General features: G+C 41.3%; 7 protein-coding genes across 10 annotated transcripts; 2 read left to right on the forward strand and 5 right to left on the reverse strand.

The window, feature by feature from the left end:
• Positions 1-6,704: 6,704 nt before the first annotated feature.
• On the reverse strand, positions 6,705-34,784 carry trip10a (thyroid hormone receptor interactor 10a). 3 transcript variants are annotated; one of them, XM_044050731.1, is made up of 15 exons: positions 34,419-34,784; positions 25,118-25,233; positions 24,543-24,599; positions 23,173-23,320; positions 21,376-21,438; positions 20,918-21,022; positions 19,868-19,996; positions 19,183-19,329; positions 18,881-19,069; positions 12,673-12,696; positions 11,059-11,168; positions 10,716-10,848; positions 9,771-9,859; positions 8,948-9,081; positions 6,705-8,542 (listed from the first exon to the last, which is right to left on the reverse strand). In XM_044050731.1, the coding sequence occupies exons 1-15, from the start codon at positions 34,440-34,442 to the stop codon at positions 8,391-8,393; spliced, it is 1,620 nt and encodes a 539-aa protein (XP_043906666.1). In that variant the 5' UTR covers positions 34,443-34,784; the 3' UTR covers positions 6,705-8,390. The 3 variants fall into 3 exon arrangements, with proteins under 3 accessions (XP_043906666.1, XP_043906668.1, XP_043906667.1); XM_044050733.1 differs by lacking the exon at positions 12,673-12,696 and adding an exon at positions 12,922-13,086; XM_044050732.1 differs by lacking the exon at positions 12,673-12,696.
• Positions 34,785-36,186: 1,402 nt separating this feature from the next.
• On the reverse strand, positions 36,187-46,317 carry LOC122784742 (hemicentin-2-like). Its single transcript, XM_044050068.1, has 9 exons — positions 46,101-46,317; positions 44,172-44,453; positions 42,922-43,248; positions 41,968-42,267; positions 41,645-41,890; positions 39,622-39,939; positions 38,790-39,017; positions 37,798-38,061; positions 36,187-37,686 (listed from the first exon to the last, which is right to left on the reverse strand). The coding sequence occupies exons 1-9, from the start codon at positions 46,135-46,137 to the stop codon at positions 37,508-37,510; spliced, it is 2,181 nt and encodes a 726-aa protein (XP_043906003.1). The 5' UTR covers positions 46,138-46,317; the 3' UTR covers positions 36,187-37,507.
• A 128-nt stretch (positions 46,318-46,445) lies between these two features.
• On the reverse strand, positions 46,446-52,891 carry angptl6 (angiopoietin-like 6). Its single transcript, XM_044051352.1, has 7 exons — positions 52,639-52,891; positions 50,915-51,412; positions 50,404-50,544; positions 50,090-50,297; positions 48,203-48,396; positions 47,646-47,916; positions 46,446-46,875 (listed from the first exon to the last, which is right to left on the reverse strand). Exons 2-7 carry the CDS (start codon positions 51,392-51,394, stop codon positions 46,691-46,693), a joined length of 1,479 nt encoding a protein of 492 aa, XP_043907287.1. The 5' UTR covers positions 51,395-51,412; positions 52,639-52,891; the 3' UTR covers positions 46,446-46,690.
• A 3,378-nt stretch (positions 52,892-56,269) lies between these two features.
• LOC122785252 (suppressor of SWI4 1 homolog) lies at positions 56,270-64,274 on the forward strand. Its single transcript, XM_044050978.1, has 14 exons — positions 56,270-56,488; positions 56,612-56,782; positions 57,006-57,107; positions 57,412-57,462; positions 57,653-57,823; positions 58,046-58,122; positions 58,629-58,736; positions 58,844-58,967; positions 59,052-59,130; positions 59,329-59,458; positions 60,087-60,241; positions 60,331-60,714; positions 62,131-62,212; positions 63,194-64,274. Exons 1-14 carry the CDS (start codon positions 56,474-56,476, stop codon positions 64,173-64,175), a joined length of 2,631 nt encoding a protein of 876 aa, XP_043906913.1. The 5' UTR covers positions 56,270-56,473; the 3' UTR covers positions 64,176-64,274.
• A 583-nt stretch (positions 64,275-64,857) lies between these two features.
• eif3g (eukaryotic translation initiation factor 3, subunit G) lies at positions 64,858-68,412 on the forward strand. 2 transcript variants are annotated; one of them, XM_044049984.1, is made up of 10 exons: positions 64,858-64,941; positions 65,035-65,081; positions 65,491-65,582; positions 66,155-66,214; positions 66,303-66,407; positions 66,510-66,705; positions 67,000-67,113; positions 67,853-67,989; positions 68,103-68,209; positions 68,294-68,412. In XM_044049984.1, exons 1-10 carry the CDS (start codon positions 64,919-64,921, stop codon positions 68,307-68,309), a joined length of 897 nt encoding a protein of 298 aa, XP_043905919.1. In that variant the 5' UTR covers positions 64,858-64,918; the 3' UTR covers positions 68,310-68,412. The 2 variants fall into 2 exon arrangements, with proteins under 2 accessions (XP_043905919.1, XP_043905920.1); XM_044049985.1 differs by having other exon boundaries at positions 67,000-67,107.
• Positions 68,413-69,845: 1,433 nt separating this feature from the next.
• Positions 69,846-82,749, reverse strand: dnmt1 (DNA (cytosine-5-)-methyltransferase 1). The gene is made up of 34 exons (XM_044050972.1): positions 82,503-82,749; positions 82,056-82,092; positions 81,003-81,110; positions 80,670-80,907; positions 80,493-80,565; positions 79,960-80,065; positions 79,835-79,875; positions 79,687-79,741; positions 79,519-79,602; positions 79,312-79,421; positions 79,107-79,225; positions 78,929-79,021; positions 78,696-78,847; positions 78,108-78,295; positions 76,468-76,648; positions 76,278-76,375; positions 75,576-75,723; positions 75,378-75,493; positions 75,081-75,282; positions 74,822-74,955; positions 74,221-74,400; positions 73,912-74,136; positions 73,635-73,827; positions 73,435-73,525; positions 72,923-73,063; positions 72,542-72,824; positions 72,303-72,444; positions 71,945-72,111; positions 71,675-71,852; positions 71,349-71,544; positions 71,072-71,235; positions 70,850-70,966; positions 70,245-70,335; positions 69,846-70,151 (listed from the first exon to the last, which is right to left on the reverse strand). Exons 1-34 carry the CDS (start codon positions 82,547-82,549, stop codon positions 70,114-70,116), a joined length of 4,536 nt encoding a protein of 1,511 aa, XP_043906907.1. The 5' UTR covers positions 82,550-82,749; the 3' UTR covers positions 69,846-70,113.
• A 4,679-nt stretch (positions 82,750-87,428) lies between these two features.
• Positions 87,429-115,239, reverse strand: s1pr2 (sphingosine-1-phosphate receptor 2). Its single transcript, XM_044051024.1, has 2 exons — positions 114,781-115,239; positions 87,429-91,888 (listed from the first exon to the last, which is right to left on the reverse strand). Exon 2 carries the CDS (start codon positions 91,771-91,773, stop codon positions 90,658-90,660), a length of 1,116 nt encoding a protein of 371 aa, XP_043906959.1. The 5' UTR covers positions 91,774-91,888; positions 114,781-115,239; the 3' UTR covers positions 87,429-90,657.
• Between the last annotated feature and the right edge of the window lie 14,554 nt (positions 115,240-129,793).

A 129,793-nucleotide genomic window follows, 5' to 3' on the forward strand; every position in this document is an offset into this window, starting at 1 on the left:
CATTAGCCTTCAGATTGAGATTTTTTCCTGTATGAATAACCTCGCATTTGTTTGAATGTGAATATTTTATCTTAGGGCTTGTTGTTGAAACACTGTGCTGTGGAAAAAGAAGAAAAGTTGGAGCTGGTTCAACGTGATGCCAGTGGGTAAAGTGCGGTGTTCACTGGTCATGATGAGAGAAAAAAAGTCAACTTTGGTGCGTGTTTATGTTCCTGCCGTTAAGCTAGAATATGTGGAAACACTGGAGAACCACATCGTCGGAGCTTTTCAAAGTTGTACTACCTCAGTACCAAACAGACACCGTTGAGAAACGACTCGGTATTTTATCAGCTTTAAAGTTAAAATTGTGTTTTGATACGTTAAGATCTATCAGTCACAATAAAAAAAAAATATTTATGAGGGACAATAATCTATATTTATCAAAAACAAACACAGGTGGCCTAAAAAAAAAGGGGATTTTAAGAAATGAATGAATGAATGAATAAATAAATAAATAAAGAAACAAATTCCTTTCTTTATTCCTTAATAAAGAAATAAATGAAGGAACACAAGAAAGATGAAAAAAGTAATTAAACAGTTATTTGATTAATCGATTATGAATGAATTACAAAATTAATCGTCATCGATTTTGAGTGTTTTTTCAATGATTAAAACCAGCTTCAGCTTCTTAAATGTGAATATGTTCCAATTTCTTTGCTCAATTCGACAAACGAATCATTAAAACTGAATCATTTTGAGACATTCAAGAAACATCTTCCTTTCCAACATTTTCTGGACCAAACGATTACTCGATTCACAACAAAATAGTCATTAGTTGCCGCCCTAAAAGTAAATAAAGGGAGAAGAGGAAGAAAGTTCTTTACTAGTTCTTCTTCCAGAAATGTACAGTAGCAACATATAATGCCTGTGAGTGGGTGGAGCTAATTACAGTCCCCTTTGAATCCAGAACGCCACCAACGTGGGACTGCGAGAGCGAGCTTCAGCAGAGCGGCTGCGAGGACACAGAAGTCGTAAAAACAGAGAGAGAACACTGGCCTGAAGCTCTGCCGCAGGGAAGAACAAGAGGCAGTGATTAATGCCAGCAACTTTTATTTATAAATCTACAGTGCAGTTACCATTCAAGTCTGTGCAAAGCAGCTGCAGTGGTTTGTTGTTTATTCATGAACGTCATTATGCATGCATTTTACAAAAAGCCCTACACCCTCTGAACTATTAATCATGCCTTTATTGATTTGCTAATCTTGTAAGCTGTCTGTCCGAGTAGTTGAACACCGTGCAGTCGGACACCGTTCGAGCCACGCGTATCTGCTGGAAATCGTAAAGGTTTCCCTCCATCTCTGTCTGATTTCCTGCAGCAACAGCTGGAAGACGGAGCTCTTACATCTTTAATCACCTGCAGTGCAGCAGGCACAGGAATAATTACTTATTTTGTAACAGCAGCACCTGCGATAGATAATAAAAGGCATATGATGCATCACTCACACACTTATGGGGGCTGACACAAAACACAGATGCTGAATATTCCACCAGAAGACGGTTTGTTTTTACAGTGCGGCTCATTATATTCGACCTAAAAAAACATATTCCTCTGACAAGCAAGTTGTTGCCTCCAGCAAAGAGACTGTACTGCGTTGACAATTTCAGGAGTCTGGAGATTAGACCACAGAGATGATAGTTTTTATGACCCTAAATCCAAAAGGAATCTATAATCTCATACATCATAGAAAAAATGTCTCAACATTTGTGTGAGATTAAGACAAGAAACCCCCCAAAAATAAAATGCTGAAACATTACATAATATTCACTTTCACTTCAAACCCGCTCAGAGTGAGACATCTTACCAAAACAGAACGCCATAGACGATCTTTGATGGCTTTTCCCCTTCAGTTCGCGTTTTTAAAAACAGTAAAATCATCTCACATTTTGTCTCATAGCAGATCTCTGCTCTGCTCTCTGTGACAGTTATTGGTTTGTTTGTTTTTCCCCCATGCGAGTAACCATCTTATCAAACAAATACGATCTGTGATGGGACGGACTCACCTGTTAGCTGTTAGCTGTCAGGAAGAAAAGAGGTTAAAAGTTTAAAAAGGACTCACCTGTTGTGTTCGGCTGCAGTCTCGTGGACGGGTGAGTTGGTGAACGACTGAAGGTGAGGAGATGACGATGATGACGTGAATGTTTGAAGACTTGCGGTCTCGCGAAGCTCCCTGCTGACGTTGACAACGGTTTAAACGTTTTTTTTTTTTTTTTAAAGGATTCTAGGATCCCATTAGCTGAAGGTGCATGTGACAGGGGGGCGGGTCTCGACGCCGGAAGTGAAGTTAACGCGGTTCCCACGGGTCCTTTAAATCCTTGAATTGGGGGGGTGGAATTCAAGGCCATTTGAATGTTTTTGAAAATCTGCATGGGTCATTGAAAGTGCTTGAATTTGTACCAGAAAGAAGTTAAGTTGATATTTTAGGTAAATATCTCCCTTGTTTGTTACAACACCACCCCAGCTAACAATTTTTGGTTCCCAGAATGTCCTGGGAATGTTATCTTTTAGTTGCAGGAACGCTCCCTGAAGGTTCCCCACCTAGGTTCTCCTGTGGGGGACACATAAAGTTTTCCTAACGTTAGTTTTTGAAACAGGAGAATGTTTCCGTTTTTGGTTCCCTCTGGGTTAGGTAGGAACCTAAACGTTGAGGGAACCAAAAACTGAAACCTACTGTTTCATGCCCTGCATTGCTTAATGTATGTAGACTAGGCCTATGCAGGACAAACGTGGAGTCATAATTACTAGCAGTGTTGTGGACACTGTCCACTGTCTCTCTCCATCGTTGATGTGAGACTCCACCAATGAGCGAGCTGTTCCATTCTTTAGCACCTTTCCATTGGGGTACCAGAGTAAACTGGTACGCTCAGGGTGGAGCTAGGCCGACTCCACCCACGACATCAGCTGAACAAATCTTGATGTCTTGTTAAGACAAAGCGGGACACAAAGAGCTGCTAGATGTCTTCCCACCGGTCACATTATGTAGCCATCGAGCACAACCCACACTGACCCTGACCCAGGGCTTTAGCGTTCCAAACTGTACCAAACCGAACCGCTGTACCGCAGAAACTATGCTCTGTTCAAGCTTGTAAACACGTGGAGCCGGGTGCAGGTCATTCCAGAGACAGCTTGTGGCGTCCCCGTTCTAAAGAAATATGTTCAGTATTAGCCCTGACAAGATGTTCCACAGAATCTCCTCCACTCAGAGCACTTAGCTGACTTCGATAACTTCTTCAAAATTAACATCATCACCGACTCCAGAGACGTTTTCAAAACAGTGATAATAGGTGCAATTAGGTTGTCGTTGGAGTGGAAAGATTCGTTTTTTAATGAATGCAATCATTAATAAAACATCTACTCAAGCGAATAAATGGAGTACTCGGATGGGTGGATGGATGGATGGATAGACAGACGAAGAGAACTAGTGTCACTGGTCACATTAACATTGTTCCAGTAAGGCAGGACAGTGTGCCGGTGAACCAGCATGTCCTCTGAAACAGGGCCAAAAAGGGCTAAATGGAACTCAGCCATCATTAATTCATTAACTACACCTGTGCTTTTCCTACTGCGACCTGACAGAACGTCTGCCGGTGAAAAAAGGCCTGTACAGCGGTGCTTTGTGGTTCCCCTCACGAGCCCAGAGAGGAGTCGTTAAAAATCTTTTATAGCTGCGTTCGCCAGCAGAAGAAAGTACAATAAATGTTTTTACAGTGATTTTTTTGTTTTGTTCTGTTTTTGTTTTTAAATGGGCTTTTGTAAATGGATTAGTGAAGCCCAGATTAATACGGCAGACATATCTAACATCTTTATCCCGTTTCTAAGAGGTGGGTGAATTATGTGAGACACAGTGAGAGGAGAGATTATCTTGTAAATCTATGGTAAATACTCTGTATTTTCCCCTGCCGATCTTTCGGGGATAGACGTGCGTTTGTTCCAAACCAGTGGAGCAGCTTCAGTCTTATCCCTGTCACAGCGAGACGGATGGTAGGTGTAGTTAACAGTTAACAGTAAACAGTGACAGACCGAGTGAAATTACACCAACTCTTCTCCTCTGTTGTTTTTAAGAGGCTACAATCTTTAATGATGCACAAAGGACACAAAACTGTTGGAGCTACTGCTGTTCTTTTGTGTTTAGTTGCAGCTCTTTAGGGAGTGGTCAGGAGTGAAAGATGCCTTAAGTGTTTTTTGTTTTTCTTACCTTAAGTTTGTCCTACTCTGAGCAACTTCCTGTCTACAGTTTCTAACGGATCAATCTGATTTTTTTTTCCGTGATGGGTGGGCGATGACGCAAGTGTGTTCCCATGGTAAGAATCTACCATGTGATGAAATCACATTTTCAAGAAATCCCTGTCTCTTATAATGCACCAAACTCATTAGATTTTAACATGTTTCAATCCCATTGAACAGGTTCAGATGTGTATTGATTAAGTCATATACCAAAATCAATTGAAAAATGTTGCTTCTCGTGTCAAATATTGATATGCGATTAATTGAGATAAATTTATTACAAAGCCTCTAGAGCATCTTAATTTGTTAAGTTATTTGCCCTGGGGTATCGAATATTTTCACCCACCCCTAATATAATATATATTAGATTTAAAACTATTTTTGTTTTATGATTGTCGCTTTTATCATTCTGACATCACTTTTGACGAATAACTTGATGTCTGCCATTCTGTTCATTTCCTGTCTGCGACAACATCTGGATTCGGGAAGAGAAAGATCTGTTGTTTATTTATATATATATACTTCTTTTTTTTTTAATCTGTTCTTTAGGGAGTGGTCAGGAGTGAACGATGCCTAATGCAGGTCCTAAACAGGTGTTTTACTGTTTTATGTGCCGTTTTCCAGGTTGGACTGAAGTCCCAGGATGCATTGCTGCTCTGACCCCACAGCTGCAGACGTGTCCAGGATGTTGCCATATTGAGAAAATGACCTTTAACGCATCTTGACACCAAAGGCGTCGCATACAAACGACGAACCGAGCACTCGGCACTACCTCAGCGAATTCTCCGTCTGCTGGAAACTTCATTTAATATCCACACTCTTCTGAAGCTCATGTTCTCATGGTCTTTCTCTCCTCTCGTCAGGTGGAGGTGAGAGTGGGTCGCGTGCCAATTCGGGGTTTATTAATTAGACATTATAAACAGTATGGTTTTTAAAGCCAGGGCAATTTAATCAGGCATCCATGGCCTGTATTGAAAACATAATTATACTGAGGGGAACAGAGATGGCAGAGCTGTGAGTTCGGGGGCAAAGAAATGACGCAACAGTGCCACCTACTGTGCGTGAGCTGCACGTGCACTGGTCAGTTCATATTTGTGGAGCAGATGGACTGAAAGAATTGCACAAATTGAACGAACGAAAATAAAAGTTGAGTTAAGTGGGGCCATAGACATAAAGAGTTCAAATCTAAACATGAGGTAATAACAATTGATGCTTCAGGGATGATTGGATGTGCTTTTAAAAAGATTAAATGTAGTTTCCATGGTGTTTATAGCATCTAAAAATTAATCGGATAACGCTGAGGAAAAGCGCTGGAATCCATGTTAGTTGCGAGTGGATTCATTAATTAGTGGCTGTTAAAGTGTGCAAAAGTTAAAAACCATTACAAAGGTAGAAGAAAAGGTATGGTCATCTATTAAAAAGAAGCACATGGACGAGATTAAGAAAATACACATTTTGAATAAGTTTCATCTACAGAAAATATTATGTTTTACTGGCAAAACCTCAAAACTGCCAATAATTGTAGTCTCTTTTATGGTTATTTTAATATTGTGTGCAAGTTGGTTTCATAAAATGTCAAAACGATGTTCTCAGAACCAAGTTTTAATGAAAGAAACTGGAAAATATTCACAATTAAGAAGCTGAAAATCATCACAGCTTGTTTTAATTATTTGAAAAAAATAGATTATTAGATTAGTGATTATCAAAATAGTTGGCGATTGATGTAGAAATCAATGAATCAACTGCAGCCCTAGTTTTAGTTTAAAAAATAAACTTGACTTAACTGTCTCTATCAGGTCTAACATTCATAAAAGCATTTTAGTTTATGGCATTTCTTATTGCTTATATTCATCCCACAAAAAATGTATATGAACTTTTAAATGGATTTCAGAAGTGCATGTTTTTCATCTAGTATGAGATAATTGTACATTTCAGTCACACTTTGTTGTGAAAAGTTTGGTTCAATAACTAAATGTAATGCAATTAATAATTACTTTTTTAAATGGTGTTTTTTTAAAAAAAATGTTTTGTAGTGTGTTTATCACCTGTTTATATCAATATTATTAATATTGCGTCGACAGGAAATGCTTATACGGAAGTGCTTTTATTCTTTTACAGAGACCGGAAGTAGCGGATGTTAGCTTAATCTCGTAAAATCTCGAGGAAAACGTTGAATTTCCTCGAAAATTCCCGCTTCTAAGTGCAGTTTTTCTGCCAGTGAAGTATCTCAGACCCCTGTTGAAGTTTTTCTGCACGATAATCTTAATTTTGGCAGTTTGTTTGTTAAACTTTCGCATGTTTGTGAACCGTTGTGTCCTTCAGAATAGGCTTCGCAGGTTTTTCTCATTTCAACTCTTTGTGGAAACCACTCGATATACTATATTATAAATATTGTATAAACACAAGTTATTGTCACGAGTAGAATTATTATTTAAAATCCACAAAAGCGTCAAATATTTATTTTGTCCTAAGCCCAGAAATGAAATGAATTAACCATTTCTAACTTTGAAATGTGCTTTGCATTTATTTAGTCTTGGAAAAAAAACAAAAAAAGAAAGAATGAAATATGTTATATGCAAAAAGAAAATGAAGTATATACATTATGCTTTTAACCAGAAAGGCACCAAAGACACATGAGCAGTAACTGCTTCCTGTTGGCTCAATAACAACACATAAAATAAAATAAAATAAAATGGACGTTGATTGGCGTGAAAATTGTGAAGCAAAAACAAAAGGAAAGATTAAAAACAAAAACACTAGTAGCAACATGAGGGTCTTTTAGTTTGCTCTTACAATGTGACCGTCTTCATTTTGAATGGTTAAAAAAAGCTAAGTAAGACAATAGTGGTGTTGTGATAGCTAAAATATATATTATTTATTACATAAATACAATAGTCTTAATGCAGCACACTCGACATGTGCCTCATTTACTCCCTTTTGTGGCCACAAACTGTCCACTAAGTGTGCAAAGGGGGGGGAGAGATCATCCACGTGAGAACCTCCAATCCTCAAATACAAAAGTACGACTTCTGTCCAACGGGAAAATATTATTTTACACATTTGTAATAAATTATTTTAGTACATTTGTTTTGTCAGGCAAAAAAACAGCTACGGTTTACGGTGAAATGATGATGATTATTGGAGAGATTGTCTGCGATTAGACGCGTCTGTAACTAATCTGGACACAGAAAGACGCCTTTGGACGCTGCAGCCACCCAAAAAGTGACGCAAACGCCTGAACTAAAAGAAGAAAGTGACTAAAGATCTCCAGAATAACATATGTGCTGCAAGAAGTGGCCTCACTGGAGCCGCAGATTAGATTATTCTCCATCTGTGAGAGAAATTAGGTGAACAGGTGAGGTAACGTCCTACTTGTGCAGAAGAGGATTAGAGCCAAATGTTTACATAAAAAAAAAAAATCAGACAATTCTTACAGAAAAGTCAGAATTGTTATTTTAAAATCAAAAGTTTTGAATTATGTGATTTCTTTTTTCACTACTTTACAAATTTTTCCTCCTAGACTTCAGAGTCTTATCTCAGAAATCTGACTTTCTTTCTCAAAGAATTCTAAGAATATGTTTTGGACATCAGACTTTGGACTTTTTATTGTTTGAAATCTGACTTTTTCTCTGAACTCTGGCCTACTTCAATTTTGTTTACAAAATAAAGGTTCACATGTGGCCCTGATCCTCTTCCATATACTTGTGTATTACTGTTATTAACACTCAGTGTAAAGATGGCAGCAGCAGCACTCATCTTCATCTTCTTCCTCCTCCTCATGGAACGAGGAAAGCACTTGTACCGTCGATGGAACCTGAGCTCAATGAAACACTGGAAAAGAAATATATAAATATATATATATATATATATGTTGTGGCATGCAATGGAAATGAAAATAACCTTGTGGTTTTGGTGGCGAAAAAATGGGATTACGGTGAAATTAGGACCGTTAGCACCGCTCTGCTCACGTGGAGGAAACTTTCTCATGAAATGAAAATCCTTGCGTTCCTGTAACAGCAGCAGTTTCTCTCTCTGTCGCGCTCAGCGTTGCTTCACGGTAAGAACTGCATTCATCTGAATGAAATGTTCATCTCTTCCTCTGTCGTTCCTCGCGTTGTGTGTGCGTCTGTCATTTGTTTATGGCGATGGTGACGTAAGAGGTCGGTATGTAGCCTTCGTCGCCGTTGTTCCTGCGGACGCGCGTCCAGCCGTCCCCTTTGTCCTCCTCCACCACAGCCAGCACCTCCCCTTCCTGCATGGAGATGGTCCCTTCACTGGCACCTGGGGGGAAACACAGGAGAACTTTGAGATTTAAGTCTGAATTCTGACTCCAATCTAAAAAACAAGTCCAACTCAGACATCAGAGAGAAAAAATTTGTCTAATCTCAGAATTCAGACTTTCTTGGGCGAAATTCAGAATAGCAAAATATTCCTTTTTTTCTCAAAGAATTCAGGGAAAAAAAACTAAACATTCTGACTTTACTCTTGAATTATGTTTGTACCCCCTTATAATTCTGACTCTAATTCAAGAAATGTGACTTTTTCCCCCAAATAATTCTGAAAAGAAAACAGAAAGAGTAGTTTTTTCTATCGTTTTGAGCGGAAAATTGGACTATTTTCGCTTTAAGGATACAAGAATACACAGACTCTATTGAGTTCTGATGAGTTCCCGTGTAGTTGACATACCGGGGAAGTTGTACATGGCGGTGCAGTTCCCGATTGGAGCGGTCAGTTCGTCGTCTTCAAAGTCATCATCAAACTCGGCGTAGATGGCTTGAGACGGATCGGGAGTGCTTTCATCCGAGTGAGCTCCATCAGGACTGCAAGGACAAAAACACACACACACTTAGTGAGGACACCTCATAGACATAATGCATTCCTCAGCCCCTTACCCTAACTTTCAAACCCTAACCTTAAAACCAGGTCTTATCCCTGGAAAAAGCCCTTTAAAAGAGACAAAATGTCCCCGCAAAGATAGGTTTGTACACAAAGACACAAACACGTTTCCTGTACAGTGCAGCATCAAATTGTCTGTCAGAAGTATACTCAAAGTACACTTATATCTAACCTTAATTTAAGTGGGAATAAATCTTACTGAGATTAAAAGTCAGATTGATCCGACAGGAAGTGGCTAACAGAACATACAGATGAGCCCACGCTGATGAAAACATAACATTATATAAATGATGTGTTCCCAGCAGGGTTCCCACACATTGGTTGAAATCAAATTCAAGGAATTTCCAGGACCAATTCCCTTGAATTCAAGGATCAAATGTGCTGACTTGTAAGAGCTGCTTTGTTCATATTGGAGAGAGAGAGACAGTGGACAGTGTCCACAACCTCGCTACGCAACGCAGGGCATGAAACCGTAGGTGGCGTCGTAACAAAACAAGGGTCGACATTTACCCTCAATATCAACTTAACTTCTTTCGCGCACAAAATTCAAGCACTTCCAATGACCCCATGTCTATTTAAACACAAACTTTCAAGGATGTGTATACAGTGTTACCTTTGTACGTCATGAGCTCCGTTGTTGTTGAATGTGTGAGTTTTATAGCGCAGCGTTTCCCCTCGACCTCCTGCTTCAGACAGCCACGTCTGCACAGACCACAGAGAAACACAAGGAAGTGGCATCAGTGCAGAAAACCTCCTGTTGTCGTCATCATCATCATCATTTTCTAAATGTATTCCTCTAATTAGACTACAGTACGTCCATTTTGTTTCAAATCTAAAAAAAAAACTATAAATATTGAGTTGAAAACTGTCTATTATTGTCTATTATTGCAAAAAATTTGTAACATGCATTTTTATATCAGAAAAAGCACAATTAGAGCTGCAACTAACGTTTGTTTTTATGATCGACGAATCTGACGATTATTTTCACGATTAATCGAGTAATCGTTCGGTCCATACAATGTCAGAAAACGTCAAAAAATCTTAATCCGTGTTTGTCAAACCTGGAAATGACGATGTTCTCAAATGTCTTGTTTTAAACGACGTACGATGCTCATGTTACGATACTCTACAAAAGGTGCAAGTCACACTGATACCTACAAATATAAAAGTTGCAACGATTAATCCACTACAAACTCATTTTGACACTCGATTCGAGTCTGGTTAATTGGACACTTTAAATGGTGAATGGTTGTTTGTCTTTAGTGTGTTGGTCCTGCAGTGGACTGGTGATCTGTCCAGGGTGTCATCTCACCTTTGGCCAGCAGGGATCGTCTCCAGCGCCTCCCACAACTCTCTTGTGGAGGGTTAAGTGGCAGTGAATGAATGAATAATTCTCATCCCTCTCCTTTATAGTCTAGTTTTTCTTTCATTTTTCTATTTTTAGTCTTAGAGTAGCTGTAACCCGGGGGATTAATTAAGTGTCGCTGATTCTGATTCATTCATTCATTCATATAAAGGACAAACAAGAGCGTCACAATGACGACAGTGTCTCGATTACCTCGTACTTGTTGAGCTCTCCTCGCAGTCGCTCGATGTTCTGGGACGTCTGGCTGATTTGGGATGCCAGACTGGCTGGGTCTCCCATCTGAGGATTCTTCTCATAGACGTCTTTCATCTTCCCGAGGGCCTCGCTGAACAAAGCAGAGAGGGGGGAGGAAGAGGAGGAGGAGGAGGAGTGACTTTCAGAAAGAAATTAGGTTTCATGCAGAGCTGAAGGAGCGGCGTAAACACACACTGATGTGCACGGCATGAATATTAGACTCTCACCATCCGCCGGCGAGCATCTAACAAAGATGGTTATTAATACTCAGGGGGATAAGCACATTAACATACACACACACCTCTGATCCACTTCCTTTTGTAGTTCCTTGCATATTTCGTCCAGTTTCTGCTGTAGCCTCTTCCTGCGCTGCTCCGGAGGCAGATGTGCAAAGTCCTCCGTCACTGTGGTCTGAAAAAAAATAATAAATAAATCACAAGAAGTGTGGATTAACACCGCATTACTTTACATTTACAGTAAAATAACATTCATTATTATTATTCATTAAATAAATGGAGCTCATATTTTGGTAACACCATCTGATTTTTGAATGTGCTTTCCAGCTTGGTAACAGTGTTGTAATTTTTAAAGTAACATCCAGGGCTAAAATTTCACAATAAAACGTTTGGGAATCAGAATTCTTCTTCTCCTAATAACAACAATAGCGCCCAGCCAGCTGTGCACTGAGAGGTGTAATGCTGCCCTCTACAGGTCAAAATGTCTCTATCACTTTATATATATATATATTACATATAGACCTGTAGCATGAACAAGTGCTGAAACTGCCTTAATGACAACATGAAACCATGAAAGCCCAAGGTCATCCATCCATTTTCTACCACTTCATCCTCCACCTGAAACAAATCATTTAGTGTTGAAAATTAAATTAACCTAATCCCTAATTTGCATGTTTGACAGAGAGTGAACCGGAGAGAACCCTCACACATATGTGTCAAAACGGGATCTGAGACTGTGACCTTCTAGCTGTGAGGCAACAATGTCAGCCACTGTAACCCCCATGTGGCCAAGGCCCCAGGTCAGCCACTTCAATAAACTGGCTGACCTGCAATAAGCAACTTCTGGAGTGACCACATGAAAATAAAGCATGATTATTTGCCTCTGGACGTCCACACTGGATAATCCACAATGTCCTAATCTCAGTCTAGTTAGAACCAGCAACAACAAAAAAAAAAAAGAAATGAACCCAAAAAAATCCACCACCCTTACACCGTCACACACACCGAAAAAAATCATTTTTTGTTTTGTGCAATATGATAAATAAAGTCCTGATTGTGAACATGACACAGCATTAGGGCTGACCAAATCTGCAAATTACAAAACAAATAGCAGTTAAATGAGTAATTACTAACAACAATTTGTATATTTATTCCTCTAATTAGAGTACAGTACGTCCATTTTGTTTCAAATAAAAAAAAACCAAGAAATATTGAGCTGAAAACTTTAAAAAGTTCAGAAAAAATCCCAATTAGATCTGCAACTTAATTAATTAATCCATTATCAAAAATAGTTGACGATTCATTTAGTCATCGACTAATAATCGAGTAATTGTTTCAGCTCTAATCACAATTAGATCAAAAATCGTTCAGCCCTAATGAATAGTTTTTAAAACGACCATGTGCCCCTGCCTCGCTCCACCACCAGGGGGCCACCTCTCCAATACAGACACATTCTCTTGCTGCTGCTGCTGCTGAGTCATCTGAACACAGACACTCTGCTCGGGCAGGCAGCGCTTTGCTTTGTCAAGGGGAAAAAACTGTAACACTATTATAATAATACTAAAAGAAAAAAAAAGAGAGCCGCCGTAATGGAAAGGTGGCCCCACACACACACACACACACACACACACACACACACACACACACACACACAGACCAGAGTTGTTATAACATATTACCATGATCCTCTCTGGAGTAAACCTCTGAGGGGGGAAAAGGAAACAGTACATGTATAAAAATAAAAAGAAGAGAGATTCTTGTTTTCCTACCCTAACACACAGAGCTGAAGTGCACAGTGAGCGGCAACCATTTCAAAAATGTCAAATAAAATAGAATAAAAAATGTGATGATTCATGTGAAGAATTCAGTGACACATCTCGTCTCTCCTCCGCCCACGGCTGCCGCCGCCGCCGCCGCCGGTGACTCACCGATCTCCTGAGCGTCCGGAAGGAAGAGATTCTGGGTTTGACTGTCTTATTGATCTCCTTCAAACAGTACGACAGGGGGTCCCGGCCGAACTTGGGGGACGGGGGTCCGTTAGCAGGCGAGGGGGCGGGGGGGGTGGAGAAAGGTGGGAGCGTGGGACGAGAGAGCTGGGGAGGGAGGGATACGAGAGAGAGACAGAGAGAGAACCAGCACCCGAGCATGAGATGTGCAGGCATGAGGTTGGTGGCAAGGATGGAGGAGGAGGAGGAGGGAGGGAGGAGAGAGAGGGAGGGAGGGAGGACAAAAAACAAACAAACAAGGTGACAAAGGGACAGAAAAAGACACGGTCAACACCTGAAAGCACACCAACAAAAAAACAAGCCAGGAAGACAACACTGGAAGCAAAAAACCCAGCACATGAGCCCAGACAGCATGAAAGAGTTATTATTACTAACACATGAATTTCCTACAGATCTCATCAACACACACACACACACACTTGTTTTTATATCTTAGTGAGGACACGTCATTCATATGATGCATTATTGAGACCCATCATTTTGACCATCACAACTAATGCCGCTTTTCCACTACTTTTTGTTGTTGTTGTTTTTTTGCTTTTCCATTAGTGATAGTTTTTTATAGCGCCTGTTCTGGTTCAGGTTCCAAGCGAGTCGAGCCAATGCTGATGCCGCTTTCCCACTACATGGTCCCGGCACGTCTCGACTCGCCTCGCCTCGGCATGGCTCATCTCTACGCGGTTTTGGTTATTTTTCCATTACTATAGTTATCTCTTCGACGTGGGCGGGGTCATGAAAGTGTCGTTTTATACGCAACACAAACACACAAACTTGTTCACAGAATAATTCACAACTTTCAGCGGTGCTGTCGCTCAATGCTCCTCCTCCATTTTAGACATTGCTAAATGTTGTAAACATTAACGCATGTTTTCAGGGATTTTGAAGTGTTTTTCACTGATCTACAGTTCAGCATTGTTCGCTTCGATTCTTCAGTGGCGACACTCTCTGACCAATAGGTGCTATCACTGATGGAAAAGCAAAAAAAAACATGCCGAGGCGAGTCTAGTCGTGCCTGGACCATGTGGTGGAAAAGCGGCATAACAACCTATTTAACAGTTGTTTAAGGGTGTGACAAGAATGTGAGGAGCAGCTAAAAATGCCCTCACTTTCACAACTTTTTTTTTGGTCCTCATTAAGATGCGTATACAAGTACACAAACACACAGTTTAAAAAAAAAAACACACATCACATAAACCACAATAAAAGAAACCGACCACGACTTCCGACAAGTGACACATCAGCCCAACATCTGCACTCGCCGTTTGTATTTAATTAATTTATATTACATAACGTTATTGATTATTATGGTCTGTTGTGTTTGTGTTTAACTTTTATTGATTTCTTATGTGTTTAAATGTCACCGCAGGCTGAACAGAGTGACAGGAAGGGAGGATTTAACACCACGATCACTCTGAAGCAAGAAGAGTTAACACTTTATAACTTTTACTTTACAGTACAGTAACAACAGGCTTCTTGATGCAAAATATCTGGTATTTATTTATCTGTTTTTATCTGTAACATATCACGCCACTCTTTTTTGTTTTATTGTACTGTTTTTGTTTTTAATCCAAACCTATTTTTCTACTCAACATATTAATTTTGAATACATTTGCTTTTCTTTTTCCTTCTTTTTGACACTTTTTAATCTTAATTTAATTCACACTGACTCTTCTTTATGAATAATCTGTTATCGTTGATTTTTCCCACAGTTCCGTCTCCGTGTTGTTTTTTAAATTTGTTGTTTTGAATGTTTAATGCATAAAACTGTCTTTATACGACTTTTTTCAATAAATCTAGAACAATTACTTAATGTGGCCAAAATCTAAATCATTACTTCATCAGCCACACTAGTTTATTTATCACAACTGTTTAAGGGGAATAAAATTGTTTATTTTCCTATTCTAATCTTTTTTGTCTCTTCACCTCTGCTCTCCTTAAATCTCCTAAATTCCTTTTAAACTCTTTTTTGAACAAAGCGTATTGTATTTATTGATTTTGTATTGATTTCTTTCATCTTAATCACTGTTGCACTTTGAAACGTCATGTGTGAAAAACCAATAATCTCCAGGTAGAAGGATGGACTGAACCACAGGGTTATTCAACTAAATTAAAAGTTAATCATATTCGTTAGTGTCACACATTATATGATATTTTAGAGTTTTTAAACCAAGTGTCTGGGCATAATAATAAGAGTAAACATAAACATTAAATTATTAGTGTGTTTACATTTGTTTTGCATTAAAATCAATACATATTTCACTCTATATTACAGTGCACAGCCAACATGGTGTATGATGTTAATAAATATGTAACATTAACTTTATAATGCAGTAATTATCAGGGTTTTATTCACAACCATTTTAATGTGAAGTATAACAGTTATGTTAACTCCTAAACTGTAACCCGGATTATCCTGGTAAAATAACATGTTATTTTACCAGTATAATCTGGGTCCACTTATTTCATTTGTTTTCTTATGATATGATTGTTGGGTTATTGCTGTACTGTACTGTAAAGTGTTGCCTTGTCAGATCAGCTTCTTCAATGTAAATATTTCCTGGTTTCTTTGCTCCATTTAACAAAAAACGAATCCTTAAAACTGACACATTTTGGTTTATGGACACAAGACATAGGAGAACGTCATTTTATGACATTTTATGACATTAAAACCCTAGAATAAATCGACAGATGAATCGATGGTGAATATAATCTTGAGTCGGAGCCTCGGTGACCATCAGAGTGGTCGTTTTTAAACCGGCCCGTCTCATTTAACAGAGCGGAACACTGCGTATAGTTTCTTTTGGAGCTTAATTATGGCCCAGTGTGACCTTTTCGGGGAAAGAGGTTAAGTTGAGAACATGCTGGGAGTGAAGTAACGAGCCGTGTGTCAGAGTGAAAAGTCTATTAGTTAAATTACAGAGGAAGCCGATACCTCCACGTCTGCTCTCGTCCGCCAGTGAGTGTCTGAAACACGGCCCCCACTTGTGTAAATACAGCCAGTTGTAAATGGAGCACTATTATTATGTGAACATCTACCGAGGGTAGGTGCTAGTTTTCTGGAGAGTTACGAGGAGGCTAAATACAGGAATGCGGCCGAGAGTGGAAATGTTTAAGGGGCCGGACATAAACCCAAAAAAATAAAAAAGTCAGCAGCCTCCTATTCATACGACGACGACGACGACGACAGGCCTAATTGGGAGAGCATGACTGATGACACACACAGCAGTGTGTGTGTGTGTGTGTGTGTGTGTGTGTGTGTGAACCAGGAAAAGAGCGAAGCAGAGCAGCCACAACGACATGCAGAGACGAGGAGAAGGAGGAGAAGGAGGAGGAGGAGGGGGAACCATGAGCTGGTTAGTGGTCAGACTCTCGTGTAACCAGTGGTCATCTCTCCTGACAAGGGCTGGGTATTGTATTGATTCAAAGTGCTTTCCAGAATGATTCTTTCGATTAGGATTCTTGGAAATCAGAGCAGCCAATTTCAATTTGATGAAATCTAACTTAAATGATACTATAAAATACATTAACTTACAGTATCCAGTTACTGAAGAAAGAGTTTCTTCTGTCTCTCCAATCTACATTTTATATCTGCACTGCAGTGCATTTACAGTATATACAGTATTTTCATTCACTCATTCATTCATCCATTCCTCTGCTACCACTTGAGGGTCATGAGGGAGGGGGGGCGAAAGGCAGAGTCAAACCCTGGACAGGACAAACAACCGTCCACAGTATTTTCAATATAAAAATTATATATAAACTAAATATTGAAAACATGAAACAACAAGAAACAAAGTGTTAAAGGTGTTAAAGGTGATATATGTAAGACACGTACTTTACATTAAAGACATAAAATGACCATGTTGTCAGAGATTAAAGAAAAGATGTTAAATTTAAATAGTAATCTTTTCATCACTGTAAATGCATTTTCATTTGCGGGGCACAAATTGTGTTTTATGTTTTGGTTTGACGATGTTTTTGCTCCTCCCACCACCACCACACACACCCAGTAACCAGGCACTTAAAGTAGCACTTTAAAGCCGGAAATACTTGACTACACTGAATCTAAAAAAAAAAAAGACTTGGTACCCCTCTCAAAAATGTCTCGAGCAGAGGACAGGAAACACGGGGGGAAGTGAACGAAGGGAAGGGTGCCAAAAATGGAATGGTTAGGGCTGGTACTACAAGCATATACGTATACACCGTACTGTACCGAACCATTCCACTCCACACACGTGGTCATGATCGACTCTTTAGGTCTGGAATTTGTACGACAAATGACAACAGTCACAAAAGTATTTAAGTTCAATACCCAGCCCTACTCTTAACTCAGGATCAGCGTGAATGTGTGTGTGTGTGTGTGACCCAGTTTTTCTGACCTGGTCACCACTGTGTCATCACCCCCACGTGTGTGTGTGGTACAGACATTTTATTGTGATGATGCTCGGTATAATGGAAGCCGTGTGTTTGTGATTTTCAGCGTTGTTTGGGCGCATGTGCTGATGGAAGCACAAGCGCAGCAGAACGCTGACTGCCAGTTTGGAAACCACTTTGCACAGAGAGGGAGAGAGAGGGGGGACATGAGGGGAGGTGGGCGGGCAGTTGGGTTTATTCACTCACAGCCAGGAACAGAATCTCATGCAAAAGACCTTCTCTAGAAGTGTCCGTGCTCTCGTGTGAACCCGCGTGTAACACAACGACATGCGTTATTATACCGAGTTTTTGAGGTGAGAGGAGTGTGTGTGTGTGTGTGTCTGTGTGTGTGTAGTGTGTGTAGCCAGAACCACAGGTCCATCATGAGTTCTCTGTGTGAAGGGGGGTTTTCCTGACTCCGTGGCACAAACAGCAACGCAGCCATGAACTCACTAATCTGACTCGTCGCCCTGCGTACTTTGATCATCGATCACCAAAGGCCTGTTCAGACCTGATATTAAAGGTCAGATACAGCCTGTGGATACTAAACCTATAACAGGGGTTCCCAAACACTGGGTCGGGACCCACAGATGGGTCATGGGGCATTTTTTGGGAGTCCCCAAACAAAGTTTCCTGACCATTTTCGTTTAGAGTTCTGTGTTTTTCTGGATTTGTAGTTCAGGATTCAACGCTGCAGCGTGTCAGCGGAGGAGAGTCTTTAATGCGGATGTCAGGCTACGTTCACATTACCAGGCTCGTAAGAGACTCGGGACTCGGGTCTGTGTCGACGCAGAAATCTGACTCTCAATCGCGAGTTTCAAGTCAGCTTTGCGTCACATCAGTAATTGGTCCGAGATCATGTGTATATGTGAAGGCGGCCACATTCATGACACTTTTTTGTAGTTTTCGAGTGTTGTTGTTTGCTGTCACAGCTTCCATTTCAGGATTTCAAACATATGGGCTAAACAAAAGTATATCTTATTGTTTCCATCTCCCATTTCAGTGCCGAGTGTTCTTACAAATATGATTTTTTTTTTTAATTGGCTGATTTGAATTGGTTGAAACTGCTGTATAAATAAACTTTACTTACACATTTGAGAGGGTGGTCGCATTTAAAAGTTGGTTTCATGGCCCCTTTCCCCCTCTCCCTCAAAATGCCCTGCGTTTTGCCAGGTTGCATTAAATAAGAATGCGTTCTTAATCTGTCCTGCCCGGTTAAATAAAGGGGAAAAAGACTTTTGTCGTTATGAACGTGAAACATCAACTCTGATCTGTAATTATTCAAATTTGACTCTTTGGTAATCTGAATGTAACCTAAAAGAGAGACCACCTCTGATTGTGATTTTGGGTGATTCACAACTGAACTCCATCCTCGGATGTTAATATCAGGTCTGAACGGCGTCTGAGGCAAACTCACACACGTCACACATGCGTCTCTCTCCCGTGTCGTCAGGATAAACTGTCCTACCTTACTCTTTTTGCTGAAAAGCCAAAAGTTCTTGCTCCTGTTCTTCCCCAGAAGGTCCATGGGACCTTTAGGTGTCCCCAGGCTACTGTCCGACGACGCGCGGTTGATGCCCTGACTGAAGTCCTCAAACTCCACGTCTCCCGGACGCTCAAAGCCCGACTTGTTCTGCTCTATTACGACCATGGAGTCCTGAATAAAGACACAATTATGGAGGGAAAAAAAGGGGTTATTTTCAAACACATAAAACCAAACGGGACGCGTGAAATTAAACGCTCCACATTCGTTTTGAGAAACCAACTCACATTCTTCTCATTAACGTTAGTGCCGGCTTTAGTCATGCCTTCCAGGCACTTGCCAATGATGGGCATCACATGCTTCTCGATGTCGGAGAACAAGATGTAGCCTTGGGCCAACTTTCGTACTCGCCGCTCGTCCAGATCCTGCAGTTTCTGACGGAGACGCAGTGACAACAGATGCTCAGACATGTCGACTAACACGCGGCACAAAGCACACTGTATTCTTCAACATGAAGCTCATGATGTGATAGAGGTACAAGAACCCCTTTGAGGCAGAATACAACATACAGTACACTAAACATGTACCAATGATTATATCTTACTGTATATTCTAGTTTTAAGTGTTTTGTCTTAAATTTTAATATTTTTTGGTTTAGTTGGTACTTTGACCTGCCGTCTTTGGCTTGTGGACATTTAAGTACGTCATCATTTTGGGAAAAAAACAACTACTTTTCACCATTTTCTGAGATTCCATGTACGGAGCAACTGATCAATGAATCGAGAAACCGATTAAAATGTCAATATGGGACACAAAATGAACTGAGGAGTTTATCTTTGGCTTAATGGCCGCTGCTTTTATTACTGGTACAAAAGGGCCACAAAATATCTAAATATGAACATAAATTAAGAAAAGAGGGAACTATGATGCTAAAATGATATAATGATCATTTTAATATTCACTTTTACTTACATTGAAAATAATTGGCATGTCGTTAAAATAGAACTGGCTCTGCTCCTTGTTGAACTTCTGCAGCTGAGAGGCGTAGTCGTTCTTACACTCCTCGGCGACGTGGGCTCTCATGTGGGCCTGTTGTTTGGCCTGGAACCACACAAACAGCACACACACACACACACACACACACACACACACGTTAAATAAGCAGCCTCGGATTCCAATTGTCATACATAGGTTTTGAATTAAAGTTACTAAACAGTGCAACCAAACTATGTCGCCATGTAAGCGAACAAGTTTTTGCTGTATTTTAAAGTAAAAGGTGAGAGTACAGTGCAGCTTTTTGCGAGGTAAACGCGCTGCTTTTATCAAACACCTGTGTTAAAGTGGTTTGTTTGGGTCTACAGTTCCCTGTGGTGTGGTTCACTCGCAGCATGTTGTTTATGACGCCCGTGTGTTTACGTGGTTGAAAAGGTTTCCGTCGCGTTGCCGTCCGACGTGCGAACCTTGTTTGTGCAAACTTTGCAAATAGCTGTTTTTTTATGCCTTGTTTTTTGGGGGGGAAAAGCCAAACCATGTTTCATATAATGGAGGTGGAGTTCATTCTGTTTTCATCGTCAGCCATGGCTTCACCTGTTACACTCTGAATCAAACCGGGCGGGGAACGAGAAGTCCACACCACTGCCTTTAGTTCACTACGATTGCCTCATCGCCGTTTCTCTGGAGCGAGCTTGAGGCGGATTAGCAAATAGTGTGATTTGGCTGAGAAAAGATCACAGCAATCCAGGGTTCCCACACCTTGGTTGACATCATTTTCAAGTACTTTCCAGAGCCAATTTCTATAAATTCAAAGACTGAATGTGCAAAATGGGAGGGCAACTTGTAAGAGTCATTTTCTCTGGTGAGACAGAGTTCCTGGACATCTTTCATTTCCCGTGCATCACGTCGTCTCTTGCTTAACTTTACTCGCTCATTGTTCTGCATGGAATCTCACGTCAACAGCGGAGAGAGAGAGGACAGTGTCCACAACACCACAAGTCATTATGACTCCACGTTTGTCTACGTTACCTTTTCCACGTCGGCTTTCGTGGCATTGATGTCTTGATCGGTCTTCTCTGCGTACTGCGCCGCACGCTCCGCTTCTCTCCACTCTCGCTCAAAGCGCTTTTTACTCTGGTGTACAGAGAGGCAAAAAAGGAAAAATTAGGAAAATCCTGCGACACGTGCAACCATTGCCACATTTAGAAATGGAAAAATATGTACATATTGTATTTCTTAAAACAAAAAAAAGATAAATAAAGAGATTTCAGGCTGTGAGGTTTCCCAGTAATCACAAACTGATACCGAGTCTAAAAATGGGAGACGTTTTCTAGACTATAGGCAAATGTCCTCAATATAAATAGTAAAGTTGGAAACAATAGTGATGGCGATGACTGTACATCGTCTGATCCAGGCTAAAATGTTGCTTTACAAACGTCTCGTCAAAAAAAAAAAGGGAATTTTAGAAAACATTTTAATCTACTTACACTGTCAAGTTGTTTGTAGGTGCTTTCCAAACTCTGCTGGGCCTTTTTGGCCTCCATCAGATACTGGAGACATTGATAAAAATAGACAGGAGTGTGAGGAGGGTCAGATGACACAGAGGGGAGAGAGACTGAGACGGAGGGACGTACAGACGAGGGCAGACACACAGAGTAATAAACAACCTCCTGAATGCACGACATAACAAGTCGAGAAAAACAAATACCAGTGTGTCAGCTCACAACATGTCTGAAGCGAGCGAGTCTCTGTGTGGCTACAATGTTCTGCAAATCCGGCGACACGGAGACAAAGCATAACTCAAACAGAAATGGAACACTGTCTCCCCGATCCCCGCCTCCCCCTCGGGAGACACCCCGCGCAAAAGCTTCCTTCCTGCCACAACAGTGACATTGCTCCACATCTCCGCTCCTCCTTTAAACCTCCCTCTCCGTTACGCTCCTCCACCTCTGCGGTACGAGCTGTGCGCTCCAAATTAAAATCCCATCTGGCATCTGGTTGTCAGGCTGCTGTTGAGCATGGTGCAGCAGGCGCATACCAGCGAGCTCGCGTGGATTAAATCTAGGTGTTGCTGTTTTATTTACCGGAGAAATTGCACGTTAAAGAAACTATGAAACCTTCAGTCCGTCCACTGTGGGCGACTGTGAATGTACGACATAGAACTGACCCTGCTCCTCATATCAATATCACATATTACATATTACAATCCAATCCAACAGTGGAAACAAAGCGCTGTTACATCAGGGATAAGCATAATATATAAAACACAACTAGACCTAAAAACAAACAATTAAAAAATACAAAAACAACACAAGTTGTACAATAAAAACAGGCGAAAAACAACGTCTCGTACTGGGTCAAAAGCCAAGGAGAAAAGGTCTGTTTTAAGATGTAAAACAACAAATCAAACAAATTATAGTAAAAAAAAATTTAAGCAGATTAACAGTTAAAAGAGGGGAAATTGTACTAGTTACAGTTGAGGGTGTTTACAGGGTAACAAAAATGCCAAAAAAGTGGGCTGAGAGAGAGAGAGGGAGGGAGGGAGCGTGGGAAGCAGTGCAGGGGAGTGGTCTGGAAGTGAAATCTGACACCAGTGCTGTCCCACTTAAGGGGCTGGATCCTCCAGAGCGTCAGACAAAGAATTCCAGCAGGCAGCACACCAATTCTTCCTTTAAATATTAAAATATTTCATTTTGTAGATTAGTAGCAGTAGTGTTGTTCTTGTTAAACCATTTTTAGTCTGTTTTAGTCAAGTTTTGTATTAGTTTCATTAAGCACGCATAGAAATTCTTGGATATGGTCGGCCCGCAAAGGATTAACCAGACGTATCCTATGCAGCCAAGCTAACGTCGGCCGCTTTCAAAAGGTGTCGCCGACGACTTCCACACTGGAGGATCCCTGTCCCTAAATGGGACAGAGCTACCAAGTTGCAGCTGTGTGAGGGACTCAGTGAGATGAGATTCTCAATCACCAAAGCGACAGCCTTAGCTTTGATAAAAGGGGGAGGAGTCTGGAAAAACAAGCCTTGCACTGGTTGGACAAGAAGGTAACGAATCGTGGACTAAAAAAAGCCAAATTTTAAAAGCAGTAGATGTAATGTGTTATTTCAATACTTTACAATAAAATGTGAAGATCTGCATCACATAACTAGATACAAATATACACTATTTTTCACTTGGGGGGGAAAATGGTTTAGGGGTTTATTTACACTTTAGGGAGATCCCATTTATGTGTAAATACATGACAGCAGTTCTCTCTGGGTCGTCTCCACATCACACACTCACCATCTTCCGTTCCTGCTTCAGCTCTTGCAAGTACTTGGTGAGATCGATGCAAATGTTCATCATCATGTTCTCTGCAATTAGCTCCCGCTGCCCGGCGAAGTCATTCATCTCATTCAGGATGTCCAAAAACGACTGGTAGCTGGACAATCTACCATTAAGCAGACGGGAGGGAGGAAAGGGTGGAGACGTGAGGACACAGAGATGGAGTCACTGATATGATGATAAACACACAGGCTCAAAGAGAAGTCAAGATAAGAAACTGGTGAGTCCATAATTCCCGCTTCCTTCTACGGGCATTTAAACGGCTCCAGTACAGCATGTTCAACACAAGAGAAACTAAATCCAAAGGTTTTTATCCTGAGCACGGCTGTCACTTTTTACAAAAATCATGCTCAAACGAATATTACCTCACCCCCTTTGTCCGCTCTGTAGGTCATTGCACAACGCACTTCTAGGCTGTACTCAAACAGTTTTTTTAAGGTTTTATTTTGAATTTCCCGACTTACCTTGGAATTCTGGATAAAAATGCAATATTCAGTGATACAAATTGACCCAGGTAAACCAGTTCTATAGGTCAAAACATCTGTGACATTTGACATTGGAAAAAAGAAAACGTGGGATCCATCCAAAAACCATCATATAGAGTAAATGCTTAACTAAAAGCAGCAAAGCAGCATTTTAACTCATGTTAATTTCAACATAATGGGAGTAGCCTTATGTTTTGAAATATCTTGTCATGTCATGGGAAAATGCATCAGCAAAAACAGTTGTTAACAACTCAGACTATTTTGTATCGGTAAATACTCGAGGCTGTGGTATCGGGAACAGTATCAGAGATGAAAAAGTGTTTTTTTCTGTGGGAAACACTAGTTAAAAACTGCTAATTTTAACACAATGCAAGATGGATGTTAATGAGCTTCAGCTAATTTTCATATCAAAGCCAAAGCAGAGGAAATGTGATGGAAATGTGAAGTGTTGGTGAAACACAGGCTGACTTTATATATTCAATATTTCCATGTGCACAACAGTCTCTCGTTTGTTTTGAAATAAACCAAAACACATTAGAATGAATTAATGTCTCTTTCAATCAGCCTAGCTGCAAGAATTGTAGTTTAAACCCTCTCTAATGTTGCATATATGATGTCATATTGCAACGTTGAAATACTAACACTTTATCATTTTGTCCATTGATGTCCATGAATGTTTTCTCATTTTTGGCCAAAAACAGCTGAACAAAGAGCTGATGCTTGCTGTAAAGCTAAAAAATGTAGAGTTTATGACCACTTTTGTCATTTGGTTTCATTTTAATAGTCAAATTGATGAATTAAAGATAGAATAGTACAACACTGTTGCAGAGGATGGCATCTCACCTGCACTCGGGTTCGTCTTTGCTGCCTCGTTTCAGGTTATACTTCTTTGAAAGGTTCCTGTGAAACAGTGAAAGTGCATGAAAATGACGGGTCAACATTGAACAATGTTTTGTATTCTCTCTGGGAAGAGGCTGGAAAGATGGATGACAGATGAGGAAAGCTCACTCCACTATTATTATAAAGCCTGGGGCTCCTTTTTTCTTTAACGCAGGATTAGAACAACAATAGTCTGCTTATAAACATATCAAAATAGCTTTTCTTCCTTCTTTCACTCTCTCCCTCGGACCACATCCTGTCTATCATGTGCCAGTCTGCTCCCACTTCCTCTCCTCTCCTCTCCAGCGGAGCTCAGCACTGCAGCAGATGTGGGCCCGTGGACTGGGAGACAACTGGGAGAGCGAGTGAGCGAGCACAGCGGATGAGGAGAGAGAGCGAGCAGCTGCAGAATGAGGCCAGTGTTTCAAAGACAAGTTGGATTCTGTCCCTGGACGTGGTCATAAGACCCCACAGACATTTCATAAACATGCACCAACGCAAACACACACACACACGGGGACATGAAGAGCGACGCCTACCTCAGTTGTTTGGCATAGTTCTGCTCAATCTCCGTCCTCTCCTTCACAAACTTCACATACTTCTCCACCAGCTCCAGGCCCGACTGTGTGTGCTTCTCGATGATGTCATACTGGTCCTGGGGAACACAGCGGGAGAGACAAATAAGGAAAAGATATCAAGACATCCCTCATGTGGGACACGGAACATGTGTTTGCTTCTGGAGGAAATAACTGGGATGTTCCTCTGGTTGAGATTGAGGTCATGTTGAGGAATCGTGAACGCGAAGGGCAATAAACTAAACACATCAAGGGTTTTTCTTTTTTCTTTTGCTCCTGCCTGCTGGATTCCGCGAATGCTCGGCACATGTGCACAGCGTCTCGACAACGGTCTCTTCACTTCCGCTCGGCTTTAAATCATGGGGCGCCCACGTTGTTAGAGAGAGCGTACGCCGGTCGAAGGACATGGGATCACAACTGTGAGGCAGGGAAAAAGTCTGATATAATTTTAATGTCCGTTTCTATGAACTGACAGAGTAAAAGTATGATTTAAAATGTTCGTTAGAGAGCTTCCTGCCACATTTTCACTGGAAACACAAATATGGATCGACTGCGTGTATAACCTCATCATATCCCAACATTACATTTTCTTCATCGAGCAAGATAAATGAAAAATAATAGCTTTAGAGGAGCTAGGTATTTATCCCACTTTTGTATTCATCAGTCATTTCAGCCGGACTTGGCATGTTTGCCATGATGACATACATATAGCACAACAGCACTTTTCCTCGATATAAAAACCATAGCAGTCCATAGAACTTGGACAGAACCCAAACAGCCAATGACAATGGGAGAAACATCGCTTTGAAACAATCATGTGGTTCAAGTGCGCACTAATGTTTTCATTGCGCAGCCACGTGCGCCAACATGTCCAGAAGTGAGAGCGAAACCACATCGGCTCCGCCTCCAAAAGCAGCTCTTTTCCGTCAGGTTCATGCAGCGTTTGCTGTATGATCGCGGGTGCTTATAGCCGCTCACTAGCAGTGCCGTGCCTCCCCTGAAGAACACACAAGCTAACTCAGAGCTAACTCTAAGCTAGTCCCGGCTCGGCTCCGACACAACTGTTATATGTTGTACAAAAATAAACAATATTTAAACCAAAACCTTTTCCTATCTTTACATTTCACTTCAGAGTCGAGCTGCAAATAGCGATTATTTTCATAATCGATTAATCTGTGGACTATTTTCTCGATTAATCGATTAATCGTTTGGTCCAATATGGTAAAATATCAGAAAATCTTAAAAAATGTTGATCTGCGTTCGTCAAACCTGGAAATGATGATGTTCTCAAATGTCTTGTTTTGTCCACAAACCAAAATGATTAACTTTTAAGGATTTCTGTGTTATCCAGAGCAAAGAAATTAAGAATATATTAACATTTAAGAAGCTTAAACAATCAGAAATCTTGTTTTAATCATGAAAAAAGCTTCAAACCGATTAATCGATTATCAAAATAGTTGTCGATTAATTTAGTAATCAATTAATAATCGATTCATCGTTTCGGCTCTACTTCAGAGTAAAAGGGGAAACTTTAAGTTGGACAGAAATATTAATGTGACTTATAGCGCGATATATATCGATATCATACGATATAAGAACATTATATCCTGATGGACTTATCTACATCTGCCGCACCTGAATATGAAAAATATCATGTTAATATACCACAGTATTGAAACTGGCTCTCAGCCCATGCATGCCTACTGCGCACAGTGAATACTGACCTGAAGAATGACACATCAAATCACAATTTGATTAGATATTTTCCCCAAATGTCTCAGCCTTAACCGTTTAATAAAGAACTACTACACTAGGAAGTTTATTTGCTCCTTATTTGGTTAAAGAACTGCAACAAGCTTCGACAAGTCTGCTAATAGTGTGAGATGAAATCTCCGTTTACCTTCCCTCACTACACACTCGGAACAATTCCCTTAAGCTTTCTTTGCTACAACTGAAAGGGGGGGATGTTCCTAACAAGTTGGGCCATGTCCTGCTTCTGTCCCCTTCCAGCCGTCCAGGTAAAACAAAAGAGACAAAGCCCAACTCAATGAGAGAACGCTTGGACTAATTATAGAACACGGTTTAAAGCGGAGGCCTGCAATCCATCACCATGATAACACCTAACCAATAGGCTGCGATTCAAAGTCCTTAATTACAGAACAGATGTAATGATCGTCCGTAAAAGCCAACTTACAACTATGGATTTTACCATTTTCAAAGCTGCTCATGTTAAAAACAGTTTTCCTCCTCCTCCTCGTCGCCGTCGTGACAAATTATTTATTTAGGAATTTCTTTCGACCCCAGCAGCTGAATCCAATTCAATCTCACCACAATCGCCAGAACAGAAGACTGAGGCTGCAGTTATCTGTGCTGCTGACCGTGAAACACACTGGATTCATTACTGCATGGAGAGAAGTTGATGTGCTGCCACTCGCCCCCCCCACCCACCCCAAAAAAACTTACTCAGCAATGTAAAAACACATAATAATAAGGCAGCACTGAAGACAGCAGGAATCAAAATATAGTGGAGGAACAGACTGTGTGAGCAAGACAAACTCCTGGTTACTCGTTGTCAAATGTATGACTAATACAAATGTGTGCGTTGGATTATGGAAAGGCTGTGAGAGCAGACATGGAAAGTTACATATTTTCAAAGCTCGTTTGCAAATACAAGTTTTGTGTTTGCATACTCAGCCTCTGAACTGCCTGCCAGCCTGTTGCCGTGTGCCAGGTCAGTCGCTGTGGGGAATGGAGATGGATGGGAAGGTCAGAAATGGTGGTACGGGGATGCGTTGTGTGTGTAGGCTGCTGGACAGCAGGTCAACAAATCAGCATTGCTTTTCCAACTAGTATCCAACTGAGAGTCTAGAGTCTAAAGAGAACTGAGGACGTCGCATGACCTCCATGTTGGCAGGAAAACCTTCTGTACGGCAACAGTGTCACGTTTCTGGCCGTCAGAGTTCAGTGCACACTTTAAATCCGCCGCGATCGGAACCCGCCCTATGTCTGACCCATTAACTTTCTGATGAACCTTGCCTCAACCCACTCCAGAGAACGCCTACAAATTGCAATAAAAGTGAGTAAAATAAACAAGTTTTCAAAGTTAGCTGGCATTGAATTCTGTACCCGATAACTAATTACTACAAAAGCAGAATATGTTGCCTGTGGGTTCCCATCGCTCCGTCTTCAGGAGATTCCATTTCAGCTTTTTAGATTTAGGCGATTGCCAGTTCAGTTTGCAGCTAGTTGTTAGCATGATGAGCACCAATCTGAGTCTTCCATTTTTTTTTAAAATATATTCTTTGAGCTGAGAGAGGATAAACTTTGTCTTCTTGTCAGTCCAAAAAATGTACTAGTCTGAAGTTTTTGTCTACCAAGGGTGTATTAGCTGTGGTGGGAACTGTGAGGCATGCAAAGAACACCCAAGCCGTGTTTTCATTGAGTGGAACGGTTCTTTTTGGTTAAATTTTTGGCACATGTTTTTTGTGTTTCCATTCAGAATAGTACCATAATAATAATAGAGATGCACCGAAAATTCGGCCACCAAACCATATTGGCCGAAAATGGCCAAAACAGGCATTTTCGGTTTTCGGCTGAAAGACTTTTAACACTGAAACAACACGACTGAACAACAGGGTTCACCAACAACAGTCAGCTGATTGGGCGACAACTCCCTTGCAATCGGTGTTTCTTCACCACCGGCAGTCTATTCTTATACAAAACTTGGAAGTCCTGTTGAGACAAAGCAAGCAATGTCCTCCAATGTTGTCTGTTGGGTTGCGTTCAATGTCGTTGTACGTTGCCGTCGCACCTATACGACGCGCTACACAGCTAGCTGCTGCGGTCATAGGGCACAGCTCACACACTGCCTACCAAGTAAATGTACTTTTCTCAGTTGGAATGCATTCCAAACCATACCATACTGTACCAAACCGAAACAAACCATACCATAGTGTACCAAACCGTACCATGATGGAAAGACAGCACAATTTCAGACTGACTGTTGGACTAACATGTTAACATGTATTTTTAAATGCAAGTCTGGTTTTAAATGCAATCATTTGTTGTTGTTTTTTTTCTCATGTCATGTAAACGTAGAGTAGAGTAGTAGCTAATAACTGTCACCTCTAACGTAGTCTCCAACTAACCTAATTCCGCAAAATATTCACATTGAAGAACCTGGAAACTTGTAAAGCCTTAAACAAACACACAAACTGATAGTATAATCAAAATAGTTGATAAATACATGCTATGATCTTATAAGAAGTTTAATAAGATGATCTGGCCACAGTATATACTAAATAAAGTAAATATTATCTTCAATGATCAAATTAATATGAAGAGTAACTTCTAAGAAATACAAAAAAACCTAGATTTACTGGTAAACAATGTCTGATTGCAATGAAAACAAATGAATAATAACATTTTGTGACAAATTACTTGAAGCTCATGCTGTGAATTAAAATTTAAGTATCATTATTACCTCTTATGCTGGGAAAATTTGTTGAATACAGTCAGTTTGGTCTAAAAGTTGTGGACACTATGGTATCGTACAATATTACTGTCAATCAGAAATGTGTTTTTCCCGGTATTGGTGCAAATAAAAGGCCATTTTGCAAACTCAGAGTTTACTTTAAGTTTATTTTACTTTAAATGTCACAAGAAGCACGATCTGCTCTGACAAACTAAATGTAACAGCAACTTTATTCAAAGCAATGGAGTCGCCCCCAATTAGAAAACCAACCTCATTAAAAGCTGCAAACGCATAAAAACAGCTTTACAGGACACAGTCAGTGTCTCGTCAAATACCAGTGTCTGTCAGACTGCTGCTATTTATCACCTTACTGAGTCCCCATAGACTCAGGTCTATGCTGAGTCTGAACAGTCGTTTATGAACCAGCTCCATTTTTTTGTTTCTAACAATGAATTCCATTATAAACCTCAGTCATGAAAATGAAGGAGCTTGAGCAGCAGCATCAGTAGCATCTTTCTCTCCTCCACAAATATCGCTGTTTTTTTTATGGCGACAATAAATATTGTACTTGTGCTGTGTAAACGATGCAACGTTTAACTAGCACAGCCATTACTTACTTTTTATGGCACACATTTAAGCAACGGGCTGCAATTAAAGGACTACATTATGCTTCAAATGTGGGGGTTTCAAACGGCTTTGGCTAAATCCAGACGGGAACATCAGATAAGATGATTGTTTCTATTCTGGAATAAATGATTTTCTTAATTAAACCTCTGCTGGACAACTCATTAATTACTTTACTAATAGTTGGTGGCAATTGTAGATGTGGACATTTTGAACTTGAATAGTTTTTTAAGGTTTAAGTTTTTAATTCAAATGTTTCAAACCAGTGACCCAGGGGCCACATTCAGCCCATCAGTGGTTTTCCTGTGGCCCACCACTTAAATGTTTGTTTTGATAATTATAGATTCATTTTTCATCATGAACGTTTTATCAATGTATTCTTTTTTGTGAACCGTATATTTTTACATTACATTACATTACATTACATTACATTACATTACATGTCATTTAGCAGACGCTTTTATCCAAAGCAAGTTACTATGGAATTGAGTACAATCAGCCAGGGGTGGAGTCGAACTTGCGACCATGATGACTTTCGCACACAGGGTACTGGTCTTAACCACTGAGCCACCCCCCTAACGTTACATACCAAAACAAGCCCTTTTATTTTGAAATTGTGCAAAATATCATCACACGTGTAGATTTTGCTATATCGTGATGAAATACCGTGATGTAATTTAAAGCCAATATCGCCCACCCCTATTAAACAGTTCTTTTTTTCCCCACACAGTGCAAATAAAATGGGGGTTTTGTCAGAAGGAAACGGGTGAAAAATAAAACTGTGTGGTCACAATATAATAAGGGGTGAATTTCTAACTCAGTTTGGAAAGTTGTTAATATTTGTAATGACGCACCAGGTTAGCTGACCCACATTTTAAACAATTATTATATAGTTCTGTGAAAATCTCTTTCATAACCAACAAAACTGGTACAGAACTTGAAATATCTCCACATGAATCGATATCAAATTGAATCAGGACCTTGCGAAACAAGACGAGAGAAAACTGGCAACCAAGAAAGAACCACTGCCACATAACATTACCAGGAGTCATCCAGAGAGTCACTGACCTACGAGGCTGAGGTGGATGTTTGTGCTCTGACTGAGCCTGAGCCTTATGAAAATTAGGGGCCTGTCCTGCCAGAACTGCCAGATCTGCCACAGACTGTCACTCTTCTCAGGAGTGGCCTCACTATCACGCAGCTAATGCCGGGACACTGATCTTCCACTCTGCAAATCTTAAAATAGCCTTTGGATTAACAACAATCAGGGGGACAGATGCCATGGAGCTGAGTTGGCCCACGGGACGAAACATTAACACAAGCAATTACGCCTGCAGGCCTTTGTTTAAGCCAACAGGTGAGGCTGCGGCACATAATATTCCTACACAGAGACAACGTCATCTTTTGTGTGGAGAGATTCCTCTAAAACCAGTGACGCAAAAAAAAAAAAAAAAATGCTGGGATAAACAGGAAAGTCTTGTGTGCAGAGAGACTGAGCCTCTGATTAATGCTGTGATGGTTCTCTGACTCAATCAAAGTAGGGCAAAACTAATTAGGCTGTTGCAAACCAACATGTGCAATGAAAAAAAAGGGACAGGGGAAGAGGCCTAGGGGGAGCACAGACTGTAATGAGGTCACAACCTCCCTGTCCTCGTCCTCACAGTGCTCCATTTTACATATTCAGGTTCCCTGAAAGCGAGAATGTGTTTGCAAATGTGTGGCTTCGCAGTCAGGGTACAGTGCAACGGCGCATAAACTGTGGCAGTCACCAAGGCAGCACTGTTAACACAGTCAACAGGATTCAGTTTAGATTCTAGACAGGGAACTGGGAAATTAAACCGTATCAGTGTCAGGTATTGCTTCAAGTGTGTGATACTGAAAATGGAATTATCCAATTTGTGTTGATTTTTATTTGGAAGATCCAATAAAATCCTGAGACCAATCCTTGAATATATGCTATTTCCTGTATCTTCTGTACATATCCCACATGATTAGTCTCACATGACCACGAGAGCTAAAAGAGTTTGCAGATTTCTTCATCACTTTGCCATCTACAGTGCAGAACCAGGAATACTTTGATATTGGAGAATTTTTTTACCATATTTGTCCTATAAACCTCCAACCACTAGTTGGCAGCGGACTTTCAGGCATTACGCATGAAATATTGTTACTTTTACAATTAGAGTTTTTCCTTAAAAGTCATGATTTCGGAAGGGAAAAAGTGCAATGAGTCACTTTGCTTATCGTATCCAAATATAACGCGATATATTGTTCTGTTGTTCCTGTGTCGGACAAATATATCACCTGATTCTTGCCGTTACACAGCCAATCATTTTGTTAAATAAAGCAGATTTAATGTTCATATAATGGGCTGAAACAAGACATTGACAAAACACTAAACAAATTGCAATCAGAAAAGTCATTTTCAAATAAAAGCAGATTTACCTTCTTAAACGTTAATATTGTTTTTGGGTTTTTTTGGACTAAACCATGACCTGATTAGTTGAGAAAATGAATAATCAACAGATGACTTAATAATGTAAATAATTAGTTAAGGACCTTCTGTTTTTGCATTGCACATATACCTAATAGGAAGTAGCAACTCATTTACAGCCACATCTGTTACACCTGATATCATATTGATTTAAACTTTATTTTCAAAATTTGTTTGCGGACCCAAAACAAATCCCACACGACCCATCTGTGGTTTCCTCACCCAGTGTTTGGGAATCACTGCTATATCCTATTATTATCATCATTATTATTATTATTATTCCAACACTTTATGACTTTACTATTTGTTTAAAAATCCCAGCAGGGACAGTTCTATTATAACATGCATCAGCCAAGTTTAGTAAAAAAAAAAATAATAATAATAACAATAATAATAACAATAATAACAATAATAATAATATCACTGACTTTGACCCCGTCACACCTTATTGTAAAAATTAATTAGCCGTGACATCTGTGCACTCTTTGAAGAGTAAACAATCACGACACAGCCTGTCTGATTTTATCTCTATGGGAGCAACGTAAACAGTGAAGCATCTACATAACACAAGAGTTAAAAAATCTAAAAAAAAAAAAAAAAAGTCTGGTTTGGTTTCATTTTGAGACATCTGTTTAGTTTTGTTTAGATGCTGTATTTTTATTTTTACAATACATTTTATTTCATAGTAAAAACAAATCCAGTGCAAATATGGATGAAGTATTCTTACATGTCACTTGTGACTTCCATAAGTGACTCATGTCTCAGGAGAAGAGAGTCACTTCTACTTCATACATTTAATTTTCTGGTAATTCTCCAGGTTTGCCATCATTGGACACTGATGTTATCCAAATGTATAAAGTTGTATCTTTGTAAAAGCTTGTGCAGTCACACAAAGTAAACAAATAAAAGTGGAACTTCCCTCAACTCTCTCACATCAACTTGGACCCACTTGTTTCCACAAGGAAAAACAACTTAAGGGAGAAATCATATTGCAAATGTTCCTTTTTCTGACAGATATTGGTATTAAAATCTGACTTTTGTAAGTAAATGTTTAAATAAAGCATTAGTTCATACTATATACAGTCATTATCCCTTGTTGTAGATACATTTTTTTGAATTTGCGATAGACTCACTGCATTAATTCAACAATTCAGCCCGTTTCAACTAAAAAGGGGAAAACAGCAAATTTAACTGTCTGAAAATGGAACAACATGCCTGAACGAACCGTTCTGCACAGCAGCTACTGAACGAACGCTTGCTATTTTACAACCCCTCCAGACATATATACCACACATTCCACGATTTCATTCTAATCATCATATTCAGCTATCAAACAACTACCTCAGTACAACTGTCCGAAAATGGAACCACGTCCCTGAACGCACCAAATGAACGCTTAATGGTGGAGGGGGGGTTTCCGGTCGCTACGGGACATTTATTCCTCAAGTAACGTGACTTAGGTTAAAACAACAGTATCCAGCTTCCAAAAATACCAACACAGTACACCGTCCGAAAATGGAACCACGTCCGTGAACGCACCGATCTGCACAGTGGGGGGAAAAAGGAGGACATTTATTCCTCACTTGAGCGCTAAAAAAAGAAAACTATTCAGCGAACAGTGTTTGACACGAATTCCCGATTCCTGACAGTACGGTAAGATAAGCAGGACTCACCCACAGCTCCGTGCCCCAGTCCATGTTCTGCTTGTCGGCCAACACAAGCTGTGCGACTGTGTCGAATACAAAAGAACTTCTCCAAAGTTTGTCCCAGCAGCAGTAGCAGCAGCAGCAGCAGCACCGAGGAGGCGGCGGCGGAGGAGGAGGAGGAGGAAGGCGGCCCAGGCGAGTTTAATCCCCGGCCTGATAGATCACTCACTACCACTACACATTCCGGTTCTACTCCATTCAAAAGAAAATGTAAACCCGCGTCATAGTTAGCTGATTAACGGACGCTGGCAGTGGCTGCTCGAGTTAGTCCAAATATTTTTTTTCTCATAGCGAAGCACAGAGGGATAAACTGACTCTCGTGGACGCGTCACTCCCAAATCCTAAACCTTAAAGGGGCAGTGCACTGAAGTGAGCCACACATCAGACTGGACTGGACGTGGTCCACCTACGCGAGGTTTTCAAAATAAAGCACAAAAAGTGTACCCTTACGAATTGTTTTATTTTATTTTATTTTGTGTGTGTAATTGTGTCCTGGTTTTTCATTTTATTATAAAAGACTGTGAGCAAAATCCCATGGTTGAAAAATATTAAAGCAACAATATGCAAACTTTATCACACGAGGGATAAAATCATTTTCATTGTCACAATTGTCGTTTTTAAATGGCAATGTAACCAGATCTATGCCACGCAAGAAGGGAGAAATGAGAAAATATACTTCTGTGTGCTGCGAGCCAGACTTGTACGGACACCCGATGGTGAAGTGGGATACTACAGGAGTTTGACGCACCAGTCCGCGATATGCAATGCACACAGCATGTGAACGGAAGTATACCAGGGCCTTAAGTCTACAAACACCAAGCCTTTTTAATTTTACACTTAAAATTAAGAAATGAGAAAATACATTCAGGAAATTAAGTAATTCCCATTTAAATTCCTAAGTTCCTGACCTCGCTAAATCCAACAATGTGATAAAAGTGAGCTCAGGTCAACTCAGATTAAGAACTGCTCTAAATCTTTTGAGTGCATTTTGGTTAATTCTCAAGTGAAGCCTACACTTTCTACATTAAAACAGCAATATTTTAAATTATATTTAATATCTGAGACTGAATCATTTCTGGCAGTGACAAAAACAATGTCATTTATCGTTTTGGAAGAAATCCAGAGACAAAAACCCCTCTGACAAACAAGACTGAATCTTTTAAACTGACTTAAATGTGGTATAAAGATAATTGCATCCATAATTTGTGTCTGAGCCTGATATTTTTCCTCCAACATGACATATGGCCTACTTTTTTTGCATAGTTTTTTGATGAGAATATAGTTTTTTGACAGAACAGCCTGAATATTTCCACCATGTTCCACCATGGTATTAATACACTGTTACAGTATCAGCCAGGAGGAGCTGCCTGCCGTCACGTAAAGTGCTGTGAGCTGTGTATGAAAAGGTCACGCATGTCGACATCTTAAACGGGTACAAAAGTGTAGCTGTTTTAGGAAAAAGCAGCCGCAGCGTTAATTATATTTTGTTAACAATGTTTCGTAATGTCATCCCGCTGAGGTGCCCACGAGCGAGATATTGAGCTGTGATCAGCCGCGACAGAGCACCCGAAAATTCCCCAGCATGGAGCGGCGTGATGCTGCCAGATTTACCAGTTCACACTGAGTCATTCATTTTCGCCAGTGACTCATAATTAAGATGTGAAAAGCCTGTTTTGCTTCTGCGGCAAATCTTACATTCATTGCCTTCAGTGTGGAATTAAGATAACTTTTAATGTGATGTTTATTTATTGTTTTATTGATGATTGTTTTCTCACATCCAAGAGCAGATAGTCACGTCAATACTGTGAAATCATACAGATAATAAAAGTAGTCAGTCAAAAAAATAATGTTTTATTCCATTTGTCCAATTCAAATTTGACTTTTAAGTCGAAAGGACACATTACTAACTAAAGAATTTTGTTAAAGATGGACTAACCCACCCACATCATGTGATTTGGAGTCAAAATACTGCATAATACTGCATGTTGACACATAAATAATGTAAGCTGGCTCACAGATTAAAAACATGAAGATGTTTTAGACCAAACGTATGCTCTGTCAGCTTAAAGAATTGGATATTTATCAAGTAAACAGAGGGTAGGGTGACTCAGATTGGACATGCTAACGACTAGCCACAAGCTAAACATGCTTTTCAAGGACACTCATTCAATAAATAATTTCCCCACTAGTGCTTGCATACTGGGACAAGAGCAGGAGTCCAATTGAACAGCATAACAATGCAAGATAGTAAAGCTGACAATAAATTCAGCCTAAAAACAGAAAAAAAACACAAAAAACAGTGTGTTTTGACAGAAAAGGTGTTCAAAGATGTGCTCATCCAATTTTAATCAACACTAGGTCAACACTAGCCTGGATTGACACAGAAATATTTTGAAGTTACTGGACAGTGGAAGGACCTGGAATGGCCATCGACGTGCTAACGATTAGCTGCTAGCTGTCCCATGCCAGTGCTTGGATACTGGGAAAAGGAGCAGCCTTGTCCAGTTAAATGAAGACAACCTACAACCGTAGTTTGACGTAAATCGAAATGTACAGAGTGACGGAGGCTGTAGTAAAAAGGTCAATGACAATTTCATAAAAAGATGCTAATCTCACAAGTAAAACACAACAACAGAAAAAATGGATACAGCGATAAACATGACTTGTGCTTGGAAAATATTTTTGGTAATCTTCCCAGAAGGCATTTCTACATCTATAGAGTAAGGAACATTGAAACAGATTAGGCCCCAAGCTAATATGAGGCCACCCGAGATTAGATGATTATTTGTTTTGTAGCAATGACAATTTTGTGAGATGCATCTTCAGCTATGTACAGAAAACTCCAGTGGCACCATGGTTGGAAACCCTGATGCCACAAGCTTGCTTTAGTTAGGTTTAATACAGGTCCCCAAAGTTTGTTAAAACGCCCCTGTAACACTGGGACAGTACCATTTAAAAAGAAAAAAATAAGAAAATACAGAAAATGCATGCCATTTTTTAGTTTTTTGTCCCAGAGTTGATTTAATCTTACCATAATCAGCAGATAGTAAATAATCCTAAACTTTGCTCCCATCAGACTTTGTCATCAAGGGAATATCTTTGTCGGTAATAAAGCTGTACTGTCCATGATTTTTCCTACATCTGCAGAGCACGAACAGGACGATGAAGAAGAAGATGATGAAAATGACGAGCAGCGGCCATAGGATGAAAGATAATCTGCGAACAAATGCCTGGCCTGTAAGACAAAGAAAAAAGAAAACAATAAATAACATTTTAACTTCTGGAATATTTATTATTTTGTATTTCAACATCTGCATGGCAACACCATGGGATCAATATCAGTGACCTTTCATCTGCAGTGTGACAGATCTTGACACAGTCCCAACTTCATTCGTGGCAACGCAGATGTAAACACCAGCATTGGTAGACGTGGCTACTGTCACTCTAATGCTCCCATGGTGCCCTCCAGTGGTCTGCATCACATTCACAGCAGAGGTGTTCTTCCACAGGACCTTAGGGACGGGGTTTCCCTCAGCATGGCAGTCCAAAGTCACATTCTCACCGGGGGTGAACTCCATACTGACGTTTCCCTCCTTAATCTCAGGAGCAACTGTGGATTTTAATAAAGAGGGCATGTTAACAAAAATAAATAAAGAGCTGTGTACAGGCGACCAACAAATCGACTCTTCATATACAAACATACTGAATGTTTGAAACACATTCAGGAACAGTCAAGGTAGTGGAAAAGGAAATGTAAAAATAAAGATATAATTGTCAGCACAAAAACAAGGGTTTTAAACATTTTTCTGTAAGAATAATTTAATCGTGAAATTTCTGTAGGTGAAAATCAGTTTTATTTTTATTAAACGTGTTTGTATTTTGCTTAATATTGCCATCAAATCTTCGCTGTGTGTAAAAACAACAGAGAGAAATGTATTTTATTTATATTTCAGTTCATTAAAAAAAATTGCTATTTTTATTGTTACTTCATCGCATTTTGCTTTGTCTGATGGATATGGAAAAGGATTAGGGCAACATGTGATGTGAGTGACTTTTCTTTTTTATATATATGTATATACATATATATATATGTATATATATGTATATATACATATATATACATAAATAAAAGTCACTCCCATTCACTCACATTCTGAATACATATATATATATATATATATACATATATATATATATATATATATACACATATATATATATGTATTCAGAATTCTGAGGAAAAAACAAATGTGGTCCTAAATTTCATCATCAAATCTTCTCTGTCACTTTAAAAAAAAAACGAAAGTTAGATTCCTATTGGGGAGAATTCAAACTTACACCAGACATCCAGAGACAGTGTGTGGTTGGCTGTTCCGTGCCGGTTCTCTGCTTTGAGGACATAGACCCCGCTGTCGTGCTTCGTCCAGCGCTGAGGTGAACCAATCTCGTTTCCGCCTTTAAACCACCTGATGGTGGGTGTGGGCGCCCCCTCTGGGTCACACATTCTCTGGACTTTATCATGCTCTTTAACCCTATACTGAGAGTCACAGGTGAACAGGGGACCATCTGTGGACACGGTGTGAAGATTTAAGACGTCAGAATTAGAACTAGAACATTTCTTAGAGGATATTTTGAACGTGTTCTCGTTCATTTCCTGTAGGAAATGTTTGGGGTTTTTTGTGAATTTCATCACCATAGTTACACAGAAAGGTTAGTAAAGACATATGGTTTGTTCCAGTTGCAGTCAGAAATCAGACATTTCCATCAACAGTTACCCTAGGATTGCAAGACCGGCTGTCACTACTGGTACAAACACTTCTACGTTTTCAGTTAATTCCTCTTTTGTCTTCACTTCCAGTTCCAATGGAACACAAAGCTGTGGGATTAGTTTTGTTTTGCGTCAAGATTCTGGCGAAAAAGTGAACATGTAGAAGAAGAAGAACACCTAAAGAAACTTATCAATGAATGCATACAATTACGTGTTAATGTGTGCTGTAACGTAGTACTTCCCAAAGTGTGGGTTGCAACCCACTAGTGGTCCTTGGAGGAACCGCAGATGGGCCTCAAACTGGGCTGTGAGAATGATCCCATGTACGATAAATTCTTTGCTTATGGAGAAACAAATCTGAACTAAAACATGTTCATATGTGTATGAGTGCGTTAAACTCACAGTGAACGACAGCCGTGTACGGTTCTGAAGACGTCGCGGGAACAGTTTGTTGCCCGAGGTGCAGCTCTGCGCTGCATCTGTACTGCGCGCCATCGTCGTCTCTCACAGGAATCAATGAGAAGTGTGAGGACACGCTGGCTGGAGTCACCAGGGTGGAGTTGAACCCATGTGTGCTCACTGTTTTGTTTCCTCGGTACAACGTCACCGTGAGATTCTGCACGGGAGCCACGTTGACGATGTGACATGTGAGGAAGTTCACAGTGTCCTCCACCATCAGACCATCGGCGTGCGCAGACAGCGACACGGCGTCTGGAGTCTCTGTGGATTAAGCAAAGGAACAGGAAGGTTATGATATTCCTAATGTTGTACATATACATTCACAAATCTGTTGGTTGTGTATAAGGATGAACTTCAATTCCACATAAAAATGCCACCAAGAAGAAGTCCTTTGACAAAAGAAGCGATGAAGCAAACGCATGATACTTTAAATGAAGAACAAATGCATTTATCAATTATATATTATATATTGTAATTATATATATATATATATAATATTTTCCATGATAATCCTGGCTAGCATGTGTTGCCTCACAGCGAGAAGGTCGTCGGTTCAGATCCTGGTTTACATGGTCTAACCATGTGTTTTCTTGTGTGCATGGGTTTTCTCCGGGTTCTCCGGTTTCTTCCCACAGTCCAGAAAACACACAGATAAGGTTTGGACCACAAACTGAAAGGCCACAAAAAAAAAGATTTAAAGAAACAATGACCATTAAACCCACCTTTATATGTAATGTGCATACTAATGTTGTAAATGCTGTAAAATACGTTTCCTTTTCCTGTGACTTTCAAAATGAAGGTCTGGCTGTGGAGAAACTGAAATGTTTGATGTGTATTTTGCAGTAACTTTTTTTTATAGCACTCCACACAGATCCTGAGCATTCATATGTCTCTTTATGTTTTACCTCATCATGCTAATATCACGACATTCATCTGTCACCTGAGCTGAGCAAGAGTCAAAATTTAGGTAACCTGTGAGGATGTCGTGGGCCAGACAAAACTGGTTTGTGGGCCCAAAAAATCCGTCCCCAGGACCGTCTGTTGCCCATATGCGCACTAAAGCTGTGTGCAGTTCAGTTCGGCACAGTATGGCTCCTATATTTTTACTTTTCCATTTGGAATAGTACCAAAATAATCGGCCCCAACCATTCCAATTCTTTGGTGTCCTCCAACAAAACTTAACTATGGGTTGCATGCAGGAATTACGAGGTGCCCCCTAGTGGTAGCATAAATAACAGCAATCTGGTGCCTTGGGTTTGTCGTAATCAAGTAGCTTCAATGAGGTTTCCACCGGCAGTTAGCTTAGTGGTTAAAGCGTTGCACTTTGGTGTGATCAGCATGTGTTTGTCTTTTACACACGCTGTTGTTGTTTAAATTATTGTCTGTGACTCGTCTATTTTTTAGCCCTTACCCTAAACTCAGTAACACTTGATCGCAGTTAAGTTGATGGGTCATATTCCGAGGTTGACCAAAATGAGCCATGGTTACGTTTCAGATAGAGGACAGCTTCATTCTTTGACACCCGTCCCTTGGGGTACCAGAGTAAAACGGTACGGTACAGTCAGCTGATTGGGCGACAGAAAGTTGTCAGTCCCTTGCGATCGGTGTAAAATATCCCATGGAGGTCTATTCTCATACAACGCCTAATTTCATCCTGAGACAAACCGAGCAGGACGAAAAAGAGCTGCTGGACGTCCTCCACTGTTGTCTGTTGTGTCGCTTTCGATGTATTTGTTTGTTGTCGCCACCAGGACACGGCCCACGCCCCGCCTACCAAGTAAACGATGTCAAAGAGAGAGCGAGGGAATGGTCGTTCATCTCTGCGTGTTTGCCCAGCGATGGACTGCCAACCTGTTCACCCTGTCAGCTGGGATTGGCTGCAGCCCCTCACAACCCTCATGTGGAGGATAAAGTGGTACATAATGAATGAATGAATGAATGAATGAATAAATCCCCTTGTACTCACTATAGACCGTAATGGCCGGCGTTGCTGAACAGCTGTGGCCACTCACTAGAGAAACCTGGCATTTAGGTTGTATGTTCCAGTCCTCCACTTTCTCCATCTTCCAGGTGGCAGTTGGGGATTTGTGAAAGCTGAGTACATTCGACTCTTTCCAGGACATTCTATACACATTTGTGGCTGTCGTGACACAGTTGATTGAAAGTGGGTCTCCAAACCTCACCGCCACTTTATCAGGCACCAAGGAGCAAACTATATAAAAAAAAAAACATTTTATCAGCATAAACCAAAGAACCAAACTTGTTTTTTTTCTATTCATGAACAATTACCAATTGGAGGTTCAGGTGGGGTCACGGCATCAGCAGGCGCTTCCACGACATCTTCTCTCACATACACATGTATGCGCTTGGTTGTTGTTCCCACACGGTTGGTAGCGGTGCACACGTAAGTCACGTTGGTGTTCACTTGGCTAACGTTGACGTAGCTTTTGTCTTCCGTCATATTCACTCCGTCGCGGGTCCAGTGAAATTCAGGAGGTGGGTTTCCCTTAGCGTCGCAGGCCAGAGTGACGTCAGCGCCCTGGGCCACGTGGACACCTTCATCGGCCGTGCCGTTGAGCTCAGGAGCATCTGAGGAGGAAAACCTTGTTAAGTTGTGCTGAGAAGAAGATGAAGAAGAAGAAGACAAGACACTTAACCCCAGGTTGCAGTGTGTGAAACTGCAGCTAATCAAGACTAGAAAAGCGCTATATAAATACAGACCATAATACCAACATGCATTCTTCTTCTTCTTCTGATTTTATTTGGTAGTAACGAGTAACAGCTTAAAGATTCCTCCTCGTGCAAGCAGGTTTTTTCCTCTCGCGTAAAGTGCATAGCTACACGCGTGGACTAATATTTTGACGGATTTACACTGTTGACTGAGTTTTGCGTCACTATACTGAGCCACCATTGCTCAATCCTGACTACTCACTTTTTTTAATACTTTTACTTCTAAGTACCTAATGATACCGAAGTACAGTAAATGTTATGTACTTTAAGACTTTTACTAAAGTAATATTATGACTTCAACTTCTAATAAAGTAATTTTCTGGTAACATACTTGTACTTTTAACCCCATGTTGCTCCTGAGAATGTGTGAATGGGTGAAATGTGGCAAAAACTGTCGAGTAATGCAGCTCTGAGTGGCCATCAAGACCAGAAAAGTGCTACATACTGTAAATACAGACCATTTACCATAATTGTGCAGATGAAAAACAAACAAACAAGAGAATATTTACTCACAGTACACGGAAATAACGTGCGGCTCAGAAAGAACAGGTTGTTTGGATCTGTGAGGCCCAAAGTCCAGCTGAGCCTCACATCTGAACCAGGCTCCGTCGTCTTCTCTGCTGATGTTGACCGTGAAGAGGGATGACTCGCTCACAGGTGTTCTGGTTGTGTTGGAGGTGAAGGTCTCTGTCCTCACCACCTGACTGTCCTTGTACCAGCGGACGGTAAGATTCTGGATGGGAGCCACCTCGACGATGTCACACTGCAGCTCGTACAGCGTGCCCTCCACCAGGTCGTTGACGTACTGTGTGGGGTACAGGTTGACCGAGTCTGGATTCTCTGTCAGAGCGGAAACAATAGCAGACGCCACAGATCACGAACTCTGCAACTCTTCGTTTAATTATTAGCTCAATGTGTATTTGCTTCTTCAGGAACGTTATTCTCTTCCTGTAACAGAACAGCTGTGATAACACGAAGCGTGTTATATTAATTCAATGTTTTAATGTAGATAGTACAGTCATACTGTATATGTGCACAAACAGGATATTGTGTATGAGTATATAGATATATACACACATATATATATATATATATATATACACACATATATATATATATATATATATATACATGTGTTTATATATGTACAGTATATACAGGATATTGTGTATACATATATACACACATATTTATCATGATATGCCATTCAGGAAATCAATTTAAGAATATATTAAATGACAGCCTGAATACATGTATATATATATATATAACACTGTATGTATGTATATATGTACTGTATATACGTATGTGTGTATACACAGTATATTTATATTGTATGTTAGTATAAATGTGTGCGTATGTACAGTATATTTGTATTGTATATTAGTATATTTGTGTGTGTGTTTGTGTGTATAGCATATTTATATGTGTATATATACAGAGTATACTTATATTGTATCTGTGTGTATGTATACATGCTGTATGTGTGTATATTCCGTGTATTTATATTGTATGTATGTTAATATACAGTTTTTATATTGTATAATATAAGTGTGTATATACAGTATATATATATATATATAGTACATATAGAAGTATATATATAGTATATTAAATATACTATATATATATATATATATATACACAATATAAATATGTGTATTTACATACTTTTCTTCATATATATATTACATCGTTTGACAGTAAAGATACAAAAACCACGCCTCTGTGCTGTGTTTGTATTTAGTTGCAGGTAAACTTACTGTACAGAGTGATTTCGAGGTCTTCGCTGCATTCAGACCCGTCGGGGAGCATCAGGATGCACTTGGCCGTCGTCACGTTCCACTCGGACAGAGACAGTCTCCAGGAGGTGAAATCGTCCTCTGTCAAGTTGGACTCTCTGTTTCCGTGCTTCCAGTACATCCCATCATGGATTCCATTTTCACTGGTGCAGTTCACCGATACCTCCCTGCCATATTCTTCTACCACCTCAGGTGGAACCAGTCTGAGAGTTGAGTTGTATACAGAACATGTGCTGTCCACGTCTGTCGATGGACAAAACAAAACAAAACAAAACAGAAAAACAACCATAAATAAGCCTCATTCATTCATTCATTCATTCATATTCAAACCCAGTGCCAAACAGGTAGTGTTTTCAGGCTAGATTTCATTTTAATTCATTAGCAGACCGTGCAGACCCAGAAATTCCTGGTTACAAACGTGGTCAAAGTTTCACTCTGTTGCTTTAAACTTTGACAGCAACTTCCACGTGTAAAAAGTGAGTTTCCGTTCAGAAAAAGCTGTACGGACTGCTGCAAACCACTTCACGCTTACTTCACACATCACGTCATACAGTGAGCAGCAGATCATTTTGGCCACATTATCACACCTTCCACTCCCTTTTTGAGTCTCACAGTTTTATTTACAGCCGTCATTTTTTGTGTGTTTCTCTCTGGTTTTTAAAACACAGTGCACGACATAATGTATTGCTTGTTCAATAAACCTAATAATGAAGTTGTAAATTAACATACAAATGGTGTATGATTAGATCGAATTGATGTAGTCTCACTATTTGGCAAGAATCCTTTTACTATCACTAAATTTTTTGATCTATACATGGTTTATACATAGGTTATTAATTAGGATGTAAACACTTGTAAATAATAAAATAAAATACATTTATGATGGTTTTTAAACATTGATGTAGTCTCACTATTTGGCAAGATCCCTTTACTACCATTGACACTACTTAGAGTACCCTTACAAATGATCTATAAATGAAGAAAAAATAGGATCTTATTTTATTCTTGTAAATAATAAAATAAAGACAAGTTACAGTGGTTTTTGCACATTGCTGCAGTCTCACTATTTGACAAGAATCGTTTTACTTCCATCACTACTATTTTGCTTAAAAACTAAACTTATAAATGCCTTATAAATAGGTCTAAATAATTGTATTAAGATAAGTCATGATGGTTTTACAGACTGATACCGTCTCACTATTTGACAAATCATTTAGGCACTACCTTACAATAGTACTGCAATAATACCCTAATCAGTAATCTATGAATAGGTCATTAATTTAGGTTATTAAAACCTGTTTAAATAATTGAATAAAGAATAACAATGATAATAATAATAATGAATACAGAATACATTCTGATGGTTTTTATACATCCATACTGTCTCACTATTTGGCAATATCCGTTTACTACTGTCATGACTTCTTTGCAATAAAACTACACTGATAAATCTACAAATAGTTTATACATATGTTATTATTTAGGTTATTAATGCCTGTAAATAACTAAATAAAGATAAGTTAATAATGTTTTTTCTACATGCCAAATAGTGAGATCCTATCAGACCTCGATTGGTTACTTTATCTCCTCCATCAGCCACCATTTTATACCTCCCTCACTTAAAAATGGCTAATTACTATTATGGGTTATAACCAATGAATGCTAATCTTTAACATTTAAAATAATAAAACTTGTAAGAATAGCAATAGTGACATATTATGGGCATACTATCAATGTGCAAAAACCGCTATGTTTACAAATAACCTACCCTAAATCTGAATTTACAATAAAAGGGTAGTTTTATTGTTTTCAGTTTATTCCTACGACAACGTGTAACACCTAACAGTCTGACACATGAGGTGCGGCATGTGAAGTATCAGTGTCACTCACCGCCGAGAAACAACGCGAGCATGAGAAGATGCAGCATCCTGAGAGGCAGCGTGGTGTTGGCGGGAAGGAGGAGGACGTGGATGGAGGAAGGGAAGTGCGTCTCAGGATAGTCCAGAGGACGTCCAGCTCCAGCACCTGGACTTGACTGATTCTGGCTCTGATGACACTGACCTGGTAGCACACAGTTAGATGAGCTATAGCAAGAGGAAAAAAAAAAACATAGGAGGGAATACAAGGGGAAGTTCAACGCCCCAGTTGACAGGAAACCGCGGAAACACAGTATCACAACCACAACTCTAGTGTGCAGCAACCGTTGGTGGCATTTTCCCTCCTCACTCATTTTGAGCAATCACTGTGTGTCTTTTCAAACAAAACAAAATAACTCTAAAAACTCTCATACACCAGCTAATTTGGTACAGTTTTATTAAAAAAAAAGTACTTGGCAAATTGGAAAATGTCGTCCGGAAATTGCAACACAAAGACGGTAACTTCACACCACTAACAAATGTTAGTCGATACACGTGGCACTGAGTGGCTTTCAGTCACCATGTAAAGACACATTTTTATTAAACAGACATCACAGCTCTATGTTATACAGGTTTTATCATCATGGAAACTTGCTTCAGCGAGTACGACCCCCCGTGGAACTCGGCCCAGTAGACCCCGTCCTGGTAGCGGCTGCGGTAGTGTCCGCCTCGGTACCACACGCCGTTCAGGTTGGAGTGAGCACACATGTGGTACCACCAGCCTCCCTTCTGGTAGTGCGCACAGTTGCCTGGCAACACACAAGAAGAAGATAACAAGCAGTGAGTCACAGGAAATGTCACTATGACAACAGAAGCTGCATTATCTGCACACGGCATGGTGCAAGTGACCCAATTTGCTTTTGTTTTTCCCCTCCCATGCAGCACCAATCAGTTGTCTGGAGGACATGGATTCAGATTTTATCTGATTGGTTTCATGCCTTCATTTGTGTGTGGAAATAATGCTGCGTTCCATTTAATATCAGTTCACCCCGTTCTGAAACGTGAACATGAAAAAAAATAAATTAATAAATAAATCTTTCGAGAATAAAGTCCCAATACTTCGATAATAAAGTCTTAATATTATGAGAATAAAGTCGTAATTTTATAAGAATAATGTCGTAATACGAGAATAAAGTCATAGTCTTTCAAGAATAAAGTCATATTAGGTGATCAGCTGCAAACCTGCATCAAGATGCGGAACACGGAGCATTTCATGGAGTTACATTTTGATTGGAGCTTCACAGAGAAAGAAATAATTCATCTCACCACATTTTAGAATCAGGACTTTGAAAAGATTGTGAAAGAAACTGAGTTTGTTTGGGAGAAAGAGTCACACAGACGTGGTGGAAATCATCTCTTTTGTGGAGGAGAAAAAAAGGCTGATAGTGTCACAATCGAATCGTTTAATTATTGCGTCTTGTTAATTGCGATGGACTTGTTAATTCCAATCAGAAGAATCCTTCTGGAATCAAGACACTTTGCAAACAGCGACAGACACCAAAACAGAAGCTGAGTAAACCTGTGTAGCTGTCCTTGTCTCGGTCCAGAGTGGTGAAGGCCTTGTTGTTGTGCCACGAGAGCGAGTCCCCCGCGTTGCCGTGGTACTGGCCCAGCCGCAGCCGGTACCAGTCAGTCTCCGGCTCCAGGCGGAAGCTGTCATACTCGGCAAACACGTGGCGGCCCTGCCAGTCCTCCAGAGCCACCCGCAGCTTGTAGTGAGCCTGTTTGGTCAGCCAGTAGAGATGCTCCAGGCCGAGCCAGTACTCTCCGTCCAGGTTTCCAAAACCTTGCTGTAAAACACCAGAGAGACCAGTGTTTCTCGGATTAGTTAAATCCATCTGTAGCATACTTAAAGGGGAATACTTTTGGCCAGAGAGTTTTTGTGTTTATAACCTGAATAGGATCCAAATTCATCAAAAATAATGAGAACCACGGGGAGAGAGGCAGCTGGATTGGACATCGGTGTACATTACATTAAGTACAATAGCTAAAGCAAATAAAAGAAAGGAAAGAGGGAAGGCCCTGTCTGGTTCCTCGTTAAAGGGGAAGGGTGTCATTCTTAATGGGTGAAATCACCTTGTACTGCTCCCACGTCCTGAAAAAGTTGACCGACCCGTCCTGTCTCCTCTGGACGACGGTCCAGCCTCCCTGAGCCTGACTCTGATCACACCAGGCCTGCATTAGGCGGTTAGCGCTCTGTGGGCGGAGCAGGTAAATCCCACTGGTGGTCTCACCTGACTCCAGCACATCCTGACAGTCCCGCCACGGTCCTGAATCAGGAGAAAACATGTATATATATATCTACTGCAAATGACAATATACAGATTTGTAACATTATGACATGCATGCACGTAAACTCTATTTACATGAATTGTTCCTGTTTATACATTAGAGAAAATATCCTTGCTCAGGGACATTTGAACTGCTGACCCTCCATGTGCAAGCCCAATGTCCTTCCACTTGACCATAGGCTGCGGCTGGACTGAATTTAATTGAAGCTTTGTCACTTTTTTTGGCCTCAGGAAAAAAACACCATGAGTGGGAATGTTGTTTATTTTGGAGTGAGAGAGATTCCCTTCATCACTGCGGCTTCAGTTTATCTGCTCAATAATGTTTTTCCTCCCACCGACACATGTTTATTGTCTCGTGTCACAGAGATAGAGTGATCCCTGAGGAGAGATGCGGGGGGGTGAGGGGGTGAGGGGGAATCTTGAGTGATAACAACCTCAGAGTCTGTTCCTAAAAGAGAGTGCGTAACACACACAGTCATTCATCAGAGCACACTTTAGTCTTGTTTTAACTATTTAAATGCTCTTCTTTGTCATGGCAGACATTCCAGCTGAGCAGGTTTGTATTTGCAGTGTGGTCACTGTGCTTGTTTGTGTGTGTGTATGTTCATTATAAAGCCGCCTCTGCTCTGATAAGAGCTGTTCTCGACATTGTTTACACATGTTTACATTCCCGTGGAGAGGATATCTGCCAGCGGGTCACTGACATCAGCCTGTGCTGTTTATCAGAGCTGTGAAATAACTCTTGACGGAAGGTTTACACATCGACTCTTGTCATCTTTCGGCCGAGCAGTCCTCTCTCCTCCTGTCTTCAAACTCTAGAGAAAAGTGCCATGTTCTTCCACTACACAGTTCCAGCACGACTCGACTCTACTTTGTTTTTCCATCAGTGATTTATTTGGCACCTGCTCTGGCAAAGGTTCCACGCGAGCGGCGCTGGCACTAAAATGTGACGTCGACACACTGTCGGCCACTGATTGGTGAGAGAGTGTCGTCAGTGGAAAAGTCACGGGCGCCACGTCCAACGCGAGAATCAAACGGCGCAATGCCGGTCAGTTAAGAAGACTTAAAAATCCAGAAAACATGTGTTAATCTCCAACATTTAGCTTAGTTACATACTTTACATTACTTACTGAATTACTTACACAAGTTTTTATTGAGTTATTTATCAAAAAGAATGACTTAATAATCTGTTTATTTATATAATGACTTACTTAGGTACTAATATAATAACTTACTTGCATAAGGAAGTACTTATTTATTTACTAACATAATTACCTACTTACTTAACGATTATTTTTGACTTTTCTGCTGAAGGAAACACATCATATTTAGTGTATAATCATGACTGGATGTGACCGTTTGACTTGTTGCTTCACACGTGTCACAGCGTACGTGTATTTGAGGAAGAAGACTTTTCTGCCCGGCAGCAGATCACATAGGTGGAAGTTTTGTTGTGTATTTTTATCTAGGATAGAAAGAAAAAAAAAACAGAATTTGTCCTCACACCTGACCTCATTCTTAAACAGGATATGGTTTGCCATCACCCTCATTTCCTCACTTCTGCAGCATCAGTGGTTGCAAAGGTCTGCCTCATTGGATATTTTGCTCCTGTATGATTTGGACATTTCATTGATTCTCTACAAACACTTTTAAAAGACGACCAAAGACGTACCTGGAGTCTTTGTGACAGGGAAACTAATGAAAGGGGGGTCAGTCGGAGTGTTGGCTGTAGTTCTGGGCAGGGAGTGAACTCTGCCTGTAGTTTCCTGCTGCTGTGGAGGAGCACTTTGGTCCCTTTGAACATCATTGGTCATTTTGTTGGCTTCAGAGCTGTAATTACGATGTACGTTAGGCTGGATTTTTGGCGGTTCAGTCACCACCTGTCCAAACCGACACAGAAACCAAACAACATCCTCAGCTCTTTTGTACAAAACCCGGAAACATTGTTTTTCTATCGCAATCTGGAGTCTGTGATTTGATCCCTACCACGGAGGACTGGTGGCTGGAGTCCCTGCACTGGCACTGCTTCTCCAGGCGAGCAATGAACTGGTTCTGGGAGCTCATCATGGACGTGAGGGCTCCATATTTCTTCTCCAGCTCCCTGTAATTACTGGACACCTGCAGTGCCTGAGATGATCCACCGACCAGAAGAGACAAAGGGGGAGTTTGATGAAGATGACATGAAAAGGGGCTTTTCAAGACACTTTGGTAGTCCAAGGCAAAGTGGACCTGGGGGCATAGGTTCTCAAACACACTTGGAAGGAAAGGGTGAAGTGAGGGATGTTCACCAGCAACATTAAGAACTGGGACCAGGCAGCACAGATTAGCAGTTGGACATGAATCAAACATCAGCTGTCTCCACCCAGGAGTAGGCAAAATGGGACAGCCCAAAATTGATTGGTGTGAATGTGAGAGTGAATGTCCTGTGATGGGACCCCGCGACCCTCATGTGGAGGATAAAGCGGTAGAAGAAGGATGGATGGAAGTCTCCACTCACCTGTGTAGAGGCGTTCAACAGGAGGTTCTCCACCCTCCGCTGCTCCAGGGCCTGGTCCTTCTTGCTGATGACTTCGTTCAGCAGCTGCGCGTAGAGCTGGGTGATGCGAGAATTCATGGTGTTGCTCTCCTTGCGCAGGGCTCGTACCTCCATGGCGAGGGCCCCCTCCTGGTCCAGTTGACCCCGCAGTTTCTCCAGCTGCTCCTGCTGTCTCCTGAGCTCCGCCCGCAGCGCTGCCACCTCAGACTGGTTGACGGCGTTCGCGGCAGCGGACTGCGTGTTGAGACACAGAGCTCCAGTCAGCTTCTGCTGTGGGACGATGAAGGTGTAGGAGCAGCGGCCTCCATTTGTACCCGAGGATCGCGATGAACGTTTCTGACTGTGGTCCACGTCCACTCCATCCTTCCGTCCTCCAGCTGCTGGGACGTCCACGCAGAGTGTGAGAAAAAGAGTCAGACCTATGGTCAGTGTCTTCTCCATGAATTTGTGTGAAGACACCTTGGACGTGGAGGAGAGGACACGGTTAGAAGAACTGCAGGAAGGACAATGACATGGTTACGTCCACCAAGGACGTTATGTTTTCACTGGTGTGTGTCCTTCAACTTCCTGTCTACAGTTTTTGACAGATCAGTTTAAAAAATGTTGTGATGGGTAGGCGATCACCAAAGTATGAGCCCATTCAATTTTGGTAATAATCTACGCACTGATAACGTCAGAAAAATAATCTCTTATAAAAGGGCAACACCCCAAAAGATTGTTTTTTTTAACTTAATTTTTTTTTTTAAATGAACTATTAATAACTTATACTGTAATTTAAATTTACAGAAGAAAACATGCTTACATTAAATCATTTTATCAAAAACATGTTAATACAGTAAACGCAAATGCAAACTATATATTATATCACTAAACATATTTAAATAATTAAAACATTAAGTGTTTTTAAAAGGATTTCCAGTTGTTAGAATAGTTTAGTTAAAAGCACTTTCACATGAACAAGTCAATCATGAATAATAATAACATTAAACCACATTATTAGATTCATATCTACATTGTTTCATATTTAATAATAAAAAAGTAACTTAAAATGTTTTTTTTACACGCATTATTAAAATGATTGAATGAAATGAAATGCAACCATAATAGTAGCCATAATAATAATAGTAGTAGAGTGAGGATCAGTTGTTTAGGAACATTTATGACACTTTTCATACAAAAACACACACTTGTGCGCTCGGGGGTGTGTGTGTGTGTGTGTTGTGGGTTCTTCACCAGATGTTTCCTCACAAAGTCAGAGTACACACACACACACACACACACACACGTTTCCTCCACTGGCTGGAATTTATGAGCAGGTCAACAGTGATGGGTGAACAGTCAACACAATCCAGCCAGTGTCAACACACACCTCCATCTCACAGTCAGCAGACGGGTCAGCTCCTCATCCAACCACATCCAACCTCATCCAGCCACATCCAGCCATGGTCAATACCATAAACATGAGTCCATACAAGTCGACACCGACAAACATCTGCAGTGTTCTCACTGAAAAACTGTAGAAATCCACATTTTGAACATCTTATTCTGAAACAACCTGCAGGAGAAGGTCACATGATTCCTGGAACCAACTGAGTATATACTGTACATGTATAGTATAATGACCAGTCCAAGGGTATTTACATTAAAGAAGATGATATTGTATAGAGAGATCATTCATTACTCACCGTGGAACCTGGAAAGTGTTTTGGACGTCTTTGCTTTGAGTTTAAAAATGTTTTAAAAATAAATCTTCCAGGATGCACAGATTTTAAAAATCACATCATTAGACGCTCACGTTAATGAGCGTCTTCTTCCAAATGTCTTGGTCTCGTTTCAAGAGCAAATAAATTCAGGTTGCGGCTTAATTTTAAGTAAAAACTGAAATGTCTTCCACCTCCTTCCTTGTCCCCGGGGAGTACGTTTGTCCCAGGATCTCTGAAGACGGAGACAACTAATTACTAACTGTCCAAACGGTGCCGCCTCCCAGCACTTGTTGTTTGACTGGGTGCAGAAATCCTGACGTCTCCTCCCTCTGTCATTAACCCGATGCCCCGACACAAACTCCTATATCACTGAGTTGCTGTGGTTTACATAACACGGTGCTTTTGGTAAATTGTCTAATCAAATAGTCTTGTTCATGGTTTTTGAACTCTTACATCACAACATGAACTATTTCGCAAAATGGAGCGACTAATTCACAGCCATATGTGTAAAAGCGAATGTCATTTTCAATGGGTAAACTAATACTTTCCCAGAGATGTTTGGTAAATTGAATAAAACTTTAAAATGGTATCCATGTTATTCAAAACATTTGTTTAGGGACCCAAAAAGAATCTCCCACGACCCACCTGTGGGTCCTAACCCAGACTTTGGGAATCACTGGTCCAACTCATCCACAAAATCACCACACAATTTAACAATAAATACATTCTCCTAATTATGAATCATCAAGTTTTTACAAATCACTCTTTTCTAAAACAGTTTAAAACTGGAAATGTTGTTAAACATTATCATGAAAACACATAGTTCTTGTTATTAGTTTATATATTTATTTTTACATAAACAACACTTATTTTTGCTGCCTGAGTTAGGGTTACAAACATACACTCAGAAAAATATTTAGGCCTAATATTTAATATGTTAGTTGAAATTCAAATATCTACATCAAAATGCAGCAAAATGCAGTGACTGTCTTTTGTGTGTGTGTGTGTGTGTGTGATACCATGGCAACCACAACACCTTTTTTTAAAATGTGTGTCAAATGTTCTGCTTTGCTGCCTTTATGAAAACGCCCAAACACGAGCGTCAGCAAGTATTTCTATCTGTGATGAGGAGGAAGTTTTTTTTCCTGTGGTTTTTGCACAAGCCGACTCATGACACAGTGTGTGTGCGTGTGTGTGTGTGTGTGAGCCAAACTCACACTCTCTGTGTGTGCAACTAATAGAACTTTCCAGGCTCTTTTATTAGATCATATTCATTGTATTCACTCATTCTAAAACTGGTGCTTGGAGGACTGTTGAGCTGAGTTCTTCCTCAATGCTCCTGAGAGACGAGGTGTTTTTGCTGTCATCTGCTGGTCATAATTAAGAACTACAACAACAAGAATACTTTATTTTCTTACATTGGTGCAGTAAAAAACACCGGGGGCCTGTTGCACAAAACGTTTCATTCAAGTCACAGTGACGAGAGTAATTGTATAAAACAGTCGTTCGTTCATCTGCGTTTGTGTCACAATGTTTTAGACGATTAAGCGCTGATACTTTCTGACAGGATACCTGCATGAGATACTGATTAATGATCCAAAATGAATCATCACACAGCACAGAGCCGTGAACTCACCACAGATGATATGACACAGACTATGTTATTATTATTTATGCATTTCCTTATATTCACATGGACAAGTGGAACATTTAGATAAAGGCATGATTTAATCAACTGTATGTGATAAAATCGTTGGCTCATGTAATTGTGATTTTGCTGCATATAAATACATGAGACTTTATCTTTCATTCAGCTGATTTTAATGCAGGTAAATTATTGGGAAGGTCTGTGTTTAACAGACAGATGAACAGAATAAACATTTGTTTCATACATTTGGTGCATTTCTACAAAAATCTCTTTAATTTTTAAGTCCCTAACATTCATAGATTGATGGAATTTTATCATGTATAAAAAGTTAACCCCCTCTTTTTTCTTATTTTGCTATATCTACTGTATATTAGTGTTGTAGTACTCGAGATTGAGACCACTTTTTGAAGGTCTCAGTCTCGTCTCGGAATCGACTGCATTTTTACTCTTTCTTGTCTCGGCCTCGGACAAAGCAGATTCTGGATTTTATTTCAAGACCAGTCAAGACCACAACTGTGGGGATATCAATAAATTGCCTGTGTATTTTTGGATAAACTTGGTAATATCATTACTGTGATTTTGCGTAAATCGTATTCAGGTACAACCTATAACTTGACTCATTTATCATTTGAAATTTTTGTCACCGTTAACGGCTTTTTTTCCAGTGAGGCCATCCAAAGTGCTTAATAAGAAACAATTAACAGAGCAGAGATAACAAAGCAGGAACGTTTTTAATAAACATCCCAACACCCCTGTTGGGATTTAAAACGGTTTCAAAGCAGTTTGTGAACATCCATGAAAGAGTATAGCAATATTAAAATAACATAAATATAAAATCATGATTGAAATTAATTACACTACTCATTCTTAAAAATGAATATACACTATTACACTTTTTTTCCTCTAAAGCAGGGGTCTCAAACTGGCAGCCCAAACAACATCAAGTTCTAACGAGTCATTTCTATATGTTTTTATTTTCAAATGAATAGATGAATTTTGCATCATGAAGAGGTTTTTTTTATTGTTGCATATTAAAACAAGCACTTATATTTTGAAATTATCCAATCCAACTTTATTTGTAAAGCACAAAACAAACACAGTGGACCAAAGTGCTGTACAGAATAATGGATAAAAGACAGAAAAGCTCACACGAGGCAATAGAGTATATATAAAAAAAGGAATTAATACGATATGTCATTAATTTGATATGTCATTTTGAGCTCATCACCGGAACTGTTGCTTTTCCCAAAAAAGTTGGGCTTTTTTTTTACTTGACTGGCCCCCGACTGACCAGACGAGACAGCCGGTGGCCCACAGGTCATTTGAGTTTGAGACCCCTGCTTTAAAGGGAGAAGCCAAAAGAAGAAAGAATACACCAATAGTAGAGCTGCAACTAATGATTTTATTTTCGTAATTGACTAATCTGTCAACTATTTTCTCGATTAATCGAGTAATTGTTTTTAGTTTTGTCCACAAACCAAAATGATTCAGTATTAATGGTTTCTTTGTTGAATTGAGCAAAGAGACCTGAAACTATTCACATTTAAGAACTTAAAAATCAGAAAGACTTGCTTTAATTATTGCTCTTTAAAACAACAACAACAAGTCTAAAATCCGAATAATCGATTATCGAAATAGTTGACGAGTTATACAGTAGTAGATAGATAGTGATATGCCAACACGTGGTGTTGCAGTTTCCAAATGTGACCACCAGAGGGCAACAGTCAATATTTTATAGACTCAGAACTTCTGCTTCGCTCACTTTAAATTTAGTATTCATCGACCATAATAGTGAAAGGGTTAGGGTTATATTATAATATCATATATATTGCTATTTGTTAATCATGTTTTTGTTGTTGTTGTTTTTTTTACTAATAAAGCAGTTTGTTGTATGTTCTCTAAATACTTTTACGCATTTCCGGTATATCCGGGTGAGCTCGGAACCATTTCCGGGCATGTTCATGTGGCACACGGTCAATATAAGTGATACACACATAGACAGACAGACGACACATGTGGATGGTGTCTCGTTGACTCTCATCCTAGTCGTTTTTATTCAAACAAAAATGATTCACGTCATTATGAGCGCAATTTATTGTGCGTAGAAAATCCACAGCATCACTTTTGATGCTACTTTTGTTTGTCACGCGATCTACGTCGTGTTGAAGTATGGGGAAGTCAAAGGTAGGTGACGACGAACATAGCTGCACACCTAGCATTAGCTGCTAGCTGTAAAAAATAAACGTGTTCGATGTGTCACATTTTTTCTTCAATTCTTATTGTTTTTGTTTTGTGTCGCGTTCGCAGACCAAGAACCAGAAGAAATCCCGAACGTCAGCCAACCACTTGGCCGAGCAGACGTATGGAGCCGTCCCCCACTCCTTCGTCTTTCACCGTGGTCAAATCGGGAAAAACGTGGCTCAGCTCATCCTGGACGTGAGGAGAGTCATGGCTCCTTTTACTGCAGAGTCTCTGAAGGCGAGTCTTCACTTTTTCACTGTACAGTTGTAGCAGGGCTCGAATCTACTCGGCTTTTTTTTGCGTTTTTATTCGGGATGGTACGCGACACTTGGAAGAGGGACTCTTCGTCGCTGGAAGTCATGAGCGCCACGATTAACATGTGTTAATCTCCAACACAAGAATTTTGGCCAACTTGTGACATGAATGTTAACTTTGATCGTCGTCTGTTGTTGTTTAACAGGTGAGGAAGAAGAACGTGCTGAAAGACTTTGTCTCCATCGCGGGGCCACTGGGGGTGACGCACTTCATGATCTTCAGCAAAACCCAGACCACCGTCAACATGGTGAGACCACGTCGTACATGCTAAACCAGGGCTCACCAAGCTTTCTGATCCAGGTTTTGGAAATGACAATTAAAATGTTCTGGCATTTAATGACAGATTTAGGATTGTAAAAATTAGAAACCTAGGAAAAATTGTATTTTGAGGTCGGGGAGGAAAAAAGTCAATTGATATGTGACAAAAAATGGCAGAAAAACTTCAGCTCCACTACAGATGGCCTTTCCAGTTTATCTGGGTTGGATGTTTAGTTTCAGGAGAGCTTAAATGTTTCCTCTGTCTATAACGATGCATATCTTCTTTCTTTCAGAGACTTGCTCGGCTTCCTAAAGGTCCCACGCTTCATTTCCAAGTGCTCAAGGTAAATAAATACTGTGTGTAAACACGGAAAAGAACACGCATGGGCACAAATGATGACATTTAATTATGTGACTTTTGAATGATGTTTTTTCAAAGTAAACGTACTGATTTGCCCAAACTGCGCAGTCATTTTTGAACTGCAACAGCTTTTTCCAGCTTATATAAGAACTCTTAATGTTTTTGTATTTCAGTACTCTCTCGTCAAAGACGTGGTTTCAACTCTGAAGAAGCACAGGATGCACGAACAGCAGTTCACCCATCATCCACTGCTCGTCCTCAATAACTTTGGGTGCGACGGCATGCACGTCAAACTCATGGCCACCATGTTCCAAAATATGTTCCCGTCCATCAACGTGCACAAAGTGAGTTTTTCTGGAACGCTATCAGCTTCATGACGAATAAAAACCTGGAGTTTTTAAGCCTTGTTGACATGATGAAAGTATAGTCTTCTGAATTCACCTGAAGATTCTTCAAAAGTAAACGCTTTCTGATATTTTTTAAAGGCTTAAAAGTCTCATCACGTCTCTTTTTAAATGGACAAGTCTGAATCCTTGTGATGAAATATGGATTTGTTTGTTTTATAGATTAGCCTCAACAACATCAAGAGGTGTGTGCTGGTGAATTACAACCCAGAGACGGAGGAAATCGAATTCAGACACTAGTAAGTAAAATGCTTTACTGTCAGTGGTGAGGATTATCATCATTTTTAGCACCAAGTCTTAAAGATAAGTGTAAAGAGCTGCATTTGCTCAATGGAGCAAGTCAGATGGCACGGCTTTAAAAACAGTTGCTTAACTATGATTTAATGCTACATTCACACTATTAACTTTAGCCAGAGTGTTATGAAGAACATTCTGAAGTGGGAATGCACTGAATGTGACTGAATCTGTAATGTCACCCAGTTGTCGGACTAAACCCACACTTAACACAAGTGCTAAGTGTGATTTAAATTCTTTACGGTCAAAAAACAAACAGAATTCTACTCACAGAATGATCTTGTATTGACTGTTTGGGGTTCAGATGATGACCAATCAGGACTTGACTGTTCAGTGATTTAAGTTCAAAGTAAACGCACTGATGAGCCCCTCTACACGATCATCACCGTAGTCCTGCAGTTTATTAATCTGACGCCAAACTGACCAAAACGATGTGGTTCTGACTCCGCAGCAGCCTGAAGGTCGTTCCCGTCGGCATGAGCCGCGGAGTGAAGAAGCTGATGCAGGAGCGATTCCCCAACATGAGCAAGCTCGAGGACATCAGTGAGCTGCTTATGAAGTAAGTTTGAGCTTTACCTTTGACCTTTTATCTGCGGCTGCACGCGTGTCCGTTGTGGTGTCGTTGTGTTTTTACAGGGGTGTGTGTGTGTTTTGTCCACTTCTCAGGGGCGCAAATCTGTCGGAGAGCGAGGCGGAACAAGACGGCGAGCACAACATCACCGAGCTGCCGCAGGTCTACTCCGGCAGGGGCAACATGGCGTCGCAGCAGAGCGCCGTCCGCTTGACTGAGGTGAGCAGAAGTTAAATTGTTTTTGAGAGTAAGATTTTGATTTGTTTTCTGCGGTGGACTCTAAGTTCAGGTCTTTGTTCTCAGATTGGTCCTCGCATGACTCTGCAGCTGATGAAGATCCAAGAGGGCATGGGAGAAGGAGACGTCCTTTATCATTCTTTAAGTGAGTCTCTCAGTGAATGATTCCACTGCCTTTTCTTCTCGTGTGTATGATGACAAAATGAAGTATGAAATTTTTTATGATTTCTACTCCTAAAAGTAAACGCTTACTGATGCATCCAGAGATCGTTTGATTTCCTCTGCTCTCGGCACAAACTGTTCTTCATTAGGAACTTTGCTTGCTATTGTGGTTTTTTTACAGTTTCCAAGACCGAGGAGGAAATACAGGAGATCCTGAGCCGGAAGGAGGCTCAGATGAAGGAGAAGGAGGTTCGGAAGAAGAAGCAGGCGCAGAACGTCGCTCAGAAGAAAGAGAAACGAGAAGAGAACAAGTAAGCGGAAGATCGTTTAACCACATGAGTGACCGCCGTTTTGTCCCATCTGTCCCTCTCATTCTTACAAACACAATGTCTTTTAGAAAAAGACAGAATTTGATGTCAATTGTTACAATTTCAGCAGTCAAACGTCAAGATGGCTGTATTATTATAAATTTAACTTCAGCGCACAGAATTACCCGACATATTTGGGTGGCCAATAGTCACAGTGGCATGTTTTGTCTTTTTAAAAGGTCCAGTGTGTATGAATTTGTGACATCTGATGGAGAGACCACAAATTATAACAAATGTAGGACTCCTCCTTTTCCCAAGTGCATCACTGAATTAGGGCAGTCCTGTGTAATTGGCTTATTGATATTATTTTATTGTAGTAGCTCGAGCGACTTATGGTGTGTTTCCACCAGTTGGACTCGTGAAGTCATAACCAGGAAAAATGTGCGATGTCATCAGACTGCCGTGCACTGATTGGTCTAAGTGCAATTATACAGTTAATGGTAATTTATTCACCGTCTGTCAATAAACCTTCGACTTCAACGTTTATGGTTCTAGAAGAAATTGACAGTGAAAGTAAACAACCATTGGGTTGGTGATTTTGTGGTTAACCTTTTTCTTTCTCCCCTAACAGAAAGAAGAGTCTGGAGGGCATAAAGAAGAAAGAGGCTGAAGAAGAGGACAGTGAGGTGGAGAATCCTGGGCTGCCGGAGGGTCAGACAGCTGCTGTTGAATCTGATGACGAGGCGGAATATTACAGACAGGCCGTCGGAGAGGAGCCAGATGAAGGTGAATAAAACAAAGGGTCATAAAAACGTTATGTTGCGTCTTATTTTGAAGGATTTACTAAGTCTTGTGTTTTGTTTTGTTTTTTGCAGACATGTTCCCTGCTGCCAAGAAGAGGCGGAGCTCAGAGAAGCCACAAGGATTTGTGAGGAAGAGGAAAACGTCCAGAGATGGAGACGCCAGATCTCCAAAGAGAAATGGTCCAGGAGGACGATACGGGGACAAACCGGGAAAAGGACGGAAGATGTCCGGGGACAGGGAGAAACCATTTGGAAAGAAAATGAAGCCCGGAGGAAAGGCATTCGGCGCTAGAAAACCTGGCGATCGAGAAAGTAAATTTGGCGGGAAGAAGAAATTTGAAGGCAAAAAGACATTTGGTGGGAATAAAAACAAGGATGGACACTTCAGGCCTAAAGGTCAGAAGGCCAAGCCAGGCTTCAAGAAGAAAGGTTTCAAACAGAGAAAGGGAAAAGGTTGAATCCGCGTCTTCTGTCTGGACTCGCCACCAGGTGGCAGCAAACATCCACTTCACCATCAATGCCAGTGATGGTTGTGTGTGTGAGACTGTTATTTTGCTGAAAATCAGCAGAGGAACTAACAAAATAAAGTGCTATATTTTTCACACCGTGTGAGTTGATACTGAAAATGTACTTGTTTTAATAAATTGTTTAAAAATCATCTTTTCAGCTCAGTGAATGAAAAGAATGCTGTTGCTCATATTTATATTAAACAGAAAACATGGAATTAAGGCTGAAAAACCTATTTTCTCAATTAATCCGCTAGTCAGGAAACAGTGTTTAATTAGTGGGGAAATCACGTTCTCGTCTTTTGTGCACAAACCAAAATTACTCAGTTTTAATGTTTTCTTAATAAACCACAAGGTTCACGTATGTTTGAATTGAAAAAAAGGACTATTTTGACCAGTTCATAACTCAATGTATAAATATCTTGGAGGGTTATATACATTTGTCTACAGAAATATAAAAGAATTTAAATGATGGTGACAAGTCATTTGTATTTGTGGGTAAGAGCAAGGTTAAAAAATATCTATTTTCCTTACACTGATCATGTACCCACCTCGATCTAAGATAACTGCAGACAGGAAGTTGCAAACCAAACGACAAACTTAGATAAACCACTGTCACCTTATGTCAGCTGAGACTTAATATCACTTATAGTTTTATACAAATAGTTTTGAAGATTTGCTCATTTTTTACGGTGGCTCTAGTTTTGCAGGGAAACGTATAAATAGTGTTTTTTAATTTTATAAATCACATACATAAGGAGACAGAGTGAGTCCTTTATCTTTTTATTTGTTTGTTTTCACATCCATTTAGTTATTTTAAAACAGTTACTCGATTACTTACTGTTTTGAAGGTATTAAAAAACACGTCTCATTTTTCAGCTTCTTAAATGTGAATATTTTCTGGTTTCTTTAAAACAACCGATTAATCGAGAAAATAATCGACAGATTAATCGGTTATGAAAGCAATCGGTTAGTTGCAGGCTAATATTGTACAACGCTTTGGTCAAATGCTGTTTTTTTTTTTAAACTGTGCTTTAAAATTGTATTGGACAATACTTTTCTAATCATACACCTCAAGCTGACACTGTCATTTATTAAAAACAGCTGAAGAAACCAGGTTAAATACGTGGTAAAAACAGCACTTTTTCCACTGTGCTCCGTCGTTAGACGCGTGGTTTGATGATCCGTGACGGTGTTGAACACATGAACGCACTCTCTCCAGCTGTATCATGCTCTGCAACCATCACTTCTAATTATACCCAGCGTGTGTGTGCAAACATCACAGTTCTGCTTCTGTCTTGCGACATTTTATTTTTTTTTTTTCGCAGAGGGAGAAGCGGAACTTTGAGGGTTTTTTTGTATTGACCGACGTCTCCGTGTTTCAAATGTGGCACAGACAGTTTTAGATTTTTATATCTCGCTTCAGTTCGTGACAAATCTGCTCATCGGTAAGTACGAGTGAAACTTTTTTAATGTGTGCTTCTCTCTTGTGTCTGCCACTACATTATAACTACTTTTCTCTTTTTTTACTGATGAGGCTCTACATGTATTGTGTTTGTGCACATATGTACACATGTATTTATACGCTGCACTGTGTAAATGTACGAGGAAAGCAGCTGAGGATTATTTAATCTCAGTTTAGTTAAGATAAGCAGTGAAATTCTAAAAATCACTTAAAATATGTATATGAACATGGAGTGAACATTAAAGAGACAGTGTGTGGAATTTAGGGCGGTCAACAGCTGGACACTGTGTGGACACAGCGTGTGGACACATGTAGACTAGCAGAGCCAGGAATTTAACACACAACCTTCCTGTTGAAAGACAAGTCGCCCCACCACTGAGCCAATCCTAACTTCAATACTTTTACTTCTAAAACTTAAGTACATTTTATATCAAAAAAAAAAAATTATTTTTGATACTTAAGTATAAAGTATATGACATTAACTGTACTTAAGTAATATTATAAGAAAACATGACTTCAACTTTTACCGAAGTAATTTTCTGATAGAAGATACATTTAGGTACTTTATACAAGACTGGTTTTTATATTTAACCATAAATAGTTCACAGTATTAACGGATTTATGATGCAAAACCAATCTATTAATACACAAATAACCTGATATTAAGTTGCGGGCCACATGAAATTGATGGGGGGTGGGGGCCACGAGTTTGAGACCTCTGGTGTGGAGCTTTTTTTTGGACCGGTATTGCTAACAAGAGCTAGCCCGAAATGAGTTTTTCCCTAACTTCGCAGGAACACAGTAAACGCAGTGTATAGCGATATGATCATTTTCTCCTCCCTTTTGGGTAAAGTCTGGCCGCCGTCAAGTTTGCGTAAACTCGTGTGATGTGAACGCGGCTTAAGTTCCAGCCTCCGACTTTTAATGGAACGCAGCGTGAAACCTTCTTTTGCTTCAATTACAGACACTGCAGGATTAAAACGTGCACGAGAGGAACCAAGATGGTGAACAACTTCACTGAGTGCGAGAGGTTTCAGATGGCGCTGTTGCCCTCGGTGTACGGGGTGGAGTTCATCGTGGCCCTGGCGGGAAACCTATTTGCCCTGTGGCTCCTGGTGGTCAGAGAGAGGAGGAACTGGCACACCGGTGTCGTCTTGTCGTGTAACCTGGCCGTCAGCGACCTGCTCTACATCCTCACGCTGCCTCTGCTCATCGCCTACTATTCGCTGGGGAAAAACTGGATGTTCGGCGCCGCCGCCTGCAAAATCGAGAGGTTCCTTTTCACGTGCAACCTCTACGCGAGCATCTTCCTCATCATGGCGATAAGCGTGAACCGGTGCGTGGCCCTCGCGTGGCCCTTCTTCGCCCGCTCCCACGTGAAGCCGGCCCACGCCAAAGCCGCCAGTGTCGTCATCTGGATTGTCGTCGGTTGCATTTCCTCCCCCGCGTTGAAGTTCGCCTCCGTTTGCCAGAATGTCCACACGAAGAAGGTCCTGTGCGTTTCCTTCTGCGACCAGAATCCCGGAGACGAAGTCGCCCACTTCAAGTATAAAGTGTTTCTGGCCGTGTTTGGCTGCCTCGTGCCCTTCGTGGTGACCTTCGTTTCGTACTGCGTGGTGATCTGCACGGTGTGCAAAAGTGTCAGCATAACCAGGCTGGAGAAACGCAAGGTGGCGCTGTTGGTGCTGTCCGTGATTGTGCTCTATGCCGTGTCCTTCGTGCCCTACCACGTGTTTCAGATGTATCACTTGTATCTGAGGATCCGTGATCCGTCCACGTCCATCTGCTGGGTTTATAACATGTACCAAGTGTCAAAGGGCCTGGCCACGCTCAACATGTGCATCCACCCTGTCCTTTACATGGCTTTGTTTGACAGTATTAGAGTGGCTTGTTGTTGTTGTAGTAAAAACTCCAAGGACAACAACAGCATAGTGATGAGAAAGTAGAGCTGCACGACCTTTTTATATTTTGAAAAATCTGTTATTGACTATTTTTTTGCCTTTTTTAACATAACCATGTGCAATAAAATGACACTCCATGTAAAATACTTTGATTGTCATCCTTTCTGTCTGACTCCAAATGTGTTATTTAGTTTTATTTACTTATTTAGTTACACAAATAACTAAACAACTGATTTCTTCGTACGTGTCAAGATTTGAGTGAAAGCCTCCAGCGACTTTTAATGTATATTTTACAGTAGGAAATTGTAGATTTTTCTCAGTTCCTACAGTAAAGTCATGTAAAACGTGCCACAGTGACGGGGAAGGGCAGGGTTAAGTATCCAGTGTCTGTATCTGTATTTCATTTTTCTACTGGAAAGGAGGAGGAATGAAGTGCTTTAAAGATACTTAATCAGCAGGAAAAATTGCCAAGTTGCATTCAGTATAATAAACTAATAGACCCAAGTTAGGGTCACGTTTCCTATTATCATTGATAGATAATAGATAGCAATGTTATTATATTATACACACTACATATATATTCACCAATATTTATTATTATAAACGTGTTTGTGCAGTGAGAGGTATCAGTTCAAACTATCTGAATTATATTTTAAAATGAATATAACAAAAACAAAATCACATCATTTTAGCTTTTATTGCGAAGTGTATAGACCGGAAGCGTGTGGTGGCGCGTCAAAAGATACTGGTCCGCTCTTTCCGGTCCTGGAGCTAAGCTAGGCGAGAGGATGCCGTCGATCGAATACGACGAGTGAGTTTTATTAAAACACCTTAAACAATCTAAATTCATATTTGCGGTCTTTTATCGGTCTTGTGTTTCTCACTATGTCCCTTTGTCCCACAGCTCGAAGCCCAGCTGGGCAGACCAAGTCGAGGAGGAGGGAGACGAAGGTAAAGAAAAGGAGCCAGTTAGCTTCTTTAGCAAACGCGAGCACCTCCGTTAGTGAGTTGCCCGGAGTTGAGGCCGGCAAGGCGGCTTTTACGTCCACGTGGTTACCGGGGCTAATCACCGGAACTAAATACTCTTATCATGTACTAATTTAGATTTTAAATTAAAATGTAGTTAAGTGACTGAAATGAATTGGCGAGTTATTGATAAAACAATGCTGTCAGATGTCAGTCTGCTATGTCAGAGCTAGTTAGCCTGGTGCTAACGGTGTATATAATGCCGTTAAAGTGTGAAGTGTGTGACGTCACGTACACATACATCAGACCAAATAAATATTTCTCTTGACGAAAAACAAGAGAAGCACTTAATTTTCTGTGTGACATTTGACTGTAATGGCTCGTCTTCTTACAGGGACTCTACCTTCCCCCAAAGAAACTATCAAAGGAAACATCAAAACCATCACAGATTATAAAATAGACGAAGATGATGGAAAGAAGTACAAGGTAATGTGACTTATTATTATTGTTATTATTTTTATTGATATTATGTCGCTTGTGCTGAAATTGATCTTTGATGTCATGAATGTAACTCCATAAGCAGAAAAGGTTTTTTTTTTTAAAAAAAAAGTTGTATTTAATTTTGAAGGAACAAACATTAATTGAGACTTATTTTTTGAATTGGGACATTTCTGTTCTCTAAACTTTGTTAATAACCGAGCTAAACGATATCTTGCAATAAATGTCTTATTGTGATTGTTATGACTGCCCTGTCTCCCCTGAGATTGTACTTTGGTGTATCATCTCATATTAAAACTTCAGTACTCTTGACAGTTATTGTATAATGTTTTATAAAAGATACATATTTATATTCTAAAATATGTCTGAAGGTTTTGTAAACATTTGCAGTTGGTATTGTAATGCAGCAGCGTAAGACATGCGTGCGTATGGTTGTTAACATTTGCACCTAAAATACATTGGACTGACTTGTTATATTGGCAACACGAGCTGGAAATATTGTATTGTTGCATCCATTTTGCTTGTGTGAGATAAAATGTTTGCTTTTGTTTGTCTTACAGATTGTTCGGACTTTTAAGATCGAGACGAGAAAGGCCTCCAAAGCTGTGGCTAGGAGAAAGGTCTGTTTTGTAAAATTCACTGTAGCTGAAGCTGCATTTGGTTTAAATGACCAGACTCTAAATTTTTTTTCCCCTCCTCCCATTTCAGAACTGGAAGAAATTCGGAAACTCAGAGTTTGACGCACCAGGTCCTAATGTGGCCACTACCACAGTCAGTGACGACGTCAACATGACCATCATTTCCAGCAAAGAGGTGAAGGATCCGCTCTGAGCCCGTCTACATGACACACGACATACACACACAGACGTGAACTCTGGTATTTGTGACTAACAATGGCGTCTTTATCTCTCGCAGGACCTGAACGCTCAAGACCAGGACGAGGATCCCATGAACAAACTGAAAGGGCAGAAGATTGTGTCGTGTCGTATTTGTAAAGGCGACCACTGGACCACTCGCTGTCCGTACAAGGACACGCTGGGCCCCATGCAGAAAGAGCTGGCCGAACAGCTGGGGCTCTCCACCGGAGACAAGGACAAGCCTGCGGGATCTGGTAATCAGCACACCATTCACATTGTTAGGGTCCGACAGTTATCAGCCTGGCTCACTATTGGAGGGCCGATATGTGTTATTTTAACAACGAAAAACCTCTCAAAGTGGTGACTGTGGCTCTGCTGCCGTTATCCTTGATTATCCATGGAAATGACCACAAATTGCACTTTTATGTGAATTTAATGTAGAGAAATGGTCATTAGTCATTTAAACCAAAGGTTTATGTTTCCTGTAAATGCACATTTACTAATATTCACTAATATTGATTTATTCGCTCTTCTCTCATAACCAACAGAACCTGAACCCGCTCAGCCTGCGCAGAGCAAGACTGGGAAGTACGTTCCCCCGAGCCTGAGGGACGGAAGCACGAGGCGGGGAGAGTCCATGCAGCCGAACCGCAGAGGTGAGTGTGAGTGTTCGCTGAATTTTTTTCTACCACATTTTACACCTTGAACATCAGTTTGTCTGTGTTGGGGCAAAGCTTACATGAAAATACTCTGTTTGGAAGTTTGTTTGTTTTCCCAGAAATGTAAAAGTTCAGGAATTCAATTTAAAAATGTTGAAAATTAGCTGAAAAATCTGAAAAATTCAAAGCGATTACTAACATAGTGGCTGATTAATTTAGTCGTCGCAGCCGTGGACTCTTCATTTACCGTCATACGACAATGAAAACAGTTGAAAACTCACATTTAGCGGCTGTTTTGATGTCCAGCTGCTCGACGTCCGAGCTCTTTCCACTTCTCTCAAACCGCTGTTGGTTTTTAGCGACTTCACTTGTTCTCTGCGAGAGCACCACATTGTAACCACAGGTGATAGTGATCACATGAACGATGGCTGTGTTCAGCAGACAACCTGTGATTATTTACACCTGTGCGTTTTAAAATGGCTGCTGTGGAAAAGGATCCAACTCTCTCAGGACTTAAAATGCACCGTGTATGGAAATGACACTCCGGACAGATTAGAACATTTAAATCTACATTTCTATCGACGTATTAAACGTAAAAGATGTTTAAGTCCATTAAAGTGTCTGATACTTCACAGGGGCTGCAGACTTCCATTCAGAGTACTCTTTACAACAAAAAGTCAAATATATTTTCACCAAATCTTCCACAAATAAAGGATGAGCGAGTGTTTGTGTCTCCCAACAGCTGACGACAACGCCACCATCCGCGTGACCAACCTGTCGGAGGACACCCGCGAGACGGATCTGCAGGAGCTCTTCAGACCGTTTGGCTCCATCTCCAGGATCTATCTGGCCAAGGACAAGAACACTGGACAGTCCAAGGTCAGAAAAACCTTCACATTTAATGTTAAAATTGGAAAAAGAGGGATTATTTCAATCATTACGGCATCATTTTTGCTGCTAGATGAAGTTTATTTTTCTTCTGCCGTCTTCAGGGCTTTGCCTTCATCAGTTTCCATCGTCGCGAGGACGCGTCCAGAGCCATCCAGGGAGTGTCAGGATTTGGTTACGATCATCTTATTCTCAACGTTGAATGGGCCAAGTAAGTTTAATTTCACATCATTGCAGACGTTAATTCATTAATGTTTTCACTCATGTTTTTTTTTGTTTTCGCTCGTGTTTTCAGGCCGTCAAACAACTGAGGAATCCACCAGAAGAAATTCCAAGATGATGCCACATTTAATCGTCAGTGGTGGTAAAATATGGACGTTATCTAAACAAAATAAAGCAAATTGTTGTCACACAGTTCTTGTTAAGGTGTTTTTTTTCCTGGTAGTTGACAAATTTCCTTTTTGTGCCAAGTTTATTTTGTACATCTGCGGCCACTTTCAGACAGTAATGTGCCTTCAAATGAGGGAAAAATAATTAGACAAACTCACCAAAATATAAGAAATTCTGCCACTTAAAGGTGACATAGAATGCTTGTATCACACATATATGTTAGTTATGGAGGTCTACTTACATATATTAACTTGTTTTCATGATTAAAAACCTCCTAATCGCTGCAAACGAGCCGATCAAAATATCTCCTCACTGACGCTCTCGTCAGCCGAGCTGTTTCAGACCAAAACCACACCCCTAGAATGTGGACTGTGTTGTGATTGGCCAGCCAACGAGAGCTTTCCCACTGTCCTGTGATTGGCCAGGTACCTGGAAGTGATGTAATAGATAGGCCAGCTCTCAGATACACAGCTCCCCCTCTGGCACGGTGGATGCTCTGCATCTCAGCAGCTACAACGAGAGTAGTTCTTCTTCTTCTGCGGTTGAATGTACGCAACCGGACGTGCCCGGACTAGTGCCCGCACCGGGAGGCGCTACGGTGGTGAGGAGTGGTGAGGATTTCTGATGACGACATCAAATTAAGGAAGTGCCGATCCGCTTCGCAGAGCCCAGGAAAACAATACAACACTATTTTCTCAGCAGTGGCTGAAATGTTTGTTCTGAAACTTTAGGGTTTCATAAACGAGGTAATGACGCAGATACACACACACAAACGCAGCGTTAATTGGAGCTTCCGGTCTATGTGGGCTTTAAGTCTTGAATTTCTTTTTTTTTTTTTTATAGTTTATAGAAGAATTTGCAGTCTCACCAGCAGGTGTCACTATTTCTTACTCTATAGAACAGGCCTCTGCAGTGGCTCCTGGAGCTTTATCTTAATTTTAAGATAATTAGGTGAACACTTTATGGATTAAGTGGTTTATACTTTGTCCACTGAAATGAGTCACTCATAAACCGACTTCTATGTTCCAGAACGTGACAAACTTGTTTGAAATGTGGGATAAACGTTCCCAGCATTTTACATGAAGCAGGTTCTCAAGCATTAACACTGTAAAATCCAAAATATTTATTTCAAAGAGGTAAAAAGTCATGTAATTTATTTGGGTGAAGGGACAAAAATGGCTCTTTGAATACTGAATGTTGCAGACCACTGGTATAGAACTTTATCATAATTATCACGAATGACAATTCATCGTGATGTTAGATTTATGTTTAGTTAAAATCTGATGACAGTTTTTGTGACATCACTGAGTAGATTTCTACTTAAACAGGAATTGGACACATCCACATTTTAGTCCTTAAACTACTTGTAACACTTGTAATGAGTTTTAGTGCACATTTTTTAAAAATGTAATATTCCAGACCACAATTGTACAAACCCAGTACTGTGCCATTATCAGTCAAATTCATAAGAGCTTTATTTGAAATATTACATATAAAAAACTACATACAATTTATTCCACATTAGGTGAACATTTTTCCAAACGACATGATGATTAAAAGCACATTTAAAACGACGTGGAACGACAACGGCACGGAATGTCCACGGTGGCCACTCAGTGACACCGTTAAAAAACAAAAAAAAACCTTTTTTTAAAAAGAGGATTCTTGTCCCAACACATCAACGTCAGGATCTGTGGAACCGATTCTTAACTGGGACGATAACGACTAATCAGAGACCTCCATCTTCTCCTGTTTGATTTCGTCTGTGGGGGGAGAAATTAAAAAAACATTTGTTTGAGGACTTCTGTCGGTGCGTGAAAACAAAATCTACGTCACTGATTTCAGGCTAAATTTACCTGATGATTCTTCCTTTATTCTCTCCAAGACGCACTTCTTTATCTCCAGGCCGATGGCTCTGGAGAGAGGAGGCGGCACCGCATTTCCAACCTGGGTCCGGACGACAAGAAAAATAATCTGTTAACACACGATCTGTGACATCACCTTATTAGTCATTTCAGTTATTATGCAAAACGTTATTGTCACTTCAAGGGGAAAACCATCATGTGTTCCCTAATGTGAAGACAATTTGATCTTTTGAACAAAGACGAGCAGTTTGTGACAAGTTTGAGTGCAAATGTAATCTGGATTCTAGAATCCAGATTAAACCAGCTCATCCCGAAAACCAGCCTATTTTCTTTAATGAATTTTTCCATGTGCCGCAAGATTGCTGCACGAAAAACACCGGTCTTGCGGTTTATGAAATTCCAGTGTTTGGAAAAACGGAATCCTTTGGACTTTGCTGAAGTAGTAACTAGGAATTCTCAATTTAGTCCAGAAAAGACATCCGAGTGCTACAAGACTGTATGTAGTTACATTAACAGACAAATGAAGCACTCATTCATTAATAAAAAACATTATTTTATACCATGAAACCATCAAAATGTAAATTTTAAAGTTGTACCTGTCTGTGTTTGTCCAGGATATTCCCAAAGAAGCGGTAGGTGTCGGGGAAACCCTGAGAGCGAGCGCACTCCCTCACACTGACCACTCTGTGCTGCTCAGCGTGCAGGACGCGGCCCTGGAACACAGTTATCACACATGTTAGAGGGGGCGTCGCTGGTTCAGAGACATAAAGATGATGATGATTTACCGTGACAAAAAAAAAAAGAAAAAGTGGACGCACCTGTTTGCCCATGGGCTCGGGATTGGTGACCGTCGTGCTGAAGAAACCGTCCCACTCCAGTCGGCCGTAGAGTCCGGCCCAGTGATTGTGGCGGTTCCCGGTGTGAGGCAGACACCAGGGGATCAGCGTGTTAAATTGCCGGTCTGCAGGGTCGCACGGCGTCCCTGAACAACAAGTAAAACCACCACCGTTAACGACTCTTTCACTCCAGAAACGTTAAGGATTCTTCATCACCTCACACACACACACACACACAACACACCCAGTTGCTTCGTACCTCCTGCACATGTGCATACGCCGCGCAGAGCCCCGGTGCTGCTGCGGCCGTTCTTTTTGTCTGGGTGTGTGTAGCGCAGCTTCTTGGTCATGGTGCCGTCTTTCAGCCGGACCTCCATGTTGGGCAGGTCCCTCCAGTCCGAGCCTGGAGCCAGAGGGATGTGACGCATACGAGCCTCCACCAGAGCGCTCATGTCCTGAGGTCAAAAGGTCACACGCCGTTTAATACAAAAATGGTAGATTCTTCCAGGCGTAACCGCTGATATTTTGGTTTCTTTTACTCTTTGCTCAGTTACAAGATAGATTTTCCCAGAACGTCCATCTCACCTTGCAGATGTGATCACGTAGAATCGGCTGATACTGCGTTCCTCTCAACTGCCTCTGGAACCAGGACTGAGGCTCGCCGTTGTAGGAAATCTCCAGAGCGGCCGCGCCGTTGCGGATCTCGGGCAGGTCGGACATGGTGTCTCGGACGGTGATGGTTCTGTAGACTCCGCCGTTTCCTCTGTGGCGAGACGGAACATTTAGCCTGACGTCTGTTTTTAATGACCCGGTGAGGAAAAGTGTGTTGTGTTTTTTTTCCCCCTTTGACGTTACCGTGTGACGTTGCTGACGTATTTCTTCTCATCCACGGCCACGCTCAGTGAGCAAGCTCTGGGCGCAAACACGTGCAGAGGCTCGGGGTAGCGAGGCAGCTTCTCTCCGGGAGCCGCGGCCAGGATGATGGCTCTGCGGCGAGTCTGAGCGACGCCGTACTGACCGGCCTGAGGAGTGTAGAGAATTTGACACGAGTCATTACACGAAAACTGGCTGTTACGGTCACTCTCTTCATAGGAATCACACTGTAGTGACAATTTTATCTCACTTAATGACTGTATGAGGCATATTGTATTGTTAGGGTGATATAGACTCAATGTTTTATCTCTATATGTTTTTAGCTTAGCTTATAACTCACCTGAAGGACACCGAAAGTGCACTGGTAGCCCATGCGTACGAGACAGCGGAGAGTCAGCTTCAGGACCATGGATCGTTTGAAGGACACAAAGTTCCTCACGTTCTCAAGCAGGAAGAACTTGGGTCGATAATAATCGCAGTAACTGCAAGCAGAGAAACAACTTGTTAAATAAAATGTGCATTCAGAAGAGACCACAGTGTGGTCTATAGGAGGAGGGCGTGGCTTGCAGGGATTCTGACCTGAGATAGGAGACCACAAGTGAGTTCTTGAACTTGGAGTAAGTGCGAGAGTTGAAGCGGTTCATCCCGCTGAAGCCTTGGCAGGGAGGTCCTCCACACAGCATCTCCACGTCGCCCCTCAGAGGCAGCTTCTGGCCCAGGGAGTTGGTCTTCTCTCCGGACATGACCAGCTTCAGCAGGACGTTGCAGTCCTCGGTGAACACGGTGGTGCCGGGGTTGTTGAGTCTGAACGCCTGAGCTGCAGGCTCCCACATCTCGATGGCCCACAGAGTCTCGGAGATTCCTGTAGGTGTGGAAAAAAAGAAAGAAGAAAAACTTTTCACCAGCTGCAGATGTTTCAACACATGTCAACTTCTGTAGGTTTTTACAACGAGGATTTACCAGCCTGGTGGAAGCCTTCAGAGAGTCCACCACAGCCAGAGAAAACATCCAGTGTGCGATATTTAGGCACTTTAGGAGCCTGTGGTTCGTTCTGAGAATCCTGTGTTTCCTGTGCAGCCGAGGACTTTCCTTTGCCTTTACCTTGTAGAGAAGGACGGTTTAGTCAGTGGTGTAAGAGTTTTAGTAGCAACAGCAATCTGAGTGTTTGTCCATTAACCAATTCCAAATTCCTAAATGTGAATATTTATTGGTTTCTTCGGTTGTTGGTTTGTGGATAAATCAAGACATGAGATTCACAAGTCGTCAACGTCTTTCAGTTTTCCGACATGTTGACCAAACTACTCATTTATTAACTGAAAATAAAATATAAATAAAAAACCCTCAAGAGCAATATTTAATAAATAAGGTCCCAAAAACACACCATTCAAAGAAATCAAGTTTGGGAATCACTGGTCAAGTGAAATGACGGAAAAATCATCAATAAAAGTTCCAGCCCTTGTTTGAATATTCACCTTTCCCTTTGCCCTTTCCTTTGCCTTTATGGACAGCCGAGCGAGCGTGATTTGGAGGATCCTCGAAGCTTTTCGTTTTTGCACTATAAGCCTGTGTGAGAGAGAAATCACAAGATGTTCCATTGATTTTCAATTCAAGACTTTTTGGTTTTCAACGTGCTACTTTTGTTTAAATCATCAATAGTGCGATAAAACTGTACCTCCAGGAAATAGAAGCGGTCGGGTCCACCACTGGAATATTCCTGCACCGACTCGTACAAGTCCTCTCCGTACTCCACTTGACAGCGGCCGAGCACCTCGCACATGCTGACCGTCACTTCTTCATCGCTCCAGTACAGCTGGTTGATATCTGCGTGGTAACTGGCTTTGACACCTTTGTGCGTGTTCTCAGGCCTGGAAGAGGTTTAATAAGAAACGTTAATGACCGGCCTCGTGTTAGAAACGTATCATCTGAGTTAATCCAGTTAAAGTAATTACCTGTAGAACTTGTAGAGTCGCAGTTTGACCTCCGACGTGTCGGATTTGCCGTTGCTGCGTCTGTGACAGAAGATCTCCTTGATGCGTCCGACGCGGAAAGGCTCCGGAGCGTCCTGGTTTGACCCCTTGATGTAGTCCGAGGACTTCCTGTAATACTCTGGATACAGATCCTCATCCACGTCTTCCTTCCTGTGGGAGCGCTTCACTGGACTGGCTGGCTTCACACTGCGAGCAGGGAACAGAGGAGACCGCTCACATAGATGTTTTTAATCCACGTACAAGTGAGAGGCAATTACAAACTCCACCCACCTGAAATGAAACGCGTCCGCAGGCAAGTAAACGCCATCTCCCACCCTGAACTGGTCGCCCTTAAAGCAGGCCAGAGCATACAGCGCCTTCGAGTCGCTGTCCTCCCTCTCCAGTGGCTCGAAGGCACGAGGAGTTTCCTGTTCCGCTCGCTCTTTAATCTGAAAGCAGCTGGCGCAGAATCTGACGGCAGACAGGAACACAGACAGTGTTAAAACAGAGAGAAAAAGAAAATTACTAAATCAAATTTAGAGCTGAAGCGATTACTAAATTAATCGACAACTATTCTTTTTATAATTGAATAATCGGTTTGAAGCTTTTTTCATGATTAAAACAAGATTTCTGATTGTTTAAGCTTCTTAAACATGAATATTTTCTTCATAACAAAGAAATCATTAAAAGTCAATGATTTTGGTTTGTGGACAAAACAAATTTGAGAACATCATCATTTCCACGTTTGATGAACACCGATCAACATTTAAGGTTTTCTCATATTCTGAACACCAAACAATTAAAGGAGAAAATATTCGTCAGATTAATGAGTTATGAAAATAATCGTTAGTTGCAGCTCTAATCAAATTATGCATTTGTGAACGGCGCTCACTTGAACTTGCAGTCCTCTGTTGGAGGGATCGTAGGTGGAGTCTCAAAGCGAGCAAAGTCCCTGTCGTACCAGAACTGATAGAAAAAACTCTTCCCATCATCTTCGATCACCTTGATTTCCTTGTCCATTCCACCCTGAAATACAAAAAAAAGGAACAATGAGATTAAAAATCTGGTTTTAGGCAAGTAGACGAGTCCTAAATTCTGGATTTTGTACATACAGAGTATGAAGCGGATCCCTGTGGTCCATGATAACTTACCTCCATGAACCAGTTGTTGGACGGGCGCTTGTACGTGACGTTGACTTTGCCCTGGATGTAGTTGAGCTGCATGTCTTCACATTCGTCCACCATGACGAGCTCCAGTGGATCGGAGCTCTCTCCCAGCACGGTGTGAATCCCACGAAAGAACCAGTGGGCGTGGAACATCTTTCCACTGGAGTCCTCCCACAGTGACGTGATCCTGAACAGGAGGAGAAGTTCCGTCTCGTTAGACTCGCGCAAACTATTTCATCAAAAAAACAACAACACATGCGTCGTCTCTGAATGATGACACACCTCGCCAGATACAGAGGAGTGGACGGATCCTCGGATGAAACAGAGACACAGTCTCCCAACTCCAGCACTTCTTCATTCACAGACACCTTTGTGTAGAACTGCTTCTTTCCTTCAGTCTGATGAAGAGGAGGAGACATTTTAAATACTGCCCAAGTCCCATGATTGACAGGAGAAGGGGAGAGGTGGTTGGACACGTACCTTAACGGGCTCTCCAATCCAGGTCAGTTTGATCTGGGTCTGTTTCTTCCTCTTGGCTTGAGAAACCTTCTTGCTCTTCTCCACTGGAACATCTTCCTCTTCGATGTTCTCGTCATCCTCAGCCTCCTTCACTGCAAGGTTTGGGCATCTGAACAGAGGATCGTATGGTTAGTGCTGCATAATCTCCATCCTGTGCTTGGTTTCCATGTTTCAATTCAACAAATGGACCAGAATTAAAAATCCATCCGTGTATATTTTGGCTGAGAGCAGCAGTTTCCAACTTCTGTGAGAAAGAGCCACATTCTGCTGTGCAACACATGTGTTTTAACAGTACTTTGGTAAGTTATGTGTTGTACATCCGTCTTAAAGTAGCATTATTTGTCCAGACTGCATCCAGGAAACATGCAGACATGAAGTCAGGCAGAGGTTTCTCTTCATTTGCTTTGTGTTCTATTGGCAGATTTAATATTGGACAATTCCCCTTTACTAGAAGAAAAACACTCAACGAGTACACTTAATGACAAGGTGCCTTGGGATTTTTCAAAATGCTGAGTTTTACCAAGACTTCATACAGGTATCAAGACTTTAAGTTTGGGTTTTTACCCAGTAAGTATCATGAAATAAATATTTTGGGAACCACTTGTGTAAATAATACCCAGAATCAGTGTTTCCTAAGGGATCAACACGCTGAGAGACGCTCACCTCCTTTGCTTGCAAGCTTGTTTACTTTTGCCGCTTCCTCCAAATTTGATCATGTCCTTGCAGGCTGCACATTTGCCACAATCAGGAGACTGGCAAACCTGAAGATGGAGGAAAAAAAAATATATAAATACAGATTCTGACTAACAAAGTAAATAAAAAGAAAAGTTGAAGTCGCGCCTCACTCACTCACCTCACAAACCCCACAGCGCTGTCTCTTCAGTCCACCCTCTTTATCATTCTGCTCAATCTGGTCAGAGAAGAAGGTGTCAAAGATCTGGTACACCAGTGTGGTGGTGGTGGCTTTGGTCGGCCCTTTATTGTCCTTCTCTATCTTCGTCGGGTGACGAATGGCCTGTCGCCTGGCTGCTCTCCTGTCAGAATAAAAGTTTGCTTTCAGGAGAGAAGTCTGCGTGGTTTGGTACAAACACCTGATGGAAAGTGGAGCGATGGCATCAAGAAGAAGCCTCTGGCCTTCAACACACTACCACAGCATCAGGCCATGCAACGTGTGAAACAAGCAAACAGACAACATGTACAGTGCAGAGTTCCCGTTAGACGCAAGTGGCCAGTGAGCATTCTTGTCTGCAGAGAAAACGGAGACGAATTTAGTTATTTATTTTATTAATAAGCTTCAATGTCAGACCTCAGGAAAAGTCATGTCTGTCACATGCTGGCATTTTCAAATCTGAACAGATTTTGCACACACGGGACAATCCGGTTAAAACCCAGAAAGCATTTAAGGAGTGATTTCCAGGAACTTTGGAATAAAAACAAAAAGGAGGCGAATTGTCAGCAACTTTATGAAAGCGTCCTATTCAACCAGTTCAGATTTCACCACTGGATAAATGGGCCCGACAGATTGACAGGTTTGATATTTAGAGTTCAAAATTGTGGACACTATGATCAAGCTGTGGACATAAAACTGAACCTCTAAAACCACAGAATCATTTGACTGGATAAATAATCTGGGTTGATGAAAATATTCCCCCACGATTGTCTGCAGAGGCCAATCTGGTCATTCTCATGTCCATTTATTCTTTAAGGATTGGTACAGTCCATTTCACAGGACTTAATATCATAATATTAATATTCAAGTTCAAAGTGCAGGTGAACAGATCAGGATCTTTTCAAATGAGTTAAGATTTCACTATCTTACCGACATTAGTGTTGACCAATACAATACATATAGTCAAATGAACTTGTGAACCCTTAGCACTGTGTGGTCAAGCCAAAATAAACTACAGTTAAAAAAGGAAATGCATAAATATAGTTCTATCGTGAACTCTGGTGCGATGCTTTTTGTTCATGAAGCTCTCAAACACACCACCATACAAACTAAGGATGCATTCTTCACAACAAGGCCCACCTACCAGTACAGCAGCATGCTGCATTAGGAAATGTCAAAGGAATGTTAGACATCAGGGAAAACAAGGAGCAGAAAAACAAGAATAAAATGCAAAAATAAAATCCCGGAGCATCAGTGAGGGGAAAGAAGCTGCTGCCAAAGCTTTGTGTGGAGCCAAGTTGAATATGCAACATGACCATTTTGACCTGCAGTCACTACAGAAAGCCTACCGAGTGTGTTTAAACAAATCAATACATGCATTAAGTTCTTAGAATGTTTATTAAAGTGCGTGTAAAGCAAATGTAGGTTTACACGCACTTTAAAACGAGAACGAATCTGCCTTACTCTTAACTGTTAGTGACTTCAGCTGATGTGATGATAATGGCATAAACCTGTGTATTGTACTTTCTTAAAAACTTAAAATTACTCAAAAAAAAGAAAGAAGGAAATTAAACCTTGACCTAAAGGTCAACACTGAGCCGTACCTCTTCCCTAGAGTGACTCCTGCCAGCTTGATCAGGTCTCTCATACAGGGAGTGACGATGATGGGCTGCTCGTCAGAGTCACCGGCCTCGTCGTAGCTCTCCACCTGCTCCACCACAAACTGGGCGTGACGCAGCAGTGTGTCCTCGGTGAAGCAGTTGAAGTTAAGTCCAGCGGGAGGCACTGTTGTCTGAGGACGGGGAGAGGGAAAAGCACACAGTAAATCGAGGAGAAACATCTCAACCCTTCCCCCCATCAAAAGCCAAACCTCAGAGGTGTTCCCCTCTGCCATTTGTCACCGACTCATTCATAAGGTGACATATGGAGGGGGACAGGAAGTAAACCCCAACTCTCAGTCCTGAAAAAACCCAATAACTCGTTCAGTTACAATAAGATTTTAGGCACTTTTCCACTATACAGTCCCAGCATGCCTTGGCTCGACTCTACATGGTTTGGCATAGATTTCCACTACTGCAGGACCTCCCTCAACGGCAATCAGAGGCCTTGTTACTTCACCCTCTGATTGCCTAGTTCAGTTTCCAAATCATGTAGTTTAAAAAAAATCCAACTCCAATGACACGAATCCTCACCTCAATCTTGTTAAGAAGGTCCTCATAAGTGGCGTCACGATTCTTCTGGAGGAACTCCACCACGATCTTGCTCATGTAGATCTTCTCTTGCATCAGAGCAAAGATGGGGCCGTACTCCTCACTGGGATCCATTAGGATGTAATCAGCAAAAGCTGCAAGAAGGATATCAACTATAAGTACAGTGTGCACAAAAACTAACTTAAATGAAGTTAAATTAGTAAATATTTTACTACCTGTGGTGAAGCCAATTAAAGCCTTTTCTCCTCCATCAAACCCTGTGATCCACCAGGCATTGATGGGTCCAAGTTTCTTTGCAGGGACACCGCCTGGATAAATAAAATATCTGTGCTTGTAGAGGATTAAAAACAAAAACCCAACAATATTCATTCCTAAAATTGTGGTCATTCATACCATCCAAGCAGGGGTTGTCATCATAGATGGGTTTGACCACACAGCTGAAGTAGAGCTCCACATTCTTTTCAATCAGTCCAGAGTCGAATGGACAAAGGTGGCCACGCTTATCGTATACACTGCAATACAAGACAAGTTTTTATAACGGTGATGCAAAAATAAGTTTAAAAAAATTTTTTTACACCCTAAATTCTGCGAAGTTTACCTGAAGTTTGTGATCTTGTGCTGCGGCAGATCCTCATAACTCTCAAATCCATCCTCGTTCGAATCGAACAAGGAGAGACGCTCGTCCGTCAACATCTCTGGTTCGTCCAGCTGAAAATGCACAGGAGAATAATTTCAGATTTCACATTCAAAACAGGTGAAAACAGGTTGACTTTAAAATAAAAAAAGGAAACTTGGCAGTTCTCACCGCATTGTCGGGATCCCCTTGAAAAAATTTAAGATCTGAATCATCCAAGTATTGTCTGCAGTCTGGACATTTTGGTGGTGGTGGCTATAAAAAGAACAAATGAAAAGGTGACCATTTTTTATATGCTTTAACATTGTGATATTTAAGCTATAAGAGCTCATTTGTTACCTTGGCAGCTGAAACGGTCTTTGTAACATCAGTCTTTGATTCCTCTGGAGCGGCACTGCAAGAAAATAAAGTGTTAGTTTATTCCCATGAGTTCACTCCGACCATGCATCATTAATGTTAAGATGGAAAAAAAGAAAAGAAGACTTACGTTTCATCAGATTCCACTTTGAGACGTTTCTCCTCCCGAGACTACAACCAATTAAAACAGTGTCAGGCAGAGTGAAAGACTGTGGCAATGGGTAAAACTCACCAGTAGAAAATAAAGTGCTTCACCTCCTCAGCTTCCACTTCCTCCTCTTTCTCATTCTCCTTCTCTTTTTTCGGTTCATTTTGTCCATTTGTAGATTCTATATTCAAGTCGTCAGACTTACGCTTTTGACTGCAGGAAAAAAAAACAAAAAAAACACATTACTAGTCATCACCTGGAATTATGAATATAATATCAGATTTACCATGAATAATCACCATCATGGTCAATTTTGAGTTGTGGAGGAAAAGGATAAAACTGTAAACCCCACATTAGGTCAGTTACATCAGTTTGTAATTATTATACATTTATTTATTAAATGTTTACACTGTATTTTACACAAAGCAATTGGAGCAAAATGGGGTGGTTTCAGGTGGTTCTCTTTTAACGTTCTACTAAAATAAGCATGTCAGATTTCAGATTGACCAAACCCGACAATTTATGGACTTTCAGGGTCCCAATGTGCCCTGGTTTTGTATCCAGGCTCCATTTTATATTTTAAAGAATTGTTTTTCAATCTGCTAAAAGTATTAAATGGGAGATTAAAGCATATACGTACACTTTGGAGAACATTGACAAGATGGTTGGCTGTTTCCCACTGTTTCTTGTAACTCTGGTGCTGGCTGGAGACTCTAAAAACCCAAACAATACAGTAAATGTATCTTTTGCAAACCATTAAAGCATCTCAGTATTTACATGCATTCATTTAATGTAAAATAACAGATCTCAGACTGACTTTTAGTGTCAGAATTGGCCTTGCTCCTGCGCCCACCCTTCCCTTTAGGAGCGGTCGGTGACTTGACGGCCTCCTCTTCCTCCTGCACATCCATGGTTACCTCTTCACCGTCCTCGTCTTTGTGGGACCCGTTTGTGAATCCGTTTGTCTTTCCATTCTCCAGGCCATCGCTGTGGGAGCCATTTTCAAGACTGAGCTCTTTCCCTAGCAAGGCTTTCACTTTAGAGATGTACACCTCCTGAGAGAAGGAGACAACACAAAAAGGTGAAATAATGAGCGGTGAAGTTGTGGGAGGGGGTGATTATTCAGACATCTGAAAGAGTCAACGCTAACCATGGAGATCTCTGAACTGTTCATCTCTTTCTCCAGGCTGCTCAGCTGGTCCTGAGCATCAACATGCAGGAAGTCCTGAACCAACCGGAGCTTCTCTTTGACGTGATCCTGAAAAAGAGTTAAAGAAACCATGTGCTTTATATTATAACATCATGTTGACTGTCCTTTTGAGATGCTGCTTATAGACAAAAAACAGTTGTGAAAATGTCAAAACGCCTTTATTTCCTCCCACCACTGAATGTTTTAATGCATTTTGTAAAACTGATCTAAATAAGTCTGCATGATTGTTGTTTACATGATACATTTGTAGCCATATATAGAAATTTTAATCCACACTGGTATAGATTCAGTTTAAAATCAAAGGAAGTAACTAAACATTTAAAACTTTAATAATTTTGGCTCCAACACATCTACCTTGACTTAAAAGATTTTTTTTGGACCAAGCCTTACTTGAGTAGGGCTACAATGACTAATTGATTGCGAATGAATCAACCATTTTGATGTTTTTTTGTAATAGTTAAAATAAGCTTTCTGATTTTTAAGCTTCTTAAAAAAAAGTGAAGATATTCTGGGTTCTTAGCTTTATTTGAAAAATTAATTTAAACGTCATTTTGATGTTTGGCAGAATAATTTGATTTTGAATATCGAATTGCGATATGACTCACAATATCATAGGGATTGGTAATTTTTACATCTTTATTCTAATTTTCATTGAAGAAACATGATTATGAGGTGTGTGTGTATATATATATATATATACACATATATACATATACATACATACATACATACATATAAATACACACACATACATACATACATACATATAAATACACACACACATATGTTTGTGCAGATATGTGAAAAACAAAGACGCTCCCTTCAGTCAGTAGAATAAGACCAACACAATCAATTTGCTATTAATTGTTCAGCCGCAGAACCTGCCATGACCAGTGGCGACACACAGCAATTAAAAATGATTGAGCACCTGGACAAACACCTGTGGAGAATGCATGGAGGAGGGTAGACACACAAACACACATTAGAACTCACCTCTTCTGAAACTCCATCCTCATCCAGCACCTGCAGCCTGTGAACAAAGAACGAGCCCAAACAAAGCTGCGGTTAAATATCTCACATGTCAAAACATCCACGAACACACTCAACCCTGCGGGGGGCGGAGATAAAGGCAGTGATAGCGGGGAAAACAGAACACTCCGGGCAGTAAAACTTCCTGAGTGGCGCCAAATCTCACGCTGCTCCATCCATTGACAGGCTAGGAAGCTAGCTGGCTAACGGTGTGTGTGCGGTGGGGGCGGGCTAACTCCGCTGTCCTGTGACAACAAGCTACCCGCTAGTTGCAAGTGCTAACATTACACAAACATGGTACATGACAACCGGAACAAGCGAGAGGCGGCGGGTTTCACTGCCCGGACTGTCAGCCAACACGCAGCATCCATGCTAAACGGACTGTTATTAGCACCGGGTTACTGGCGTTACCTTCTCTTGACATCCTCGGGTAGCGACACGGAGGTCTTGGCTGGCATGGCTCAACAGCTTCGCTGTACGTTGGGGGGGGGAAACAAAGGAGATTTAAAACCCGTGCTGTGTTCTTTTAAAATTAAAAACTCGTTAAAACCGGCTGACAGCGCGGCTCAACCGTCACTGCCTCTCTACTCGTGCTGCAGCCCGCGACGAATGCAATATAAGAGCGATTCGGGCGCGCGGGCCGTCTTTTCGCGCGGAAACCCGGGTGTTGTGGAATGTACCACTCCAGCGATCTGTAGGGGAGACGCCTTCACCCTGCGGCCTATAATGTCCAAAATAAATGCATCATTCGACCTCCTAAAACACACATTACCACGATTCCTTGCAAACAAAACACAACACAAATATGGTTTCATTCACAAAAGATTGATCTTGCAATAAAAGAAGTACCAGGCCGACGCACCCCTGTTCTTTGCCAGATGTTGTTGACGCCTGACCAAGCGGAAGCGATACGAGTGTTGTTTACTAATGAGCAATATTAGCGAAACGTTTGCACCTACTTATCCGCAGATTTGAATGAAAGTATCAAATAGTTTATATTAACAGTCATGTTAGTGGCGTGGCTGTTGTATATGGCTAAGTCCCAGTGTCCCTGGAATGTGTATTATTATGATTTTTGGCTGGATATCTTCCTCCTCCGTGTAGATTAGAGCTGATAGACAGAACATGAGTCAGAACTATTTTCTAATACCGATCCTTTTAGAAGCCACTATATGCAATATTTCCAGGTTTCAGCGTTATCTGTGAAAATGTAACATTTGCTTCTGATTTAGTTTGTTTTGTTTAAAGAGTGTGCATAAATAAAGTCACTTTGAGTTGATTTAATTAAATAATTGTATCACTTTCTCTCTCATTTCTGTCATTTTCTAAAGAAAATAATCGTTATTTGCATTCCTAATACTGATTCAGTATGTACTATCTTTAGTTATGGTTATAGCAACCGTGTATATATTATTACTACTACAATTGCTACTAATAAAAACATAATTTATTTATATAGCACCATTAAAACCAGTTATTTTTAAATTGCACTGACTCAGGAATAGAACTGAGACACCACTATGGCAAAATTTACACCAGAATACCAAATGTCAAAATAAATGAAACTAAATAACACTAATTAAATTAAACATTAAAAAGGTACATAACAATAGAAAAATTATTAACAAGTAATAAAAAAACAAACACCAAAACCTGGGATAAGAAGATAAAATAATGACACTATTAAGCACATAATGCAACCTATATATACATAATATTAAGGTCAAATATAAGACAACATACTGTACTGCAAAAAATTTTAAATGAAAAAATAACGTGCAATATAAAATATATAAACTTACACCACAGCAGATATAAGATAATACCAGATAAATTAAAGTATTTTATTAGTCCCAGAACAGGGACATTGACAGTTTTACTGCAGCAATGTCAGTCATGTAAGTAAATGTAAAGCTAGCGAGGCCACTTTTGTGTGTTCACTATCCTTTAATGCAGGGGCCTCAAACTCAAATGATTGGCCCAAATCAGATTCTGCTTAGGGCGTCATATAGGCTTGGACCGGCACTGGCTTGTCCTCTATGTAGGTAAAAGTTCTGTATATGAAGGCACATCCTTCATATATAAAATGATATATAAAAAAAAAATATATATATATGGCTGCTGTGTGCTTATTGTACCACAAGGTGTCACTGTGACATAGATCAAAGAGGATGGAGGGGGATTTTTCTCCTCAGATGAACAAATCCTGTGCTATGAATCTTCATGTTGATAATTCTGTAACACTGAGGACAAAAGGCTGATTTTGGGGTCAGTGACTAAAGTTGAGGCCGAGTTCAGGTTTATAAAAGGGATGTTTGAGTGGTGAGACTATGCAGCGTAAAGTACCTAAAAGGGATGATTGAGTAAAAGTACAAGCATCTTACCAGAAAAAGTCATAATATTACTTCAGTAAAAGTACGACATTTAATAAATTTAAGTACAGTTATTTTCTGATATAAAATGTACTTAAGTTTTAGTAAAAATAAAAGTATAAAAAAAAGTGAGGATTGAGCCATGGTGACTCAGTGGTAGGGTGAGTTGTCTTTCAACTTAGGTTGTAGGTTCAATTGCTGGCTCTGCTAGTCTCTATGTGTCCTTGAGCAAAGACACTTAACCCAATGTTGCAGCGTGTGAATGAGTGAATTGCATTTTATTTTGGTAGTAACAAATAACAAAGATAGTTAGAGGAAATGTAGTGGAGTAAAGGTCAAAGTTGCTAGAAATACAAATAACAAAAGTAAAGTATAGATGCGTGAATTGTGTACTAAAGTGCAGTAATGAAGTATTTGTATTTTGTTACATTACAACACTGAATTTTCCCAAGAGAGATAAGTGTGTGTGTGTGTGCGCGCGTGTGTGTTTACATATTACACAACCTAGACATGATTCACATGTGTGCTGTTTTGTCCACGCTCAGCATCGTCCTCTGTTTTGCAGCTGTTTTGCGGGGATGAACACGCACGCGCACACACACACACACACACACACTAACACACAGAATTGTGCGCCGACTTGAAAATATTTTTGTGGGTTCAGCTTCACCTTTGGGCCGCTGGAGTCTGATGTCACATCCTGCAGGGCACTGGAAAGACTTGGCCCGCGTCCCAGCAGCAACACACCCTCCTGGGGCTGATTCAGCCAGAGTTTCCCACCCAGGAATCCTGGACGTTTGACAGGAAACAGGCCCAACTCTCTCAAGGCCGCTATAAGTCAGTCGCTCCCCCACCACCCCGCCCCCCTCACCCGAAAAACCTCTCCCAGGCCCAGTCTTTATGCTATTTTCTCAGACAATCTTACAATCTTATCTTACAAATAGACATTCATTTTGAACAGAAAAATACCACATTTACAGCCTCCCTGCCCTCTGCCCAGCTTCCCATCACTGCCCTGCCTGCCTGATTCAGCCTTGAAGCAATTTCAAAACATTATTAGGTAACACACACACACACACACACACACACAGAGAAAGGTGATTAATGGCTGAGCAGTGTTTGCATGCACGATTCTGCACGTTCATGACTCTGCTGTGACCTTGTCGGAGCATGTTCTGGATTAAACGCAGGCTAAAATAGGGACGAGAAGACAGTAGAGCAACAACCAGGGCGGCAAGTGTTTTTACACACATTTCTTTCCAGGTATTACAAGTAGCAACTGTACTGATTTGTAGTGTAATGGTTTTTGTTGTTTTGTTGCGTAACGATGCCAATTGTTGTTTTGTAATACAGTGACACATTTATTTGACTGCCTGTCGTAAAAACAAGGAAACATTTACATATAAATGTATGTTTTTTTTTAGAAATATTTCAAAAACCTGTATAGAACTACAAATAAACTGAATTCACCTTTTTTTATACTTAAATTTGAGTCACAAATGTATCAAGCATAACATTCAACTACTTCTTAATCAAGAAATAATAATGTTTTTTTTACTATTTCTTTGCAAAAGAGTACATTTCTTCTACATTCTGGTGATTTTGATAATTACCAATGCTGTTAATTTAGTGGCTTTGGGTGGTGGTCTAATACAGTTGCATTGCATGTGTTAGTACATATCATTTTACATTTTAATCTTTTCAGTTTCCCTATAATTTGTTTTTGTGGGTGCACCTGTGTATCAGAGTGTAACCTCTTTGTTTTCTCAACGACGTGGGTTTATCTGTACGTGTGTCCTTCTGTCAGTGACTTCCTGCGCTGTTTCCAGGCACTGCATCAGATTGAATTTCCTCTGATTACAAATCAGGTGGCAATTTCAATTTGAACAAGCTCAGATGTGTAAATGTCAGCGACATCTTAACCCTTGACCCACAAATCTGTGCCGCAGGTGCACCCATGGTAATTTGCCGTGGGAATAATACACAACTCCTTATATGGACATCCTGGGGGTGTGTGTGTGTGTACAGGCCACATATTCAGGCTTTAAAAGTAGCGATAATTGTGCAGAAGTCACAGAATAGACCGTTTTTCTTTTCTTTTTGTTCATAAAAACGAGCCAAGTGAACTTTGTACGGTGACGTATTTCCAGGTTTCACAAATTCAATCCGATTTTAAACATTTTCAGTGATTTCTTACTCATGTGTGTTTATGTAGTTGGTGAAAATGCAAAAAGCAATTCATCAGATTGCCTAGGTTGTGTTGAAATACGGGATATAAAAGCCTCTATGTTGCACATTTTTATAGCCTCTGTATATACTGTACTTTTAAACAACACTGTGATGGAAAAAAAGCAGCCAAAATGCTCTGTGTTCTAAGGATAAACAGATCAGGATGAATTTAGTCAAATCAAGTGCTTAAGCCAACAACACAAACGTTTGAGGCTGCAACATTCACATATAAATCTGAGTTTGCATTATAGAGGTTTGAGCTATTTTGAAAGTACTGTAATGTACACTGAAAATGTTCATGATCTACAAGTATTACATACTTAAATAGAGTTGCTACCTTTAATTTTAGATGATAACTGGTGTATTTCTTTAGTTTTCCAATGTTTAGTTGATGATAATTACAATGAACTTGTCTAAAATTGCCTTAAAAATCTGTTTTTAAGACAAATAATCTGACTTGGAAAGTTTTCTTATGTAATTTTGGTACTTTTTGTTGATTTAATATCATTATATTTTACATTACATTACATTACATTACATGTAATATAATTACATGTAATAAAATATTTGACTAAAAGCCTCAGTTACAGCCTTTAAAACAAGCAAAAGACATGACAAATGCTAAAAATACCCCAAATCAATGACAATATTTGATCTTACATTAAAATATTGACATAATATTGCTATACTGCCCAGTTTTGAAGCTGCGACAGCTGACGTGACATCACACACTGGATTGTTTCGGTATTTCATTTATTTTATAAAAAAAAGGGAATGCAATTACAAAACGTTTATGTACCAACAAACATTAGTGTTTCAGATTGTACCGGTTTAACACAGGCAGCGTGCTACTGGACACACAAGGCTATTGCACACGAGACATTTTCATACGACACGAATCATACATACTGTACAAAGATACATACATACTTACATGGTTTTTCATATATTTGTCATTTTTAAAATGAACACAATGAAGTGATAGGTACAAAAGATTCAAACTTCTCTGCGTCTGAAACAACAACAACAACAACAAGGGGGAAGCAAACATCACTGAAGCTGCCAAAGTGCTTTTCACCGTTTCAACTTGGCCCAAAATGTAAAACAAAAATAAAAGAAATTTAAACGTGTGACACGTGAGGAAGAAGGTTAGTGTAACCCTGAACAACAGGAACCGGACAATGAACAACAGGACTTCCTGTCATCAGAGGAAGTCGTCAGGAACATGATGATTAGGTAGGTAAGGCCTCTCCCTACGCACCCTTACACCCTCCCCCGAACAACAACTTCTTTTATTTTGAAAGGCACCTTTGAGTTACACACAGTTAACGTATGGCGAGCAAATGAAACCAATGATGTTCACACAACTAATTTAGATTTTGTTCACGGTGCTGTCTGAGAATTCACAGTGAGAGCGACCCACCCTTTTTTTTTTTGACCCACTCTCCGATCGTCAGTGACAAAAATAAAAAAATAATACTGTCAAAATAAAGGAGCGCCTGCCCCAAACACTTCATACATACATTCAGCCTATGAATCCCACAGGAGGAAGGCACAGTCAGAGTAACAGCACAACCGCTGCTACGTTGCTACAACACTGTCAGGACGTTGGTCCCATTTTTTTATTATTATTGTTATTACGACTATTATTAGTAAGTGGGAGCCGCTGGACAGCTGTCAAAGAAATCATCAGTGCCGACTCCCTTCAGGAAAACGTGCTTTCTGATTGGGCTTTCCTCCGTGGAAACGGGTTTCGGATACAAGAGACAACGGTAAAAGCGGGGACAGAGCGTGAGGACAAAAAATGGAGTATATCATACACGTTAGTGCTCACGAATGAGTTCATGCAGTAAATGTAAGCAGATTTAACAGATGGTTAAAGCAAGGTTATATAGGGGATATATATAGCCCTGGTTATTATAATTATTATTATTATTGTTGTTATTATTATTTTTCTTCTGAGTATGGCTTCTGTTCTGCTGCAGTGTAGAAAGGATGAGCCAGTGGTGTTCGTCTACGTGATAACGCACATATACGCCGTAGACACCGCAACGAAAGGACCAGGATTAACTGCAACTAACCGCTACTTTCATAATCGATTCATCGAGTAATCGTTCGGTCCGTAAAATGTCAGAAAATGTTGACCAGCGTTTCTCAAGCCGGGAAAAGGACGAGTCTTGTTGTCTTGTCCAAAAACCAAAAGTTTGAATGATTTCTTTGTCGTATGGAGCAAAGAAACTGGAAAATATTCACATTTAAGAAGCTGAAAAATATCTGAAAACTTGCTTTTAATTCCTTAAAAAAACACTCAGACCGATTAATTGATTAAAATAGTTGCTGGTTCGTTTAGTAAACGATTAATAATCGATGAATGGAGTAACTGTTTCAGCCCTTAAAAAAATGCACGAGAACACACAGAACTTGCATTCAAGTGTTTTTTTTTCCCCTTATAAATAAACGGTGAGGATGTCTATAATTGTGAGAACAGCACACTCACTTACATTAGACCACACGATACCACTGGAACCATACCAATACTTGATACTCGTTCACTGCACTCAGATATAAAGTAAATATTTATATGACTACAGTTCTTATGCTGTAAATAAACATGAGTACGGCTAATGCTGCGTTCACTCGCAAGTTTACTTGCAAATTCAATGCGCTGGAGTTTCATTTATCCAAAAACAAGTCTCTAATTACGAATAACTTTTGACATTTCACATTTTCTTAGGGTGATATTGATGTGGTGGATTGTTGTCGCCTTGTATTTTAAAGTGTAAATAAAATGTTGAACAATTAAGTCATTCTTGTGTAACTACAATCAAAACCTCTTTATACACGAGGGGGATAGTCTGGTTTAGGCTAATTTATACCCGGGGTATAATCGATTATATTTATTCTAGACTGTGAAAAAAAACAAGAAAGGAGAGACTGTGGCAAATGGTCATTGGTGGTTTGGTGTGAACGCAGCATAAGTCATGAGTAGATCAGTAGACCAATGTCATATTCAGGGCTGATTATCGAACTTCCAATGCTTTCGTGGAATCAAATAACGGAAGTAGGAAACACGTAAGAGTCCAGAGAATAAATACGAGAGCGGGAAGTTCATCTGTGTCCGACTGCGAGAAGACAATCAGAGCAGCTAAAACTTGATGCGTCTTCTATTTAATTCATAAAATTGGTATTTGAAATGTAAAGTCTAAAGACTATCGAGTTCAATACTGTCTTGAAAACCCTTACAGCTGAGATGTTTTAAAGAAGTGTTGGTGTCGGACACAGAAGAGTGGTATGGTACGATCTGTAGAGTGTAGCTGATGTAGCTGATCACTGAATCACTCTCGTGTGTTTACGTACACCGTAAGAACAAAATGGTTGACGAAACTGGGGACACCGAAGTGAATTGAGTCCATTGAAACTGACTTGACCAGGTTTTCTGAACGTATTCTTCTTTCTTTGTACACCAGACAATGAGAGTCGCGTGGTTAGAAACCTCACAAAGGACAATGGCTCTTAATACGGGTCAACATGTGTACAGAGAGAAGTACAAAAACAACACGACAGGCGAATACATTAACAACGGTATGCAACTCCATATTAAGTCATGGGCGTACCCATAAGAAGGAAAAAAAAAAGCTATTTTTGTTTTTCACATTTCAGAAAGTTCTCACCGTCTTTTTACATTTATTTTTTTTTAAATTAGTTTCCCCCTCTGGAGACGCTGTGTTTCGTGTTGAATTGTCTCAATGCTGATTGTGACGTCACGACGAATTTGATTGTAATAAGACGAACGTGTCAGAACACTGCAGAGCGCTGTGCCCCGGCCTCGACAGGCCTCTCAGTCCACGGAATGCTTGCTTCTTCTGTTTTCAACACCTCTCTGTTTCATCACACACACACACACACACACACTCTTTGCAGTCTCACACACACACACACACACACTCTCAAGTGTCCGCACCACGTTAGACACAGGTGGTACAGTCCTGCATGATGGGCGTGGTCTGGTGTTCGTGTTTGTGCGTGCACTGATCCAGCGAGCTGGAGCTCTTTAGCGGGACCAGGCAGCGGTCGGCGGGACGCCCGCTCTGCAGCACGCCCCAGCAGCACAACACGCGCAGGAACTCCTTCCTCATGTCCTTGCTGCGCAGCGTGTAGATGACGGGGTTGAGCGCCGAATTCAGGGTGGCAAAGCCGAAAAAGATATTCGCCTGGGAGAGGATGTGGCAGAATTGTATGCCACAGGACGAGTCCAGGAGGAGGATGATGAACGTGGGCAGCCAGCACATGATGAAGACGCCCAGCACGATCGTGACCGTCTTCAGAAGCGCGTAGGCCTGCGAGTTGGTCGCCTCCTGGCGGCTGGAGCGCACGATCAGGTAGATCTTCACGTAGAGGATGACAATGGAGAGCAGGATGAGGCTGAAGATGGTGACCACGAAGACGATGTACCGCTTGGCGTAGAGCGGCAGCACGGCCGAGCACTCGGGCAGGTCGTTGATGCAGTTCCAGCCGATGATGGGGAGACCTCCGAGCAGGATGGAGGTGACCCAGCACGCTCCGATGAGGAGGAACATGCGACACGTCTTGGTGGAGCCGTACACCTTCACCTTGGTGATGGCGATGTAGCGCTCGATCGCGATCGCCAGCAGACTGAAAATAGAGGCCGCCAGCGCGATGAACGCCGTGCCCTCCCGGATGAACCACTGCACGGGCACCAGCTTGAAAGTGTTTGACCCCGATAGGAAAATGTTGGCGATGTAGGCGGAGCCTGCCAGCAGGTCCGAGAACGCCAGGTTGCCGATGAAGAAGAACATGGCGGAGTGGAACTTCTTGTTGCGGCACACGGCGATGAGGACCAGCAGATTCTCCAGGATGATGATGGTGCAGAGGACCACGATGACAATGTTGAGCGTGGTGAGCTGCCGCTTGTTCTCGATGAGCTTGTCCAGGTCCTGCGTGGACATGTTCTTGGCAAAGGCATAGTAGGAGTGGAGCAGAGTCTGATTGTAGTACTGGGAATACTTGCTCCTCATGGTGACGGGCTGGCAGAGCACGGTGGCTTTACGGCAAAGATTCATTCACACAGCCGAGTCGTGGAGAGCGTCTGCGCTGATGAGCATCGCCACTAAGGCGCAGGCTGGGAGGGAGGCGGCCTGTCCCACAGTCACGTCTCAGCAGCTCTTTGTGGGTCACCTGCAGACACAGGGGAAACAAAAATGAGAAAGGTTTGAGTTACACACAATTTTCTTCTTCCACTAATGAAACAAACTGTGAAGAAGCAAACATGCACTTTTCTTTTTTTTAGAAAAGCGGCGCATTTGGCAAAAGCCAAACAGAGTCTCTAGGCAACAACCTGAGCCTCAGACTGAAGACAGGAAACAACTCAAAGCTGACTTTATATTCTCCCAACACAAAGTTAAAGACATATAGAAATAATAATAATGATAACAACATATCAACAAGTCAGTTTGCATGGAAATATTCAGAGGTTTTTGCTTTCATTTAGTGTAAAAACCAACCAATAATATGGTAAAATTTGAATTAATTAACATTTCACAGGGCGTTCCATATGCACATAAAACACATAAACTGGTCACTTTTGTTGTGGGTGGACACACACATGAAAAACATAAACTGAACTGTAACAAAATGTGAAAACACTGTCTTCAGTTACAGTGGAAAACAGATGGAATGTAATAATCCAGGAGTATAAGGGGGAGTTGTAGTTGATGAATGAACTTTTGCAAGGTGAGCAGCCAGAGGTCACCCTCAGGTGGAAGAATAAACGCTCGTGTGTGTGTGTCGCTGTGACTTTCTGGCGCTCAGACAAAGAGCCGCACTTTCAGTCTGACGGGGGAAACATTCCAGCAACCCAGTCCGAGCACTCGGCTGTCAACACACGGCATTGTTGTGGGGAGCGAACCATTCCACTCCAGTGAGCCACCTCATGAAAAACTTCAGCATAGCTCGCGGATCAGGCAGATCATCTTGGTCCTGACTCCGCCCCTGCCCCCTTTTTCCGACAAAGCGAAGAGACGCTGACAGCAAATCAAACAAGGACACTCGAGAAGAGACGGAGGGGAATTCACCGACTCCTATAAGACTGTTGACTTTTTTTTATTTATACACAAACAAACACACACGCTTGTCTGTGCCCGATCTGTACCCATATTCACATATTGGTTATTTATTTATTTATTTATTTATTTAAATTGATTTTATTCCTGGAAGACTCACAGAGAATTGACATTTGGTCCATTAAAACATTCAAAAAGGCCCATTAGGAAATGTACTGTACGCTGGTTAGAGTTAGACAGGATTTTATTGAAATATTGAAAAACAACAATTCATGCAATTAGGCGATTGGAAACTCATAGAAAGACACACTGCACCTTTAAAACAGGGAAGGGCCATTGTGTGTATACATTATATGAGACAGAATTGACCAAAAAAAAATGCCTTATGGATGTTTTATGGCCATATGTTGCTACTGTCCTGCTACTTTTCTTGCAATTTTGCTCAATTTGCAATAAAATTGTTTTCAAAGACGAGCCACAGTTCAGTTTTTACTGTAAATCTAAAACACAACAGAGCATTTCCACTCCTTATTCAAATTAGGGCCCCAAAAATTAACCAATGAATCGATTATAAACTATTGGAAGCCAATTTTTTAAAAATATATATAAAATGAAAACTATTTCTGTGATTTTGGCTTCTTAAATGTGCCGTTTACTCCTCTGTCACAGTAAACTGAGCATCATTTTAAAGTATTTTGTATGTATTTCTATGTATTTTTATAATATAGTTATTACAAAATAAAGACTACAACTTCATTACATTCTGGCAAATGGCAAAGACAGAACATAGAACTAAAACTAGAATAACTCACGTTAAAGTGACAAAATAAATAATCATAGGATGAATCATAAGTCAGACGTGTGCTGTGTAACCACAGTGGTTTTTAATGTGAAAACCATTAGTCGTTGAATCCTAACGTATGCTTTCACAGCGCTGTTTGAATACAGTGGTTTCCCCATATTTTTTTAAACACCGATAAGACGAAATAAAAATAAACTGTGCTGCAGCTTCGGGGCTGAAGACAAAAGTTAAGAGGCTCTGGAAATCTAATTAGAGGTGGAGCTGATGTCTTAAACCTGTCTAAAGTAACAGGATCCCTGTCTGCAGACCAGTTCCAGAGGTAATTCAACACCCGCCCGTTTGGCTGCTGCAGAATCAAAACTGGAAAACCTCGAGACCTCGTCGACGTTAAAGCTGCAGTGTGTAAACGTATTATTCTGCCTCTGTTTGGTCTTCATGAACGAAAATGAAAACCTTATTACTTTTACTCACTGATGACGTCACGATCACATTTTCAAGAAATCCCACTCTTGAAATGGGCAAAACCACAAAAAACCTACAACATAAAAAAGAAACATCTCCTTCAAATCTCATGGAATTTGACCGGAATTTGGTGTGTGAATGCAGGGTCAGACACTCTACCATCACCTGATCCAGATTATGGATTTGGCTTAACAGGTCAGGATGAATTGTGGTCAGGGATGGGAATCGTTATTGATAAAAATGTAAAAATTCAAAACAATCCAAAACAAAATCCTATATGTACATACATATATATATATACATATATATGTATATATCAACGCAGGTCGCAGCTGATCTATATTGCTATATGAATAATAATATTAATCATAACAACTTTATTCTCGAAAGATTAAAACATTCTATTTGGCCCTAATACTCCGCTAGGAAGAATACTTTGCAGGAAGGCAAGCCAACAAAAATAAAAACATGAATATTGTATATAAAAGCCAGTAAATAACAATAAATAATACTTAATTAATAATAATACAGTTTTGTCCATTATTTCTTGAAAATGTCATGGTTTTCTGTGGCGTCATCAGTGGGTAGACACTAAAAAAAACCCAAAACAGATGGATTGAGTCGTCAAAAACTGAATGAATCTGTTTAAATATTTAAAAGTTACACACTACAGCTTTACAGTCCAAAACCTGAGCGGCCGATAGATGGAGAGACGGAGACAAAGCGGCACAGAAAGAGCATGCATGTGGAACGGCATCTGGACACAAAGGCAGGAATCTGAGACGTCACTGTGATGAGGACATTAGACACACACACACACACCAAACTATACACAAGCCGCGTATTGTGACAGAACGAGCGAGGGCGCCGCTTCATCTCGCTTCACACAGATGCCACTGGCTGCCAGCAATAACCGGCGCACTGTTTCCTCAAGCAAGAACAAAGAACAATAGTCTCGTTCAACATGTGAAGAGCTCTGCCCTTCAGCCTCCATCACGACGACAGCACGCGTCCATTTAACGGCCGCATCTGCATCTGCATCAGAGCAGACGTCCACTGTATTTACCGTCCTGGCAGAAACGGGACGGCTCGTCTCGCTGCCGTCCGGTTTTAGCTCCATTATTGGACACAAATGGGGGGAACTTGAGACTGAGCACATGTGCCAGCTGCACCGGTGTAATTATGTTAGTTTAAATTATAGAAACCTATTTTACTTATAATGGAAAAGCCAGCCGATACAGACCAGGGTCTGCACCTCCGCAGCCTCGAGCCAGCTGAGAGGAACACACATTTTCTCTTTTCTTTGTTACCAACCACAAGAGCTGCTGATATTTATGTATATAAAGGAAAACCACAGGTTTCAAAGTAGGGCAGCATTATAACCGCATATACCAACACGACATTTCAGTCGAGGAATAAGGGCTGTATGAAAAAAGGCATCTGCAGAGAGGGCAAAGTCACAGTGCACCTTTAGCAAGGCTATGTAGCTGTGTAACGCAGCCCATGGCCAAGTGGAAAGGGAACTTGGATTAGGTACTCAACCCTCATCGCTCCAGGAAGGTTTCTAGTAGAGGATGGGTTCAATGTGGAGAAAGAATTTCCCTCAAAGTACAAAAAAACGACCTTTCCACCAAAAAAACATCAACATCTTTAAAAGACCTCGTTCACACACGTCACGTGACTGTTATGAATGGTTTATTATTGCGCATTGTTGTTGTTGACGTCGTTTTTAATGCGACCTCTTCTCTTGGTCAGGTAGGTCGTCACTGAAAACGAGAATTTGTTCTCAGTTGACTTCCCTGCTTCTAAATAATTCATTGGAAAACATTCAAGGTCAAATGAGCAGAAGTCATTGGGGCTCTGTGAGCACACGTTGACCATGACGGTCATGAGAGGGTTAAAAGAGTCTCGCAGGGTTTTTTTTTTTTATGTGTCTGTGAAAAGACAAAGATGCAGCAATAAATTACAGGTGTGGGATGAAAATAGAGGTTGGGTGTGTCTGCACGCGTGTAATCATGGAGTAATGACTTGTGAGCTGGGCCAGAACATTATCAGCGACGTGACCTTTTGTCCTTTTCATCCACTTTCACTCGGGCCCGGCCCTCTTTGTCTCGAGACAACTCTCTCTCTCTCTTACTCGCCACTCACTCTTTTCCATGTGCTGTGTAGACAACACTCATCCTCCTGACACGGCAGAGTCCTCGGCGTCTGTCATCAGAGGATTTCACTGTGTGTGAGGGAAACCTGACGGGCTGGTTTGCCTACAGCGCTGTCTCGTCTCGTCTCGCGGCCCCGCCCCCGGCCCCCCCGCCTCCCCCTCCACCTGTCGCCGGCGCGCGCCGCCCATGCAGATGTGCCGCCCGACGTATAATATGTGTCATTGTCACACTTCTCTTGCACAAAGGGGGGGGGGAGAATGCTGCCACACACAACGTCAACCATTGACACATTTCCTAACGGACACAATGGTGAAACAAGATCAGTGTGTCAACAGAAGAAATTACAATCACTGCGACGAGATTTTGCATTTCATACACGTTTGCACTTCTGATACATTTCAATAACTCAAGTATGACTCATCTACGCTTAGACCTAGGTTGTTCACCTTGTAAAATGTGCTCTTACACACATTGGCTACTCTCCAGAGAATGTGTTTGCTATCAATCTCACTCTGAGACTGACTTTCCCAACAGGAAACTGGCTTTTTTTGGTCACTTTGTGCTCCTGCACCAAACTCCATAGAGAAAATCAGTGTTTTTAAGCTCACGGGGACACTGGAGCTGCTCGTCTCTCGCTGCCTCTTTGGTCAGTTGGTGTCTTTAAGTTAAGTTAAATCCAAATTTCAATCAGCAAAGTCACAAAATAACGCTCCTGTGTGTTGAGACGTAGAATCGCTGATATTTGATAGGGAGTAAACTACAAAAATGTCATTTTTCTTCTGTAAAAGGCTATCTTAAAGGGCGATAAAGCAGCAAAAACACATTCCTATGATATCTGGCGTGCATTTTATGACAGCTAAAATCTGTTTTTCCTCATGTTTCAGTGTCTGGTTCAAGGTGAAGAGGGAAACGGTGGCAGTCAGTCATGAAACTATCTCTTTAAACATCAACATCTACACACAGTGCGTAGATGTTGGAAAAATATGAGTTATTACTATATTATAATATGATTTACGGTTAAAAATGTCACTTCTTGAGCTGCACAAACCAATGTCACAGTGTCCCGCTGTAGGTGAAGGTGCAGCAGCGGAACACAGAGGGTAAAGCAAACAGCACAATATCCTGTCAGGATTTCACCGTGACGCTAAGACACACGCGGCGAGACGAGCTGATGAAAGAACGGACAGATGAGACAAAAACATGAGCCGCGAAGAGACAGAAGGAAGCCAAACAACAGACAGGAAATCCCTGAAGAACGTGTACTTGATCACTATCATCAAACCCCCCACCCGAAAAAAAGTGTATATGATGATGCAGAAATGCTCTTTTAGTGCACATGTGGACAAGATGTGACACTGAACGGCTGCCATGGAATTGAAACAAGAAGGACGTGAAATTATTATTTAGCTTCTTAAATGTGAATATTTTCTGTTGCTTTTTTGTTTTTTTTGCTCCATTTGACAAAGAAATCGTTAGAACTGAAACACAGATCAACGTTTTTCAACTTTTTCTGACACATTACCAACTAAACAAGTACTCTTTTAATCAAGTCATTGTTTCAGCGCTAGATGAAAACGTAAAATTCAAAACAATACAAAAGTCTGATATATGTCACATGCTTTGCTCTGCACAGACTGTAAAAAAATGTACATAAAAAATCAGCATTTAGCTGTAGTTATTATTTATTTGTGACAAAACTGAAGAATTATGTTTTTTGAAATAACTCGAAATGGCACAAACGTGTTGTTAAGGTTAACAGCTTCATAGTTTAAAAGGTGTAAAAGGACTGTTTTGGACTGATATCGGTATCCTTAATTAACCTGGCAATTATTTTAAACTGATAAATCTGCTGTATTATTTTCTTGATTAACAGATGAACTGTTTCGTGCATATGCTGTGGAACAGAAAAAGGTGTCGCTTTATCCCCTTTTCTTGTCACTGAGGAGCAAAACTGAAAAACATTCACATTCAAAGATTCTGAAATCACCAAAGGCTTCAATATGTAGTGATATGACAACGATTACTCGATGACTCGACTGAATGAATCGACAACTATTTTGACGTTTTTCTCAGTAAATAAAGCAAGTTTTCAGATTGTTCCTGCTTCTTAAAAGGTGAATATTATCAGGTTTCTTTGCTTTACAAAACAAGACATCGGAGAAACATTTTCTGGACCAAACATGCACTCAGTTCATCAAAGAAAACCATCTACAGATTAATAGATTATAAAAATAAAGGTTAGTTGCAGCTCTGCACATGATATCTTCCAAAATAGTTGGAGTAGTACACAGGTTAAAATGGATGAATGGATTGATGAATTTCTGCTGAAAGGTGACTCTTGTTTTCTCCAAAAAAAGCTGACGTTCACTTCTTCATCACAGATCTGACAGATGCACGAAAGCCTCAGGTGTTTTTTTCCTCTCCCCCTCCACCACAAACACCTCAAAAGCCCCAATTAGCAGACGGAGCGTCTGCTCACCAAAAACCACGGCAACACCGTGCCGTTACACCACCTGTCATTCCCCGTCACAATGTTAACACTAAACACTGAACACACTGGGCCTGAACCAGGACAGACGTGCCATCATTTCCCACAAACATTTCTGCTGTGAGATAAGAGCGGCGGCTGACCTTCAGCAGGTTTGTGTGGCTTATCTTGTTTCCACTGAAACATGTTGAGCTGTTTGTTTCAGTGTCGCTGAGCTGTTTGTGGTCTGGAAACATCCTGTAACGCGTCGCTCACCATCTGTCCCTCACCTGCACGTACGAGACGCTGTGTATTCACAACAAGACTCAGCCCGAAAGAGCTCAGACTCCATTAAAACTATTACTCGTGCACATTTTCCATTCCAAGTTAAGTTTAATGACTTCCTGCCTCCTTCTTTCGACGGAGGACACTGGGCCCTTTCTTCAACGATGAGGAAGTAATCTGCTCAGATTTAAGAAACGGTCTACAAAGTAATAATCCATCAGATGCTGTGATTTGTCCTTTCCTGCGTCGCCGTTAACAGTGAGCAGGATGAGTCATAAACCGCTTTCAGACAAAGTACTAATGTTTGGGAAGGGGCCGGGTAAAGAAAACTAAAACAAAACAAACAAAAAAACAGACTTTATCATTGATATGATGCGTTTGAAAGATCCAACCGAAAAAAACCTAAACCTTTTATAACAATCGCTTTATAATCTGTGCCATTTCCTGTATCCTCTGCACAAATCTTGCAAGTCTCACGCAGCTATGCAAATGAGTTTGCTGCGTTGCGGTGTAGCACCGTTAGATTGTTTGTGTCTTTCGTTGTCACTGCAAAACAACACGTTTGCTGTTTTCTTCTGACAAACAAAAAGAGGTCAGGCATGGATTCAGGCCAAGCTGCATTTACAGCGCCCTCTGCTGGCTGGACAACTGTGTAATTACTTCAAACTGTCTGCTGCACTTCTAAACTGTATAATCAATCTATTATTGATCGTGTTTTTCAAAACACAAAATGAGGATCTCAAATTTAATATTATTATCATATTCACATTTAAGAAGCCCTCCTTTCCTACGTGCGAATGTAATGTGGAGCGACCCTAAGGACCCCTCTGGACCTTTATCAGGTCATTGTTGTCTGTTGTGTTACGCTCAATGACGTTGTTCATTGTTGTCTGTTGTGTTACGCTCAATGACGTTGTTCATTGTTGTCTGTTGTGTTACGCTCAATGACGCTGTTTGTTGTTTTCTGTTGTTTTACGCTCAATGACGTTGTTCGTTGTCGTCACACCGGTGCGACATCACGCCACGTCTATACCAAGTAAAGGTATTGTTCTGAACTAGGACTACTGTACTGTACCAAACTGGACCGTACCGTGATGGACACACAGCCCCTATCTACCAATCTGCAAAATAAATGCCACAGTAAGAGGTTATGAAGGAGTGAGTCAAACTGGAGCGAAATCTCCTCCATGGGGCGTATATTCTAGATTACAATATGAATGTTTGGCAGCAGTAAATCAAAAATAACTTCTGAGGGAGTCTGGATGATGACGATGACTCAGTCTCCTCTCAAGTGTAGCACAAAAAACCCTCGACTGTTTAAACTGTTCCTTTCCTGGAGCTACACATGAACAACGCTGCCTCATTCCTGTTTTTCTTCCCCGCCAACAGCCCGAGGTGTCCCGACAGGTGCTCGCAAACAAAATATATTAGTTTTACAACTTGTTTTTTAAAGAAGTGCACCCATTTCTCAAGGGAAATAATGACAGAGGAGGAGGAGAGGGCAAAAATTCCAATGCGAAAAAAAAGTGCAGCATTGTAGTGAGAAAAGCTCAACCCCCTGAGTCAAGTGTTGACACGTCGCCCACACTGGAGAAAACACCACTCGGCTATTATCACCACAGAGTTTCACCACCGCTGCCACGGGAGCTTCAGTTCTCAGGAAACGACTGGAGTGAAACATGTGGAACTGTTTCACACCCACGACTCTTTCTCTGGACGTCTCTTTGAATATGTCCTGGTTTCTTTGCTCCGTATGACAAAGACGCCCCCCCCCCAGGTTGTTATGATGTTGTTATTAAGACCCTGATGAAACGATACATGACATTTACTATTGATAATTGCATTCAGGCTGCAACTGGCATAGTCACTTTCAGAAGTCTTCTGATCATTTTTACACACTTTGTGACACAGCTAGGGCTGCAACGATGCATCGCTTATTAAATCGAATGCTAAATTCATCGACTATTTTAAGTTTTCCAATTTTTCAGCTTCTTAAATGTGAATATTTTCTGGTTTGTTTGCTCCATATAACATCAGGAAATCATTAAAACTTTGTTTTGTGGACAACTGAGAACATCATCCTCTCCAGGTTCAATATTTTCTGACTATTTTGTGAACGATGTTAAGATTTGACACCTTTTTTTTAATCTGTTAATCAAGAAAAATAATCATCAGATGAATCAGTTCTGAAAATAGTCATAACAGCATCAAAACAGCGAGGGCGTGACGAAGAGTTAGCGCTGGCGTTTAAAATAGGGGGAGGAGTCTGGGACAACAAGAATTTGAATGTTTGACCAGAGAGGGCAGAAGACAAATACCATTAACTACTAGATACACATACACCAGTTTACATCAGGGGAAAAGTGTTTTTTTTAAGGGTTTAGTTCCACTTAAATGTTAAACATGTGTCAGCTGTGCCTCCTTATCGTCTCGCGTTTTTTTGGCACAGGCGTTATCGGCCAGCTTGTTGCCAGTGTTGCGTGGAACCAGAGATAAAAGCGGCGAAGAGCCCCGAGTGATAAGCTGAGAACGTCATGACTGAGGATGCAAGAGTTGCCCTTGTTTTTATTTTCGGCCTCATAGACGCGCGGCAACGGTGCGTGCAGTGTTTAGTCTGCGCCGAGGTCAATTTAAAGAAGTGGGGGACGATGTAGCTCCTCCTCCTCCTCCTCCTCCTGCTACACTGATACTGGAAACATGAATGCTTTTGTCCAATCAATGGTGTTGCTGTGCTCTGTGTGAGACACAGATTTCACACTCATAGCCGCGGGGCGTGGAGACGTCCATCGCGGCAGACGGACGCACGGACACGCTGCTGCCACCACCTGCCAGCAGACACAGTCCATGGCTGTGTTTCCTGATTTCTGCGCTCACACAGCATGAAGCAGCTTAGCTGCAGACTTGTCTTCACAGGCACAATCACATAAGAATTCCCTTACCCTTACCCTTAGAACATACAGTATTTAGGCTGCTTTTTTTTTTTTACCCCTTTACTATGTTAAAACGTACATACAGAAGCTATAATAATATATATAATGTGCAATCTCCTGCAAAGTGTCTTATATCTTTTTTTTCCAGCACAATCTGATGAAATTATGTACATATTTCTTTTCATTTTCACCAACTCTATAAACACACCCGAGCAATGAGGAGAAAAGAAATCAGTAAAACTGAATCATTTTGGTTTTTGGACAAAACAAGACATTTGGGAATATCATCATTTCAAGATTCAAGAAAAATCAATGATGAAAATAATCGTTATTTGCGGTCCTACACGTGACATCAAATTTGATTGTTTGTGCTGAACGTTAAAGTTAAAGTTTAATTAACACGATGAACTCGTCTCTTGAACCTTTGTGTCACATCGGCTGATTTTAAAAGTATCTGTTTATAAGCCGTAAAAGACAAACAAATACAGAGAATTTGCATTAAGAAAATTCTGCTTAGTGTTTTTCCCTGTGAAATAAAGGTTTCCATATTAGCACATTATCGGCAAAAATAAATGTTGACGCCACAAAAAGTCATGGGGGAAGTTCTTATTCAGTCAGACTCAACAACGGAAGGATTGTTCTGATGTCCAGTGTCACATGTTTGGTCTGATCTGACCCACTTTTTGACTTTCCCTTATGAATAAATAGTGTTTTTTATATATCACATTAGCTCGTGATCTCATGATCTCCTCCACACTAGACATGTGACCGCTGATCACTTTCAATAAAGTTAAAAAAATAAAGAAAATGATGTTTTCACGTTATTATTTTCTTCATTTATTTGATATTAATAGATATATTTTTGCATCATTACTGTGTTTTGTTATTGTGAAGGACACACAATACTGCACTACGCATAAAAAAAAAAATGAAACAATACAATACAAGAGTTCAGAGGCCATTCCTTACACCAATATAAACTTTTACATCATTAACTTTTTTTTACATTCAATTAGAGACTTTCCACTTCCCACACTGGGGGAGTTTCACTTAGTACTGCAGTCGCAAAATGCTTCTGACGGGGACATAAAATGAGTAATAAAAATTCTAGCACTAGAAGAAAACAAAGCAGAAATATAAAAGGATATGTACTTTTTTTTGGTTGAATATGACAATTAAAACACACCGGCTGCAACAATTGACAAAGAAATCATTACAACTGAGAGACATTTGAGAAACATCGTTATTTTTGATGGGTTAGGGTTGAAATAATGGTGCGTTGCAGGCCTACATTAAACCTCAAGACTGTAATAAGGGTTCAAAGGTGAAGTGAGTGTGCGCTCACTGAATAATAATAATACTAATATCAGATACAGACAGACGTAAAAGGATTTCCCCAAATCATGGAAAATCAAAGTGTTAAAACGGAGGCGAGACAGACAGAGAGATCGACTGACACTTTCTGGTTCTCATTTCACACTCACTACGCACACGGGACAAAACATGCGTGGGCTGAGACAACATAGACGAGCTGTGTGTGTGTGTGTGTGTGTGTGTGTGTGTTGTAAAACACTATCACCAGACAAAAGGGAAAAAAAGGTGTTTTTTTTTAAGAGGAAATGCAAGTGAGAAAGAGAAAAGGCCCCTGTTTCATCATCGCTTCTGAGTCTCCGCGCAGAGCAGATGGAGAGAGATTTGAGACGAGCAGGTTCTGCAACATCTCACAGCTTCTCGCACAGAGAGGAGAGAGCGAGAGGAGATTTAACAGGGATAAAAAATAAAAAGACGTCTGTAGTGTGTCAAACTACGCCGCAGACAAACACATCCCTTTTTTCTGTGTGGAAAAAACCCACCAGAAGTGTTTCATTCCATGTGTGTGTCACAGTTGTGATAATGTGCATCAGATGAGTAGAGAAAGAGAAGAAGAACAACAACTCTGTTCCTCTTTAGTGGCAGATGAAACGCTTCCTTCTTGTGTTTAAACGGGTTTAATATCAGCCTCACCGTCTCTTTGTCTGTTGTTGTTATTGTTGTTATGCTAACGCACGCTCATTAAAAACACCATATTTAGGGAAGTGGGTGAACCTAATACATGACATAACTGGAGGATTACTCTTTTACTCGTCTGACAGTTTGGACACAACAGGGTTTAGTTTAAATTTACATATATTAAAACTGAACTCGAGGTCAAACGATGTGGGGTTTTCTACGACTGATGCCAATTTTTAGAAATCAGGGCCGATTATTGTTGCCTATTTTGTTTTGTGGGTTCGTATATTTATCATTTTTCTCTCCATCTGATCAACTATAACAGTTTAATGGTAACAAATCACACAATAATTAGCTTAAACCTTAGTTGCTCTAAACTAATGGTCTGTCTCTCCAATCCACACTTCAGCATCCATTTCTCCTAAATACTAAATACATGAAGCAGGTCATGTTTGAGGTCAGGGTCAGTCGAGTTCTTCCACACCAAACTCAAAGTCAAACCATGTCCATTTATAGTGCTCTCTTTGTTCGATGCCAATGTCTAAAATCTCAACATTTAACAGAGGAGTCTGGTGTATTTAGCGACAGCACTGCTGAAAGCCGGCGAATCACAACCCGTTCAAGTGGTATTTCAGCTCGGTGACTGTGTCAGACGCAGTCTGTGCTCACTCACTCGTCGTCTGCCGCTTTACCCTCCACGCGGGGGTCGCGGGGGTCGCAGGTGCCGATCTCAGCTGACACACGGGGGCAAAAGGCCAGGTCGCCTGTCCATCACAGGGACACAACTTGACCTCTTCCTCAAAAAATCTGCATGTTTTTGGACCGTGTGAGGAAACCTGGAGAACCCGGAGAAGAGAAAAACCCACACACACACACGCGGGGAGAACACGCAAACTCCATGCAGCAGAAAGGCCCTTGTACTGACCGGGTCACAAATCCCGGGTCTTCTACACCAACCTGTGGCCCTCTCATGATTCAGTTACACGGCTGCTGATACCAAACCCTGGAGTTGTGTAGAGCTGGAACTGTATAGTGGAAAAGTTCTAACATACTTTGACTGTATGTTTCTAACAGTGTTGCGTAACGCTGTTTCCTCATCGCTGCGACTTTGCAACACTCACTATTTATAGCAGCGACTCACATGATGTGCGGCTCTTATAGTGGCAGTGAGACACAGGGGGGGACATGATACAACCTCAGGAGCCACATGACTGGCAGACGCACCCCCCCCTTATCTTAAAGGGTGGCGCCTGAGAGGCAATTAGTGTAATACCTTCACCCTTGTACCCTTCCTGTCAAGTGTAGTCAGTGGCTTTGAAATATTCATGTTCTCATATCGCTGCATTTTGCATATTCCTTAATTTTTTTCTTCCTTAAAATCATGCTGCAGAGCCGCGTCCTCCTCTCTCACACACACACACACACACACACACCCTTCCTTGTACATATATATTTTAAAGCTTCGCCGCAGAGATCAAAAGACAAGGCCACAGAGAGCTGATTAAACACACATCAAGGCGGATTTATTTAGCACACATCTGGAGGAGACACGCTCTTACAGCCCGCCCCCCCCACATTAAAGACTTCATTACAGCTCATACTGTGTGCAATCAGCTCTCACTTCAAGAAAACCAAACGCTCATAAGTGCAGTAAAAATGGCTAGGGATGAATGTCCAATTGTGATAGAGATACGATTCACGATATGAGAGGGAACGGTGATATATATTTTTTTTTTACATAATTTACAATAGAATAATCGAATCTTTTAATATTGTGTGATATTTGTGCAGATGTGTTCTTGTTTTCATCAGTTTGTAGCGAACACTTTGTCTAGAATGCTAATTTGACACACGTGCGCCTCTGGTTGTTGCTCAGAACCTATTTAAATCCATAACACAGATAATATTTGAGGGGAACTTGACACACAATCAAATATGCAGCGATATGAAAACGTATGCTGCTTATTTCTTCTTTACAGAACATGTGTGACGCGGTTGGAGAATCGTGTCTTTGAAATAGTTTCAAATGGCTGTAGGTGGTAAATGTGTTTTGTTTTAACAGCGTTGTGGTTCAAAAGGTGTAAAATGACATTGATATTAATGCTCGCGGTTGGTATCTGACACAAAACAGTGACATGTGGCCATTCCTGTTAAGAGCTCAGTTGTTTAACTCGTCTGTTGCCATGTTTACTCCTAGACTGTGTTATCTGAAATATAAAAAATCACATCGCAAATCCACAGAGAGGGTTAAAAGAGGTGGAAAGTCAAAGGGTCGTAGCAGCCACACAACGTGTTCTAACACTTGATTATCTGTGATTCTCCTCCTGTGCTCTGTGTGTTCTCCAGCTCGTATCTATGTACGATGAAGCCTCACCTTGGTAAACCACACAAACAAACACTCAGGCGTGAGATTGTCTCATATGCATGTACAAAAAAAGCTGCAAAGCTGTTAACCACGTGGTGCCTCCTCTGAACACGTATGACATGTGCACGCTGGCCGCATCTGCATCTGCATCTGCATCTGCATCTGCAGAAACCTGAAAGCTGAGGCGGCGCGCTGGGATTCGGGTTTCAGCCGCTTCTCCGGCCCTCCTCACACCTTCCACTGTTCTCGTCTTCACAATGAGGTCTCCCCCTTAATGAATGGCTTTGAACCCTCTGTTAAATCTCCTTTGTCCCGGATCCTGGCTTCCATTCTCCTCCGCTGAAGGACCTTGAACTCCACCCCTTCTCATGTTCCCTCACCTCGCTGGGAAACCGAAGCAGTTGCCGTGACAAAAGTTTGTGATTACGTTCTGGCAGCATGGCGTGCCGGAGAACCCGAGACATGGCGACATATGGTGCATCCATTCTACACTTTATACATATATGTGTGTGTATGTGTGAGTGTTGGGAACCAGACATCATTATGAAGACCAAAACCTGGTCCTAATGAGGCAGATATAACTAGCCCAATAGCCCAAAAGGTTAGGAATTTAGATCTTTGTCATAAACACTGACCTTGCCAGGACCATGGAGACCTCGTGGACACCAAAACCTGGTCCTAATGAGGTCAGAAACTAATTTCTGAGGAACTGGTTATGTTTAACGCTAAGATTTGAAATGTGGTTAGGTTAAGGTTAGGCATGAACTGGTTATAGTTAAAGTTAGGGATCAGTCTTTGCTAAAACATAAACACGGACCTTGCCAGGACAAGTGGTCCTCATGGAGACCAAATCCTGATCCTAATGGGGCAGATATAACTGGTTCAGTATAGGACTGGGGTTAGGTTAAGGTTAAGGTTAGGGGACTAGTAGTTATGTTTAAAGTTTAAAGTAAGTCAGGAAATGAATGAAAGTCAAAGCAATGTCCTGTGACATCATGGAAACAAGTATGTGTGTGTGTGTGTGTTGGTAGCATGAAGGGTTGTTGTGACAAAACATCACTACAGCAACTTGTGTGTGTGTGTGTGTCGTCTTCATGGTACCAAAACCTGGTCCTAATGAGGCAGATATATCTGATTCAGTTTCAGGCTAAGGTTTATGTCAGGACAAGTGGTCCTCATGGAGACCCAAACCTAGTCCTAATGAGGCAGAAACTCATTTCTGAAGGAACTTGTTATGTTTACTGCTAAGATTTAAGATTTAAGATTAAGTTAAAAAGTTAGGCTTTAAGTGGTTTTAGTTAAGGTTGGGGATCAGTCTTTGTTTTAAGGGTTAGGATTAGTCAATGCGGAGTCTGTGCAAACCTGTGTGTTCTTGGGTTTGTCATGCAGGAACTTTTTTCTGGCATAAACACTGACCTTGTCAGGACCAGCAGTCGTCATGGAGACCAAAAAAACCTGCACCTAATGAGGCAGAACCTCATTTCTGAGGAAGTGGTTAAGTTTAATGCTAGGATTTGAATTGGGGTACATGTATTTAAGTCTGTGTGGGGAGATTTGGTCTGGGCTCTACACTTTAAAAGGACCCTTTCCGAGATTAAGACCTCGTTTTAGGCTTAGGCACTTAGTTGTGATGGTTTAGGTTCAGATAAGGGGCGAGGAAATGCATGATGTGTCCTCACTAAGATATAAAAACATGTTTGTGTGTGTGTGAGAGGGACAATGTGCCATACCATCTCACCAGGGCTGTCACGCGGAGCACAAATCCACCCTGATTGCCCACTGATAACATGATAAATTGATGGAACCTCCGTCAGTCCTCATGGTCCGGCGTAGGAAAACAACTCCAGACTCTGCTGGCAAACACACATCCACTGAACACAGCCGCCGTTGTCGGAATAAAAACACGGTTGCCTGGAGAGGGAACATTGTTGTGTCCACACAGTCCACACAGCACTTGATACCATTTCAGCAATTTCTCCAAAACCACCTCGCTCGCGTCGACATCATTTACCATCGCTGACATTTTTGCATCTTAAACATTTACAGTTTAAAAAGAGACTTGACGTCATTTGGAATAGCACACAAGCGTTTGGACGGACGCGACTTCTGTTTTATTTCCTGGCAACGTCGCGCCAGTAAAGAGAAAAGAAACGAACGATGCACCACAGTGAATAACGTGCGCAGCCTGACTCTAACTCAGACTTGTGCGAGGTCCAGGGAGAGCAGATTGCCAGGGGATATTTCTCAAAAAAAAACAAAAAAAACCATCAAACAGGTCAGACAGAGCCGTAAAGAAGCCGCCGCGGCGTGGACTCGCTGCGAGGCGACAGCTACTTGACTCTGGCTCAGATGAGGCTCGACTCTGACGGACGTGCCGCTGCAGTCGTCTCATTATTTTTAAAGTGCGCGGCGTCCACTTCCACTCCATCTGTCAGTTGCAGTGGAGCGGTCTGGCCTCTGTCATGACCCGGCTTTGTGCCTGATTTTAGCTGGAGGTTCATTTCCATCATCTTTAAGGCTGCAGGGACTGAAGCCCGGGCCTTAGCGGGATAAACAATCCTAACAGCTCCTCCTAACAAAAGTTTTTTAGTCAGGAGGAGAGACGCCAAACAAAAACAGAATTAATGGCTTCATCAGCCCCAAAAAAAGTCCATCTCTAGCATGCTCCTGGATTCAGGGAGGTAGGTTTTCTTGGAGTAATCCTGTCGGGATTTCCAGCTGCACAAACAAAGCTGACTGGGTAACAAAGGCTTCCAAGTGGGAAGAGGAAAATTGCAGGAGGAGGAGGAGGAGGAGTTTTTTTCCAAAACCACAGTACAGTATCTTCACGTGTACCTGCTCCAGAACGAGTGAGCACACTCTGAGAATGACCAGAAATGTGGGAACCACAACATGACCACACTGATTAAGGCGGCCGCAAGAGCAGACAGCGTGAGGCTGCTTCCATCCACCCCATAAATCACACACCGCGTGAGGCTGAAAGAGTGCGCGGCGCATTCAGAACTACTTATCATCCTGATATCCTGGAAGGAACACAAGAGGTATAATGTTCCTGACATTCTCTGCACCGCCTCCAACTGAGTGACAGCAGTTTGGAACATGCGCTGACCAAAGCTCGGCAGCAGAGCGGGTTTTTTTTGTCCTCTCCCCAGGAAGCACCAGGAAATCCTGGCGTGCTGCAACAAGCATCCGAGCCCGCTCATCATGGGGGGTCTTAAAAGTTTCTCCCCCCCCCGGGTGGAAAGAGGAATGTAACAGGAGCCTTTAAAGCTAATGGATTCTTTCACTGAGTTCCTAAAATAGTCAGATTGGCCTTTTTGTTTTTCCCCCTTTCTAATGTAAATGTTTATGTAATAATCAGAGCAGCAGTGACAGCATCCTCCTGCATGGAGGGGGTTTGTTTGAAAAGAGGAGACAGATACGGCGATGGAGGTGCGGACGTGTATATGTCTCTACCTCGACTACTTTAGACATGTTTACAAAATGGTTAAATATCGGAGGACGCCACATCATTAATGCCTCTGATGTGAGACACGCCCCGCTCTTGGCTGCACGCTGTCAGCTGTGTGTTGTGACTTGCGCTGCGGCGGCCTGCGAAACAGAAGGCGTTTATTTTTTTTAGGTTTTCTTTCCTCTCCAGTTGCCACACCCAAAGAAAAGTGTTTTTCAGGCAAAAGGAAGAACTCAGGTGGTTCAGTCAGAACGCTGCTAATGTCGCAGAGAGTTCGGTTTGACCTTTGCCTGTTTTCATTTAACCAGACAGAAGCCACGTTGCCCCGTGGCGGCAGCAGCAGCAGATCGTTCCTCTGATCTCCTCGTGTTGTTCCTCTTTCTGTGTGTGACGGGATAAAGTGGTTGAAGGTGGAGGCAACAAAAGAGACGGGAAAAAAAACCCCACCCCATCTCTCTCTGCTTCCTGTTAGCGGATCGCTCCCAGGCCTGAGCTGAAACCCGAGCATCCTTCAGGGACGTCGACACGACCCACCCACCCATCAACGACAAATAAAAACACAAAGTCCCTCAAATCCCGTTCCCACCGTTCAATTACCATTCATTCATTTATTTATCCATCCAGGCACTTGTGCGTCTATTTATTTATGTTGCTCATCTTATTCGTCTCCATTTCTCACGCAATAAACCCACAACAGTCCACAGCAACGGGTTCTGTGACACACAGTTCATCGACTCATGATGTCATCGGACTGAGGCTTCATACTAACACACACACACACACACACACGATTTGATTTTGTTAAAACTAAGAAATGCGTACGTTCTGCTGTGAATACATGGAATTAGATTTGTGTCAATATTATCAAACAACACCTTTATGAATTGAGCAAACATGAAATGAACCACAAAGTCAAAATACTGCAAACAAAATATCAGTTTAGTCATTCAAAGTGGTTGTATTTTATTTGTTTGAAAATACACAATTTGTTTGCAACGATCGGAGTTTCGCTCGCTCCGACTCTTCTCCAAACTTCTAGACGGACAGCGACTCCTAGCCTGCGTCTACTTGCGGTCCATAACTCAGTAGCCAATCAGCAGGCAGCTTCCTTAGCCCCGCCCATGATCAGAATCACGAACAAAAACCCAGGGAGCGCAAAGAACATGACGCAAAGGAGACGGAGCGAGCGAAATTCCGATCTTTGCAAACAAAGTGTGTATTTTCAAACAATAGTTGGCAACTAATTTAATTAGAGCTGAAACAACTAATTGATTAATAATCGATTACTAAATGAATCGACAACTATTAACGATTAATCTGTTTTTTCATGATTAAAACAAGCTTTCCGATTGTTTAAGCTTCTTAAATGTGAATATCTTCTTCATTTCTTTGCCCTGGATAACAAAGAAATTATTAAAAGTGAAAATCATTTTGGTTTGTGGACAAAACAAGACATCTGAGAACATCATCATTTCCAGTTAGCGATAGATTATGAAAATAATGGTTCGTCCGCCGTGTACAAGTCACTGAAAACATCCCCTGGTTTCCCTTTGTAAAGTGTGTGTTAGACTAAAGTGTTTAAGTCTAGACAGAAACCTGCATTCACTTCCTGACGCGTTCTCATCTGTCACAGTTCTATGATCAGGTGTCAAGGAAATGTCCCGCTGACGCGTCCCCGCACTTACTGCACTGTTCGTGGTTCATCGCTGATAATGTCTCAGTTGTGTATTTACTGCAAAGTATGATTTGTTTCTAACATTTATTTCTCGCAAATGTGGATTTTTTTTTTTTTTTGAGGTTTCAAAATAGCGATTTCGATTTCAAGATGATTCACTCTTCGCGAAACCGCTCGTCTGGATGCAGATAATTATTTCGCTTTTGTTTTTAAAATGACAAATAAAGCACAGTCTTTCGAGGCTGCTCAGGTGAGAAACCAGTGAGCTGCTGAGCTGAATCACTGCAGGAATGAATTTCATTCACACGTTAAAATGTGAAAAGATTGAAACAAAGACAGAGCTCTGAAGTAAATACAAAGATTTTTTACCAACTGATTCAGAAGTTTCGTCTGTTGGCCCCCGAGGATAAAAGATATAGATTATCTGTCATGAAACAATCTCTTCTGCACAAAAGACATCGATGATAAGTGCCCGCCTGGTAGTGCAATGCAAGGGAGCGTAAATTCTTCTTGTCCGGGGTTTTATTTTTCTACCTTTTACTTCTCTTCCACCAAGAATTTGTTGGAGTTTTTTTAGGCTGCCGAAGCCATTGCGACAAAAAATGTAGAATTTTCTCACAGGGATGAATCTGTTAACACGGAGACGTGGTTGAGACTTTAAAAAGGGACGTTTTATTTATTCAAATCTATTTGTTGATAACTATGATTATATTTATTTTTTTACACAATCGCAATTTAAACTCAACTTTACAACCTTTTCAGATTTGATATTGGGTGATTTGATCTTTAGCTGGAGCGATGACATCACTTCCCCTCCGCCTGAAGTCCATGACAAAAAATCTTTTCCTGCCCACAATTTCCAATTGTACTTAAAGTTCCTCTATAATAATAAGACTAACAGCACGCGTGTGTCTGAGGTTTCTCACACTGAGGCCAACGCTTGGTGGGATTGTGTGTGAAGAAACCCGAGAGTGGTCAGGCCTGGAGTGGCGGCTGCGGCAGCAGCAGCAGCAGCAGCGACTCTTGTTCTGGTGTAATGAACCGTGTGGTCACATGCGGCAAACGCAGACGGCGGCCCCGTCTCCGGCCCTTCCAAGGCATGCTGGGAGGAGCACCTGGTTTCCGCGATGTGACCGCGTGAAGTGAAACAAAACAAAAACCATCAGCGTCAATGAATCTGCTGACAGCCCCTTCGACGCCTCGTCCACTCGCGCCGCTGACTTCCTGCTTCCACCTCAGCCTTTTCACTCCTGATGTTATCGCAGTGAGAAATGTTTGCTCGTCTTATTTCAACCGTGAGAGGAGATAGCGACGCCACAAGTCCTCATGCAGTTTTACTCAGCTCGCTAACGAGCACCGACCACACTGTGCATGAGGGCGGACCCAGGCGGTCCCAGACCTGGCCACAGGACACGGGGATGATGGATGGAAGCTTTTATCTGCGCAATAAACATCAGTTCCTCCAACCTTATCTCCTTATCTCACTCAGATTTCAGGTTTCTGCTGCAGCAGGATGCCTCATGACAGGGGGGCCGACACCTATGTATCCCTCTCTCCTCGGCACGTCGTTTCTCTTTTGGACACAATCTTTTGGAGTGTGTGGCCTTGGAGCGGCGATAAGGAAATGCTACTAGGTTTTGACACAGAAATTCACTCAGGGTTAAAATGTATTCTTATTTTTGACATCTCTGTAAAACGATCACAGCGTTTCCTGTTGAACCTCGAGTGAAACTGCCCGTTCCTTCGCGGGCTCGGGCGCATGCATCCCTCTCCTGAAAGGCAGGGAGCTCAGCTCATCTCCTGCCCCACGAGATTAACTCCACTACACGGGGATAATGGAGGCTTTTGTCTTATTAATACAGCCTTTCAATACAATGCCTTCTTCAGGGTGACGGGTGAACAAGCCCCGACAACATCGGAGAGGTCAGAGGGAGGAGGGGGAGGGGGGGTCGGTACTACAGCAGGCAACAATGCTCTGATGAACAGTTTGTGTGTGTGTGTGTTCTTGTATTTGTTACCTCTTTAGGCCCTAGCCAAAACCTGGTCCTGGTCCTAATGAGGCAGGTATAACTGGTCCAGTTTAGGGCTCAGATTTGAACTGTTAATCAGACTTCGTTAAAGCTGATTCGAATGAATTAAAACCTGTGTGTACATTCTTGTATTTGTTACCTTCTCTGGCATAAACACTGACCTTGCCAGGACCAGAGGTCCTTATGGAGACCAAAACCTGGTCCTAATGAGGCAGAACGTTACTTCACTCGGGAAGTGGTTAAGTGTAGGACTAAGATTTGAGAGTCATTAGCTGCTTATCCAATCCATCCTTATCTGTACAGCACTTTAAAACAACCACAGTGGACCAACAGTGCTGGGCAGACTTATAAAGAAGAGGCACAGAAGCTCACGTGAGGTGATAGGATACATCTAAAAAACAACTAAAGCATATAAAACACAATAAATACAATGAAATAGAAATAACATTAACAACTAAAAGAGGGTTAAAGGCCAAGGACAAGAGATGAGTTTTAAGAAGAGATTTAAAAACCAGATAAAAGCGTTAAAGTCCACAACAGTGTTTAGTAGTTATAGTCTTGTGGTTGTAGTTGAGGTTAATGGAAGAGTCAGCTGTGCAAACCTGTGTGTGTGCACTATCCTTGTGGAGACCAAAACCTGGTCCTAATGAGACACAACCTCATTTCTGAGGAACCGGTTAAGTTTGGTACTGAGATTTGATTCGAGGTTTAAGTTTAAAGTTGGACATGGATGACATGGATGGATGGAAGAGTCCACGCGAGAGTCCTAAGAAGAGTAGCTGTGCCAACCTGTGTGTGTGTGTGTGTGTGTGTGTGTGTGTGTGTGAGGGCGCGCCTGGAGTCCACGCCACTCTCCAGCGCCCACAACAACATGTATGTAGTGACTGATCGACAGCTGTTAATATTTAACACCAAACTATGTTGTTCATTAAAACACACACACACACACACGTGCACGCGCACGCGCACGCGCACATACACACACTGTTTAACTTACGCAGCTGTCACCCGGTATCCAAATACTTGCAGTGGCTGCAGGGCGCAGCGCAGACTGTTCCTGCTGCTGCGTTTTCAGTTGTGTTTCTGTTTGTTTTTACAGTAAAAACGCAGAGTGCAGTTGCGTGGAACACGCTGCGGTCCGAGCTGCGTGTGCGTCAACTTTCATTTCGGCGTTTACGCGCTTGTCATGAGGGAAACCTCACTGGGTTTTTAACGACGAACAGACTTTTTAGTGACTCGTAAAGGAGAGAGAAGAAACCCCCCAAAAGTCATTTACCCTAAAACTGAAACCCCACACACACACACACTCTCCTTTTTTACATTAAAGAGGAGACACATGACATGCTTTTGTTGTGCAGATTGTGTCACTTTACATTTCAAGACATTCACTTACCCCATGAGAGAAGGAGAGCAGGACAGCGAAACGAGTCCAAGTGTCTCCAAAAGTCCCCACATGTGGTCGCCCGGTTTCCACAAAACGCTGCGTCAAAAACTTCTCCTCCTCGGCTCCCGCGGTCGAGACGCAATACAGCGGTGACAATCACAAGTTTGACGCAGGGAAAGGCGGCGAGTCTCGTCTAGACAGAGGTAAATCCATATCGGCCTGTGCGCCACCACCGCGGAAACCCTACCGAAATAAATAACGCAACAGCCGCAAGCGCCAAGATCCCGCAACGTACGAGGAGAGCAATGAATGGAAGTGAAGTGAAAAGGTCGCGCACTCTTCCTTTTTCCTCCTTTTCTGTTCCGCGCTAATCCACCAGCAGCTCGTGTGATTGTCCTCCTGCTCTGTGGGAACAACAGCTCCACGGGGCTGTGGAGCGGAGAGAGTCAGGGAGGCGCGCACACAATGACGCGGACACACACACACACACATAAACACACACACCCACTCTCTCTCTCTCTGTGTGTCTGTGTGAGAGACAGTGTGGAAACGTCACGTGCTCATAAAATAATAATAATAAAAAAACAGTGTGTGTGTGTGTCTGTCGACGCAGAGAGATGATGCAGATTTGTGGAGAAGAATTAATATGGAAAAGTGATTTTTTTTTTACGCCTATTTCTGGACCTTCTCTCTGGTCTGGAGCGCACAAATGAAGTCCAGATGTTCCTCCTCCTCCTCCTCCTCCTCCTCACTTCCTCTTTCAGAACACATCCCAGCATGAACCAGGCTTTTCAACTCATCCTGCCTCAGTTTCCCCCGGAGAGCAGCCGCAACATGACCAGGACATTTAAGGTCCACGTTTGGAGCATTTTTTGGCAGCAGTTGAATGCAGCACCGAGACATGAGCCTGATACCAAACTGAGTGACGACACTGTGGTCCAGTACTGGATCAGGTAGCAGGCAAAAGAAAACAGGCAAATCCGTAAAACCAGACGGACATTTTTAGAAATAGCTACGCGACACTATCATGAGCACAAACGTCAAATTAACAGCAAGGTCGTTTAAGGTCGTTTTCACACCTAACCTCACCACCACTAGACTCAGACTCGGTTCAATTGGGGGTTGCGACATTGAGCAGTCTGCAGTCTCACCATTAGATGTCACTATTTCTCACACACTGGAGCTTAAAAAGTAATAGTTTGTTCAATAAAAAAAGGAACTTAAGGCGTCGCGTGTCATGGTCCTGTAGTATCTGACTTCCCCATCAGGTGGCGGTACAAGTCTGGACGACGGGAATAGGACGCATTCCAACCAAAGAAGAAGAGAACGATGCTACAGCTCTCTCGGACACATCTGGGTCGAGAGGCTCATCCGCTGAAAGGCCTTGTAGTCGCTTCGAGGGTTGCCAGATCCAAGCTCGGATGACGATCCTTCTGTTGTTGAAAAATATTTGTTCCATATTATTCATATTTTGTTGCCTAATGCTCCTCCTATTGATGCTCAGAAGACAACGCCAGAGCTTATTTGTTGTTTTTTGGCTGCTCCATAGGGCGGAGCTTCAGAGGAAAGTCTGCAGAAAAAGGAGCTTGGACTTTTGAAATTCAAAATGTAGCCTGCTCACACTGTTTTTCCAGCATCTCCAACTCCTACCTTTGCAGCCAAAATGAATACCAGTGAAGTGAAGTGGTGTCCAAAACACCAAAAAGCCTTGATACTGCTGCTGCTGTGGCATTATCCAGCCTAAGCATTCAAATTCAGCTCAAAACAACTTAATTTACACCGTGTTTTAGCTCCATGTCTGTCTGAACTTTAAAGTAAATGATGCTGAGTCAGAGTTGAATTTGCCAGTCTTGTGGACAGTTGGAAGACATTTTATGTGTTACATTTTCTGTTTCTGTACAATTGACATAAATTGAGTCGGATTTAGCTGCAACCCTGGACTCAGAAACGTCACCCACCCTGATAATGCACCAGTTTTTCTCCAGTTACATATACATGTTGTCTCTGAGGAGTTACAGCTGTGTGTGTGTGTGTGTGTGTGACGTGTTGTGTCCCTCAGGTGTGGGCCTGGAGGTAAGTCGGGGCTTGTTAGTCACCAGGGTTGTGCCGAGACTCACACAGCAGCAGAGGCAGGTGGTGAATCCAGTCACAGAGGCAATAATCTCCGCACAGTCATCAACGAGTGGCAGTGACATCATCATGTGTCTGTGATACTACAAGTTACCTTAAATGTTTGCTATGTCTCATTTTGGACGTTGTATTGTATTTCTTTACTTTGGTTTTCTTAGACCAAAGATTTGCAGCCGAATTTGATATTGTTGGTGCAGGGATTTAGGTTTCTGTAAAGTCCAAAAAGACACGTTGACACCTTATGTTTTATAAACCGGCAGCTGAAATCTTTATATTTGGATCCACTGGAACCAGAAGAAGTTTGTGCTCAAAGCTAATGTATTGAGTATGAGAAAATTGAGTATGCCCCGTCAGTGCACGCTGTTATTCTGTAATGAAATGTAGATTTTACAGAAAAAACAAATGTAAAATTCTCAGTCCAAGTAAATTTAACAGAGGATTTATGTCGTTTTTCAGGGAAATACATGTATAAATGATTGGTTTGGGTGATGTACAGTACATGTACATACAGTCCATCTTTTTTTGTGTACTCACGCTATTTGACAGTTTATTACGGTGTTTTTTTCTTTTTTACAGTGTAATTTGATCGTAGGTGTGAATGAATGGCTGTTCATGTCCTGTGATGGACTGGTGACCTGTCCAGTGTCCACCTTTGGTTCTGTCTCAGCGATAAAGGGCATTAAAGGGATTTCTTAATTGATGAGTTTCTACCAGTGGGTAGATTTTTTTGAGAACTTTCAGCTTGATGCGTCAAAAAACTGTCGACAGGAAGTTCCGAACAGGAGGACAAAATGAGAGATAAACCCACGCTGAGGCAAACAGGACCTCCTTGGTAGAGATAAAAAACCCAGAAAAAAACCAAACAGTCAGTCAGTCAGTGTTATGACTCAGAGATAAAGTGAATAGTTTCCACTTTCTAAAGTCTGAGGGAAGAAGTTACATCACACACGGTCATAATGTGAGGGCGTCGACACCGGGAGAGCACCTCACTCTGCATCATACGCTCGAGCCTCACTGTGACGGCGAATTCAGCCGAGGCCTGTTGTGTCTGCTCTCCCTCTCTCTCCCTCCCTCCCTCTCTCTCCCTCTCTCTCTCTCTCTGCCTAACAGATTTAACAACTACTTTGACTCACACTGTAACATGGTGGGGGGTGGGGGCTGTGTGGAAATTACCCACTGTGAAGAAGTGAGGAAAAGAAAAAGAAGAACTACTCGCAATACTTTCTGTTTGAGTCGGCCACAATCTGTCGAAACGCAGCCTCCGGGAGATGGAGACAGCGCTTTGTAACGGTCCAGTAAGAGTGTGTGGTAAACGGACTTTATGGACTCGCTGCTCGCTGTCAGCAGGTTTATGATGGGACACTTTTTGACTTTTTAAAGAGCTGCCCCAGTAAAGTCGCCCCACCGCTGTGTCCCTCACTGAGCTCTGAGGGGAGGGGTCAAGAGCCCTGACCTCACTTCCTGTTGGGGCTCCTCACAAGCATTCCATTGTCTGTGAGAATGTACACGGACTCCGGGGACTCTGCACATCTGGCAGCTGTTATTAGCAACCTCCTGCGCAAACCTCCACCACCACCGCTGCCACCACACGATGTGCTGCCCTGAGGTTCGCCCTGAAAACGCACCTTAAAATAAACTCTCTGGGATGGTATTGTTTCCTGAGCGGCGGCTGTTGTTGCCACAACTTGCACAGAAGGATTTTTTAACAACCTCTCCCTGCACAAAATAGAAATGTTTGCACAGTAAAACAAACCTAACAAGGGATTCTGGGAGTAAAGATCCCATTTGGTTTTCTGAATCAAAGTTGTAATTATTAGCTATAATGTGAGATGTCTGTGTTTGTGCTTCTTTTTAATGGCTCTACCCGACTCAGGCATGTTTACAAACAACAGTCAACGCACAGATGTCTGTCGCTCGAGGTGAAATTGGTCAACTTTGGCGTATAATGGCCAATCGGCGTTGAGATTCTCTGGAGGGCATCATGTACTTGCTCATAATGGAGGGGGAAATGTGTGTGGGAACTCGCCGTTATGTGTGCGTTTCACAACACCGTCCGTGGCCGGACACATCAGACGTTTCCACAACAGCAAGTGCAACGTTTGGCCCTTTCCTACTATGGTCCGAGCTTGCCTCGCCTCCCCTCGCCTCGCCACGGCACGAGTTTGGTGTTCCACTACAAAAAAAAGTACCTACTCAACGTGGGCGGAGTCATCAATGCACGGCTGCATGAAACTGCGCTGACTTGGTTTTACACGACACACACACACACAAATGAGTGACGAGTGAGTTGTAAAGCAGTTGTTTTCAGTGTAACTGAATCATTAGTGATCAGGGTGTGTGATGCCGCTCGCTATCAGCAGTGCTGTCGCTAAATACACCAGACTCCTCTGTTAAATATTGAGATTTATAGACATTTCTCTGGTAATTGTTGGAGATGAACCCACATTTTCAGGATCGTTAAGTCTTTTTAATTGATCTACAGTTCGGCATTGTTCGGTTTGATTCTTGTGTCGGACATCTCTTCCTGTGACGGCACTCTGACCAGTCAGTGGCGAAGTCACGCATAGTATCGCCTCAGCCCGCTTGGAACCTCACCAGAGCAGGGACAACAAAAAGTGGAAGTGCTAGTGGAAACACAACTTAACCGTGCCGTGGAAGGGCGAGTCGAGCCGGTGGAAACACGCCAAATGCTTTGGTTCATGGTGAAAAGAAATGGCCGTTACTTGTGTTAAATATTATATAATAATATAATGTGTAAAATACGACGACTTGCATCCAGTGTCTTACCAACCTACCACTGAGCCACCATGGCTCAATCCTAACGCTTTACTTCTACACTTTACTAGTACATTACTAGTAGTTTTCATACTTAAGTACAGTAAATGTTGTGTATTTTAAGCACTTTTACATAAGTAGTATTATTATTAAAAAAGTGACTTCAACTTCTACCAATTTCATTTTCTGGTAACATACTTGTACTTTTTCCTTCAAGTTTCCCTTTTATAGGTACTTTATACAACGACTGCCAGCAGGTTGTGGTTTTCCGACCTCAGCTTGAATTCACCTGACGTGGCAGAGTAAAGACATTTGAGAGTGAAACGAAACCAAAGGACAGCAATAACAGCAATAATAAGTACGGCAGGTAAGATTTCTTTGTCATCATTCATACTGCAACTCATTTATTTATTTTTTAAAGATACACAAAATCAAAAAGAGGCAAAAAAAAAGTAGGGGAGTTTCTACTTTTAGACACAGGATTACACTGGGGAAGTCATTAACAGTTAACTCCAACTGTTCTCAGGCTGTGTGTTCTGTAAGATGCAGGGACTTCCCGTCCCTCTGTGAGGACATGAAGACAATGTCCCACGTATAAACTGCTTTCAAACCCTGAACTGAAAAACGGACATGGGTCGAATCAGGACTTAATGAACTCTTGTAGAAATGAAGTGAACTGCTGTTGATCTGTAAAGTGACATATTTGAGGGAACAACAGATGGAAACTGGCCTTTGGCTATAATCTGGTATGTTTACATTCTCGACATGTTCATTAAAATCACACTGTCCCATGTAAACAAACTATAAATTAAGTTAAATTAAATCATAAAAAAGGGGGGGATTTGTAACCGTAACCCTGTATTGTAATTACAACGGGGGGAAGTTTTGATATTCAAAGCCACAACAACAGTAAGAAGTCACTAATGAATTGTTTTAAAATGTTTTTTTTTGAAGCATAAGGGTCAGTGTCATGACCCTTGGATTACTCCTCCTTGGACTATATTCTGTCAAAACACACACACACACACACACACACACACACTGGTGTTTCCAGTGCAAATGTGAATTTTCATTATATTTTATATCCTTTCCTGATGAACATGAGAATGCATTTGCAAAAACAAAGTTGCCTGAGTGCAAGTTCAGTCAAAGCACCCTGTCATTGTGCATTGTTTAAGTGGCTTCATGGGGAAAAAATTGAGTGTGGTGCAGTGGCTTTACCTCTTGATTGTCGGCCCCGCCCTAATGTATCTCACCTGTGTCTCGTTAGTGTCACCTGTGGTGAGTTGGCTTGTCCCCGCCTCCCTGGTGTATTTAAAGTCTCTGCTCTCCTCAGTGTCTTCTTTGAGAGGGGGGTTCATTTGTTTTGACTTCATGTTGTTTGTTTATGTTTGAATTTGGGCCCATTTTCCTGCTCCAGGTCCAAGTTTTGCAACCATGCATTTGGGTAAACAGGGGGAATTTTTTATTTTACTATTATTTTTGGGCATGGATGAGCTACTCTGAGTCAAACTGAAGGCTGTAAATAAACTGTGTATAATGGTTGGGTGTTTTTAAGATAAGATAAATCAGATAATAATATTAGAACAAAAAGGGTGAATGTACAGTGATACAGCCACAAAGACCAAGTCAAACAGAAAATATTACACGCTCACTGGATAAAACCCAGTTATTTTTAAGCAGGGAATAAAGATAAAGGGAAAATAAAAGAGAAGCGACTGTGAAAACTCGCAGTCTCACAGATGCTGCAGACAAATGTGACGACAAAGGAAATGTGTGCCTTCTGAGTGAGAAACCATCGCTGCATTTTCGTCTTCCTGCACCACATGACCAGATGTTCTCATGTATTTTTCTTCCTCTTCGTTAATTTTCTTTCTTTCTTTCTTTTTTGATTCACACCTAACACTTTTTTTTTTTGGCACCAGGTGCAGCGACTCTCACTTGCATCAGCAATTTGGTTGCGTAACAGGAGGGTGACACAGAATGGAAAAGAAATATATATAATTAGCTCACGGGCAGAAGAACAAAACCTGCCGTGACACAAAATAACCTTGTCTGGATTTGGAGACACTGTTTTTATTAAAAGTGTGTTCATCACACACACTTTTATTCTTCTGAAGTATCTCGATGGAATCATTCATGTAATCAGATCTTTTGTATTAATGGGATCATATTTTTTTTTGGGAACACTTTCTGATATTATGTTTTGTTTGGAATGTTTCCTTCCAACACAGAGAGGGTGTTGACGTTGTGATTGGTCACGTGACCACTTATTTATCCCGGGCTGCGGAGACTTGTCTGATCTTGTCCTCTCGCAATAACACGGCACATTTAAAAGATGGCTTCTTCTGTGGTTAACTGAACTGAAGAAGCCTCTTCAACTTCCACTCGAGCAAGTCCTCGGTCGCCCACGGCAGAATCTCAGAAGATTCAGATGCAGAAAGCGCTGTTCCTGAAGCGAGACGTTCTGGTAGAGAGACTTCTGTACCTTCTCCCTGGGCAGATTGGTTATTTATTGTTCTCAGTGGTCAGAGCTGTTGTACCAGACATTCATGGAGGTCATGAGAAGGCTTTCAACGATGGTTTAGGAGAAACGGAGCAGAAGACGTGGGGTTCATGTATGTTGAATCGCTGGAGGTAAAAGATTCTTTGAGCTTTCTTGAAGATCAGACTTAAAACGTCTTCAGCTTAACTCGAGCAAGTCCAGTCGCCAACAGCAGAACCTCAGAGGATTCAGTGGAGAAATCATTGTTCCTGAAGTGGGATGTTCTCCCTGAGGAGAGTCAGAGAGGATTTTCTTTGTTCTGTTTTGTGTTTGTTTGATGTCTTTCAAGTCCAATGATTTCTGAGGATCTGTTGACGATACGGCTCTGTAACATAGTAAGGCAGAAACCTTTATAATATTACAGGGAGAAGGGAAACCCCTAACCCCAAATCACACAATGAGCAGTGGAGAGAAAAAACTCCCCTCTAACAGAACCAGACTCAAAGATGTGCAGCCATCTGCCTAGACAGGTTGGGGTGAAAGGAAAAATGGGTGACAGAGTAAAGAGGAAGGGGGGAGACAAGAGGGAGGTGAGGTTCTTTGTTACATTTGTAAACAAGACACAACTGGATGGACGAAGACTGGGATTATTTTGCTGTATTTCCCTTTTCAACATTTGGAATGTGAATGCGTATGATTACACATCCTGAACTGAACTGAACTGAACTGAACTGGACCAGTTGGTGGAAACAGGTCTCAGTGAATCTGAGGAAAACACAAGTTATTTCAGTGTGGTGGTGTTTTTTTCTCTTTTAAATTTTCAACAGAAGTTAAATGGAGAAATAATACATTTAAATCTGGTTGTGTGTGCGTGTATGTGTGTGTGTTTTTCTCTGCTGTGTTTGTCTTCATGTTGTTATAGATGTAAATGTTTAATTTGTGTGTACATAATTTATGTTTATTTAATGTTTACCCGTGTGCTTGAGATTGTTTGTCTGCCTATATTTGTTTTGTCACACAAAAGTAAAAGTACAAATAAGCACCTTAAAGAGTACACACCAATTTAGTTTAAATACAATTTAAACTAGTGTGAGCACTAAGGGTTAAACTACATTTGAATGCAGAATATACCGAGTGTATAGCTGGTTTATTTAAATGTTCATGTTATTGTAAAATGATTTTCTGTGAGTCCTTGCTTCTTCTTCTTCTAGCGCCCTCTATTGACGGGCCTCCCCCGGTTTTGTGGTTCGACTTGTGGGCCAATGTTTTTATATCGCATATATAAAGTAAAATAACGACATGAAGGAAAAGAACATCGCCTGTCTTATCCGGGTAAAGGGTGAAAAGGGACTGGTAAAAAGGTGTAATCTGTGTGTGAGTGTGCAGATATTTGATACGGAATGTGTTTGTGCGCGGCACAGATTTGGTTTCCGCTCCTGACGAGTGCTGCTCGGAGACAGACGGGCTTATCTCTCCCTGCACTCACAACACATGGGCTTAAGTGCTGGCTGTGCCACATGTCTCTGCTGTTCACAGGTTTAGACCAAATCTGTCCCTCCCTCCCTCCCTCACTCACTCACTCATTCACTCTCCTGAGACCTGCAGTGTTATCTTACTGCTTATCTGTTTAGACCATCTCGCAGCAGCTTTTCTCCTCCTCTTCTTCTTCTTTATTTCCCCTGCGGCACAAAATATTTTTTTACATATGATCTGTTTGCCGTACCGGAATAAAATCGGAATCAATGTCTGTTTATTCAGGTCACTTTGTCGACTCACACACACACACACAAAGGAAATATTGTAAAGGCCTCACACGTCACTGATGATCATTTTCAGCCACTTTTTTTTTCTGTGTTTATATGAAGACAAGTTTATTTATGTAGCACACTTCAACAAGTGCTTTACAATAAAAAAAAGAAAGAAAAACATAAAAGGCATCATAATAAAACACAATAAAACATTTAAATAGAGAGGTAAAAGGTGTTAGTATTTTTCTTTGCTTTAACCAGCTTTGATTTCATGTTCGTTATGGTCTGTGTAATATTACAGGACAGTTTCTTAATTTTTGTTTTTCAAGCATTTGTAATAATTCGCATCATATTTCAGCTTCTACTTTTCACTTCTGTGACAGTTTTCTTGTTTATTTACTGACAATATTCAGGGTTACCAAAGGTCCTTGAAAGTTTGTGAAATTGGTAATCAAAATAAGACATAAGTCATGAAAGATATTAGTGAAAATAAATGAAACATTTTGAAATAAAAATGAAATCTTTCCAGTTCTTTGTCATTAGGGGTTGGATAGTGACATCATTGCCATTTTTCAATTCACTGGAGGAAGAATAAACGGTGGTAAAGTGGCTAGCATTGTTGCCTCACAGCAAGAAGGTCTCGGATCCCAGTGTTTACATGGGTTTTTCTCCTACAGTCCAAAAACATGCAGATTACATTAATTTCACCGTGTACATCACAAACACAAAAATACCATTGGTGCGCAATCGCCAAAATCACCCAAAGAATTGCTGTTCAACCCAAGATGGCGGCTTTCCTGTAGGACTTACGGCAAAGTCGTCATTGACTTTTTGGACTGTCCCGACATGATTAACACATGTACCAACTTTCATTCATGTGCATGAAACTTTAAAAAAAATCTTCTAATGAAAGCTTCTTTTTTTGTCATTTTCTTAAGCCCCTCCCACTTCCAATTTTGACGAACATTTGCTGACCGACGTTAGGATTGATGCAGATTTATGACTTTTGGGGCATGGGAAAGGCCTCAAAAACATGATTCATTTCCGGGTCTCTGTCCTTTAGACCCTCTGTCCTTAGACCCTCACATCGAGTCACAAAAACCCTTGAACAGCCACATGTACAGACTGAAATTCAGAAGATTACAAACAAAACATCACATTTACAAAGAGAAGGAATAAGAGAAGAAGATAGATCTTCATCCTCTTGTCCAGTGACATCATCACATCATCAATGTCTCTTGCTCCCAACGCCATCTGTGACTGGTTCCAGCTCCTCGTGTGACCCTTCAGAGAAGGACAAGCCGTAGAAAATGTTGTATACATAAAGGGTAAACAATGCAGAGAAGTCATATGGTACGAATCAAGTCAGTGAAACTATACCACAGATCATTGATAAAAAATCAAAAACTGTGATGTAAACAAAAGAAGGGGAAAAACACAGAAATATCTAGCGATATCTCTTGCAGTTCTCATCCAAACAACGTCAGACTTGTAACTCCACTCATCAGTGCCCTTCGTAGGTCGCCTGTCACGCGAGCCGTTGGACAGACATTCCTTACAGATTGATGTGTGAGAAACATTTGAAAATTTGCCCCCAAAGAACGGAGTCAAGTCTGGAGTGTAAACCACAGCGGGTGAGAGACGGAGGCTCTATGGTTCTGATTTACACCGAGGACCGAGGACTTGGATCCGAATCATGGAAAATTTTGTTTTGACTCACCCTGAACCAGTGTCTCTGACATGAGGACAGTGAGGACAGTCATGTTTTTATTTATTATTAGCTACAGACTTTTGATCCTTTAATGACCAATTTTTTGTTTTTTGGAAGTACTGTACTAATGTTGGCCTGAATTTAAATAAATATAATAAAAATAAATCACAAAACCTTGGCAGTGAATAACGATAAGGTGGACAGGTGAAACGATGAGGACAGGTGAACGATGAGGACAGGTGACTAATTAAAGTCCCAGAGTGAGTGAGAAGGTTGAAGCATTTGTGACCTTTGACCCATGTTGACTGACGTGATGTGTTTACATATTTTATTTTGTCAGCACTTTCATTTGTAAAAGTTCAACTTTAAATAAAAACAACTGACACAAGAAAGAACCTTGTTTAAAAAAGTTTAGACCAGTACTTTTAAAATAGTCATACTTTTACTTGAGTAGAATATTCCAGGACTCTTTCCACCTCTGCAACACAGCACCTGATTCTGAATCTAATAATCCCAATGTGCGTGTGATCATTTGAGGATTAAATTTACCGCGAGGCATTTCACCGTAACAGTTTGTAATAAACACACATAAGTGGGAGTTTTTTGCCCCCTCCCCTCTCACATAATCGTCTTTCACAATAATCCCTGACTCCACCTCTCCACTGAGACGCCTCACAGGAGTATAGAGTTACCTTATTTTTACAGTCAGGCCTGCAAAGACTGTTCTTATGGTCCACTTCTGCACCGGTTTGGTCTGTGTCCTGGTTACCATGCGTGAGTATTAGTATTGAGTGTCTGTTTCCTCTTGGTAAAGTAAAGTGCGATGCAGGGGGTTGGTGGTGAGACATGACATTTGTGGCTTCCTGCAGATTAGCTCAGTGTTTATAGAGCCTCGCTGAAGTACCCGAACCAAAACAAGCTCAAATCCACACGTCCATTATTAAGAGTCGTCTCCACAGATGTTAGAGATGTTTAACTGGACTCAAACTGGTCTATTGGTGCACAGTGCTCAGTTTTGGACTGATGAGGAGACAGAAATCGAGCTCTGTCAGTTTAAGGAATTTAATAATTTCAAGGTGATTGATGGTAGAAAGACACACAGAGGCACACAACATGCTCATGACGAGCCACCGGGTCACATTGATGTCATCTGTGATGTAATAATCACATTCTGAGGTGTTTATTCAGTCCAAATTTGTTGCGAGTAACTTGCCAATCGAAAAATGGGCCTAATCCTGATTCAGTGACAGGAGGCACATCGCCACCTAGTGTAGTGGAGGCGAATATACAGAGTGTCAATCTGAGTTCAGATCTGAGCCACAGATATGATCCTTGTCATTTAATCTTCAGTGACAAATCTGTTGTGTTGACCTGAAACCATATGGCAGCCATCAGTGATTCCATCTCACCCCGACAGAGAAACCCAAGCCGGACATTTCATGCTAATTTATTGAACAGAGAGAAAGGTCAAAAGGTTAGCGTGTGTGTGCGTGTGTGTGCGTGTATGCACACACATGTTTCTGTTACCTCTTAAGGACCTGGCAGAAACAGACTGACTGTCAGGACTCAGACTTTTGCCGTGGAAGCATGACTGCGTTTTAGCCACTGAAACATAATAAGCTGCACCCTCTTAAGTCTACAATATCTACACTGTCTTTCTTGCCATTAGACAGCATTTCTGGCCAGAAATTGAGGTTTTAAAACAGTTTACTCCTCCAAGAAAATCAGCACAAGACAAGAGAGCTTTGTCTGGTGTTTTTGTGTCGCTGATGTCAATCAGAACAAAATATTTCACACGCAAAAATCACAACGGGCAGCAGTGGATCCACAGATTTTCTCTGTGGACTTTGGTGCGGCGACGAAAGCGCTTTACAAAAGTGACCCAAACGTCCAATCTCCAGTCATAAAAGGCGTGTGAAGGTCGAGATGTGGAACAAAAAAAAGGGAGAACTAGTCATGTTTACATTGACTGCTTACTCTGTGCTTTACATACACACATGGAGAGCAGCTGCCCCAGTTCTATATTCAGATTGCATCAGGTCGAGTCATGAGACGCCGTGTGCATTTCTCTCCCATCTGTAATAGCCATACAACGCCTGCTCTTACTCTTTGACCCACTCCCGACGCTGAGTTTCAGGGCGATACGTGCTCGCCAAGGCCGGAGAGAGACGATCAGTGCACAGATGTCGCACACAACACGAAAAACAGACCTGCTTTGCTCACGGAGACAGTTTCTAATGATTTTACAGGGAGAAAAACAAACAGAAGGAGCCGATGGAGCGGCGCGGTGAAGGAAATAGTGTGTTTGTAAGCAGAGGAGGGAAGGAAGTGAAGTGAAGTTGGTCAATAGAGGGTAAAATAAGCTCTCAGTAACCAGGTCACGCATTCACCTATTGGAATCTTGCCTGGAGGAGAGCTGATCTGGGGATTCTCTGGCTCGAGGCTGATTGAGAGCGTTTGTTTGTAGAAGTGAGTGTTTACAAAAGAGGGACCGCGCAAAGACGTGCGTCAAAAGATGAACGTTCTCTCTCCTCGTCTTTTGTTACCCAAAAAAAGGAAGGTCGCCCACTCTGCTGGCGGGGTCAATGTTGGGGTCATCAGATAAGAGGGATCAGGGTCAGGCCATTACTCTAAATCCAGATGTGTGACCTCTACTCCCCGCCATGAACCATCATGGACCAGAAGCGTCGTATATTAGTGTCAGTGTGGTAAAATGTACCGGGCAAAGAGTGTGAGGAGGCAGACGGAAAGCAGATGTCTCCAAGTGTAACTGAACCCCTAAATCACTTTAGATCTTGCTTTCTCTTTTCTTTTGGGAATCTAGTGATGTCTCTTGTTGATCCAGGTGCAAATCTTAGTATTGAAATTATACGTGTTGAGATCGACTGGCCAAACACCAGCTACTGAATTCAAACTACACTTACACTGTCCCAGACTCCTCCCCCTTTTATGAATGCCGAATGTGACGCTCGATCACGTCACTGAGAACGCCCCTGCTATGTCCCCCACTCAACCTCACTCCGCTCTCAGTCCACATCTTGGCATTTTTCATCATTGACGACAACACTGGTTCTGATCGGTTACCTGTGGATTCGTTGGGGAAAATTGACCACGATTTTCAAAGTGCGAAGGCCTGAGAAGAAGCGACAGAAACCCAGCATGTTGAATCAGCACTGGCGTCCTTCAGGGAAAGATCACTGTGATTGACTGTTTAGCTCCAGCAAAGCAGAAGATTAAAAAATACCTTGGAAGTGAACGCGGGGTAACTGCGTCAGTGTTTCCAAAGGTCTGCTTTTGGACGACAGACGTTTTTGGAGCAGAATTGATTCCTTATTTTTCATGAGAAATGGTGCCGGATGAAAAGTACCCTCAGATCCAGACTTTTCTCTGGAGTTTGAATATGAATGACAGATACAGTGGAAAAAGAACAACGTGAGATACGTTCACAGCCGCAGGAGAATCTTCGCGGGGGGGATGCGCGGCGTCTGCCTTGAGCGTGCAGGAAGCAAGACATTTAGCGGCCGTAGATCCTCAGGAAATTGTGTTCTCACACGAGCTCACTTTTTTATTATTACTTCAGTGTTTGTCTGACAGTCGCTTAAATGTCGCACTCTCCTGATACAGCCTGGAGCACTTCCTCTTTCAATGCCGGCCTCACGCACACCCACACACACACACGCACACACACACACACACACACACACACTTCAGAGGACATTGCATTGACTTACATTCATTTCCTGGAGACTTACGCTAACCTTAACCATAACTAGTACTGGTCTAATCCTAACCCTGACCTTAATCTTAACCTCAGCCTAACTTTGAAACATGTCTTCACCTTTATATGTAGTAATTTACGTTATGGGGACGTGATTTTCGTCCCCATAAGGAAGGCAGTAATGTCCCCATAATGTGACTGTAAACAGATTTAGGTCCCCACAAGACTAGTAATACCAGACACACACACACAACACACACATAATGCATTCCCTAGTCCCTTACCCTAACCTTAACTAAATCACAACTAAGTGCCTAACCTTAAAACCAGGTCTTAACTCTTAAAAAGCACTTTTGTGGGGCTCAGAGAAAATGTCCCCCAGATGGTCAAATTGTCCTCACAGAGATAGATGTTTATAAACATAATGCATTCCCTAGCACTTTCACAACTAAATG

Source organism: Solea senegalensis, linkage group LG19 (genome assembly GCF_019176455.1).
Source record: "Solea senegalensis isolate Sse05_10M linkage group LG19, IFAPA_SoseM_1, whole genome shotgun sequence".
NCBI classification, from domain to species: Eukaryota; Metazoa; Chordata; class Actinopteri; order Pleuronectiformes; family Soleidae; genus Solea; species Solea senegalensis.

What these genes read in the sequence shown, in the direction of transcription:
- trip10a (XM_044050733.1), bottom strand. Translation starts at nt 34,442, where the DNA reads ATGGACTGGGGCACGGAGCTGTGG. An exon ending in CGAAAGCCGACGTGGAAAAG is followed by an intron (nt 19,997 to 20,917) that starts GTAACGTAGACA and finishes GTGTGGTTCCAG; the next exon opens with GCCAAACAACAGGCCCACAT. An exon ending in CGCCATGTACAACTTCCCCG is followed by an intron (nt 8,543 to 8,947) that starts GTATGTCAACTA and finishes GTTTCCCCCCAG; the next exon opens with GTGCCAGTGAAGGGACCATC.
- LOC122784742 (XM_044050068.1), bottom strand. Translation starts at nt 46,137, where the DNA reads ATGCTGCATCTTCTCATGCTCGCGTTGTTTCTCGGCG. An exon ending in GCTCGCGTTGTTTCTCGGCG is followed by an intron (nt 44,454 to 46,100) that starts GTGAGTGACACT and finishes GTCCATCGACAG; the next exon opens with ACGTGGACAGCACATGTTCT. An exon ending in CCCACCTGAACCTCCAATTG is followed by an intron (nt 41,891 to 41,967) that starts GTAATTGTTCAT and finishes TTTTTTATATAG; the next exon opens with TTTGCTCCTTGGTGCCTGAT.
- angptl6 (XM_044051352.1), bottom strand. Translation starts at nt 51,394, where the DNA reads ATGGAGAAGACACTGACCATAGGTCTGACTCTTTTTCTCACACTCTGC. An exon ending in CCCTGTCACAAAGACTCCAG is followed by an intron (nt 48,397 to 50,089) that starts GTACGTCTTTGG and finishes CTCCTGATTCAG; the next exon opens with GACCGTGGCGGGACTGTCAG. An exon ending in GGACGTGGGAGCAGTACAAG is followed by an intron (nt 47,917 to 48,202) that starts GTGATTTCACCC and finishes GGTGTTTTACAG; the next exon opens with CAAGGTTTTGGAAACCTGGA.
- LOC122785252 (XM_044050978.1), top strand. An exon ending in TTACTGCAGAGTCTCTGAAG is followed by an intron (nt 56,783 to 57,005) that starts GCGAGTCTTCAC and finishes GTTGTTTAACAG; the next exon opens with GTGAGGAAGAAGAACGTGCT. An exon ending in GCGCCGTCCGCTTGACTGAG is followed by an intron (nt 58,968 to 59,051) that starts GTGAGCAGAAGT and finishes CTTTGTTCTCAG; the next exon opens with ATTGGTCCTCGCATGACTCT.
- eif3g (XM_044049984.1), top strand. Translation starts at nt 64,919, where the DNA reads ATGCCGTCGATCGAATACGACGA. An exon ending in ATGATGGAAAGAAGTACAAG is followed by an intron (nt 65,583 to 66,154) that starts GTAATGTGACTT and finishes TTTGTCTTACAG; the next exon opens with ATTGTTCGGACTTTTAAGAT. An exon ending in AGAACACTGGACAGTCCAAG is followed by an intron (nt 67,990 to 68,102) that starts GTCAGAAAAACC and finishes TGCCGTCTTCAG; the next exon opens with GGCTTTGCCTTCATCAGTTT.
- dnmt1 (XM_044050972.1), bottom strand. Translation starts at nt 82,549, where the DNA reads ATGCCAGCCAAGACCTCCGTGTCGCTACCCGAGGATGTCAAGAGAAG. An exon ending in TTTAATTGGCTTCACCACAG is followed by an intron (nt 78,848 to 78,928) that starts GTAGTAAAATAT and finishes TCCTTCTTGCAG; the next exon opens with CTTTTGCTGATTACATCCTA. An exon ending in CCGAGCCCATGGGCAAACAG is followed by an intron (nt 70,967 to 71,071) that starts GTGCGTCCACTT and finishes ACTGTGTTCCAG; the next exon opens with GGCCGCGTCCTGCACGCTGA.
- s1pr2 (XM_044051024.1), bottom strand. Translation starts at nt 91,773, where the DNA reads ATGAATCTTTGCCGTAAAGCCACCGTGCTCTGCCAGCCCGTCACCATG.